Here is a 142,569-nt window from a genome sequence, read left to right as displayed (position 1 = left end):
CAGTTTCAAAAAAATAAAATCAGAGAGTTGTCGCTGTAAGTTCCTGCAAACTGTATCATCCCAGTGGAAGAGTGGGGTTTAGTAGCGGAAACAGGATGTGTCTCTGAAAGTACTTCCACTTGTAAAAGCAGGATTTCATAACTGAGTTTCAAAGCGAACTAACTTTTTCTAGCAGCGAGATTATTTTCCCATTTTCACTTTTTTGTGGTTAATGCTAGCTGTCCAATGCTGTGGGTGCTCGTTTCTCATGCATGTTTAAAGTTACCTTACTTAGAATGCTCTTAAATTATATTGGGCACTGTACATGTAAGCTATGAACAGTTGTTTGAAAACGTGTATTGGTAGTTGGGGCGTCTTGTGATACCAGAGGTTGTACATAGTCAAAGTACATGCAACTACAAGGACTTTGGGGGTTTTTTATGTGTAATGAGTGCACTATTTGTGGAATTAAGCTAACAGTTTTAATACCTGTAGAATACACAGGCTGGCGTCTGCTTATGCTGTCGGTTTGCCCATGAGAGGCGTCATTGCTCTCTGGTCAGAGCTGCACAATATGACCTGAACTTGTGTTCTGGGCTGTGACCTTGACTGAACGCCATGTCTGTAAAGCTAATTAATTCTTTAAAGGATAGCTTAAAACCGCTCTAAAATTTTTTGCACCATGTATGTTACGCTGTTTATTTATTTGGGTTTATACTTATATGAAGTTTATGTAAATTTGGAGCATCTTTTCGAACATCTCTTCGGAGGGCAGAGTACTCATGCAGTGTTACGTCTCAAAATGAAAGTTAGTTGCCAAAGTAACTGAAACACAAGTACATAAAGGGTCTTGATGTAATTTATATGTATGAAAAGTGGTACGTCCTGTTTTCGGGTAAGTTGTGAGAGATAAGTCTCTGATGGAAATGGGAGACAAATATAGATAAAACAGAGTTGAACTGCATATTTAAGAAGGTTCTGGCTCTTACTATAGTACTCTAGTGGTAATACCATTTCTATTACAGGCTGTAGTGTAGTTAAGAATAAGTAGTAAGCATACCTTGTTGTCTGAAAACCACGTAACAATATAGTAAAGCATATTTTCTTGTGTACTTGCAGGAACACAGTGTATTAAATTACCTAAGCAACCATGCTGGCTGCAAGGCTAGTATGCCTGAGGGCATTATCATGCCAGACTATCCGCCCCACCATTACTCAGGCTTCCCCAGCTTTGAGGAACTCCAATATAAAAGCATACAGGCTGTGGCAACCTAACCAGGTAAGGTAATTCTCTTTCTAATGGTTCTGACTACTGATATTTTAAAGGGTTGAGTGTTTTGCCAAAAGAACCACTTTGCATGGAGTACCTGTTTTGAATGATCACGAGCTTTCTGCTCGTTTGAGGTACCTGCTCTAAGGAAGAGTGTGTCTTACCTGATTGTAAGGCTCAATCAAAAAACAGGGGTTTTAAGAGCAATTGAAATAATACCTTCTATTCCAATGACTATTTCCCCATTGAAATTACTGGAAAAAAGAACTTAACAGAGGTAGATAATGATGGACAAGCCTTGCTGTGTAAGGTGGGAGAAGCAGAAATTCTTGTCTGACCTCCTCCTAGCTCCCTGTTTCCAAGTAAGAGTCTTAAATATAATATTAAAGTAAAACTTTCTTTTTGAAGACTTTAGTCCCAGTATGTGTTTAGAGCTGTAGCCCAGGCTAGAGCAATTTCTGAACTATGGGAGGACTATCATGGGTCTTACTAGCAATTTTAAAAATTGGACTACCGTTGTCCTAAGACATTGTCTGTTTATTCTTTGCTGAGAGAAGATGTTTCCTTTTTGCTTTCTGCCTGGGTAACTTAGGAGGCATTGCTCTTGTGTCATCAACTTGGTGAAGGTGCCAGTAGCAAATTCTTCACCTCCTTTGTGTTTTTTTCTTAAGCATAGAAAACTGTTTTAAACATCCTAAGTTTGTAGGTGTGTCGGGGGGGGGGCGGGGTGGTGTCCATATTTTCTTGTTGGGTTTGGGGTTTTTTTGTGGTGGTTTTATTTCTGTGATGAGTGCTATGTAGTTATAGTGTTGGGCTAGATTTCGTTAGATGTAAAACACAACAAAACTGAAGTGCTATGGTAAACTTCCTGAATTTTATTGCTCTAATGGCTGATGATAGCAATGCTTGTAGTTTTCAGGTTTTAGTGTTAAAACAAACTCGCAGCTTTGAGTGAGCCCTTGGTTGCTCAGGTGCTTGTATAATAATTAAGAAATTCCTGGAAAAAATGGTAAGGAAATGTCAAAAGTTGTTTCTGAACTTAAATACAAGTTTATTCTGTGTGGCTCTTTCAGCTTACTAAGACTTGAGCAGCATGCTATATTTATTTGGAGCTTGTCAGCCTTAAAAATCTTAAGTTTATAGGCCTTCATTCAAGGTTTGTTCTCTAAATCAAGGCTAGAGTTGAAAGCAAAGAATTCATGCTGCTTTTCCCAATTTAGTGTCTGTAAAGTATAAGTATTGTACAAGAATTTTTTTCATATAGAAGTGCTTACATAGAGTGTTTTTACGTAGAAAGCAAAATAATTTTTTTACTAAATAAAGAAGTAAAGAGTGTGTTGTTACATTTGAAAAAAAAAAAGCCTTGTTTAGTACAGTGGGACTAGAGTAGAAGAAATGCAAACTGAAAACTTCAGCTTCTGAAATTCACTGCATTGGTTCTCTACTGTTATGAACAGCATTCACACATTCTAAAACTTCCTAAACTTTAATATTCAGTTGTTTTCCTTGAGCACAGTTGCTTCATATCTTTGGGAGGTAAGCACAGATAAATAAGAGACTATATAGCAATTTTAAGTGTAGCAAGTAAATTGATAAGAAATGTCTTCTATTTTATTTCATTGAATCTTTCTTATGTTATTTCTGAATCTAACAGTGTTATGCCACCAGAGTAAGAACGGGTGTAAGGCGTGGAAAAATTGGCCAGGAAATTAAAGAAGCAGCATTTGAGCCATCTGCAGAAACAGCACTTAAAGGTAGTGTAGCTCTGCTTTAAATACTGAGAATCTTTGAAGCTTAACTTAAACGTTCCTCAAAGGAATCGGTTTCCTTCAAACCATTGAAGAGACTGAGAATATTGTTTCATATCTAAGTTTGCGTAGTGATCTCCCTCAAACAACTGGAGGCAGTTGCTTTAAACTTGTAAAGTTTAAAGCTGCAAATATGTCACTGTATAGAGAAATTTCTTGTTGTCTCTACTTTAAGCTGTTGAGAACTATTAAGTCAAAAATGGTTGTCTCTTAATGGAGACTTGGTTGCAGATATTAAAAAATACACTAACGCTTGCTTTGCTGCAATTACTTTGTATACTGTTTCAAGGAAGGATTTTTCTACAATGTGTACGGTTTGTGGGGAAAAAAAAAAACAACATTTCTTGTGCTACAATGTTATGTAAGGCATTGGCTTACTGTGCTTGCTACTACGTCTAGTGTGGATTGTAATTTCCATGGATTACAAAGGGATTTTTGAAATTGCAGTGTTCAGCAGAACAGACTTGTAAATGTCCTATAATAGCATTGAATTGACAAATGGTATATATGTAGATTGGCTAGATAGTGCCTTGGCTATAACACATTAGGAAAAAATGTAGTCTTAAAGAGAGTTATACAACTGAAGGTGTTTGGTCTCAGCTGCTCTTACTTCAGTTATAACAATATTTTATGATTGATATTTATATTTGTAGCAGTAATCTGATATGTGGCACACAGGCAGTATGTCTAAAAGTCAGACAGTAGAAACAGATAATAAATCGTGTTGTTGCCTATGAGCTTTAGAAATCCGTTTTTAACCTGATTTGTATTTAAGTGCTACCAAAGAGCTCTTGAAGGAGCAAGCATTAAGGGCAGATGAGTGAGAGGAAAGGACACAATGTCTAGTTTTTCCTGGTTTATAGCGAGTTGGATAGTGAAATGGTACACTCAGCTGAGATGTGAACTCTTATGTTGGAGAACCTCTTAACTGGTTTTGTGTTGGAATTCCTGTCACTGTAATGAAGGTCAGTAAACCTGGCATATTACTAACTGGTCTCTTATTTCTTACTCTGTTTTATGAAGCTGTATTGTATTGGTAGGCTGAATCTAGAGTTTTTCCCATGTAGCTCATTGAGAACTGGTAATGCAGTGACTTGAAGTTAAGTGGAGCTTTAAGGAAGAAGCCTAACATGGATCAGCTATTGCAGATACAGTAAAAATCATGTGAGGATGTTATTAACTATACAAGAAAAAGTATTCATGAGAGTGTGGACTTCTTTTTCCTTTATACAGCTGATCGCCTGGGGAAATTTATTGTTGCTGGAGGGGCTGCTGTTGGCCTGGGGGCCCTCTGTTACTATGGAATGGGCATGTCCAGTGAGATTGGAGCTATTGAAAGAGCTGTGTAAGTAAGATGGCTTACTGTTTTAAGTAAAGAGTATGTTAAGTGAATCTCCCTCCTCTTTATATCCGTCTGTTCTTTAGCTGGTATCACCCAGTGTACACACAGCTTACATTTTTTTTAAGCTCTGAACAGAAAACCCTTGCCTCTGTCTGTGTGGGATTTCAAAGCGTGTAACTGAAAGCAAAACTTAAATTACTCAAGATTAAATGGATATTGACTTAAGTGAGTTCCTTTGTTTTGCTAAATTTGAAATTTATTTGTGAAGAGTATATAAATATGAGGTGTGCCACAGATAATTTATGAAGGGTAGTCTTCTGTAAAACATGTTGTTAAGATCACTTTGCCTGGTGTTCCTGTAAGACTGTTCATTAAACTTTAATACAGCATGTTGGAAAGACAGTCTCCTTTGAACACACTACTTATCTTGGTATAAGCCCTGCTCTAGTAAGTGTTTTGCTTAAAACTTTGGTGTATTGCTTTTTTACCAACAAAAACCTGACTGTGATAGCAAAACCATATAGTTACTTAGACTTAAAAGGTGGTTAGTGATAAGCATGGGCTTGGGAGAAAAGAGTGCTGGAGACATTTTGCTTTACTCGCTCTGCATTTATATTTGGAAGTGACCATCTGCATTCCTATTGAATGCTTGCTAGTTGTATCTATAAAAAGCTTTTCATTGATGCAGCTATCTGTATTTTTTTCTCCACAAGCCTTGAAGTAATGGGTCAAAAAAGTAAAATGGGAGAAAATGTGTGCACTATGTTTAAGTTTGGTGTTAGCAGGGAAAGCTTCCTGTCCGTAGTATGACCAAATCATACTGCAGAAATTCTCATTCACATCTAGATCTGTTCCTATTGTTAGAACTCTCAAAATGACGTTCGTGTCTTGTGATGTCAGATAATCATGTGCACTGTGACTCAGCAATTTGTGAGCCGCTCAGCAGGCTACTTAGTGCCCATTTTTCTGTAGATGTTTTTCCTTAAACCAGTTTGTTATATATACACCAGTCTCTATTTTTCCGTAGTTAAAAAGCATTCGTTGTTCTGTTTCCCATGTATGCTTCCTCCTTAGAATTGAACTATAATTAGCATTATTTGTAATTTGCAGTGTTTCTAGAGAGTTATGTTATATTAGACCAGCAAGATTTAAAAGTTCAGCCCCCTGTTGTAAGGTGAACTCATCACAGAAGTTTCTAGACCACACCATTATTATGAAACCTCCCTTATATCCATAGCTATGAATATATTTAACAGCTTGATTGTGTTTTTAGTTGGTCTTTATTCTGATACTGGTAATTACACAGCTATGTATGACTGCTTATTTTTCAGTATTTGGCCACAGTATGTGAAAGACAGAATTCACTCTACTTACATGTACTTTGCGGGAAGCATTGGCTTGACGGCACTGTCTGCTGTAGCAGTAAGCAGATCTCCGGCACTTATGAGCCTTATGACAAGAGGCTCCTGGCTGGTAAGCTTATGTTATAAAAATAAAAGTATTTACCGAGAAAGACCCTAAATGTGATGGTTGATATAGAAAATGTGAAATGTAAACTACTTGGTGAAAAGTAAGGCAAAACTTGACTTAACCTAGTGTCCTTATCCGTAATGACTACTTAAGTATCCTAATAATATTTTGTGATTTAAGATTTGGTGATTCTAATTACATGCTGACATGCACATTCTATACTACTTTGATAGTTTGTCAGAGACAAACTACATGAGCAAAAAAAATGCTGTGCTATCCTTACCAGCTATGCAAGTAAGAACCTGTTATAAATAGCCATCTGAGGCTAATGACACTATTTCTATCGCTTTCTAAAGATGGAAACTGAGGTCCCTATGCATTCTCACTCCTCCCTGTGCTCTTCTGTGTAGCTCTTTGAAAGCTGTCTCCTGTTTGCCAAGGCTGAAACGATACTGGTAGGCAAATCATCCAGGCAAACTGCTAACAAAATGTGTCTGCTTAGTACATATTCAGTGTGTTAAGTGGAGTGGAACATTAATAGTTAAATGTCAACACCTACATACTTCTACGGAGATTAATTTAATAATGCATCCTTGGTGATAAATCAAGTTGTACATTTCTGACCAGTTTGCTATCTGCTGGATGATTCTGCTCAGAATCATCAGTGAGAGGAGGCAAGGAGGTTTAAAAATCATTGGTAGCAAAAGCACGTGAACTGTGTATTGGCTTTGGGTGGAGAAATGTACAAGAAAAAAGTAGGGCTAACATTTCGGGATTAGAGTAAGGGGCAGAACCATATCTTTTCCTTCTCTTACCTTACACAACTAAGAGATTGTTGCCATCTTACCGCTAAACTTGGATTCCTAGAAGACTAAGTAAAAGTAAAATGGGAATTATTGCAAACTAGGATCTGCAAAGATTTGACTGTAACCTTACAGGAGTAAAGTTGATAAATGCTCCACTTATGAATTAGGTTGCTTTTTTCAGAATTACGTTATTGACTTTTAGACTAGGAGGTTAGAACAGAGACTGTATGTCTTAATACTAACTTGAGCTCTGCAATGCTGTTTTTACAGGCAATAGGTGCAACTTTTGCAGCTATGATTGGTGCTGGAATGTTGGTCAGGTCCATATCCTATGAAAATAGTCCAGGAGCTAAACATTTGGCTTGGATGATGCATTCAGGTGTGTGACTTTAGTGTTCATTCTAGAGATGTCTGTGCTTCAGTGTGACCAGATTCTTACTTTAACAAAACTTTGACTTTAAGATGGATTTTTATGTACTGCTGCAGGAGAGTTAAGATTTTTTCAGACACCAATGAGAATTCCTGAATGTCAGGTAGATTTCTTAAGTGTCCTTAACACAGCTCTAATATTTTTCATAATCTTCTAAAAGTCATGCTCCAAGTTAAACTTGAGATATGTATATGCTACATATTGAATAGAATTAATTGGTTTCATAGCTGCTTTGGTTTTGTGACTGCTTTCTGGCACTACAGCTTCTGTAAGCGCTATTGCCTACGCTTACTGTTCTTCAGCTGTACAGGGTAGGAAAGTCTTTGAAAACTTGACTAGAAAAATGAGTTTTTAGTATGAAACTGCAGCTTCTTAAATACGTGTTCCTATCAGGTACGTAAGCTGTGAGTAGAGATCAGTTTCTCACTAATGATACCTACTTCAAATAACAATGGCTATCACTTTTCAAAACTGTTTTGCCAGAAATAATTTATGGTTCAGGGAAGATGTGTGGATGTTAGGCACTGGAATCGTATTTGCCTCTCAAGAGTTAACATTTCTACCAAGAAGAATGTTTCATACAAGACTCTAGCAAAAAGTCTGACTTATTTGTCTAACTAATTGTTGTAGCAGAAATCTGTCCTGCTTTTCAGCATTGAGTGTTCCTATGGCTATTATGTAGTTGATTAGTCTATGCTATGTATCTCTTCCCAGCTCTGTTTTGAACAGGTCAATATGTTGACTTTTGTTAGTCTTTCTTGCAAAGACCAGCTCCTTGAAGTACTCTCCAGAGCTAGATGAAAGTAGATTATGGAAATTAAGGTTGCTGATTTATTGTGCTCCATTCTAGATAGGCATACAATCGAGTGCGTTGGTATTTTGTCATGTAAGTAGATTAGTTTGAGCCATGTTAAATGACTGGGAAAAAAAAAATATTGGCAGGTGGTGTTTTTACCAGAACCGTTCCAAATCTTATGGGTGTTCTTTTGTTTTCCTTTGGCTAGGTGTCATGGGTGCAGTGGTGGCTCCTCTAACCTTCTTGGGTGGTCCTTTGCTGATCAGAGCTGCCTGGTATACCGCTGGAATCGTCGGAGGGCTCTCAACTGTGGCCATGTGTGCCCCGAGTGAAAAATTTCTGAACATGGGAGGACCACTTGGAATAGGCTTAGGCTTTGTTCTTGCCTCTTCAATTGGTAAAATACTGTTTTAATACTGTCAGATAAAGTAGGTTATAAACTTAAGCTGCTAAGATGTAGCTCATGTTTAATTGCACTGGTCTGTCCAGTTGAGATTTGCCTTAAATAACCCTTGCAACTCTAGCACAGCAGAAAATACTCAGTTAAATTTGTTCTTGAAAACAAACGTGAAGTTACAGTTCTGGCAAGTGTTAATCTGACAAATGACCGATAGTCGTGGCTTGTATTTTTAGTTACTGCTAGTGACGATGGAAGACAGTAAATGTGATCTTAGTTCTTGATCCACTTGTTCTTCTCCCTTATCTGTTTCTAGGCATTGCTGTAGTCCTAGGGACACAAGTATTTTCACATGAAGAAAAGTACACGATTCCATAGGGTGTTCAAAATTGCTGGATCAGATTGTATATGTGACATCTTCAGCTCATGTATCAAAGCTCTCGGTATCAAAAATACACCACAAATTGAGAATTGAATACTCATTGAAAAACGTGTGCTGCAGTAATTGAAGTTTGACCCAACTCAGAGTAGCAGATACACATAGTAGCTTTCTCTTAACACTATTGTACATTCCTCTCTAGGATCCATGTTCTTGCCTCCTACTTCTGCTTTTGGTGCTGGCTTGTATTCGGTAGCTGTTTATGGTGGATTGGTACTCTTTGGCATGTTCCTGCTCTACGATACACAGCACGTTATCAAGCGTGCAGAAACTACTCCATATTATGGAGTAACAAAATATGATCCAATCAACGCGTAAGTATTCTGTGTTAACATGGCTGATCTCAATGTCTGTCTGAATTTGCTTCAAGCTATATAGAAGTATGCTTTAAAAGCAGCCAGACCTTTTGTTTACTGTTCAAAAGTGTATTGCTGTTAAATGTGAAGAATCACAGGGTTTAAAAATACAATGTGAAAATAGCCAGTGGAGTTAAAATTGAAACCATCTGCCTGAAATGAGAGAATCAGGATTGAGTGTGTGGTGTCACATGCTTCCAGCAGTACTTTCTAAAAGGTATCTCTGTTTTCTAAAGCATTGCTGGGAGAATTTGTAGTTGCTTTCTGAAAATATCTGTCAATATCAGCTGAGACAAAAAATGTTAACTCTTTCATAGTCACTTATTATTCAGTAGTCTTAGTCACTAAACAAAAAAGCTTCAACAGTGCGATAGGGAAAGAAGGATTAATTGACTCTCAGTAAAGACCAAGTCTGACATTTGCTTGTAAATGTTGTCTGTCTGATCTTAGGCGAATTGTTTACCTCCTTGATTCTGCTTTCTTATACTTGAAATAGACTAATACTGACCACCTTCAAAATTCTTGGAGGTAAACAGATAAAAATACAGCATAAAAGCAGAGCGCTACTGTATGAAAACAGTATACTGTCTGCTAAGACTTCTGTAAATAGTTCCTGCTGGCAGAGATGGTAGAACAAAAATACAGGGGATTTTTGACATACCAAGCACTGAGGGCAATCATAGTTGAGTTTTGTTACAGATGCTTCATGAAGGCTTTTAAAAATTAAGTATAATGGTGTGAAACGCCAAATAATACTATTTCCATTCAACAATATTAACTTTGATTTTCTGTTTCCTAGGTGCATGGGTATCTACACAGATACACTGAACATCTTCATTCGGGTGGCCACCATGCTTGCGGGTGGTGGAGGTGGCAGGAGAAAGTAAACCGAGACTCCTCTTTGCAGCTCTCTGACAGCCTACCTAGTGCACATACTAAATAAAAATTCATGGTTACAAGCAGTTTTGCTGCAAGTCAGAAGTCTAAAGCATTTCAGGATATTGTTTCAGTGCAATGTGATTCAGACTTAATAGTTTTTCTTCAAACACTTTCCAGCTCTGTGTTTAAAATAGTGTGAACTGCTTCTAATTGTACATTATTTTGGGGAAGTAAATTATTTTTAATATATGAGTAAAATAGTCTATCTGCTTTTTAATGGGTTTGACAGCAGTTCAACTCTTACTTTCTTTTTTTTACTGTTACTGTACAGTAAAGGAAGTAATTTCTAAACTGGTATCCCATATGCAGGTAGGGACACAAGCTACTTCATTAAATGCTGTTGAGATGCATCAGTTTTCAGTTAAGATTGCATAAATGGTATTTTAGTGACACATTAAGAACAACTGAACAAATTGGATACGGCACTGAATGCAGTAAGGTTTAAGCAATTGTCAGAAATGCATTGGATTTGACAGGTGAGGTGACCAAAAAGTATAAAGGAGACAAGATGAGGAAACTGTGTGGCGTTTGTCCCATATGAACTTCAGTCTCTTTCTGGAGTACGCATGAGAACTCCTTGCTTTAATGTTGACTGGATATAACAGCTAGGTTCTTTTGATACTAGATTTATGAAACTGTTGAATAGCAATAGAGGTGTGTCTTTCTTCCAGTTACTAAATTTCAGTATTGCAGATGAAGCCCCATCCTTCGGAAGAGCTCCTAGTGCTTATCTCTTACAAGCTTGTACAATTGGCACAGAAAGAGGGAATTGAGGATGGCCTGCTATAAACCCAAGTATCATAAATTTACCATACTGGTGTATGCTTTAGTCTGTTTCTAACTCTTTTCCAAACTGGCATGTTTAGCTTGCTCTAAAAGAAATATTCCCTATCAGTGAAATTGATTTAACATGAAGAAATTTATACTTGCCAAACTCTATTGCTATATGTTGGAATAAAAGGTGAGTTCTTGGGCACAAGAAAGTTCTGAGCTAATGTCAACAACTCAGACTTTCCATTTCTGGTAAATATGCTATGTTTATGTATTGACTTACGGAACAATAAAATTCTAGCCTCGCAAGTTGACTACTCTCACTTTCCCTGTGTTAATAGAAATATTTTAGTGGCCCTGTACTAATAACTGGGTGAAAAGTACTAAAATTTTTTTTTTTACTACAATTTCCTTTGTAAGAGAGTGCATATTCGCCTGTAAAAACAAAAAAATCCGCAAAGATGATTTCCGGTTTCACTGGCTAGTATCTTTTTGGGGATGTTTCCCAGATGGAAGATGCTGTTCTACACTTGCTTCAAGTGGTTCTGTTAGTGTAACCTGTTGGCTACTGAGTACAACCAGTGCTGCTTTTATGTCTGTCATACGCTGTAGTATTTTTAGTCTCTTCAATCATGGGGAAGAAACAGTGGATTGTGAAGAACCTTGTTGCAACTCCTTTGTGCCCAAAGATTATACGGCACAATCTACTTCCTGGCACAGTTACAGCTGAAGGAGAATCTAGTCCTTAGATGGAAGAAATCTCTGGATCATGTCAAGTGTGAGTAGCCTGTTCAGAAGGTTTTACCTTTTTAAACAATTTCATGTGCTTAATTAATTTCTACATACTGTTGCTGTAGCTGAACACAGCAGTGTGCTTGTCCTCAAATTCTGAAATCTACAGGGAGCTGTCTTGCAACAAAATTCTAATATTTGTGCCTGTAATAGAAGAAAACTTGGGCAAAACTCCTTTTGTCTAGATTCTGAGGACAAAGTTTTAGAGGTTGACTGTGAACCAAGAGAGGGATCCTGGATTGTTTGAAACAGTAAGGTGTAGAATACAACACCCTACTTAAGGGAGGTGTTTGCATGGGAAGTGAGACTGACAGGAAGGTCTAATAACCTTTTAAGAAAAACCAGGCCAAATAGTGCCTGAGGAAGCATGAGCACTCATCGTGCTCAGTCTTCTGAGATGTGGCTTGACTCTTGTGGATGAGATGATATCGGTAGGAAAATACTATTAGTACTATCTAGTATGGGTCTCCAAAAAGGGAGAAACAAGATTAAGAGTTGTTCCTTTACATTTGAAGTCCTAAGTGAAGAATTAAGATTTATCTTAATTAAGACAGCTCTAATTTGGGGAGGGATGAAAATCTAAAATGTGGTAGTTTGGTAGGCAGAGGAACAGGTGCCCGTTTTTTTCAGGGGAGAGCATCTGTCTGAGAGCTTGTGCTGGCTTATTGTCAGGCTGCTCTTGCAATGCAAACAGACAACTTGAAAACTTTCTAGAACTAAAAAAGAATGTTTAGATTTATCAATAGAACTTACTAGGGTGATGTTACTATAAGCAATTTATTTTGGTTTTTTTTTTTCCTCAATTGAGAGTTCTAATTGTAAAACTGGGAGAGATTCTTTTAAGTAGGTATTAGGGTCCAGTAAGTATGTCTTGCTCAGCAGCTTTGAGAGCAAATAGAGCTGAGGAAGAACTTTTTTTGGTCCCCTCCTAAACACTGAATACTTTCAGAAGGAAATTAAATGCTTTATATCCTAAATTTCAGATCTGCAAAAGCTGATCAATATGGTGGTTAGACCCTCTAATTCTTAATGCCTTGTTTCATACGCTTCTGTAAACTAGGAAGGGAAAATGACTGTTCCTAGGAGGGTATAAACTCATAGAAATCCAAAACTAGCTGAGGAGTAAAGCTTAATCTTTTTTTTTAATAAGGAATGTTACTTAATTTATTTTGCTGACTTTATTTTGCCCACTCTTTAGGGGTCTCTTGTTCACCACGTTTTTGACAGTTATAAAAGTCATGAGAGGTTCCTTTTTTCTCTTTTGATGCGTTGTTGGGTCAGGTTGAAGAGGATTATACATAATTGTATTCCCTTACTGACTTCTAGTAAAGACACTTAGTACAGAATTTTGCTGGGTTTTTTTTAAATAACTACTCTTAAGTAAGGGAAGTGAGAGAAATGTCACAAAAGCAAACAAGATCAGGTATTTTCATGTTTCCTCTTTCAAGTAAACAAACTTGTATTTAAGGAAAACACAGTTTTCATGTTTTCGAGTGAGATTTAAGTTTAGTATTATTTAGCAAGAAGAAGCTTAAGCAGCCACAACTGACAACAAATACAGAAGAAACACACATTTGTGTGTAAGCATAGCAGGAAAAAAAGTTTCATTAGCCAGAAACGGGATCATCTTAGAATCATGATAAAATAGGGTAGAACCCAGGAACACAGTTTAAGGGGGAAAATTTCAAAACTTGCCACAGGTTAATGGGGGTTGTGGTTAGTTCTTGAAGTCTTCAAGTCAATTTTGGATCTCATGCTATAGTGCTGTGGTTACTGGGAGCAACATTTTGGTAGATATTATGCAGGAGGTTGGGCTGGATGGTCAAGTTACGGCCTTTTTTAGGCTTGAGATGTAAAAGTCTGTTTAGTAATTACACAATAGTGGTACTTGAGAGTCTATTTCATCAGTTAACTGAAGCAAGTCTGTCAAAAACACTTTATTTACTTGGACTATAGTTGCATCCATGAAATACAAGGGAAGAAAGTGGGGGTGAGGTGGAAAAGCTTTTTTGGGGGGAGGGGGCTTGTTTTACAGACAATAAAATTGAGAATCTACAGTTTGGTGGCTGCAGTGGATTCAATCACATTGGTAGCTCATACCGATAAAGGTGGACAAAAATGTGTGCTGTGTTTCCAGGTTGGTTAGTCGGGTCCAAAGCAGCAAGAATTGCTTCAAAAGCAACATGGTTGATCTTTTGCCCATGTGCCCTTTCACATTGGAGTGTATGTGTTGGTGGCACCTAACTGGGGCAGTGGGGCAGATGTGGGTGTTGGGTGGGAGTAGTACTTTCCTTGGCAGAGAGTGTGTAAGCATAACGAAGACAAAGAGCTCCACCAAAAAAAAGCCAGCTGAAAATGCAGTATTTCCAGGAGACATGGAGATTAGAAAGCTAAGAGCTCCCTCCTGCTCAGGTTCCACCTGTGGTTCAGGGAGTTGGCCAAGTTCATTGTAAATGCCACCTAAGATACAGTGGCAGAAGTGGGAAGGCAGAAAATGTTCTTAAGCAAACTGGAAATGGAAGACTAGAAGCAATGACCTAGGGTCATCTTCAGACTCGCCCAGAAGAAGGAAGAGTCTTTAACAAATAAGGTGGAAGAATATACAAAATTGTAAGACAGAAGTGTGTCAGGGGAGAGGTTGGAGATGGAATGAAAACACAGATTACTATATAGACTGCTAACCTGTGACTTTAGAGTCTGTCAGCTGGATGTTTGAGGCATTTGCACAATAGTCGTCTTTAATTTTATGAAAGGAGCAGCAAATGTTGTATTACGTCTTTGCAGTTGAAAAAAGGCTGTTGCTGTTTGCCAGGGTGAGTTGGGGGCTGGGAAGGAAATTGTGTGCAGAGGTAAGTATTTCTGAATCATCCAGGCGAATAAGGGATATATCCTTAGATTTGCATTACTAACACTTTGTTCAAAAGCCACAAAGGATATCTCTCAAAATCTTGAAAAAAAAGTAGTTTGAGTTCTTATTGTTAAATAAAGGCATGCTCCACAGTGTCTTTTTGCACTTGCCAGAAAGAAACTAGATAACATCTTAAAATTGCAATCTTCAGAGAGTCATTTCTAGAGGTGGTAAGCTAATATATTATAAGATTAATTAATATTTTGTTAAAAACTCATGCCATTCTGAGAAGAATCCGCATTTTGTATATGAGAATTTGTTCTAACCAGGTTGAAGCAACTACTTGTGGCATAAGGAGAATAAAACAGTTGGAGCGAATGGTCTTGTTAAATTTAGAGATAAATGAAACTAACTTTTGAGCTGTGAGAAGGCAGGGAGTATTAAGAACTTTCAGGATACAAAGTTAATTTAATTCAACCTATTGAATTAAAGTTATGGTGAACCAACATAGTTCTCAGGCCTCCCTTTTCAAAGGGAAAGGGTGTGTAGTGTAGAAACTGCAGGGTGTAGTTGTATTCACTATGTTAGAGGCAGTGATGACAGCGTCTGGGATAAAGTAACTAGCAAAGACCAGAATGAAGAGCAAGACTGAGATTATAATTTCTCCCAGCAGTTTATGGTGAGTTGATAATCACTTAGGAGACTGTCCCGGAGCAGGGTTTAAAACATCTTTCACGGAGCTTTTTCAGCAAGTGTCCTGCCACTCCTCCGTTTCTGGGAGTAAGGGCTCTGCAGAGCCGGCAGCTGAGGCGCCCGAGGGTCTCGTGTGTGGTGTTCGCGGCCTCTGAGTCCGTGTGCTCACTCTCCTGTCTCTTCACAGGTCACTCTTCTGGATAGCCTTGCTTTGTTAAGGTGGGGCTTGTAGCTGTATTTATTTTGCTTGTTTTTAACTTTCCTCCTGCAGGCAACGTGGTGAAGATGGAATAACAGATGTGTCCCCTTCCCCCCTGGTTTCTTATGTGATTTCTGTTCTTTCAAGGCCTTAGATGTGATGAGGGCCAGCTTATCTGGTAGCTGTAGGCTTCTAAGCAGAGGCAAGGCTTCAGTCCAAAAACAGTTACCTTGGATGCAGTGCTAAGTGTGCTACGTGTGAGGGAAACGTTTTCTTCTTGTGGTAGTCCAGTGCTCTAGTTCAAAGATGTGATTTAGGAAACGGTTTTTGACAGCTAATCTGCCAGAGCTCACACCTCTGTGATGGGGTGATGAGAGGAGTTGTGTAACCTTCTTGTTACGGAAGCAGATCTGTTCCTGCTGCATGTCACTTCTTCCCCCAGAGGGGGGAAAAATGCAGGCGCCTGGGCAGAGAGGGTTATCTCTCTCGCCATTTACCATGGCTCTAAAAGATTCATCCTTCTTTCACTCTCAGCTGCTGCTTCAGAAAGCACTTTTTCTTTGCTTTTTCTTTCTTTCAGAAAGATAATAGAAGAATACAAGACACTATCTGGCCTTATGTACGAAATAACTAGTCTGGTTGCCCAATGCTTAGTTCCAGAAAACTTGGTATGAGGAAATGAAGTGGTACAATGACAAATCTCTGGGTAGGCATCTCGCTTTTCTTTTTCCTGAATAGATAAGGCGTTTAATTCAGCTGGCAAGCCTCCAAAGCAGAAAATACTGTGCAGCTGTCAGCCTTTAGGGCTTCTGGAAAGATTTTGTGATTGATCTGCATATTGATTTCTTTCTTAAAAACATAGATTAAACCCTGTCTGTACTGGTCTGACAGGAGGTGGTTTCAGGGTAGCAGAAGGAGTTTGTCCTTCTGAGTGGGTATAAATGCTGTTACTCGGCCATGGTGGCCTCTTCCTGGTTCTTCCGTACGTTGTGGATATGCTGATCATTTAACAACCACAATAAGTTGGTAATATGAAGTCCAGAACTTGAACTAAGGCATTTAAAGGCTAAGGCTGTCTGCATTTCTATATTGGTATGAGTTTCAACTTCTCTTCTTCCTGCCAGCTCCTACAGAGAGACATTTGTCTGAGGGGAATGTTCCATCTTTTCATTTAGTGTCAGCTACTTGTGTCAGCTTGCATGAGCTAAAATCCCATGATTCAGTTCACTGGGCACAATTTCAATGCAATGAAACACAGTCTGTCCCCCAAAGCATTTATGGTCACCTCAGTTGATTTACATGACTAGGAAGGAGGGAAAGAAAAAACACGTACTTCATCAACAATGGTTTTCCTTTTAGCTAGAAATTTGATGGGATAGGAGAACTCTGCTGAAGCTTTTACTGAGAGCCCAAGTTTTCTCTGAATCCATCTCCGTAAGAGACATAAGTGATAGGAGAGTGAGCCTTCTACATTTCAGCTCAGCTTGTATTTCTTCTCTTTCCTTTGGGGCTCAAATATAATTTGCAAACATATCTGGAATTTTGTTTCCTTATGTTGTCTTGGGTGGGGGGAGGAATCTGATGAGTTAGTCTTGCTCTTACAAGTTCTTCAGAAATCCTGAAGGGATGTATTGCTTCAAGAATCATAGAATCATAGAATCATAGAATCATTAAGGTTGGAAAAGACCTCTAAGATCATCGAGTCCAACTGTCAACCCAACACCACCATGCCCACTACACCATGTCCCTAAGCACCTCATCTACACATCTTTTAAATACTTCCAGGGATGGTGACTCAACCACTTCCCTGGGCAGCCTGTTCCAAGGCCTGACCACTCTTTCAGTAAAGAAATTTCTCCTAATGTCCAATCTAAACCTCCCTTGGCACAACTTGAGGCTGTTTCCTCTCGTCCTATCGCTTGTTACTTGGGAGAAGAGACCAACACCCACCTCGCTACAACCTCCTTTCAGGCAGTTGTAGAGCGCGATGAGGTCTCCCCTCAGCCTCCTCTTCTCCAGACTAAACAACCCCAGTTCCCTCAGCCGCTCCTCATCAGACTTGTGCTCCAGGCCCTTCACCAGCTTCATTGCCCTCCTCTGGACATGCTCCAGCACGTCCATGTCCTTCTTGTAGTGAGGGGCCCAAAACTGAACACAGTGTTCGAGGTGCGGCCTCACCAGTGCCGAGTACAGGGGCACGATCATCTCCCTGCTCCTGCTGGCCACACTAGTTCTGATACAGGCCAGGATGCCGTTGGCCTGCTTGGCCACCTGAGCACACTGCCGGCTCATGTTCAGCCGGCTGTCAATCAGCACCCCCAGGTCCTTTTCCTCCGGGCAGCTTTCCAGCCACTCTTCCCCAAGCCTGTAGCGTTGCCTGGGGTTGTTGTGGCCGAAGTGCAGGACCTGGCACTTGGCCTTGTTGAACCTCATACAGTTGGCCTCGGCCCATCGATCCAGCCTGTCCAGGTCCCTCTGCAGAGCCTTCCTACTCTCCAGCAGATCAACACTCCTGCCCAGCTTGCTGTAGTCTGCAAACTTGCTGAGGGAGCACTCGATCCCCTCATCCAGATCGTTGATAAAGATATTGAACAGGACCAGCCCCAGAACTGAGCCCTGGGGAACACTGCTCTTGACCGGTCACCAACTGGATTTAACTCCATTGACCACAACTCTCTGGGCTCAGCCGTCCAGCCAGTTTTTTACCCAGTGAAGAGTGGACCTGTCTAAGCCGTGAGCCGCCAGCTTCTCTAGGAGAATGCTGTGGGAGACAGTGTCAAAGGCTTTACTGAAGTCCAGGCAGACCACATCCACTGCCTTTCCCTCATCCACTAGGCGGGTCACCTGGTCACAGAAGGAGATCAGGTTGGTCAAGCAGGACCTGCCTTCCATGAACCCGTGCTGGCTGGGCCTGATCCCCTGGTTGTCCCAGACATGGCTCGTGAGTGCCCTCAAGACGAACCGCTCCATAATCTTCCCCGGCACCGAGGTCAGGCTGACCAGCCTGTAGTTCCCCGGATCCTCCTTCTGGCCCTTCTTGTAGATGGGTGTCACATTGGCAAGCCTCCAGTCGTCTGGGACCTCCCCAGTTAACCAGGACTGCTGGTAAATGATGGAGAGTGGCTTGGCAAGCTCCTCCGCCAGCTCCCTCAGTACCCTTGGGTGGATCCCACCTGGCCCCATAGACTTGTGAGCGTCCAGGTGGCGTAGCCGGTCGTTAAGTGCGGTTTTTCTTGTTTGGTTTTGCAGTTTAGGGGTTTTTTTTTACTTTTTTTTTTGTGGTATCATTTTTCTTAGAAAAGATGGTGATGGATGAGGATGTATTGTAGTGCTTAGGAGGAAAAAGAGATCTTCATCTGTGGAAGGACCATCACTGCAGTCAGGAGTAAGGTGAATTGGTAGTGATGGTAGATGTGTACCATCCTGTGTCCAGTCTAGGTGAGATGGTGCAGTAATTTTAGGCTTGCACTCAGTAAATGAAGACCTATAATTCAAAAGCCATTACCTTGATACAAGTAAATAACCATGCCTCTGCTATCTCACCATTGCAGTGGTGGTGAGTTAGTGTCTAGGAAGAAGTCCAGTACTTCCGTAGATACCTAGACCACCGTACAGTTCATAAAAGTGTCTAACTAGTATTTTCCATGGAAGCTACATTTAATCTTGGAGTTTCCAGCTAAATATTTAATTCTACTTCTTTCCCTGATATTGGTCAGAAGCTCTTTTTTTTTTTTTTCCCTCCCCCTTCCCTACCCCAGGCAAATTCCTTCTTGGCCAACTCAGTTTCCAAGAAGATGATGTTGTCATGCTATTTCTCTAAATGAAACTGTGGTAATGAAAACAATGGATTTCCAGTAATTCTTTTTGGTGTTAGGACCACTAGCAAGAAGTGGGAATACATAATATATTACAAGATTGCTCATTCATACAAAAAAAAAAAACCCTCACAGACTATCTTTCAGTTAAAGTTAGTGTACAAGTTAGTAAAAAGAAATACCTTACAGTAGTGCTAAAGATTTACTCAGAAGCTTAGTGACAATGTCTGCAAGAGCAGACCAAATGGTGTCAAAACTGAGTGAAGGAATTAACAAAGATAGCATGTCTTTCTGAACCTGTTCCCTTCATCATTGGCAAAGGAGGGGTGGTTCGATCTCGCTCTGAGACGCGTGGGGTATGTGTGAATGAGACACTTGTGTTTCTAGACTGTCAGTTCTGTGCTATACTTGTGTTCAGCGGCTATTCCTGCTTGGTAAAACGGGGGTGGGTGGTGTTCAGCGGCTATTCCTGCTTGGTAAAACGGGGGTGGGTGGTGTTCAGCAGCTATTCCTGCTTGGTAAAACGGGGGTGGGTGAGTGCTGGGTTAGTGACGGAGCTCAGAGCTTGTGCCAGCAGGTTACTTGCCTTTGGAGCAGATGGCCTTCCAGTGCCAGGTTACAGGTCTGAACAGCCATCCTCACTGAGGGTTGCTACAGACTGAGGTACTCTTTCCTGTGTTGTAAGAGCCCGTCTCCACTTTATTACGATGACTAAAGGTCCCTGAGATGGTTGAATGTTGAAATAAAAATCCAGTTCTTACTTAAATACTACGTGGAAGGGTTATTTAAATGCATTTTTCTTCTTTTCAAAATGAGTCCATTTCAAAATTTGAAGTGAACGTATGGCAACCATTTCTAAATTCTAAGTTTGCTATAAACTGAAGATCATTTATCAAAGAAAAAATAAGCTGCCTTACCAAATTCTTTTCAAATATTGAAGAGTTAAGAAAAATTGTCCTGCTCTTTAACGTGAGCAGAAACAGGGAGGAATCATCTTTGTCTTTTGGAGAGCAATGCAAGTTGTATAAAGGCACCGGGCATGCCAAGTGTTATTGTTTTATATGTGTACTATTATATAGGTGTCATGAAGGCCAGTGCATATTACCTCACAGCTTCCAGCAGTGTTAGAGGTGAGGCAAGTTGGATGAAAATTGCAAAGCTAATTAAATTAAATATTTTCATAAGATGAGATCTAAATTTCATCTTGTATTCTGCTGTGCAAACCAAAAATATGTACATGAGTCAGGTCTGACCTTCTTGCTTATACCAGCCGACTGTGAAGAACACTTTCTTAGGAAAATAACTGATTTATATGTTTGTTAAAAAAGTTGAAGTAAACTGCTAAAAATTATGCAGCTGCTTATTTAGATCATGATTTAAAGTAGGATTACTTGAAACATCATGGAGATCCTTAGAAACATCAGTTGTAATCAATATTTAGGGTCGGATTTTAATTTGATTGCAGGATAAATATATGCCTTGTCTGTAATGTTCTTTGGTATGCATAACAAAATAAGGAATTCCTGTAAAAGGTGGGGAATGTTTATCTGTATTCTGTTTACATTATCATTGAGTCATGCCTGGACCTGCAAAAAATCCTACGGAGTTTTATGGTCATAATTAGGTGTGCCAGTTGTCCTTTTTATATATATGTAAGTAACAACACAAAGCACTGTGCTGAAAATGAAGGAAATGGAAAATTAGCAGGTGTGAGAAATGAGCTGAACGTGCTTTCAAGAACAGCAGTTGCAGGACTAGGTAGAGCGTGTTTGGTAGCCAACTGAACGTGTGCCCTTCGGGAAGGAAGGCGGCGTAGCCAAGGGCGTAAGGCAGAGGAAGAGCCCTGACAAAGAGGGAGTCAAGAACCCCGCTGCTACCGCTATTCTGTGACCTGCGAAGGAGCAGCAAGGATAAATATTGGAAGGAAGAAAAATCAGCCCTGTGGTAATGGCAGGCCAAGGTAATGGATAACCAACACCTGCACAGGACCTTAGCAATGGAGGAAGGAAGGAAGGGTAGAGCTGGTGACATCAAAGAATAACTCCTACCACCACAGCAAGGAATTCATGAATGCCAGGGAAATGGGGAGACTGACAGCTGTATAGGCAGGAGTTAAGCAGAGCCTTGCAAAAATCACAAATTAAAAATTTACCTAATTCTCTAGTAGGTGAATCTAGTGTATTAAAATTATGAATATTGAAAGCAGAATAAGCATGTAGTGAGCTCTGTGAATGTGAAAAGAAGTGTTTGTACCTCCTTCAGGTTTGCAAAAAGTAGTAGTGCCTTGTAGGCAAAGGCTGTATTTTGTAAAAATTGATGTGACAGTTATGGTTATATCAACCAACTTTGATGAACCTTTCCTTAGGGAAATAATGAATGTGTACAAATGTGAAACAGGATTGAGAGTGGATATTAAAATCTGCTTTTTTAAATCATATTTAAAATTGATTATTTGAAGTACTTCAAATAGATGTCTTCCATAGTGCAGGGGGTATACTACATTCCATTGTAGTCCCAGTCTATAGGAGGCTAATTTAATTACAGGCTCAACTTTTGCCATAGCTGTAGCGTTCCTTAGTATATTTGTCATACTAAAAGTCCCCTTGAAAAGCAGGGGATTTTAACAAACACTTGAGTAGATAGCAACAAAAAACCAACAAATAAAACGAAACCAAAACCCACATTAACTTGAGCCAGTTTTGGCCTTCCAGCCATAATTAGGCACGTCGCTCTCAAGTATGTGGATGTATTTGCTGGTATATGCAGAACACAAGGCTTGCTTATACAAACAAGGAAGGGAATGGAAAGTTGCAGTCATGAGGAGGGGTGGGGAAGTAGTCTTGAAATAAATGGGTTTCGGGAAGGCGGTTGATGGGAGTTGGCGTGGCTACAGCAAGGTGAAGGTTGTGGAGAAGAGGCCAGGTAGCAAGGGTGTGCTGTGAATCTGAAACAGGGCTGCCGCTGCGGCCGGGAGGGCGTGGGCTGCCTGGCAGCGGGCGAGAGAGGGGTGATGGTGAGAGAAGCCTTTCTGTCTCTCAAGGGAGAGCTCCGACTTCTCACAAGATTTCAAAAGCTAGCTTGTTTCGGCTTGGTGTATGCATCAGCAGGTTTCTAGTCACAACGTATTATGTGAGATGATCCTGAATGGACAATTTAGCCCATGTGATGAGTGGGAAATTTTATGCTTGAACGTTCTCTCCCATGAGGAATGATGCTAAAGTCTAAGCATGTATATGATTTGAGACCGGTTCAAAAAAAAAAAAGAACACTTAGGTTTTCATGTGCTTGTATTTTATTGAAAAGTCAAAATATTTCTGCCAAAAAACAGACTCATGCCTTGGAAAAAAATAGCTTAAGTGGGAAAAAAAATCAGTTAAACAGTTGCAACAAAAAAATATTGTTCACCTATTACCAGGTCATAATAAAGGAAAAAGGAGACTGGGGCAGAACTGGATGACAGAGAGAAAAAAAAGCAAGGGAAGAAAGCAGTATGAGAAGAGAACAGACTCAAGGGCAGAAACTGGAGGTGATTATGAACACCAGGTGAGGAGATATGTAAAAAGCTAACCTAAACGAGCATAATTACTGGCACAGACATGCCGAGTACCCAGGCAGCCAGAATGGCAAAGGTTATAAGCAGATTATGTGAAATAAAGATTCAGAATCAAAGAATGTAAGACTAAGGATGGTTTCTCTTATAGGAGGGGATGTGTCTTCAGCAGAATGGATGAGAGTATCTAGGCTGCAAATGCTGTACACGTTGGAGAAGAGAAAATACAGAGATTGACTGTTCTGCCACGCTCTGGAGTAGCGATTGCTGATCCTCTCTGGTCTGAGGGCCAGAACCACTTTGCAGGTAACATCTTCCTATTTGCTCAGCCAAAGCTGTGGAGATAGTGGCAGCCTCCCTTGGTAGCAAGCAGACTTGGAGGTTTGTGGGCAATACTTCAGACTCATCTGGCAAAGTCCTTTGTGCTCTTTTTGGCACAATAGCTTTTAAGCAAGTGGTTGATTTGGCTTCTCCAAACTCAGAATGAGAAATACAAGAGCAGGCTGAAAGGCAGAAGCATAAATAATTTAAAGCTGTTCCCCTGGGCAGGCAGCAGAGCTTCCCTCCACCTGCTCCATTTCCCCTCTGTGGGGCATTTGGGCAGGCAGTGATAAGCGTACAGGTTTGCCTCATTTCCCATCGCAGTAGCTGGAAGGCTTGGATTGTTGTAAGGGAGGAGACGGAGTAGCAGCCTGCCTCTTCCAAGCAGAAAACAAACGGGGCATCCAAGTAGCACGTGCTTTCTTGCTTAGGGGGGACAGTGAAGTTGCAATGCAGTTATCTACATTTAGAAAAATAAATCTTTGTAAACACTCCTGTTGCCAATATTGTGTTGTAAACATTTCAGAAGAAAAATGTTTCTTTTTTTGAGGTAGGTGTTGGCAGCAGCTGTAGTGCATTTAACATTCCACCACTTTTCCAGTTTCATTAAATGAACATAGCTGGAAATGACAGTAGCCATCATGTGATGAGGCTCTGTTGCAACTAATTTCCCACCTTACCTGGTTACCTTCCTCTTTTCTATTTATTTTTTATTTCTTATCGTGCACACAGAAAGAGAAGGTTTCTATTCTCTATTCAATTCTATTCAATGCTAAAAATACATGAAAAATTCTTTGGGTATAAAGTCTTAGTAGGTTTGAGTTAATGTGTGCCTTTTATGAGATTTTTTTTTCATCTCTAGTTCACCTTTATGTTTAAGGAAGAAAGCCAGTTGGGTGAGGCAGCTGCCATTTTAAGAGGCAGAGCTGAGATCCACTCAGTGATGTGATTTTCCTTTTTTATTTTTCAGTTATCAACAAAGATATCCTAATATCAACAGAGCTGGGGGGGGGACACGGGGGGACAGAGATGGTAGTCTTTGTTAAGAGAAGCATGAGAAGACCTTGAGTGTTAATTTGAGAAATAACCATCTCAAAATCAACGAAATTAAAATTGTTTTGGGGAGTAAAAAGCTTTAAAATGGTCAGAATAAGTAACAAGATTTTTTTGCATGAGAGCTTTAACCATTTATCGTTAGGAAGACTGTCTTTTGATTACAAACCAGGGTTTTTTTTTTCTGGGTTACCATTAAAATATTCTCTTCACATGGTTGCTACCTGTATATGGTTATGCTAAGTCACAAAATTGAGTTGTCAGTAAAGCAAGGCCTTTCCTTTCTTTTTCCTCCAGGAAAACCAAAGCAATACAGCTTTTGGAAAAAATCGTTCAATTGTGTTCAGTGTACAATTTTTGTCTGTAAAAAAGCCGAATTAATTCAACTAGAAGCATACAACTTAAAACACATTATGGGGAAAATAACGTGTATTTCCTTTCTTGCTTTCAGACTCCACACATGCATCCCTTGTTGTCCCATCTTTCCCAGACATTTCAGTAGGACCTGGGATTCTTTAAAAAAAAAAAAAAAAAAAAAACCCAAAAAAAAACAAAAAACAAAAAAACAACAACAACAAAAAAAACCCCAAACAAACAAACAAACAAAAAAAACCAAATAACAAAAAACCCACCAAAAACATAATGGAGAACTTGGCTTGGAGTCAACTTGGTAAAAAAAGCCTCACTGACTTTAACAAGACCAAAATTTAGGATATTGTAATTGCCTAGGTTTTTACAGGCTTAAATCTGTAGAACAATTAAAGGCTTCAAGATTTAAGTGATATTTGATTCAAGATTTAAAAGTGCGGTGGGTTGAGTTCTGTGGAATTAGGCATATATTGTTTTTTATTTTCTTAATTATCAGAGCCATACTGAGAATCTCTATTAACTGCTTATATCTGGACTCCCTTTGTGATGATGATTATTGTCCTATGTCGTGCAATGTCATCATGTACACATGAGCTTGCCTAGAACTTTCTCAGAAGGTGTAAAGGAGATAAAATACTGTAGTCACTAAGTGAGATACATACTTGCTTCACTATTCAGGCAGCCTGATTGAATGTTGCAGAAAAATGACTCTCCCACTTATCCTTTCATGTGCCATTTCAGATCTTCCGCAAACCTTGGCGAGTCGGCTGACTAGCCCATGAAATTTCCCAGCTCTGTTGCACGTGCTCAGTTTAGGTTGGTTTTTGTTTGTTTTTTTCCATGAAAAACATCATGTCTGCTTCTTCTCCACTATCTGTGCAGATATTTGGTATATGCAGTGAGATTGTCACTGCTCAAAATCTCTCACTGGATATTTTGACAGAAAAGATGTAACAAAGACTGTCTTGTTTCTCTACGTTTTAGTCACCAGTAAGGAGGTAATTGCAAGGGCTGCATGCTGTGCTAGTCCTTCAGCATGACTTGCCTGCCTATACTTTTCCTTCTTGTGTTTTGTAGTAGCTTTGCTGACAGTGAATTACCATCTAGCCTGCTTTTCTTCTATTTAATTGCTAAAATTTTACTTAATATGTGGAAGAATGAAAATAGTTTGTAAAGTCATATGTCCTATCTAAAATCTCATTTTCTTCCCCATGCCCCCTCTCATCTCAGCTTTGCTGTCGGGTAGTGCAGGAGTTAAGGGGTGACTACCGCACCTTTACAAGAGTATCGCCTCGCCTGGAAAACTGAGAATTTCCATCTTGAGATCTCGGTGTAGGTTAACACCCTATACAGGAAAGTCACTTGCCATGTTGTTAAAATGAAGTGAGTGCTTTCCTGAGCAAGGCTGGAGAGAAATACAGTCAAAGGTTTTCCTGAATTGGAGGCACATGGCTGTGCCATGTAACTGGCACGAATGCAAGTTTGAAATCCTTTGGTAACAAATCAGCCTTGGTCTGCTAAAATGGAAAGTTGCTGATGGAATGGAAAAGGTTATTTCAGGAAAGCCAGGCTGAAGAGATTCTGCTGTTACCAGCTTAGATTTCATTCTGTGCTCAAAGCTCTGGCCACACTTTCTTCTCCATTTAGAGTTCATCCAAAGCAATGTAATATTTCTGCTGGTACACTGAAGCTGTAAATTTGATTCAGTTAATAAAATGGACTGCAGAGATGTTTCCATGTCAAAAAGTCCTTCCTCCAATGCTTCTAGTTTACATGACTAGTTCTAGTTTATATATTTTATGTAACTAGTTTTTTATAAAATGCTTAACTGACAAAATCTACTTTGGTAATAGTAATGATTGTTCCCCTTTTAGAGGGGAGTGTAGAACTTCTCTAGAAAATAAAGGATTGATTCTGTGTTAACCAGCAAAAATCTTGATTTTAAAAGTGCAAGATGAGGGCTTACATCCATATATCTCAACTATTCAGAAGAAGCCTGAGATCATAAAAACCACATCGATGCTCTGTTGTCCCATTCATTTTTCTCTGCATCATTGACTGAACTGTAAAAGTACTTTCTGAGAAGTTTAGCAGTGATGTGAACTAAAAACCTTACCACAGTCCGAACGATTGAGGTATCTGTAGCAAGTGGTGTTAGTGATTCGATCCTAGAGCCTCGCTAATGTCAGCCTTGGCAAAAAAAAGACTGTCAGGCATTAGCGTTCTTCACAATATTTGCATATTGCTAAGTAGGAATGTAGAAATAAGCTTTTTGGGCTGAAATCGGTAGATAAAGGGGTGACCCAATTTGGAAGGCTGCTGATCCAGTGCAAGAAACAAGCCAAACCCAAAACCTGAAATACGAAACCTTTGAAATTTGGGGGCAGGGGAGAGGGCAGCGTGCGTGCACCGCCGTGAAGCCTCCTGTCCTGCTGCAATTCCAAGTCCGAGCGGCTTGCAGGTACCGCTCCTGGCTTTTAAGGCTACATAGCTCATAGCATATTCTGGTCTTTGAGACCCAAATCTTATCAGAATAAGCTGCGAGAATCAGATGCTGCCAAACCTAAACTTTTGCCTTATTTAAGAGACTCGGCTCTGCAGCTGATCCCTCCTTGAAGTGTGCTTTTTTTTTTATGCACACTCTCTGAACCTTGATACTGTGTTGAATTTGATGGACTTCTTAATCTTGATTGTTAACTGGAATCTCTGTAATAGACTTAATTGTCCAGATATAATAGATACCGAGAAGTTAATAATAAACCCAGAAATCTGCTGCTTAACCAGCTGTCTTGTTAATTACGTTAACAACACATTGGCAATTGCTTTGATTTAAATACTCTGGGTTTGGTTTGCCTTTTCAGTTCCAGTTCACTGTCCACCCAGCGTCATTTCAGCTGTGCTGTCTGCCTTTCCAAGCATGTAAAGGGGTACATCGGGTCATCTAAGGAGGCTGCGGTGAACCACAGGACAAACACTCTGCATCAGAGCATCTCTGTATACTCTAATACTCAAAGCCAGGTGCTCCTTTTTAACTGCTAGGACACTCTAATGCAGCTAACTGCTGCCTGGTTTTGAGTAAACTGCTCCTATAATGGGAAGGGCTGTTTCTTTTCATCCCTTGAAGTGCAATACAAAGGCCAAATCTCCACCCATTCTGAACACAGCATTCCTTTCGATCTACCTTGTAAAAAGGTAAGGTTGCACTGGAGGCAGACCAGAACGCTCCTTCAGCCTCCTTGAAGGCATCTGGTGACTAGTTGGAAGGATGAAGCTCCTGGCACTTTGTGGCTTTTTGTTTGTCTTTCTTTTGTGCCTCAATGCCTTTACTGCAGAAGGTACAGTATATTCTTCTAATGCAACTGTCTCCTTCCTTTTCTTATTTTTTCCTTTTGTGATATAAAATGCTTATTCTCTGTTAATTTTAATTAAAGAAAACAAACAGAGCTTGACAACTGAAAGGAGAGAATGACTTTAGGAAAGGACTTAGACTGCAGAATGTGGTTGCATATCAATGCTTTCATTTGTACAGTAATGTTTCCTCTCTGTTACAGCCTGTTGCATGTAGTACAGCATGATTAATTTTTACCTTAATCTGTGTTCTGAAACCCGCTCCTCTGAAAAAAATTCCTGTTGTATTTTTCCAGTAGATAACCATCTGTCAATATAAAAATAATATATTTTCTGAATAGTAAGCAACACATTAATAGAAGAAGTTTCTACCCTCATGGAACAAGGAAATATGAAAGAGTCAGGTCACCAGAACTGGAGTAAATGAGAAGTTCTTATAGAATAGTGAAACAGGGGAGAGTACCTCTCCTGACCTTCAATCAGTCTTGACTTTTTTTTTTTTTTACCACCACTGATATTCCACACTTTAACTGCTGTATTACCTTGTGGCACCCAGCTACCATTTTCCAGTATTCCAAAGCGTGTAAATTCATAGAGAAGTTTAAATCTTAAAAACAGAGGTTTTTCCGTTTGTCTATAGCCACATCTCTGGAGATACCATTCTAGGTTTGCAGGGAGACAATTCAGTAGGATTTTTAAATTTAAAGATGTAACTTTTAGAGTTACCTGTTGAGATTTGATGTTTAATATTGGAAATCTTGGAGACCCACCATGATTGTTCCATGGTGTTTATTTTACACAAGATGTAGAGAATGAATATGAGATAAGGAAAAACAAATAAGCTTAAACGTCCAAAGGTCAGGGTCAGCAGATTTGCCATGCTTCATATTTTCTAGAAACCTCATAAGAATCACTTTATGTGTAACTATGAGTGTGGAGAAACATGTGGAAGCTGTCTTTCAAACTGGTCAAGTCAGCTGCCCAGTTTTCTCATCTACCGGAGTCTGTTCTGAGTGGTAGAGCTGTTTGCCAGAGCTGTGGTACCTGAGGTCCTTCAGCTCCCTTTGCATTTTCTACTTCTATTTATTCAGGCTTCCTAGGCCCCTTGAGGGAAACTTAAGGAACAGTGCAAAGGGAGTTGGAGAATTTCTAGTTGTGTCTTCAGGACCATAGCAGAAGCCTGTCCAGGGAGGACAGGAGGCAGCCATACCCAATAAAACCCAAATGAATACACACAGGATCCTGTATTAATGTTCTCTTTTTGTTAATGTGCATCGTAGGGGTTTGGTGCTTCACTGGGTCAGAAGGCGGGGGAGGAAGCGTGCAAAGGACACTGATGGGGAAGTAGAAGTGCCTGGGTGTGCAAGATGAATGTACTTTTTATGTAAAACCTGTTACATCAGAATGAAATGATGGTGACAAGACGCATCAAACCTCTTAGATGCTAGAGCACCCACCATCACTAGCCTTGGCTGTAGAACTGTGCCACAGGGATTTCCAGAAACATTGAGCGTATGTGAGATTTTGTGGATGAGAAATCACCTACCTCTGTCCTTTCTGCTCCACCTTTGCTCCAGAGTCAACCTTTCTTCTCCCTTTAATGTGTCCAGCACATAATGTGTCAAGTGCAATCAGCAGCTCACTTATTTGGGTCTAGTAGGGAGGGAATAATTAAATGGCTTTGCCCATCCAGAGCAATTTATTCTATGCTTCTGTGCACATGGACACAGAGATCCTCTTTTTTCCTCTTGGTAATCTTTTATATTTTCATTAAGTGGTGTAACTATAAAAAGAGTGCAGAGTCTCTTTCTTACATTAGAACAGCTGGAATTTGCTGCTTGTATTGCCTGCCAACATGTGACATTTCAAAGGGTAAAAAAAAAAAAATCTTCACAATGTATCTGGCCTATCTACTAGTAATGATGGGAAAGAACTAATTAATTCCTGTTCCATGCTAGGGACAAAGCTATGCACAGATGTAAAAATCGGTCGTGGTGATCCTTTGTTTCACAGATCTCTCTATTCAAGGATTTCAATGGTTAATATGGTAATCAAAATGTCTGTGGGCTCTAACCCATTTATGTATATGTACATGTATATGTACAGCTGTTTGCATTATCTGTCTTCACTGGTCATGTATTATTTTTCACCCTTAGGTCGGAATGCTAAAAAAGTCTGCTGCTTAAAATTACCCAAACTCAACAAAAAAGCGCATAAAGGTAAAAGATTTATGGTTTCATTACATTAATTAAGTAATCATTATAGATAAATCACAGCACTTAAAGGTTTTTCCATCTGCAAACTTCACAGAATTTTCCATGCAGGTGAGTATTATCTTCATTGTACCACTAAGAAATTGTTCTCTCTTCTCAATCAACTTATTGAGTGTTTGGATTGGGAAGAAATAAGAGAACCTACTTAATGCTCTTCTCAGTCAAGAGAAATATGATCTAGTGTGATCAAAGCATAAAGTGTTCATATCAGTTCCTGCTTTGTAGAAGGTCTTACTCTTGTTTTGAGGGCAGAACAGTATCAGAGCATAGTTGCTCATTGATAAGAACAGAGGCTGCAAAAGTGAAGTTTTACGGTGGCTTTGCCTTGCAGTATTCCGTCACCATCTATTTGTGGCTGCAGCCATCTCCATATTTTGAGAGATGAACCAAAGCGTGACTCTGTAAATTCCTAAAAATTCAATTATTGAACCTGCAGCCCTACCAGGAACAAGAATTACCTGAGATGGTATTTGTCCTAAATACGGGTGTCTAAAGACTGCAGAAGTAAAAGTGTACTTGCATTGAAGTACTTGGAAGCCTTTTCTAGCCAAATGCATTCCCTACCTAGAGCGAGTGGAAGGGGAGGGCCACCCTGTAGTCTTTTGAGACCATTTATTCTAAGGGGAGATACAGAAAAGCCATAGCCTTCGAAGTGAGGGCAAAGCATTTTGTTGCTTTTTAACGTAGCCGCATTCTGGATGGCAGTTTCAAATGGTACAGTTGTCCTTTTGGAAAACAAATCTCAGGTGTTTTTTTCCTTTTCTTGTTTTCTGACTGGCTGGTGCCTCCCTGTGAACTGCTAGTCAGATGCCAATACTTCCAGCTACAAGCTCAGTATTCCCTGCCTGTGTACCTTTTTGTTTACTTAAAACACCCTGTGTACCTGCACAAGGCTGCAACCAGCTTCATTTGCTTGGCTCTGGAACAAGATAATGCAAGGAGGGAGTAAGTCAGCTGGGAGTTAACTTAGCTTCTTGTTCAGATGCGCAATGAAAGAATTAGATTTAATTTTCCAGTTCTAATTAGAGCTACTTTTGATAGCAAAAGAAAGATTTCCTGCAGAAAGAATCAGCGCTTTTTAAAGCAGTTATTGGAATTTCTGCCATCCTATCAGTGCTTTCAGTATATAAATATGGTAGTTTTAGCAATCTTGTCCACTTTCATATATCCTTACTGTGGTGATTTGGCACCATCGGTAGTCTGAAAACACTCGGTTTGCTTCTTGCTGTATGTCCATAGTATCCCTGGTTTCAGTGAGACCCCAGTTAAAAAAGCTAAACCATGAACAAGTCTAGGATAAAAGGATTAGGTATGCTCTTTAGAATAACAACACTTTAAATCTTAAAGTTTCTAAATTCATTAAAATGTCTAGCTGATAACTTTCATTAAACTTTAAAGGTACAGAATTTGATCTAAAATAGTCTATTTCCTATTTACTTATTTACCCTCTTCTAATCTTTTCATCGTAAAATTACTAATTTGAGGTTCCCAGCAAATTCATTCCAGCTGATAAAGTACCTTAAAAGCTTTATTCCTTTTTGCATTTAGGTAACCTAGGTGGAAATCCTTGTGCTTCTCTGCAGTTTTCCTTTAGCTGGTCCCTTTCCTTCCTTTCCAGTCTCCCAGTACTGAATCGTGGGCTTTGTTTTGTAGGCAGAGTCCCATTGCTGTCAGGGGCAGCAAACACGTTGCAGATTTATGCCTGTGGGTCAGGGGGTTATAGCTGTTTGGGGCTCCTTTCTTATTTAATTGGCAGGTGTAGTAGCAACTGGGGACTTCAGCTATAGACGATCTGCAGCAGCAATAGCGGGTTCCCAGCCCAGCCAGAAGGATTGGAGAATGCGATGCTGAACGCACAGAGGTGGCTCTTGTCTCTCTTGGCCTGAGACAGACCATGTGTCCTACCTGGCCGAACCTGTAACCTTTCCAAAGTACTGAGATGTCATGCGCTGAGCATAGCTATTACTTTCAATCTGAGGTACCTGCTGCTATCTGACAAAACAGCAGGCGTTTCAGGCTTTTTTCACGCAACAGGCATGACGTCTCTCTGATAAAAAGCGCTTCCAAAGAGAATGTTCTTGGAAAGCAGGCTGCTGTTTCCCGTGGGTGAAATACAGTGACACTGCTCTCGCAGAGCAATGGAAAGTACTATGCTGAGAGGGAGAAAGAAGTACAAAGGAAGCACTCCGTTAAAACCTGTAAATTCACCACGAAGATCTCCTGCAAAGGGAATCTGAATGCCTTCCTCCGTTGCAGACCCAGTAATTGTCGATGATCGTTGCTTGCCCCCTGCTAGTCTCTTCCCTGGCTCTCTGAGCACTCCAGCCTGCTTACGGTAACCATCTCCTGCCCCCAGCTGCAGCCGAACCTTTTTTAGGTCGGGCCTTGCTGTTTATTTGCCTCCGTACCGGGCATACCTTCTGCTGCACACGGCTGCTTGTCTCTGTTACAGATCCGCTTGTGTGGAAACGCTTGATCTGAATCCGTTTCGACTCTTACTGCAGATATAAAAGCTTAGGCCTAATGCAGCAACTGCCCAAAGCTGAACACAGCGTCTTGTTTCAGGTGCAGTTCTGGACTGGAATTATACAATGTTGGCTTGGTTTTGTATCGTCGTTATGAGATTTCTGTGTGATTTGTGCTTCCACGTTGCTGTCTTTTCTAGGGGAATGTTACTTGTTTTATACAGTCCGCAGGCAAAGCACACCGATGGACTTCTTCAGTGCTCCTTGCTGTTCTTGTGCTGGGCCGGTGCCTAGGGGCAGCTGCAGAGCCACTCGGAGGCTAACGAGTGTGCCTTAAGGAGGGGGATAATTTAACCGTACTGGCTTCTTATTTTGAAGCAAAACCACTGATTTCCTAGAACTTTGTTCTTCCATCAGAAACAATTGCTGCCCCAGAAAGCAAAGTTTCAAGCCAGTGTCAGCCTGTGCCTTCTTTCCAGGAAAGATGATGAATGTGATGATAGTAAGGGGAAGACACTGTGTAATGTGCTGATTGTGGGACTCGAGCTCTGGAGAGAGAGAGAACTGTCCCTGTGTCTGGGAGGACCTTCTTCTGGCTGTGGAAACTTCCAACAGCAGCAGTCATACTTTCAGTGATTGTGCACCCTCGGTACATGGGGGGAAAAAAAGCTGCTGGGAACGGGTGATCTCCAGCAATCTAATGAAGAGAAAAAAAAAATTGCCATCACATTTCTTTTTATTTTCAGATCACTGATAATCTAAGCCTGCCCATACGAACACGGCTCAGCTTCAGATATTAGTCTTATGCCATTCTTCACACTCCAATTAAACATCTCTCTCCATTTTCTCTCCTTTCCATCTTTGTTTTGCAGGTATGAATTTCAAAAGGAATCCGATGGAAATAAGGAAATACTGCAAGCCTTGTATTCGGCAAGACCCTCCGATGGTTCCTGGACCCCTTCCACAGTTAAAATGAGCAGACTGAGAGCAGGGTGGAAAGTATCTGCCTGCCAGCGCTTTACTTGGTTGAGGGCCCTCGTTTCACAGATAGGACATGGGTGTACATTGCTTTATTTTTTGTTTGGGAAAGGCTTCAGTCAGTACTGTTTATTCATTCACTCAGGCTCCTTCATCTTGTTAACATTAGCCTGGCAGCCAAAGCTGTCTGGCTGCCACCGGACTTCGTGTCACTTGCATGTTCCTCTGCACCGGACAGGGATTTAGCTCCTCAAGTAAAAGAACGAGGAGAACTGGCTGAGGAGCTGGCTGAATCACTTTGGTTTGCATTTTTGGATTGCCTAAAAGGTGGGGAAGGGCTGATGTTATTGTTTCTAGTTATCGGTATATATGCATATTTAACCTTTTCTATCAATGATTTCTTTTATATTACAAAAGGATTTTGTTTGTAGCTAGGGACATGATGATTTTTCCTGCAGCCTTTTCTCCACTTGGAAGTGAATTTCTAGGAGTGAGAAAGAGCTCATCATTTAGAAAGGGCTGAGAAACTAGATAAGCAGGTTGTTAAAATAGTGGTAAAGGACCAGATTCAAGTACAATGGTAAGCTTTTCAATCTCTCCTCTAGGCGTTTAAATCTGGCTTTAAGAGTGAAGAGGCCTGTTCTTTAACTTCCTAGAAGAATGTCATGAGGTGGTTATTAAACAGCATACTGAAGAGGTGTTAAGGCTAATCAGATTAAATCTCTTTCTCCTGAAGCCAGAAGGCAGCTGTTCTTTTAAGACACCTGAGTTGTGTGATCACCTTAATAAATAAAACTTACTGGAGCTTGAAATAAATGGTAAGAATAATACCAAAGGGCTGAATAACAGAGAAACTGAAGCACCCTCTGCTGACATCATTAGCAGCGATTGGGGTCTTCACTCATGTATCTTCTGTCCTTTCCTAGCTGTCCCCTGCATATGCTGCTATTTCTCTGCCTGGGGTGAGTCCTTAAACCAGAATTACTTGGATGTTCATAAACTTGGTTTTCCTTCTAGGCAATATGAGGAGTAGAAAGCTTTTCTGCTATTGAGCAAATTGCAGATTGCAAATAATAATTTTTCCCTCAGTACTCATAGTATTGCTGTTTCTCTTAACGTCATTTTCCGTACGATAGAAGTGGTCTCGGTGCCCTTCAGAATTTGGGGGAGTTGAATGGGGACAGTCAGAGGCCTGTTGTAACCCACAGGCAAATGCAGTTCCCAAGGGTTAAGTTTATGGGTATTTGGCTGTGGCCATGCTCTCTTATTGGCAATGTTTGTAATGTACTGAGCAATTGAACCTATTTCTGGGTCTTCTGTGTGCTTGTTATTACTTTATTTTCTTATTGGTTTTGAGATTAGATAGATTTGACTCTCAGCTTCATATTTTTGAAGAGCTGACCATGCATAGCATTTTTATATCAAGGATAAAGGAGCTGCCAGTCCTTCTTGCAAGATCTGAGTCGGGACATTGGTGAACGAGCTGTGTTTGATTGTTCTGCTGCTGATCACTGGGCAAACATTTTATTTCTATTTTGTCTTTTGTAGCTCGCAGAAGGAATCTGTAGAATACAAACGACAAGTAAATGTAAAAAGCATTTTTGGTATTAAATGTGTTTGCACAGGGTTTACTCTGTAAAATAGTCATGTGTGTTTACAGCTCTGTATAAAGCATTGCTAACAGGTATGAAGATTCTGTTCTCTAATGTGACCTTAAGTCCATTTCTTTTATATCTGAAAAATGCTGTATGATTTTTCTCTTTGCCCCACACCCTCCAACCAGTGTGCTCCACACTCTCTGATCCTCCTTCAGGCAAAATGTTCTCTCTGATAGCAAAACCATAAGCCCCAAAGACCATTAGCACAATTAGAGGAATGCTCTGGATCTCTGGAGGGATGCAGGGACATCATCCAATGCACCTGAGTATTTTTACTCAGTTTCCCAGACTGGCCTCAACCTAAGGTTGAGGGCTATTCAAGTTAAAAATGTTACTTGTGTGAGGTCCTGGTCTTGACTTGAACAAACTAAAGCAGGAATCCTCAAATTATTTCATAATGGATTGTGACTGCTGCCCAAACATGCTTTTTTGCCTCGTCTAGAGGTATTGGGATGTCTTGCATCAGCCTCTGATGGTGATTCCTCAGCAGACTTTGACTCCAGGCCATTTTCTCCATGTAGTAGAACAGAACTCCCATCTGATTATGGCTTCACTTACAGGCATCTGTTCTTCCTTTTGTTTTCCTTTCATTTCTATGTGTATTTGTTTGGCATTACCTGAGGAGAAACATATTTGGTCAGTGGTTTTTCAAAGTACACAAACTGTATGCTTATATAAAAGTAGTAAATTTAGCTTGTCCAAGCTGACAAATGCATTTGTTTGTGTCTTGTGTTTTTTGTGTGCATTTGGCTGTCAAGCATGAAAATTGCACAGCCTTCAAGTTCCAACAAAGATGTTTCTGAAGTATCTCTATGCCTTCCAGAACAGATGTTGGATCCTGGTCTGACCTTGTCAACTAAGTGAGCCAGGTGGCCCCTGACTTTAGAGCCTTAAGGTTTAGAGCTTAATACCACCAGCTGACACCAAATCAGTCTGTCTTATTTGGCAACTATGACTCTGAATTCTCAGGAGCATGGGAGAAACGATCCCTGCTGACAGGGAGTGTTAGGGCAGAGGCAGGCTTTGGGATCTCTTCTTTCAAAGTGGGTAGTAGAAGAAATAAAATTATGGATTCTTTACACAAAATACGATCCCAAAAGGTGTAATGGGGGCTTTTGCTGTTGGCTTTTCAGCCCTCTAGACGTGTGGCCCACAACTGATGCAAGGGCCCAGGTATAGTTGAAGAATTCAGGGTTTTAGCTCTGGAGAAGTTCTGTTTATCCAAAGTACGGACTACAATGGCAACTTTTTGTGATTGCATTTGCCAAGGAAAACTGAAATCTTGCATGGATAATAAACTCAGGTGAAACATAAAAGCAGAGGAATAAATATTTCCTGTTTGTAGATTTATATATTCTTATAAGATAACTCTTGCCAAAACTGAGTGGAAGACTCCTGGTGACTTCAGCGTTCATTGGACCAAGTCTGGAGATCTCTTGCCTCATCCTATTTTGTCTGACGTTGTTGCTAACTACCCCCTCATTATAGCTTTCGCAAAGTATTGTCAGATGGTGAACGCAGATGAGGTTCATATACGCTTTTTACTGAAGTTTATTCTGAGGAGAATATATCTAAAGCTTAGCAATTACTTTCTCCTCTTGTAGGCTAAAAGTGAGGGGAAAACCCTCTTACACATCAGTCTTTTGTCTCAGATCAACCAGTTCTTACTAGATGTGAGCAGTTGTCTTCATCACAGCTAATTTCTTCGCAGGACTCATCAAGTATCTTTTTTAATTGCTGGTGGGGAGCAAAGAGAGCTCCCTTGTCCTGCATTGAATGACATGAGCAAAGGTGTTGATTCCAACCCATGTATGTCTGTGGTTCCTAGAAGCCCTTCAGTATTGCAAGACTTATGGCAGCCATTGGATGACCTACATTGTTTTTGAACACACGACTGTGTCATCACGCTTTGTCTTTTGATCTTAGAGCAGGGCTATCAGCACAGAAGGAATTCCCAAAAAATACTTCTGCTTTCAATGTCTCAATGGTGGGAGTCTCTGCTAGAAAAGTTCAGTGTCTGGATATGGATTTGTCCAAGTCGTCATTCAACCTTTGTGCCAATATTTGTTTGCGTGTTTCAGATGCATTGACTGTGAATATCTTCAGGTGTGGGGGATTTAATTCCACATTTTCAGGCTGATGCTCCACAAAGGAGTGGCTAAACCAGAGATTTGCTGTAGGATAAGCACCTTATGTTCACAATGCCATCCGGTCAGCCTCTGAAAGCATTATCAGAGAAATCAGGTCACTATGTGCCAATGAGAGATCCTAAACTGGACGTGTCTTGTCTGTCTTCTGCAGCCTGACGCAATCACAAAAATCCCTGTGGTCGCAAGAAGCTGTCATACCGAGCCCCGTCAGAGACTCAGACTGCGTCCAGGGTGTTAGTTCAAGAGCTGGTTAGCCCCAGCAGGCAGTACAGCCCAGGTGCTCACGGGTGATGATTTAAACCTTGTGTAGGAGGCATTCAAGCCCAGGCATTTGAAAGTTCAGTGCACACAAAAATGCCTGTTCAATGGATGGTTGTGATTAACTGCCCACTAGGCACTTGTGCAATGTCTTTAACTATATTCACGTGCACGTGCATTTGTGGTAAGCGTAGTGCAGTCAAAGCAACTAAGGTATCCTGGCTAATAGGATCTCCAAGTCTAAAAGCTGGACAGCAGCAGGGTTTCCCTCACCTGACCGGCAAGAAGGCACTTAGAACTTAGGTCAACGAAGAAAAGTGGTTTTCTGCTGGGTTCGGTGGTGTTGTTTGGTCATCAGCACTGATCCCAACCTCAGGGGGGAAAAAAGACATGTTCCTGAGGCACCATCCGGTTAGTCTGTAGCCGATACAGCTTGCCTGGTCTCTGAAAATCAAATCTCTGTAGCGTGCTCTTAAAATCGGCTCCCAAAACTGAAGTGCACTGAAAAATGCTGTCTTTGCTAGGTGGGTTCTCAAGACAAAACTTCCCGTTTGCATTGTCGCAGAGCCCTGTGTGACAGCCAGTGCCAGCTGCGTGGTGTGTTCACTGAGCAATGCTAAAACCTATTTGCATCCCAGAATTATCCCCAAGAGATCAATATGCCTGGGAAGAAAGTTTTCATACAAAAAAAAGTGTGAAGAAGTCCATCTGTTTACAAATGCTATCAGAGAAACGGTGAGATAGTTGAAAACAAGATTCTGAATGAGATGAGATAATGCAGCAGTGTCTGCAAGTCCCTGTTTAAAGCGTTCTTTTCGACTCACTGGCTTTCCAGTTGTTAACTTTTCATGACTTGGGAAACAATAAATGATGGCAATTGTCACTGGGCGCTTATCTTGAAGTTGTTTGAATGTACCAAGGTTAAACAATTCAGCATTATCCTTTGCCTTAGTTAAATATATGCCAATACTGCTGCTTTCTTCTGCAAAAATATTCAGGTGAGTGGTTGATGAAAAGAGAGATTAAAAAAAATCTGAGCTGAAGTTATGTCTAGCAAAGCGCTATGAGCGTGGTTGACCTTAACCTCATAAGCTCCACCTTTGATGATCTTTGAACGGAACTTCCCTAGGTTTCCGCCAATTTAAGCCAAGACTCAACAGTTTTGAAAACAGATCCTGAAATCTGAGAAGTGAAGTCAACCTGCTTTTTATGATTTTCTTATAAAATGTGCTTTGCACCTTTTCTTGTCTATTGAACAAAACTTTCTCTCTACTTCCTTCCCCCACTTTCTTTCCATGCTTTCTTCTGTTCCTAGATGTGATTTTACAGTTGTTGATGCCAAGTCGTCCTCACTGGCTGTTCTCACTGACTACAAAAGTCATCTTTTGTCTCTTGGCGTGATGGTCCCCCACCCATTCTTTGTCTATGTGGGATCTTATCTCAGAGAAATTCTTCTGCTGTCTGAATTTCCTCAAGTTTTTCTCCTTGGGCTGAACTACTTTAATTTGACTCCATGAAATTCTGTCCATGAAGCTGACTGGGGTGCACATTGTCAAAAAAACATGATATAAAATGGTGCTGCATTGCATTTGTTGTTTCCAGACATTATTTTTGTACCAAGGACAGTTTCAGTTACAAGATTTGAGCATCTCTGTTTCAAGGCATCATATAATCATCTTAAAGTCACAGTATGAGTAGGGATTTTTCTGTCATTTAATTTGTATTTCAACCTTCACTGCAATTACTTTGGATCCTGTAATCTCAGTTACCAGATGTGGAGGTCTGTTCCCAGATATTTTATTCATTCCTCAAATTAACATCTATTGTTGAGATTCTTGCTATATAATTCTATTGATTTATTTTATTGACAGATTGTTGTAAAAAAAATTCAGATAAGCACAGTACTTTGAGATAAAGTACTTGAAGGTGTGGGAGGTGACAGTAAGAGCACAGTGCTTATAGGTAGCGCTAGTAGGCATGAAGAGCCAACCGCTGGGCTCTAGCCAGGTTAAGCTCCTTGTTTTGAGAACCAACATACGTACAGGACTATTGACCGTAGAAATGTCTCCAGGCAAAGGCTAGGTAGTTGCTGGAACGTGTATGTGGGAATAGAGCAAGAGTCCCACATGTTTTTGAGGTAAGGTAAACTACTCAAAGCTGAGTATTTAGGCCTCTTATAGATAAAAAAATTTGTTGAAATATACCTTGCTTTCTAGGTTAAGGACAAGCACTGCTTTGGTGTAAGGCTGCCTGGATACTCAGATTTCTTCTTGTTACAGCAGTCGAAGGCAAAGGCTGAGGTATGCCGCGGCCAGCTGGATCTCCCAGACCCTAACAAGGTAAGTACCCTGGCACTTAGTCCCGTTTGAGAGTTGCCGAGTTGTGGGATTCCCTTCTGGGCATGGTTAAGGCACACGCCTGCAAGCCCAACAAGAGAGGTCATAGGAAGACCCATCAGCAACCACGGTGCCACGCATTTACCTGAGTAAAATCCAGGGACTGTGCCAGCCCCTGGGGCTGAAGTGCTGCTGTGGTCTAGAGCTGAGCTCTAGCGAGGGCTTTAGTTCACCTGTAGTCTTTGCATTCATGCCATTCCTATACTGAACAGCTGAGTTTGGTTATATATGGCAGTGAAAGGAGCATGTTTAATTTTCATACATCGCCTGGTTCAAGAAGTCATATCACTGGCTTGTAAGCAGGGCATCTATACAGTGATGTCCATGGCATGCACGCCAGACAGAAGATTTATGGGGAGAACACAAGCATTTCCTTGCTCTGACAAGTCTTGTTATTTTTCTCAGCCACACCAAGTAAACTATAAAATCTCAATTCATTCGTTATTCATGCCCCAGCTCTGAGTTATATGTACAATTTTTACAGGCAAAAATACTAGTTCTTCCATAAATAACTGGGACTGTCTGTTTGCTGCTAAATGGCATCCTTCACACAGATGTGTGTCATGCTCCGTGGCACCACATCCATCAGAGATCGTGCTGCCGAAGTGAATGTAGGCTATCTAAATATACCTGGATATTCTAGGGACTACTTGTTCTTTTTCTATCCCTGTCAAAACAAAATGAGGGGAGTGATATGTAGCTTGCAAAGAAGCAAGGTTACTGAATTGTAAATGGATTTTGCAGTGGTCTTTAAAAGCCTCTAAGCTAGTAAAATGGCTTAGCAGGAACTTTAATTACTTAGCAGCTGTGGCAAATGTTCTCATTTCCCCAGTTACCTGCAGCACCTTTTTTGCAAACACTATAAAACTCTCTTTGGCAGACTATAACCAGGAGGAGCCGTATCTGAGATGAAGCACTGGGAGAGTCACTTCTGTTTCCCAGGAATTCCCCAAACCTTCTCTGCTGCCACCTACAGCGAATGCCAGTAACTCATGATAAATCATGCAGGCAAGTGCTCTGAGATTTTCGTTTTGCAGACTAACATTTTTTCAGAGGGGATGAAAGCGCTGTCTCTTTACCTACCTGGAAAAAAAACCCACCACAGTTTGTTGGGAAGTTTGACATCTGTTTGAAAGTCACTGTGGAAATGCTAAAATTGCTAGATGTTTCGTGTCTATTCTCCCTCTGTTTTCCTCCCATTGTCATTTCTTAATTCCTTTGGAGATAAGGACATCACGGCTGTGGTTCCCTCATGACAGCGTTGTATAAAACTGTAGCATGGCATTAAATGTACTGTGGTATGCAAAATAACAGGGCTGTCTGACCACGCAGAATGGTGAAATTCAGTTTTTAAGACCACTTTGTCCTAAAGAGCCCTGGGTGCTTCGTGTTCCTAGACCATTACCTTGGCGTGTTTGCTCTGCTACCTGGGTAACATTTATTGGTTCCTGACACAGTACAGTGAGTCATTTCTCACAGTTTGTGCCTAGCAGAAATGCTATCAGAAGCCCAGTAAACTGGGGCCCACAGAGAATGAAAATTGGTTTTATTTAGATATATGTGTGGAGTTTGGCATTTAAAATACTCCCCCAGCAAGAGAAGATTCTGCTCTGACTCAACTATGTCAGGCCATCTAAGGAGCTAGGGACAGGAAAATCTGACATTATTTTGTGCCTTATGAAATAGCGACCATACATACCTCCATAACTTGGTCTCTCTCTGTGCATGCTTAAACAATAAAGTGAGTATTTCCTCCTTCAAGGTCTGTCTTGTAACCTCTCGACAACACTTTGCTAGCAGTTACTGGAACAAGACTTCTGACTTCCTTCTAGCTTTTCATGGCAGTGGGAGTGAACCCAGGTAAATGTTTTTACTGCAGGTAGACTTCCAGTTTTGGTGCACTTTTTTAAAAAGCTCTTACCCTCAGATTTGGTCATGATTACAAAGTGCATTTTCACAGGTATGAGATCGTGTATGGATGTGATTGAGTACCTGCTCTCTTAGAAAGCCTTGCTATCCATTTGGAAAATATGAGAAGTTTCTTGCTATATTTATTGCTTTGTATGTCAAGTGTATATGGGATACAAGAAAATAATCTGAAAGAAATTTAAAACCTAGCATGAGGATGTTACATATATCTAGAGATGTGAGTACATATCCCATGTTCAGCAGTGGGCCTGCTGCAAAACAGTTGGGGGCAGAGGAATTATGATTATTCGGGGCGTATTTTCTTTCTGTTAATTTATTCAGTAATCCTTCATCAGTGTCAGACAGTATGAAGCTTTCTTGGCTTATGGAGAGCAGGGTACGGTGCTCGTAGGAGAGCCGTGGGTGCCTGGGCCGGGGACGGCGTGCCTGCGGAAGGGAAGCTGGTGACACCTCTGCAGCTCCTCCTGCGCCGCTGCCCTTGCTGCCGGAGGCTTCTGCATAGTCGTGCTTGACCAGGGGCATCCAGGCTGTGACAGTGCTTCATCAGAGGGCAACGGGGGAGGTGCTGGCCGAGAGACAAAAGGAGCATCGCGAAGGATGACAGAGACTGGCTTTGCTCTGGGTCAAACATGAGATCAGGCTGTGAGGTGGGAGGGTACGTGCAGAGTGAAACATGTGCGATACAAACAGGAGACGGCAGAGCTGGGAGAAGGTTTGTGATCTTGATTTCTCTGGCTTTCCTGCTTATTCTCGACGAAGTTACCTCCTTCTCTCTTTCCTCCTCTTCTTCCATTGCAACAAGGAGCATACCCAGTCCTCACAAATGGCTGGAGCAGGGGGTTCTGCCAGTAAAGAGCCAGTACAGCAGGAGGGAAAACAGAGTTTTTCTCCCTCGGAAGGGCTGGAGGGAATCCATGTTTGCATTCCCCCTGAAATTTTCAGTTTCTCTGTGGAATAATATTAAGCAAAATATTTATGTAAAGAATGGAAATATTTCAAATTGGAATATAGTTTTACTGCAATATGAACATTTTCCAAAGAAAGAACATGGAAATGTTTAAGGTCAAAAACTGATTTCCGTATTAGAAAAAGTGATGATGAATGGAAATTTTTTTACTGAGCCTAATAATTAAGATACTTTGTCAAAGCCCAAGACAAAAGTGGCTAATTTTAACATGTGAGTCTTAATTTATAAGCTCTCCAATTTATTTATAGGCACAAGGGAGCAAAAGTAGATCACATACAGTCTAAAAGTGTATGCAATTCTTAAAAATGATGAAGAAGCCAAACCAAAAAAATTGCCTTCTGACACTGAGAAATTCCAAGTACCAGAAAACCTAGCTCTTGAAAGAAAATTAAGCCTTCTGGTTACATGGCTTTTGCCAAGATTTTCTGCATGAAGGAGGAAGATAATGTGCTACATCTTGCCTGAAGAAACTGCAGTTCGCGTGCAAGCTTTAATTATTTGTTTGCCCAAACTTTGTCCCAGAATTTCAAAGTAGCCAGCCGTGTTGGGTGCTTCCATTCTTGTCATCCAATGTAGGACACTCTAAGGAGATTCGAGTTAACATAATGCTTGTGGTCAGATGCTTGTAGTCACCTCTCTAAGTCTTGGGTTTCCTTTCCATGAATGAGGAATGTTTTTCTTCTTCTGTTTTGTGGGGAGTATCTTCCTGAATCAACTGAGTTACCAGTTTTCTTCATGGTATATGTTTTATCAGACTAGATATAAGGAAGTCATTTTTTACGATGGGGCTGGTGAAACACTGGCACAGGTTGCCCAGAGAGGTGGTAGATGCCCCATCCCTGGAACATTCAAGGTCAGGTTGGACGGGGCTCTGAGCAACCTGAGCTAGTTGAAGATGTCCCTGATCATTGTAGGGGGGTTGGACTAGATGACCTTTAAAGGTCCCTTCCAACCCAAACTATTCTATGATTCTATCCAGGGTTTTACCATTCTCCTGTATACTGCTGAGGTTTAGCATAGCTGCTCGGTGGAGCTGCAATATAAAAAAGGGTGTGTAGGCAGCTGAGTTACAACTCATGTTCTTTAAATTCCTCAAACCAAACAGTACAGTGTTACTTTCAGCTTTCTATTACTGAGCTGAGAGAGGTTTATAAATTTAACCAAGATCATCAATGATCACATCACTATCTTTTGATTACTTTAATGTGAATTTAATGATCTTGGGCTGATTATTTATAGACTGTCTGTGGTAGAGATGAAAACTGAACTTAGACCCCCGTGAGTCAGAACTGTAACAACAAGATCATTTTCCTTTCAGATGTAAAAGTGTTAAACTCATTCAATTAATAACAAGAGAATAACACAGTGAGAGAGAGAAAGAGGTGTTTATTGGTTCGCATTTGAATCTTGCAGGACTATAAAAAATTCCAAGTCATTTTAACAAATTTGCATATCCCAAGCGATGGGAGTGGGCTGTGGAGAGATGCATAAACTCTATAATAGGAGGTGGCATATTTGTTCTGGCAACAGGGAGGGTCAGGGTTTGGTGATCATGGCCAAGGGCTCAAGCGTGCGTCTCCGACTAGATTTAACCACCAAAAACACAGGACTGTTTCTCTTTTGCTGTTCCTACTGTGCAATGGTATTGTGAGTCTGCTTCCCTCTTGGTAATTCAAAACATAGAGATAGTGACGGATGGTGAAGACATCTGAGGGAATTTAGGCTCTTCTCTCCTGCCATCAGACTGGCTCAGGTTCCTGCGGATTCCCCAGCACTTCCCATAGTTTCTCTCAGCAGCCAGACAGAAGCTACGGTGCTGTGCTAGGAAAATGCAAAGGATAGCTCGTGTGAAATTCTTCACCACCAAAACCAGTCATCTGAAATGGTCGTCAACAGTTGTGCCTGGATTTTCACCATCATTTGTACTCTGTAGTAATGGAAGTTGGTGGAGAGTGATGATGTGCCCCAGTATAAATCATCTCTCAGTCCTTTGGGGGGAGATTTTGAGGGGGAGGAATGATGTAGTTTGGACCGGCGAGAGTGTTTTGTTTTGTTTGTGATGGGAACTGCGCATTTATCTTTGTCTCAATACTCTGCTTATACTGACTCAGCTCTGCTGAAACAAAGAGCACTATGATCCCCCCCAGGTCCCAGCCAGAGGGCAAACATCCAAGCAGCTAGTGCGTTTGTTATATTTACTTTACCTTAGCACGTCCTGCTGCTGTTAAGGTGTTTGGAGAACAGCTTGGACAATTCTTGTTCGTGCCATGCTGTGGGACTTGCTAGTGAACTGACCCTTCGGCGTGCAAGGAACAGCCCAGCTGTGGTTACAGCTGTGGCAAACTCAGGGTTGCTAGGGTGTCTTGTCTTACCTATGGTGTATGTCGCAGGCCCACCCTGCTCCCCTTCCTTCGCTTTCAAAGCTAAATAAGAATTTCCCTGCCACATTCGAAGATGTGAGAATAGGGAGAGTTTTGAGAAGGGTCTTGAAAATGGCTGAGGCTCCACTTCTCTCCTTTGTGGCTATTGCATCTATGCAGAATGCCTCCGGGTATCGATGGTAACTCCCACAGCCCCTCTTAGTGTGCGATCTAGAGAGGGAAGGCCAGAGTGTAATCTGGATTCTTTCTGCACATGCTGAGGTTTATATAAAGTGTGCAGCACTTTTTATGTTTAATTTATTTACACACACAAATGCACACAAAAATGCTGAATATTCCTCTCCAAGGTAACGCTTAATATCATATGCACCCAGAATTGGAGGACGAGCATAGGAAAAAGAATAGCTTGAACTGTTATTATATGAATGTGAACTTCATTACTTATCAATACTGTCCAGAGTCTATAACAGAGGGGTTTTTAACTCGGATGGAAGCAGGCATAAAATCTGAAGACTGTACATAGTTAATATAAAGCAAAGCAGGACAGTGGAAGGTAATTTAATCTCTGCTATTTCTTTACTTTTATTTTTCTCTCTGTTTTTAAATTGAGAATGCATGTAAGCATCGGAAAACTGATTGAAATGCAACTCATGAAAACCTCACATTTATATGCCAAGCAGGCATTCCCCAGGTAGGCAGCTTTAATGTGATTGCCCTGAGGTGGAAGGGCCACCCACAATGTGGAAAGAGTAATTTATCTCTGTGGCAGCTCAGTCTTTGCCCTCTCTGCTCAGACTGCCAGCACGGGTGGCAGTGGGTGCCAGCTGGGACGCTGGTGACCGAAGAGGGGCCCTTGCTCGCTGCCGGCTGCAGCCTCCTCCCCCCCAACATATGAGCTCACATTGGTATTGCTGCGTAGCCTGAGGGGCTGCGGTCTTCTGGCATTTTATGTGCCGTTTTAGTGTTAGCATCTGTTGCCAGTTCTAGTCTGGGATACATTTTAGGTTGGGCTTTGGGACTGGGCTCAAGAACAGCTGTCTTGGTGGGGCCCGCCATCCCATATTCAGGGATGTGGAAACAGAAAAAGGGCAGCGCTCGGTACTGGTGGAAGCCTATTTCTTGTCAGCCATACTTGGTTAAGGAAGACTGCTAATCTTAGGCTTAAACTGGGGTTTAGGGCTAAGAAAAGTAAACACGTTGGGGCCCAGGTTTTTCCAAGATTCTCAAAGGCTCAGAGAGATAAGAGGGGAGGAGCTGGCAGGGGCCTGTGTGTGGTTAGTTTTGTGTCTGGCCCCCGCACCCCGGAAGGTTCTGGTTTCGGTTTGGGGTATGGGTTTGTGCTGGGGGAAGAGAAGCCTCCATGGCCCAGGGCATCCCAGGGGGCTTCACAATGCACAAAACAGCAGTTACAACCGTGCTGCACCAGTACCGGTATCCCCAAACCAGTACCGGTACCCCAACCTGCAGTCAGAAGGGGTGAAGTCTGCAAAAATATTATTGCGTTATTGTAGCATCCTTCAACATTAAAACTTTTACTTTATAAAAATTCAGGTTGTCTAACAAACTCTGGTAGATATTGCTAATTAGTCAACTTTTGTTCTGAAAATATTGGATCTTTCTAGATTTGTTTTCATACTGAACAGTAAACAAAGAACACCCTGGGAAACGAATTGGTTCAGATCAAATGGGTATATTTCATTCTTCTTTTATGTTCCTTGCTACTTGATATGCTGAAAAGATATGAAATAGAAAGTTTCTTCTACATAGAGAGAGGGATCTTTCCATTCCTAAAACTGTTGGGACAGAATATATTGCTCTCCTGAAACCCCTCCTGCCCCTTTTCTTCCCAAGGAGAAAATTCATCAAAATCAGCCTGGCTCCATGAGCTGTATTAGCATTGATCAAAGCGTATTTTCTGACAGAAAAAAATACTCTGTCAGAGTGTTGCTGTGTTAGGTATATATCTGAGTGTGCATAGACGCATATTAGCTAGGTTTTCAAACTCTAAGGGGATTAAGAGCTCAAACTCATTGAAATTCAGGAGGAGTGACACATTTTGCTTCCTTGGAGATGCTGGCCCTAGAGATTTAGATCCCCAGGGGATGCAACCAGGGGAACAGACAGCTATTAACTTTGACAAGAGCTCTCCATCACTTTTTCTAGGAAAATATTCTGCAGAAAAAAGTGTATTGTTAGTTCTGGACGGAGGAGGCAGGTGAGGACATTTAGGTGCTATTTATGTTTCCTTTCTGGCACCATGCAGGTGCATTTCTGTGATTTTATCAGTGGTTTAATATTACTGTTGACAGTGGCGGCATGGTTAAATCTGTAACAGGGATTACATCTATATACATCTTCTATATGAGTATCCCCTCTCACACAATATTCAGCTTCGGACCCCCATATCATTAATTTAAATGCACTAAAAATACATTTGTTTTTCTTAGTTGCCTGCTGCAGGTTTCCCTGAGCTCCACAGGCCACTGCTGAAGTCACACGTTGGTTCGACAAGGAGCCTTTGCAAACGCTGCTCTGCAAGAATAGTCATACGGAGTCACACCAAAGATCTGGCCTTGTAGGAAATGGTTAGAAAAAGATCAAGATGACAAAGGGCCTTCCCCTGGTTTAACTTTTGAGCTTCTGGCAGGTGGTAATTTAGTGCCTTCCTGAGCCAGGGTTTGCATCTGTGTCATCACATTTGCTAGTCACCGATGAACCTAATCTTCATTAACTTGTCTAATCCGTTTTGGAGCCTTTTTAGGCTTTTGCTCTCTGTACCATTCTCTGGCAAGTTCCACGATGGATGGTGCGTTTTGTTAATATTGTGCACGAGAGTTTTACTTCTGCCCTTCTGGGAGCCTTACAGTTGATTTGTCCTGCAGGCAGAGGTGCCCTCCCCGCAGCACCCTGGGTCCGGGGGCACCTGAGGGTGCAGAAATGCCCGGTCCGCAGCACGGCAGCATCGGCATCGCGCCTGCAGCAGAGACTTCTCTCCCACGGCCCCCTCCATCGTTCGTTCACCCTGCGGTCGCAGCAACGGGAGGGTAAGGCGCGCTGTAAATATGCGGCAGGATCTAACTGCCAGCTCCCGCTGCAGCAAAAATCCACAGGAACTGCCCGGCCTGTCCCTCCCCGAAGTGTGTGGTGAAGGCTAGCCCGGCAGCGCTGCCCACCCGGGCAGGCAGCTGCTGGGAAGGGAGGCTCTGTCCGTAGGGCTACGTCTAGGGAACGCTTGCCTCCTCTCTTCCGAGAACCTAGCAAATAATGATAAAACACATGGACGAGTTAAGGAGCCAAAAATCTCCACCGTTGCCCAGTCTGAGGCTGCTTCCTGGCTCTGCACTTGCTTTCTGCGTCCCGGGCCTGCTCTGGAGGCAGCGGCGGTTGCCCGCCCGCAGCCCAGCCGGACACGCAGCTGCGGGCACGCAGCATCCCGCGGAGTTCCACGGGACGCAGGCTGTCAGCACGGCCAGGAGGCACTGCTGTGGCAGCAATGGCCTCCAGCCGCGAGAAGGCCCGCGGGGTGGGCAGCACCACCGGGTCCTCCGGCCCCGCGTGCGGGACGGGCTACCGGCGCCCGTCGCACCAGTGCCAAGGGCCTCTGCCGGGCAGAAAGTGTGGGAGAACTCTTGATTGATTTCTTTGACGCAGGCTGTTAATTAAAAAACAGAAAACTCCGTTAACACATCCTTAAAGGGCAAAGCGCTTTGCCTCAGGTCAAGTTTAAACAGGTAAGCCACGATGTAAACATCTCCTTGACTGGAAGCTGAGTATTACCACTGGTGGAGTTCCTTTTAAGCAGCCAAAAGCTTTGTCTGTGAATGACTCCCTGGACTGGCTGGGTTTTTAACCCTATAGTTTATGGGATGATATGTATTTTAAATTAGCGCAAACACATTTATGTGCAGAAAACCAAAACAGGCAACAAAAAAAAGCTACTTTGTTAACTTTTTCCATGTTTTGCTGGTTAAACACGCTTTTTAGTACGTTGGTTAAAAATTACCTGCTGAATGTAAAAGATGCTTTCAGGCATTCATGCAGTTTAGGAATTAAATGATCAGGCCAGCTCATGAAAAGAACATTTTGACTTCTGCATTTTTAGTATGCAATTTTGTGTATTTTTAGCTATCATAAATGTGATTGCTTCCTTTAAAGCGGTAACAATCATGTTTACTGTTTGTTGCTAATGTTAGATTTTCTTCCTTTGCAGTTTCTCAAGATTACCAAAGCTAAAATAAAGAGAAACCTCTTTTAGCTCTCAAAAATAGAGGACTGGCTCAGAGAATTAAAGATAGAGTTCAGAAAGAAAACAACTTTCTGCTTTACCTTCTCTCTGACTTGTGTGTTTGGACAGCACAAATACAGTACTAACAACAGAACCTATGAGACTTACACTGATTTCTCCAAATCTTGTCTCAGAAATGAGTCCCACAGCTCCCTGCAAACTAATTGGTCTAATTAGGTGGTAGGAAGGAGCTTCTTTAAATTCCTCAGAAATTAAGACGTGTCATCCGCTTAACATCTTAGCATCTGTTCCTGCCTCTTGCACATTTCTCCACTACATCAGTCTGAAGGACACTTTCCTGGACCTTTCAGAGAGGGGAAAAAAAAAAGCAGCCCTTGGAACAGAGAAGAAATTGTCCCTTTCTTCAGTGGGATGAAGCATGTAAGGCATTTCACCCCCTCCTTATTTCTCAGTTTGGTGCACGTTTGCCTGGGTGAGTACAATAATCACTTTGTTAAGTAAAAATATAGGAGGATACAGGCATAACCTTAAATCCTGTAGTAATCCTTACTGATGTGGTAATGTTGTCCTGAAATATTTTCCTTGGCAGCTGATCCCTGTGCAAATGTTACCCTCTGTGTTTATATTTTTGGAGTTTTGTTTCAAATGGGCTATTTTGAATCTCTAACAGTCAGTCAGTAGAATGACAACTAATTTGTTGTTTCTTGTTTTTTTTTTGAACTTTGTTTGCTGTTGTCTGGCAGCAAGTAAGTAACTATTTAATTATGGCTCATTGCTCATGCAGTAGGCATAATTTTAAGACAGAATGTGCTTAGAATACTGGGTAAGGTACCGAGGCACTGGGAAAGTTTCAGACTTGCATGTGTAGAGTAGGGGAGAGGTGTACAGTCATTGCAAGCTGAAAAGGTTAATTTTGCAGTGAAACTGTCTGGAACTGATTGAGATTTTTTAGAGACATCCTGCTACTTGATTTGTTTCTGTTGGGTGTTTTTTTTCCATATACTCTCTCTCTCTATTTGCTGCTGTTTGAATACTGGCACAGTGGCATGTAGAAGTAATTTTATTAAAAACTTCTGTACAGATACAGTTCTAAAAGTCCATTGCAGCAACTGGGTATGTTACGCACTCAGAGTATTCCCAAAACAGCTCATGTTTACTGAGAGTCAGGTAACAAAGCCAAATAACTGCCACCTACAAAATGCTTTTCTTCGGCTTCTGTTTTGTTTTAATTGCAGTTCAGGCAAATTATGCCCCCTATTTCTTTGATAATGGAGCCAGAAGCACAAACGGGAACATGGCACTTCTCAGCCTTTCGGAGGACACACCTGTTGGTCAGTATTAAAATCAGTATGTTTAAATTGTGAAGCTGGAGCTGCTTGCTCTTTTGATCAGCACATATATTTTGTTGTAGGTTGTTGCTATATACTGTGGTCTTACATGTTTTTTCTTGCAAGCTTTTAATTGGCCTCAATTTAAAATGACATGTTTGAATTGTAGCTGTAATTTAAAACATGAATTTTAACTCCCTTTTTCTTGGTCCACCAATCCATTCACAGCATCAGAGCACAGACCTTTGGGGTCAGAAATAAATTCGTGGTGGTGAGGGACTTCTTACCAATTCTGTAAATGCTTATGAGAAGAAAGCCTAATTGCTAGTGATTTTATCAACCTTGGTAGAAGCAAGCTGTACATTGAAAAGTAACAGAGGCATGATTTTCCTTAAACGGTTCTCATATTTTTCATGTTTATGGTACAAATGGTAGAAAATGTTTCTCCTTGGAGTGAAAATTGATTTGTCTAAGTAACTGATGTTTTTTAAATAGGTTTAGTTTTGGTTTATTGAAAATTCAAAAACTGATACATTTTTCAGCTTTCAGCATTTTGAGGCAGGTCTACTTATGCTTCTTTTAACTGTAGTTGCATTAAGAAAAAATAAATAAGAACAAAAAGGTGATTTATAATCAATATTTTCCATGGGGGAAGAATAATTTCCTAACATTTAAAAAATTTTATGTCCAGTATATTACAGTGATGAACACCACCTTTAACACCACCTTTTCTTCAAACATTGCACTGAGGTTTTGTTTAGGATTTGCTCCTGTTTGTCTGTAGCTTTTACAGGCTAAATCAGAAAAGTATTTAGCTATTGCATATTAAGTACCAGACCACCACCCACTTATTAGCTGCCTCATGCATAGAGGAGAGAGATGGCTGTGCGGAGGGGTGCACCCAAAACCCTCCCCTCCCAGGGCTTAGGCAGCTGGGGGAGGCGAGGGTGAGGGAAGGATCCAGAGGGCACAGCCTCCTCTGGAAGACCCACGTGCCACCCTTGCCTTCCTAAACATGACCAGGGTCACTCACTGCTTTGGGAAGCAGGTGCCTGGAGTTTGGTCAAAGTCTCCATTTCTGGCCCAATGGTGTTAATGCCAGCCAAGATCCACACCGGGCATGCTAGGGGGTGCAGAGAGGGTGATTGGGAAGCAGTGACTTCCCCTTTGCCTGCTCAACCAGAGAAGAGGAGGGGGAGAAGGCGGCACATAGCGTAGAAGTGACGCATCTAGCCGATGAAATTAAAAAGAGCTTGCTTATGATGCAGCAGGGATTTGCTATAAGCTCGGTCAAGCTTAAGTGGAAACCTCTGCTGAAGGCCAGCAGTAATGTACTGGCATTTGCAAAAGCCAGAGGCAGACCAAGGAGCTGCGATTTTTGCTGTACGTCTGCCCGGATTCACATGGAAACCACACTTGCTCAGCCTTGGCAATCTGCAATCAGCTCTGCTGATTGCTGGAGTAAGATTGGCCAGTGGAATCACTTGTCTGATAGTGTAGATAAGGCTTGTCGCGCCAGATAGCCACAGAATGGGACCCCGAGTCAGTTTGTTTGGGGTGGTGTTTGCCAACTGCACCACTCAAACTGCAGGCAGTACAACTCGCTCATTTGCCATCAGACTCCCATCCCCTGGTGTGGTGCCAGCTCGCAGACGTTTACAGAGCATCAGCCTCTCCCTGCCTCCGCTGGGAGCCTCCAGCCACTGCGTGGGAATGGGGAGATAAAGATGGCACAGAGCCGCAGCACACTCAAAAATGTCCTTCCTATCAGGACCGCAGCACTACACGGTCTCTCAGATGACAGCCCTCCCTGCAGCAGCAAAGTACAGCAGTAATTTGTAATTTTCCAGCACTGGGACCCGATGCATCTGATCTGGGGCTGCAGGCAGGCAAAAAAGGAGAGTGTGCGTGCCTCGACAGCAAAACAGCAGTGTGAGGGATCAGAGCCTGTGTTAGCGTTCTTGTAACTAGCCTGAGTAAGAATAGTGACAAATACGTGATGGGCTTTTGCATGTGCTTTGGTAACATTAGCAACCAGACTAGTTACGTAGAGGTCCCTGGAGAGTTTATGCTTTGGTTGCAGCAGTGATAAAGCTCAAGCTGCTCCGTCTTCAGTGCTGCTGTGCCTCATGCCTGCTGGCTTCATCCAGAATGAGTTTACATATGTTTACATTGGCTGGCTTGTACTTCTAATTTGCTGTATAAATGTGCTTTAAAAGACAAGAGAGAAGCAGCTTCTAGCTTAAAGCACCAAAGGTGCCACCAAAAGCATTTCTCTGAGGTGAAAGGCATGGAGGTGTTTAGTTTAGGCGTTTGCACAGGGCCCAGAGAAACGCTTGGGAAAGGCTGATAAGAGCTTACTTTTGAGAAGTCCAAATGTGGTAGCTTTGCCACGCAGCTGCCAGTGCTTCTTTGGGCGAATTCCCAGAACACCTTGACTAAAAGCTGTAAGTACTGCAGGGTCCTCTCTTCTGAAAGCACTTTGGGAAGTTCCCGTGGGACGTGGCTGCTTGGGGTTTGCTCAGTGCAAACCGCTGCTGCTACCCGCTGCCCACGTCAGCACAGCCGCTCCTCAGGGATGATTTGGCAGGGAGGCTCCCAGAGGAGGTCACAAACGACACCAGCACTTCAGTGCCAGGTGTGCATTCAGCTTTGCACAGGGCGAGAGGACCAGTGTTCACATCAGACCGCAGTCAGAGCTTCATGCCAGGGCTCAGTGAGGGCTCACACATTGCCTGTGCTGAATGGCTGCCAGGCTGGCCCTTTTCTGTGGCCCCAGTGAGGGGTCTTGCACTGCAGAGGCGGCTATTACTCTTCATCCCTCTGCCCCGATCTCCTCCAGAAAAGGAGAAGGAATCTGGTCTCCCGTGTCCGAGTGCAGTCCTGAGCATCCACACTCCAGCAGTCATCTTTCAGTTTGAGCAGGATGATCAGTGTCAAAACAGGGGAATTAAAACTTCCATATGTTTGATTCTGGATGGCTTCACTCAGGCTTAGGTGCTGCAAAAATGGGCCATTAGGTCTTCCCTGTGCTTGCATAAAATTTGGAGTCATAGGCAGGATGCTTTTCTTGGCAGCAGCCAGTGTCTGATCTGAGCAACACCATGAACAGCAGCTTTAATAAACCTCCAGGAATTTTACAGTGTTTGGCCCCGCTGAGATTACAAGCGGTTGGCAAAGTGGTGTGTTAGTTATATTCCCAGGTATCTGCAGGCAAGGGACATGCAACATTGTGGAGCACCAAAAGGAGACCATGGATTCTCTATGTGACTGTAGAAAGAGAAATTGCAGTGCTGCAGCTGCATGAACACATCAAATTCAAGAAAATCACATTATCGTGCACATATCATCCTTACCTTGACCTTCTTTTCCCTTGTGCAATTGTGCTTACTTACAGATAGTTGTGATCTACCAAGTTGCATGCATTGTGGAAAACATTATCATAAAGCCAGCAAATACTATTTCTGTGTGAAAGCTTGAAAGTGTCTGCAGATTCCCAGATCCCATTTATTGCTGCAGAGCTTGAGACCCCTCGAGGTAAAAAGGACTAGAACAGCAGTCCCTTTCAGTGCCAGATTTAAGAAGAATGGGAAAAGTTATGGACTGAAATAGCAGTTGCAGTTTGTGTGGCTGTTTGGCAGGGCAGGTGGGTGATAAGCTCTTTGCAAACAGTTGCCTGTGTACATAGAAAATGTACGTGTGCTCCTAATCAAGGTCTTAAGGCATGTATGGGATGCTATTTCAGGTTGTTTGTTTCATCTTACTTCGTTAATCCTTGTAAGCCCTCATAGTGGGGACAGAGTAGGACTGAGAAGAGCTGCAGAGCAAGGGATTCAAGCATACTCAGCAGGCCTAAGTTTGTTACTCTCTCAAAGCCCAAGCATCATCAGTGCTCTGGAGATTTTTGCATGCGCCTCATCCTTGCATTTTTCCTTTCTGTTTTTCCCCATGCCCCCAAGTATGCACTCCTCCCCCCATTAAAAGCCAGTTTGCAGTGGCAGTTCGTCTTTGACCAAAGCTACAGCTGCCAGCTACCTACTGCTGGCTAACTGACCACGCCAGGCCCTCCATCCTTCAAGCTTCCCCTGTTGTTCCTGCATGCTCCTGGTCTCGTTTCTTCCCATCATTCACAGCTGGCTGCGGAAAGCCCTCTTGTCCTCCCTGGTACCCATTGTTCCTTCTCTGTTTCCGTCACCCAGCTGCTCCCCAAACTGGTGAGACCCCCTGCTAACGTGTTTCCTGGCCCGTCTTTCAGTGCTCAGCGATCCCCCCCCGGCATTCTGCCGCCTCTGTATGTGTTTCTGTATTTCATCCAGCACAGACATAGTACCTGAACCCACAAGGAATTTTTTCTGCCCACAATTTATTTCCAGACCTCCTTGTCACAAAAAATATCTGAGTGAATTAACGTGCTTCTCTTTTAAATTATAATTCCTTTCTGATTAGAAAGGATGCAGACATGGACAATTTAGCCCAAGCTATGTCTTGGAATCTAGAGACCCACCAAGACCTCACATTCAGACGACTCCAGAAAGGCTAAATTGTTTGAAGGTGCAAAGGTATTCAACTTTTTGCAGAAACTAAAATCTCCCCCCTAGGAAAGCTAGGAGCTACCGGACCAAAACTGTTAAACACAGCCCGCCTTCTGCATGGCTCAGCAGAGCTAACGCTGTGCAAAGTGGAGCCCCCTGCAAAGCAGAGCACTGCACAGAGGTGCCCTGAGGACTCGCAGGTGGTACAGCCTTCGCTTTTGTTTTTCTGCTTCTAACAGAAACTGCAGATACATCAGAAAATTGCCCTCAGATGGCTTCTCCTTGGAGTTGGTTGCTGTGGGTGCCGCGGGGACACACGGCTGCTGTCCGTGGGGTGGTGTTTCGGGCCCCGTGCTGAGCGCTTGCCGACGAGCTCCCCTCTCCCCGCCGCAGGGGCTTGCAGCTGCCAGGCCTGTTCCAGCTGCGGCTGTAGCAGCCATGGCTTTTGGGCTGCCGATCCTGGCCGTGTCTCCAGTTCACCGGCCAGCGCGGTGTGCCGGGGTGCAAGGAGGGAGCAGGAGTCGCCCAGGCGTGCTCAGGAAGGAGCAGTAGCCGGTAGTGAATGGGAAAGGAGCCATTTTGGAGGTAGTCCTGGTGTACGGTCCATGTCCTCCGGGAGCCTGAGCTCCCCTGTGCTTGCAGTGTAAAACAGCCGCCTGCAGGCTGTGTGTTAACTGTCCGGCACCTTTCCTGGTGGGGAAACGTGCCTTTGGCTGAGGCGGGTGGAGAGCAGGCGCGTAACCCCGGGCAAGATGGTATTTGCTGTGACATTGGGAACAGAGGTGTCCTGTCCTGGGAGCGTGGCCATGGACGTCCCTCTCAGCATCTTGTTAACAGATGTCAGCTGTGGTGGCAAAGGACAACGGGGGGACTGAGCACGAGTCCAAAATGCGCTTGGCTTGTTTAACTTGGCGGGGAGGGGATTTGATTGCTGAGTGTCGCACAGCAGAGAGGGAGAGCGTGTCTTCAGTGAAAGGGCAAAACCAGCCCCAGAACATATGGACAGAGGTTGGCCGTGAATAAATTTAAGTCAGGAATGAAGTAAAGCGGAGCAATGGCATCATGGGACAGCCATTCAGCCTGAGTGGCAGGCCCAAAGAGCAAATGACTTTTAAGATGGAACAGGAAAATGGAGTGAAAGCCTGGCGTGGCTCCTGGGAAGCAGCCGTAGCAGGGAGCGGCGTGCAGCTCCCCGGCACTTCCCCACCCCCGCCTGCTGCGCCATCCCCTAGGTACTCGGAGCACCAGCTCTTCGGGGCCCTTACACGGCGTTTGCCATATCCCCGGGTAAAGACTCTTCTATTCCCTTATCTTTCTGATAAGGAAGGAAGGAAGAGGCTGTTTACTTGGTACTCACTGATAAGATTTTAGCTGTTTTTTTCATTTATTTCCTTTTCAGCAAGTGGAGGCAGCACACTGAGAGGAGATATTTAATTGGCATTAACACTATGCTGAGAAGTGTTCCCAGGATGTTAATGATATGGAGAGTATTGTGCAGTGAAATTACAATTCAGACAAAATTAGGAATTACAATGAGCTAGAAAAGAAATTTTGATCCACAGTCCAATTTAAAAGGCACACAAGAGTCCTGTATTATGAAAAATGAAGAAGTATCAGCTTTAGCTAGGAAGCAAACAGTCCAGTGTAAAGATCAATAATGTCCTTCATTACTGGCTCAGAAACCTCAGTAATCTCAGTCTGTACCAATATCAATGTTTCTTCTCACATTTAGCAGCAAGAAAATTCCTGTTTTCCTTATAAGAAAATTCCTAGAAAATGTAGGAGAGAAAATTGTGAGATTGGAAGAACAAGCCCAGGTTCAAATGTAGTCACCTGAACTTTCACAGTCTATTCTTCTCTAGCAGGAGCCCTGCGATCCCTGAGGAGTGGTTTGCAGTTCGTGTATTACCAGGGTTGGTAGTTCAGGGCAGCCCCAGTCACAGCACTGGGCCATGTGCCTGGTTGTTTTCCGCAGGCTCCGAGAGGCCCCAGATGTGGGTTGTGGTGTCCACCCTGTTTCTTTGCTGCACAGGCAGCGCTGCTCTGCGGCTGCTGCAGACGCCCACATGTGCTAGAAACAGGCAGGACAGCCAGTGGTATATAAAGTGGAAGGGACAGCAAAAGTAAAGGAGGAGGACGGAAAAGCAACTGAGAAGTAAAAACTTCTAATGACCGAAAAAGGCTGAAGAAAAGCACTGTATTGATAATTATGTCAGTGAAATGCTGACAATTGACACCTGAGTTCTCTATTTGGCCCCAGCTGTGATACTGAGACAAAACTTTTGAAAAACAAGAATAAATGCAGTCAGTGCTGATGCTGCAGAACCTTCAACAGTCTTGAAATTTCTGACTCTTACTTAGACAGCTATATCAGGAGGCAGGTACCCTTTCAGGGCACTATTTTACATCAGCCCCAGTTTATTCCTCTCCTTGCATTTCTTTGTACTTACACAGTTCAGTTGTTACAATCAGAGAAGGGTCTCATCATACCACTCATTATCTTTCCCTAATAATTTTGGGGGGTCTCAGTAACAGATGTGTTGTTATTTTCTACTCTGTTTTGTGGGAAAAGTCCAAGAAAAATGTGGAAAGTGTTTTGTAATTTTGTGAACCTGTTTTACAAATCTTGACTATTTTTTGGCTGGCTGAGCCAGCCTGTAACAGGGTCTGTTGTTTGTGCTCCTGTAGGCCCATTGGTTTTTGCAATGTGAACATTTTTCTGTACAAAGTTGCCCTAATATTGCCCTGGTAATTATGATAAAAGAATTTATTCATAAGTGAGCACAGATCCCACATGGCTTGGCATAATCTTTTGCTATGCAAAGAAGCCAGACATGTTTTCTAAGTATCACTGCTGATGCCTGGACATTGCACGTCCATTAAGCCCACTGATCTGTTTGCTTCGTGTTTTGCATGCCAAGGAATAAGCAAATGAGGAGTGAAAGGTTGCATTGCAAACTGAGGAAACATTTGACAAGCTGACCTGTCGGTGCTGTGGGCAGGACCTCAACCAAAGCTCTAGAGTTAAACAGAAGCTTATGGATCTGGTCCATGAAAAACTCCACTACCACTGCAGAGAGGATAGAAGAAGATTATGACTTTTGAGTACAGAATTAAAAATCTCTCAAACTCGGGGCCAGAGTAGTTTAAAACTGGAGTCTTCTGGGTTCTCTTTAACAGTGTTGCTCCTTAACTTTATGCTAACTTTCTTAGTAGGGACCCTTCTGTCATATCTTTGTGTCCCATGCACAAGCAAAACTCACTACTAACCCGTGAGTCGCATGGCTACAGTATTTCCAGTGCAGAGAACTTTGTTAGATGTAAAGCAGAGTTTCTGTTCCAAACTTCTGCAACTTGGATATCTCGGGTGACTTACTCAGGGCACAGCGGATTTGAAGGAAACAACAGTGTTTTATATTTCAGGCTCAGTTAGCTGATATTTGTAAAGTGCTTGAAGTTATTTGGATGAAGATATTAATGCACAGTAGAATGACAGACATGTAAGTTAAAAGGAAAAAATACTAATAAACCCTCGCCACGTTTTGAAAACATGGGTGTTATAACTCCCCCAGGAAGTATCACTTCTGATAAACAAAGTCAGTTTACTGGAAAAACTGGCACCAACTTCTCAAATGTTTAAAAATAGAAATAACAATCTCTCTTTCCCCAGCTTGTGAAAGGAATACATTGATGAGTTTAGAGAATTCATTCATTGGTATGAGCATGAGTGGGTGTGTTAAGTAGAGAATTTAATGAGAGGGAGCTAATGAGGGGGAGCGAAGTAGGAAAGAAGACTTCTGCATCTATTAGTTCTGGAAGTGGAGAAGTCTGCAAATGTCCTTGCATCTCCTGAGCTTCAGAGCCCAAGTCCAGTCCTGTGGGAGCACTGCCTTCAGTCGCCGCATCCTCTGCCTGCTGATTTGCGATTTCATTGTTCCCATAAAGCAGAGGTGTGCGAGAGCCTTTTGGTACTGCTGAGATTGCCACCTAGTCGTGCAACAGCATCGCTTCTGACTCACCTGGGCTGGGAGTTAGTCAACAGCTTGTCATCTGTGTAAACACTATGATGTGAGCAGTATTGATCGAGGTGTGGTTCCGCAGGCAAGGGCCTGAAGTGAGAGAAACCAGCGCGGATAAACTCGGTTTAACCAGGAGGCTAAAAAGTGGCAATCAGGACTATTGAACTGTCTACTTAACCATATTTCCCAGTAAGTGGGTTTGATTCACAAAAGCTTTGCCTGCCGCAGGGGAGCTAAGTTTCTAAGGAGCAGACCAGTGAAACACTCACTGACTGAATTAACCACAGGAAAATGCTGCTGAATGCCAATTTTTCAGGTACCCATGTGTACACGCTGAATGGAACTGATCCGGAAGGAGATCCTGTGACGTATGGCCTGACTTATGAAGCTGGATCAAGACGCTACTTTTCTGTTGACCAGAACCTTGGAAATGTTACACTGATCGAGGAGCTTGACAGAGAGGTACACTGAAATGGCACCACTCCGTGTGTTTATGGAGTTTCCTTCAGTTTAATTTCATCTGTGGCTTTGAGGGACAATGCCAACTTATTTGCCCCTGAAACGTGTAATATACTTTGCTGTTCTGAGACATTATACTTCACCCGTCACGTTTTCCAGTTGACTTGCCGCTGACACTGCTATCAAATTTTTCGGCAGCTGCCTGTCCAGCTTTTGCCAAAAGAGAAGTTTACTCTTTATTCCTATCTTTCCCCACCTGCAACCCATCAAGAGCTTCAGGGCAGTTGCAGTCCTTTAATCCTCAGACAGGGGACTCTCCTGTCGTTAGGAGGAAGTAGAGATTTGTGTAAGCAGTGTTCCAGGACACTTCTGTAGTTACATCATAGCCCTTTAGCCCATGTGTAACCATATGGGTTAAAGATGTTCCCAGCAATAGTGGCCTAAAGGCAGCCTTATTCTGGGAACACAGGCATTGAACTCTTCATGTCTCCTTCGCAGGGAAGGGTACACAGTACTTAGTAAACCCTTCAACATACTGTATACTAAGACAGAAGAATTTTGAACCAATCGTGCCTTTTTAGGGAGTGTTTCTTGAAAAAGATGACTGATTTTCACTAGCACTTTACAGGACAACAGGGATTCCCAGACCAACCATCTCTTGACAGTAGCCACAGAAAGTCCAAGGAGCCCCACAGCTGGAGCCTCTGAGGGTCTTCCTAGCCTCCGCTATGTTTGCTTTGTGGTATTAATGGTTACTTTCATCTACCTGCTGAGACACATTTACATCTGCAGTACCTTTTCCAGTCGGGGCAAACACCATCTCTCTAACAAAGGAATTTTCTTGGTTTGCAGAAGGAAGATGAGATTGAAGTTGTTGTCAGTATTTCAGATGGCCTGAGTACAGTAAGTATTTAATTATGCTGTAGCTTGTCAAACTGTCTGTCCCCACATACCTCCTCCTATTAAATTACCTTATAGGAACTATCCCATTTTATCAGAAAATATAATCTCATTAGAGTCTTACCTCCTGTTTCAAGAGCCACTGAACTCCCAGTAACAAAAGTCTCACTCCAGCTCATTGCTCAGCTATTTGAGGATAATTACAATGTCGTGTGAGCTGAAAGACTGACTTAGTGGCCTGCAGAATTATAGCAGCTTCCTATGAGGTTTCACTGTCAGCTCAGTAGGATTCATACCTAAGAAAGATCTGGAGGCTTTTTGGAGAAATGCGTGACATTATAGGAACTAGTGTGGGACACCCAAGAGCTGACTGTCCCTCCACCCCCACAGTGTTTCTCTAGCATGACATTAAGAAGATTTGCTTAGGCTAAGGTGGTGGGGGTTTTCTTGTCTGCTGCTGAATAAAGCTTTGATCACATCTAATCATTAAGGACTTATCTGAGGCATTGCAGAAGCATCCAATCCTAGTTCTACAAATTTCCTTGGCATTTTCAGTTTACGGACAGATGCTGTCACAGCTCGGATATTAGTCTGCCAATAAGAGGACCTGGGCTTCATCAATAGAGGTGCCACAAAAGCGGGACCCTCTTACTGTCCATAAGACTGGATAACTCTAGAGCTCTTCCTCATCTCAAACAAATTAATTGAGATTACAACAAATGTTTGGGAGGTGCCAGCATCCTACAGGCAAAGCCTGATGTGATGGGATGATGGGGTCACATCCACATGTCCACTTGTAAACAACTGGGAATTTTTGTTGGTCAAATATGTTTGCTTCTGTATTTTTAGAAAGAGAACACACGTTTTGTTCAAGATGGATTGTTACATATTAGTAGTATGTATCTGTACATCCAAATTATGCATGCTATTAACCTAGTATCATGATATCAAATGAGGCATTACTGAATGCTCTTGGCTGTCAGGTACCAACTTTTACAGTCTTTTATGTATTCTCATAAAATACATCATGATATCTTGAATGCCATAAAGAAGAAGAAAGACTTTTGAAAATCAGCCCCAGTCTGTAATTTATAAAGTACTCTGAGACTCCTTATTTAGTTTGGAGATATCTGGGTGTTCTCCACAAAGCAAATTCTTCTGGATTATGGGATTTTCTGTATTTTCTTTTATGTGCTCAGTTTTGGTAGTGCAAAGATACTCTATGACAACATAATTTTTCATTGCCTTTGACTACACCTTAGTAGGCAAATGAACAGGTACCTGTTGAAAATCAGCTTGAGTCATAATACGTTCTTCATATTTTACTCCAGGTTTCTGAAAAAGTCAGGATCCTTGTAATGGATGCTAATGATGAGAGCCCAGAGTTCATCAATACACCTTACATAGTCCAAGTCCCAGAGGTTGGTGAAGTTCCTTTGCATACTGGAAGTATATTTCAATAGGATGTAAAGAGGAGCTGGTATGTTTTCAGTAAAATAACAAGATGTGCAGGACTAACTTGCATTCTTTTGGTTTGGGTAGATATTTAATATTCACTGCAAACTTAGGGAATAAGTCTGTAGGTACTTAAGGTGTGCTCCAAGATGTGAGTCATTGAGAGTTTTTAGAATTTACTTCAGAATTGACTCCTGGGAACAGGATGTGCTCTGTCTTAGCTGAGATTTCTTGTCATTGTTATTCCAAAAAGTTTTTCTTCCTTCTTATTCTTCTCCAGTTTCCTCCATTTTTAATCTCTTCCCTCTTTTCTTTCTGCTCTTTCGTTCCCTCCATGCATTTATATTCTTTCTACCATCACCCTCTTTTTCTGCCTCCTTGCATGCTCTTTTTTCATTTCTTCTAACTCACCTGGTTTTCCACTTCTGTGTGACTCTGGTAACTCTTTCTGGTCACAGAACGCTCCCTCCAGCAGCAGTATCTTTAAGATTGAGGCAGTGGACAAAGACACGGGTTCTGGAGGAAGCATCACGTACTTCTTGCAGGTAAGGTACCTTCAAAAATTATCTCTCGTTTACTGAGATCTCAGAAATCAGGTTAAAAAAAGATTTTGAGGGTTGAGCCCACTACTAATGTCTATAGGACCAATTTTGTACTGTGCATGAGAAAACAAGCATTGGCAAAATGGACATTGTCTGATTGCGAGCAGCCAAGCGCAGTCCGGCAGGCAGAAGTAGGAGCTGGAGTTGCCACTGTCACTCCTACGCTTGCCAGCAGGACTCCTCGCGGCAGGGCTCTTACTGGCCCTTTCTTTTGGACTGATGGGGAGAGCGAGTCTAACTTGTAATCTTGTATCCATATGGGATTTCTAAAGCATGAAATAACTTTCTTTAGAAAGCAAATTGCACTGGAAACCCAAATGTGGACTTCGGTGTAGCAGGCTGGTGCATACTTGAGACCTGGATCACAGTGTGAAATATGAGGTACTAAGTCTTCTCACTGACAAAACCGTGCCTGCTTGAAACCAGCCTTTCAGGTATTGCCCACTGGTGAAGAACAGAAAGGGCTCCGTATTTAAAGCTGAATTTCTGTATTACAGACCAGTTCTGTATTGCATGCCAAAAGGGCAATTTTTTGCATTATATCCTTCAAATTCCTTCTTCCTACAAGCAGCTTTGTCCAGATTAGCTGCAGTTCCCTTCATTCAAGAGTCAACAGAAAAAAAACCAAAACCAATTTGTTGCAATATTTACTTGGGATACAGATATGGAAACAAGTTGGAAGATATTTACATAGCACTAAAGCTAATCCTGTTAAGAGCATACTGTGAAAGAACACCTTGAGTGCCTTGTTGAAATTTAGTTTTGATTTCACTAATTATGATCCATTTAAAATACAGTATGTGCAGGATTCAATTTTGCACAGGGCTTTTTCCAGTAAGCTGATAGACTATGAAGCCAAAGAACAGCAATTTCAAACTTTTATGTCTAGGTGATATATTTGTGTTGCAAAAAAGTTACTAAATACATATATTTGTTGAAAAAACGTTGCCACGACTTTTGGCACAGTCTTTGGGAATCCTCAAGTTGCACAGAAAAAAACCTCTCGAAGTCTGATGTGGGCAGATGGTGACGTCTACTGAAAAGGCCAAGATTATCCGACAGTGACCATTGTGTATGGATACCCAAATGGAAGTGTGTTTATAGATATCTCCAGTCCAGAAGAATGGAGGGAGACATTTTTTAGGCCTGTTTGGAAATCAGATGACTTTAGGTATCATTTGTGTATCGCAAAAAAAAAAAAAATCACCAAAACACCACTCTATTGACAATAATCTATGCATACAAACTTCCTGCTTTTTTTTTAAGCCAGTAGAACTTTGAAACACTAAGAGATAACACCTTTTTTCTTCTTCCTTTTCCCCTCATCTTTTTTTCTGATAAGCCTCTCTACCCCTTTCCATGCAATGAACTGTGTTAACTAAAGTTTAAGATTTCACAATGAAATACTAAAAGATTGAAAAAATCTACATTGCAGGTAACTGATTTATTCTGAATAATGAGAGACTCGTGGTTGCTTCATGAATTGTTCATAAACACACAGAGGTGAAATTCATCAAATATATTATTCACCCAAACCGTATGATTATTCTAGTCTTTTCCCTTAGCAGATGAAATAGAAGATGAATCCCTATGGCAATCTTATTTCCATACCTGTAATCTCTTGCCGTTTCTTCTTTTCTTTTCTTCTAGAACATCCATGCTAATAAGTTTACAATAGACCGTCACAGTGGTGTCCTACGCATCAAAACAGGTGTCACCCTGGACTATGAGAAATCAAGAACACATTTTGTCGTCGTTGTAGCCAAGGTATAAAGCTTTTATCTGAAACTAGAGGAGATGGGGGGGTGTATTTGAGTAGGACCGATTAGTTCGAATACAAATGTGACTTCAAGGGTTGCTGAAACATGAAGCATAACATTGAGGCAGCAGAGTCACTCCCTCTGTAACAGCTGGAGGTCTGGGGGGTAACATGGAAAAGCGAGGGAGGAAAGGTGACCAGTGTCTGCTGCTGAGCAACATCTGGAGGCGTTTGGGAGTGGGTTTCCCACATTTCGCTCAGTGCCAGGATAGTGAGCCCCTCTGCAGAAAGTCACCTGTGCATTTTGAGAGTCACCTAGAAGTGAAGGGTCGGTGTATGCAGCCCCGGCTTCCAGAAGCATCAGCCTTTGGGCAAATGCAGGTGCCCAGGGCTCCCACGTGCTGCCTGGGGCACGGCCCTACCACAACAAGGGCAAAGCCCCGGCGGGCAGGCAGTGCGGGTCGCAGTCATTAGCCACAGTAAGACACAGGCACAGCTGGACCCAGTGTAGCACAAGTGACGGACTTCTTTTCTGGAAATATCTCGGGATGTTTCTTTCTTTCACTTCTCTGCTGCCTTGTGGCAGGAGCTTATTCAAATCCTGCAAATATTGCTGCACATCCCTTCTCGCCACTGCCATTCTCAGCAGTGCTGCGCCTGTGGCAGGCTGAGGATTCATAACAGGCATTAAAAGCTTATGGATTCTGAAGTAAAGACTCTCAGGATCCTGTGGGGACCTGTCACACGGACAGACTCGCATGGGTGCAGAGAGGATGATTTTGCTGCTACTGATGGTGACTTTCAGTTTCTCATGTTTTATGAAAAACGTACGGATCTTTCTATGTATTTATTTAGCCAGAGTTCATTTGAGGAGCAGTAACAAGATTTGGCTTAAATGCTGCCTTTGGGGCAGTAAGGAGGGAAAAAAAGAGCATATCTTTTCCAGAAAATGGAATTTTTAGAATTAGTACAGCAAACTCTCATACACCAGCATGATTACTGACCTCCAGCCGGTGCTCTGAGACTGAGGGTGTTAAAAGCTTCTGAAATTGTGAGTCATCTTTCTAATTGGCTCTGCTGTATCAGTAGCACAGAGTTGATTGTAGTCAAGTCCCCAGACACTGTTTATACACTGGCTATCTAACAGTTCTTGGCTGCATAGCTCCTCCACGCTTTCACTTTATCACATAAGAGTCCCTAGGAGACTTTGATCATGTGCACTGTTTAATTTCCCCCTGGAAAGGCACTACCTTGCTATTGTGCATTGTCTTGTGTTTATGACAAGACTATATGTGGGACGAAAAGCTGTAGACCTTAGTCATTAACTTTTCGCATCAGTTTCTAGCATTCTTTTTTCCTGCAAAAAACTTGAATTCCCTGTCCCCTGTGTTGTTGATAAAAGATCATGTATGACTGCATATATTGGCACAACCACTTTTAATATAAAAAATTACTTCTGAGACACTGCAAGCTGTCTTCCTAATCAGAGAGGGAGCAGGACAAATGGAAAAGAGAAGGGAATAGGGCAGCAGAGATTAATCTGTGTGTTGAGAGAGAAAACGGATTCCTGGGACTGTGCTTCTGAAGGCTCATGAGGTGCATGCAGACGTGTTTCAGCAGAGGGGTCTGATGATGATTTCTCTTCTAGGATGGTGGTGGGAAGCTCAGGGGAGACAACAAAGTGTTTTCAGCCACAACAACAGTTACTGTCAATGTGGAAGATGTTCAGGACACTCCTCCCATGTTCATCGGGACTCCCTACTATGGATATGTCTACGAGGATACACTCGCCGTAAGTGCTGGTTTTTGCCTGTAGGAGAACAAGCACAATCTTTCACATCTCGGTCAAGATGGCCCTATGGTTTCTAGCACAGGCTTTATTGGACCTAAACTCTGATTTGACTCTGTTGTGGTTTAATCCCAGCTGGCAACTAAGCCCCACACAGCCACTCACTCACTCCCCCCCGGGTGGGATGGGGGAGAGAATTGAAAGGGTAAAAGTGAGAAAACTCGTGGATTGAGATAAAGACAGCTTAATAGGTAAAGCAAAAGCCACACGCGCAAGCAAAGCAAAACAAGGAATTCATTCACTGCTTCCCATGGGCAGGCAGGTGTTCAGCCATGCCCAGGAAAGCAGGGCTCCATCATGCGGTAACAGTTACTTGGCAAGACAAATGCCATCACTCCAAACGTCCCCCCCTTCCTTTTTCTTCCCCCACCTTTATGTTCTGAGCATGATGTCGTTACGGTATGGAATATCCCTTTGGTCAGTTGGGGTCAGCTGTCCCGGCTGTGTCCCCTCCCAACTCCTTGTGCACCCCCAGCCTCCTCGCTGGTGGGTTGGGGTGAGGAGCAGAAAAGGCCTTGGCTCTGTGTAAGCACTGCTCAGTAGGAACTAAAACATCCCTGTGTTATCAACACTGTTTTCAGCACAAGTCCAAAACACAGCCCCATGCTAGCTACTAGAAAATTAACTCTATCCCAGCCAAAACCAGCACAGACTCCTAGGTGAAATGAGCTGACCAAATCTTAGACTTGTTCTTACTTACATCCATTGCAAATTTGCCATGCAAGGCTTCCTATTGCTGTCGTTAAAGTCAAAAAGGATTCTGCCCATTTATGTTGGTCTAAGCCCAGACAGTGACTAAGAGCTCTTCCGTAGCTGAGACCTGCAGAGGCACTTGGCTGAAGGCTTAAGCAGGTTGCCAGTTACCTCACCTGAACGCATTGTGCTAGAAGCCTTTGTGTGTTTGTGTGCTGTGTGGTCTCACGGTGCTTTTATTTTCTACCTGATCAGTCTGGTACCAGCAGCTGGTTGTGCAAGGTATGGGGTGAATTTATGCCCAAATGCTCTAGACTCTTTGTGCTGTCCCATGGACATCACCTGGGGAGAAGCAATCCTGACATCCCCAAAATGCAGGATACTTTCTGCTCAGTGATGGCTAGATAGGCAGAATGGGCCAGGGAGTCCTCCCAGGCCTAAAACCCACCAGATTATCAGCAAGCAGGGACATACTTAGGAGAACCACTTACAAGTGGGGACACTGCATTTGTCGGCATGTGTCTGCTGCTGAAGATACCTCTTCGTATCTACCACAGACACAGAATCCAAGGAGTACACTGAGCTCCTGGCTGTGCCATCACGTCAGAAATGCCCAATGGCAGATTTGCTTAAAAGGGAGTATACAGCTTAGCAAATTAGTTTCTTATATCCACCATGATGCTTTCAGCCACATATTATTCTTGAAGCTGCAAACTAATTGATTTTCTCTATATCTAAGCAGTGGCATGATATTGTGTGTGGATCAGCTTTCATCCTGATACATAAGATTAAATAGGACGAGAAATGGTATCTATTCATGAAGTTACCCAACATTAGACTATCGATCTCTTTGGCAGTGTGATTGCACACTCTCCACCTGATCTTCCCCTGAGTTTCAGGAAAGGTTGTGTCTTTACTTTCTGTTCAGAACTCCAATGTACGCCGCAGCCCTTGCATGACTGCATATTGCAGTTCAGTGCATAGGCTGTTACATTTCAGCAGGGCAGAGAAGTAATGCCTGTGTACTTTGCAGATGTTTGGAATGAATGATATTATGTATATTGATTTATTCTGCATAGTTAGATATAGATCTTGAAATAACTATCAGGTGCACACAGGAGTTAGTGTTTACCATGGAAATGGGAGTCAATAAATGTTAATTACATCCAGCCTGAGCTCATAACTCACGCCATTGTGATATTATAATGATGGAAGCACGAATCAGTCCTTCCCAGTGTGGGTTTTGCTATTAGAATGAACTCCACAGAGAGAGACGCACTAGCTGATTTTAGTGTTGTTTACACATTTGGTGTTAATTTTGTAAACTTGCTTCTTTTCTCCTTGGTGGAGTTGCCAGGAATTACAAGTACTCTGTCACCTTCAAAGGGACTGCACTGCATTTTGCCCAGTAGGCAGATTTTATTGCAGCTTCCAGCACCAATGATAATAAATACAGTTATGTATTTCCAGTGGCTCTAACAGTATCTTGCTCCTGTTTGAAAAATTCATTCGAGGGTTGTCATGAAAATGTTCCTTGTTGCCATTTATGATTAACTGACAGTTACTTCAGAGTTGCCTGTTTTTGCAGCCCCAAACAGTAACACTTTAGCTCAGAGGCCTAAATTGCCTCTTGGGTGAGCATTTTAATGCTGACAGTCATCGTCCCTCTGGGTTGATAGGAGCAGTCAGACGAGCAAATGGTCTCCAGTACACGAGTTCCGTACATATGGCCCACGGCCACGTTACTTGCGCAGAAAGACAGACAGTGAAGGTTTAAGGACAGTTAAATCACCATCATTTTCATCACAGATTTATGCCCTAAATGTTCTCTGGGCCAAGTTGCTTTGTGATCCCTTGTTTGCTTTTGCTGCCTGTCTGAACCTAATTAGGTAGGACCAAAATGACCTGATGACTCCTCAGCAGCTGCCTGTGTCTCACACACTGTGTGGCCATGGGGCACGCAATGGTGCCGGGAGCCTACACAGCAGCTACCAGAGGGCATCTTGGTAGTGACCCAAACTGAACCTCGGGTCTCAGCTTGGTTACTCCAAATTCTCTGTCCAAGTCTGTGGCCCGAGGTAGGTGTCCCTGGGCACAGCTTCCGATTGCTCCTGCGGCCGGCCAGCCCCTGGGCTGAGGCACCCGTGGCCACACGAGGTCTGCAGCCGTTTCACACCCGTGCTGTCGGCACTGCCACAGCAGTGGGCAGAGAGCAGCCCGTGGGGAGCAGCGCATGTTCCTGCTGGACCTCACCCAAAGCTGAGTTGGAAAAAAGGACAAGAGGGCAGGGTGCTGGGCAAACTGGCACCGGTTTCTTGGCAGGCTCATGGCATGCCCCGAGGCTGCAGCAAGCCCTGGCCCTCCTGGGGCAGCTGAGGCCCACACACCAAAGCGGGTTGCTCTGCCGTTGGTGCAGGCAGTGGCATGGCGCTGGCAGCCAGCTGGCGAGGGCAGTCGTGCAGCGGCTCCGTAGGGAATGAGCAGCAGCGGGGGTGTCCCCACTTTATATGGAAGTACAGTGCATGGGCTGCGAGGTACCTGGGAACAACTATAACTTTTGATCTAGGAACAACGCAGAGTTGGTCCAAGGAGTAGCATCCAGCTCCTGCTCTGCAAAGCCAAGCTCTGATTTTTTCTGGCTGGGAGTCAATGGCCCTTTCTGTGTTCCCTATACAGCATAAGCAAAAGTACCCACTCTTCCCCCCACACCTCACTGCAGAAAGACTTACAGAAGTTCCGTTTATTAATACACAGTTGCAATTTCACTGCTCTTTGATCTCAGCACACAGACTGTGATTTCACATTTCTCCCCAGGGCTCTGAGGTCCTTACTGTTGTTGCTCTTGATGGAGACAGAGGAAAGCCTAACAGTATTCATTACTGCATCGTGAACGGTGAGTAGACTTGTCTTGTATGAAATCTGAAGGGCAGTCGAAACTAGATCTGACATTAAATTAGAATGGGATATGCTAGAGTTTAACAAAACTGAGACAAACTCTCATGAAATAATGTCAGGTACCTCGAACAACTCCAGGGTCCTGTCTACCAGAGAACAGCCAAGATACGATTCACTGAGTTTTAGTATCTACTTCACAGAACTACTCTTGGAGTTGTTAATGTTGCTGATTTGTTAAGCATCGGTAGCCTGCTTGTCATTTCAGAAAGCGTAAAGGGAGATGCATTCTGCTACTGAGCATCTCTACCATTTAATCTGGGAGAGAGAATGAGAGAATGCAGCGGGAGACCCAGACATGGTATTTAGAGGGATATTTTTATTAATATTGTGATTAAAGTGGCTAAACGGTCAAACCTCTGGTTTCTTGGAAGAAATTATATTGACCAGTGAAGAGATACTGTCTGTACACTGCACTGGAGGAAAGTAGATGTTATCAGAAGATTAATGCTTTTCATCAGCTATTCTGAGGGTGTCTGTCGCACGTCTTTTATTAGCATAAATGTGAGACTTAGCTGAATTGATGATTCATTAGCTGGTGAAGTCAACAACTTAGCTCAACTAAACTCCAAGCTACAACTTTAGTTTTGTTTGGTTATCTCTTCCTCCAAAACAAGGCTTCCATGGCAACTGGGCACCCCAGCTGCCGGGTGTGAGAGATCCCAAAATTGCATACGACAAATCCAAGGTGTAGTTGCAGAGCTATGCAGTAAGTTCTTCATTGTGTTACGTGATCTAAACAGCAAGGTCTAGAGAGGACAGAGAGGTTTGCAATTGAGGTTTTGCCTTGATGTGGGGTGGGACCCATGCTGAGGTTCCTTCTCCTCAATGCAAGGAAATAGATAGAAAAGGGTAAATGAAAAGTAGACACATTGAGGAAAAAAAAGATTGCAGAAGAGAATAGATGGAAAATGAGAAAAGGTAAAAAGAAAGGTGGAGAATGAGGAGTAAAAACAAATAAGTGGGATGAAAATATGCTAGACAAGGGAGAAATTGATTAAGGAGAATAAGCAAAAGCGGATGAACCAGGGAAAATGTCAAAGGGAAATAGGATTAATGAGGAAAGATACTAGATTTCCAAAGAAAATAAAGGAGGACCAAAAAGGTGCTATGGAATAAAAAAGGTAAGTGATTAGGAAAGAGTGGAAAATGAAGATGGAAGGGGATGACAGATAAATAGCATAAAATATGACTTAATGGAGAGCAGGCTTTCCTCATGCACATTAACATGGGATTTTGTTAGCATGAAATGGAAAAGAGGGGAAGGGAATATGCTTCTAGTGCATAGAAGGTTTGAGAAATAGATAGAGAACGAAAGATTACAGCAGGTTTCTGCCCCTGCATCTCAGACCCTGGCATTACTCATAACAAGCCATTATTCCAATACCTGCAGGCTGAGTTGTCAAGGGGCAAGAAAATACTAACAGCAAATAGGAAAATATTTATTCTTTATAAGAATTTTTTATCCAGGGAGTGTGGGTTAAGTTTAGAAAATACTCCAATCCTCTGAAAGTGCTGTACGAAGGAATACACGTAATGCTACATACTCTGAGTTACCAATTCCTCTGTGATAACTAGACAATAACATGAAGTATGGTGTCGTGAAACCATTATTGACTTAAGCTTCTTCTCAGTCAGGATGTACTTTCCAGGCCAATGTATCTTAATAATTGACCATTGTATGCGTTGCTATCTGTTCAATGTTGTGCCTAGTGTACCTTAATGAAGTTGCAGTTATTGCAGGTATTAGCAAAACGGAGCACTATCAGATGGTTTAAAAATCAGCACTGGAATTGAGTTAGAGCGAAAGAAAAATGACTGGGCTTTCAGGTCATCAGCTTTTATTTCTGAAGGCTTGATCTCCTTCATTGTAAGGGTTTTCCTCTCTTTTCCTTTCAATGGTAGGCTCTGCCACAAAGCGTAGATCGTGGCCAATACCATGCATGAGGTAGCATGCAGGGGTGCCCATAGCCCCTTGGCAGAGCAGGGCAGGGCCCCCCGAGCCGCCATCTGGTCCCCTCCCCAGGCACCAGCCTGCTTTTGGCCCTGTCAGCGAGATGTGATGAGACACCGCTGCCTCTCTGCAAGCTGGCATTTGCTTCAGCACAAATTCACCAGGTCTCAAGGGATGGCAGCCCTGTAACTGATCTTCTGCTCAGATCAGTGGAAGTTAGGTCAGGGGTGGCAAAGTCAGCCTGCAGCCCTGTCCTGCCTGTGTCAGACTCTGCCTCAATGAAAAAAGCCTGGGTGCTACCCCAGATCCTGCAAAATCTCTTTTTGTTCAGGACAGCCTTGCAAGAGGCAACTAAATGTCTAAGGCAAGAAGACACTTCTCCAGAGATGCTGTCTGCAGAAAGAGTGACTGTGTTTCTTTCAGACAGATTGTCAGACTTCTCACCTTAGTTGATATTAGTGAGAGAAATGTTCTTGTTTCTCAGAGACTTAATTACGCGTTTGCTAATTAAAATAAGGAATGTCTATTTTTGTCTAAACCAGCATATAAAGAAGACAGCATAATAGAAATGAATACCAAATTTGCATGCCTGGTTGCTGAGGCTTGAAGGGAACCTGAGCAGGGTGGGAAGAGGAAAGTGAGGGCAGCTGCCTATAGGGGCAGAGCTCCACTGAGCCGTTCCTAGGGGAGGAAACCCTTTTTGGCCCTCATCTGTGTTTTCATCTCACTGTGATCAGGCATAGAAATGCTCCATTTTTGAAAAGCAGCTTCAGATCTACCCATAGATGTGGATACACATATGGACAAAGATATGCTTAATGAAGTGCATGGTTGATTGCTCATACTTGTTCAGAAAAAGGAAGTGTGGTATGTAACTAGAGCATCTTGGATTTATTGCAGGAAGTGAAGGTTCATTTGAAATCAGCAACACAACTGGAGCCATTTCTGTTATAAAAAGCCCAAATCAGCTCAAGAAAGAAGTGTATGAACTAAAAGTTCAGGTATGTTCTGTGGCCACTTGAAGACTTCTGGTCTTAAATGCCGTGAGTAGGCATGATTGTCTAAAATAGCTCAATTTATAGCTGACTTTACCTGTTTTAGAAACTACCTCCTATATCTGAGCAGAGTGCCAGATAGTGTAAAAGAGAACAAACTGCTTTTGTTCCTTGGGATATTTAGTGACTCAAATTACTTCTTTCAAATGAAGTCATCTTGTCCTAATTTTATCTCTGAGCCTAGAGAATCAACATCCTTTACAATATGTAAATAACTGTTCTCTGTGTTTTCAGATTTTATTGCTAAACTGGGAGTTAATGTCTTGCAACCTCTCTGTGATGAGATAGGTAACTGTCAAATCTATGATTAGTAACAGGACTGGGGTAGATCATGCAATGTCGTATCAGTGTCCACTCCTGAAGCATTAATCAGCCATATACAAATACATGCTAATACCTTGGTGAGCTAACACTTCGATGAGCTAGTATCAGTGTGACAGGCTGCATTATTTTAAGCAGTTTCTAAAGACCAAGAGTATAAAAATGTAGCATTAAATTGTGAAGACTGTATCAGTTTTCTTCAAGCAAATGCATATTACAACCACAAGAGTTTGTCATGGTAAGGTCAATATTGTCTAAAGGCAGCTTTGAGACCTTGCACACTGCAGAACCAGTGTGGCATCCCCAAGGGCACTTGCTTGCTAGTGGGCTCAAGCAGCTTGCTGAACCTGGGAGATCATAGAGTTCCAGCTGTCCGAGTTAAACTCAGGCACCATTTCTTCCCCTAATCTCTCTGGTTTACTGCAGTCTGCTAGCACTTCCCAGATACAGGATTAGTTAAGCCCTTGCAAGCTTTTCTGATCTCCTAGTTATATCTGTGCTGACCCAGAGCTCGTGCAGGCTACAAAATCTGCCTGAGGAACCAAAAGGGTGTTGTCCTACCCAGCATAGGTAGTGACAGGCACATGTCAGTTACCAGAGTAGCATCTTCAGAGAAATTTAGCAGTCTAGTGCCTTTGGTTTTGAGCCCTTTGAGCAAAAAAAGCATGTTAGAGATAGCTGTTTTGTTACAAAAACACCAGCTGGAGTTTCTAGCCTGACAGAAGAAACGTCTTAGGTTCAATCCAGTGAATCAGGCTGCATGTTGGAATTGTTGAAACCCAGACAGATTTGATCTTTCAGTTCAGAAAAATGCCAACTATGTTTGCTTGTCTGTCCAAACTATATCCAGCTTAAATTAAGCTCATCTAGACAGCAAAGCTGAATTGTAAACCAGAGATAAAATCTCAAAAAAACCAAAGTGTGTCATTTTTCTTTTTCACATATTTGCCTAAATACCATAAGTACAGTTTTTCTCGCAAAGTTTTCAAGCCTGCAGTCCTTGCATGCAATGCAAAAATCAACTACCTGTGGTACCACAGCAAATGTAAAGATTGTCTTCCTTTTCTATTCTGTCAACACTTTAGGCAAGCAATTATCCTGCCTCTATTAGATTATCTGTCTTTAAAGAACTGTTTTCACCTGGGGTGAGGTGCTAAGCTCACAAAATGAGGAGGAGAATTTTTTCACTGGGGCTTTATTGGGACTGGTTTATTACCATAATCTTCTAATCATCATAAACTTCAGTGTGAAATGGACTGAGGTTTCTAAAGAAATATAAGACTGAATCTTTGTACAAGTTAGTGTATTTGGGTGATTTGTACATGCAGAACAAGACCTGAACATAAAACTGAGGAAAGAGAGTATACCCTCATCATTCTTCTCTCTCTCCTGCCTGCTGCAGGCATCAGAAGTCAGTCAGGAAGGTGACGTCTCAGTGTATGCTTTTGCCATGGTGACTATACGGGTGGTCGACCTCAACAACCATCCACCAACGTTCTATGGAGAAAATGGTCCCCAGAACAGATTTGAACTGACCATGTACGAGCATCCCCCAGAGGGTGAAATCCTGAGGGGATTGAAGATTACAGTCAATGATTCAGATCAGGTAAGTGGAAACTGTGTGGACTTCCAGTTTTCCTGCTCTATTTTCCCAAAGACTAGAAAGAGCTCTCAGGTGGGGAAATGTCATCTTAGGAACTCAACTATTTCACCTGCATTCCCCAAAGGCCTAGGGCAGACAAAGTAGTTGTAGGGTCCATTACCATAGAGAGTTTGGACCCAGAACTTAGTCTGTCATATACTGTTATGTCGATGAGAAGGGTGGTTCTAAAGCTGCAGCCCAGTTCTTGTGGTGACTAAAGTTGAACAGTCCTTATGAACTTCCCCGAACTACTGGTTACATTCAGTCATTGTCAGTGTAATGTCCGGCAATGTACTCCCTTTGGAGATTTACTTAGTGCTTCCAATCACTTTAGTAACTTCAAGTGCAATTGTTGTCTGTATCTTCTCAGGCCCTGCTGGAAACAATACAGTCCGTACCCTTACATTGATTTTATTACAACATATTGTCCTTCTGGCCCTTATGTTACAGCCAGAGTCTGCAGTGCATGCTTTGATAAATCATTCCCACTGGAGTGATATTTTTAGGTAACCTTAAAAAATTATGCCAGAGCCAAACTAACTCTAACTAGATAAAGGAAAAGGAAGGAAGACTCCATCCCTCTCAGCCGGCTATCTAACTGACCTGTGATGCCCCTAAGATACTATGGTGGTGGTTGCTATAGGGATCCCTAAGCTATTTACTGTATGAATGGCATCCATCTGAGTTAGCCTGAGGTTAGGTAGCGACAAGAGAAAAGCTTAATGCATCTGACAACTGTATTACTATTGGAAAGAGTGCTCTTATATAACTGTGCTCAGTATTGTGCTGTTTTGACTGTATTGTACTCTATCAAACCCACTAGCTTCTTCCCCCTCCCTCCTGCTGCTCTGCAGCAAGCAGATAAATGACTGCTTTCAAAGCAGTGCTACATCTATCCTGCCATTGTCACAGGGGATGTTGCTGCAGAAGGAAGGAAACAAAACCCATCTCTTCCATTCACAGACAAAATATATAAATATCATATGTAGGCTGACAAAATATTCAGGCTGTAAGTTAGGCTATAAAATAAGCAGAAAACATTGCTAAATACACTGTATAGATTTCTCAAGAAGCTTCCTATACAGTGTAAGACATCATTCTAGGGGGGCTGGATTGCTTTTTTTTTGAGGCATAGAATGCAGTGATTTCCCTTCTGCACAAGAGGACTATATAGAGAAGAAAACTAAACATATATCTGTTTCTGTCACAGCCATTAGTGACTCTTTCTTTTGGGTGAGTGGATGGTACAGGTGAGGAGGAGGAAGCTGTGGGCAAGGTCTGTTTTAGGCCTACACTTTGATGGAAATGCCATCTTTACTTGCAAGAACATTATGCAGAAATTTCTGCCCCAGTCCTCTTCATCCAACAGACACAGCTTAGGGCTCAGTGCTGTTGTTCCTTCAGTCATTCCTGTGTCCCATGGCTGTCTGCTTGAAGACATGCAGCAGCATGGCTTGCTCCAAGCAGATCTGGGTTCAGTGGACATCACTGTCAGAAATCACTCAGCCATTGGAGAGAGGCAGTTCTCTCCCCGCCAATGCCACCATCCCTCCAGTCATGTACAGTCCCAAGTGCAGAGGACTTTGTATGGTCAGACAGTCCACTTTCCCCATCAGCACTATTTTCCATAGTCCAGCAGCTCTGTGTGGACTTTTGTGTGTTTGGCTTTACTATCCAGCAAAGGAGAGCCTGTTGCCATCTCCGTAGCTGTGGGGGTTTGTATGACCAATCAACACAGACCACTGAGTTTGGATCCGAGATCATTCTGGTTCCCTTGGGGAACTACTACTGAATAGTTTTCCTCTTGACATGAGCTAGGGTTGCAGCAAGAACTGCTCATAACAAGTCTTCCAGGGATACAGCTGAAAGTAGAGTTATCCTGTATGAAAGTTGTTATCAGAAATTCTTCACCTCAAGATTCATGCTAGGGGGAGAACATGGCACCAGCCAGGCAGTGAATCTGGCTGGTTGTCACAGTTACACTGTGACATTGTTTGAGAAATTGATGAACTCGGAGAGTTGGTTAAATGGGCTCAGCTCATTTTCACACCTCCCCAGTAAGGCAGAAATATGAGAATCCCCATTTCATTTTTCTTTTCCATGCTCCACTTTGGTTTAAAAAAATTGGTCTGTCCATCTGGCTCTGGCTCATTCTTCCCCACTGGCACACAGGTGGTGGTAACCTTCTAGATATTGCTGCTTCCCATGTCCTCTCTAGCTAGAAGGTTTATCTGTATTTTGGGATTTCGCTTCTCTCTTCACCTGGAGCTGTCAAATGTGTGTCATATGTCATCCTGCACAACTTCCAAAAGGTTTAGTGGTTGTAACTCTGGGCTAGCTTAACCCAGTCAGTGCGAACTGTGGAGTACCACCTCTGTTTGGAAATCGCATATCTTTGTAGCTCCGCATCATCGTCCCAGGCTGTGAGCTCTTAGGACACCGGCTGGGTTTTTGAGGGGTCCATTGTCCTGATTCAGGCGGTTCAGTTGTCTTTCCTTGGCAGGAACCAGGAGGAGGCAGGACTTGCCTGCCGATGTGCTCGTGGTGTCATCTCTGTCACCTGCACTAGCTCACAGTGTGTGGCACAAAGCCCAAGGCTGCTTGCCACGAGAGTCCCTCTCTTAGCCAATCCTGCTGCGGGGTTTTTCCATTACGACTGAAAGAATAACCAAGCTTGTCAATCTGTTTTAAGAAAAGCCATGTCTGTCTTGTGACCAGGGCTGGAGGGATTATATAACTAAGCTTCTTGGCAGTCTTTTGCCCAGGGGATGGAGAGCGAGGGCTCTAAGCAGTAAAACTCATTCTAATTTTATAGAAGAAACAGAGCCAATCTAGACTGTAAGAAATGCATCGTTCACTGAAAACAATGCCGTATCTGCTTTCATTCACAGGGAGCCAATGCTAAATTCAACCTCCGTCTTGTTGGACCTGGTGGCATCTTCCGAGTGGTTCCCCAAACTGTCCTGAATGAGGCTCAGGTTACAATAATAGTGGAAAATTCTGCTGCTATTGACTATGAAAAATTCACAGTGTTAACCTTCAAGGTACTTCTGTTTTCCGGGTCCTCTCTGCCTGTGTATATGATATGTTTATGATGGCTTATGTATCTGATGGGGTTTAGCTTCTTAATCCACCTGCAGCTGTCTGATGCATTGTCAGTGACATTATAGTCCATGTAAGGGAAACTCATTTCTGCCCATTTCATCAACTTTCAAAGGTTTAATGGATGCATCTGTGGACTAATTTAGTCCAGTTGGTGCAAAATGTTGAGTATTATCTCTCTGTGGAAACTGCACATGTTGGTGGCTCTGAGTCATTCCAGACTGAACCCTAAGGGTATTATTTCTGCTCTTACAATGATAAATTCACAGATTAAATCCTAATTTCTCTAGAGCCACAACTTTACCTGCTGAGTCCTAAGTAATTTGGTTCATGATCATGCTTTTGAATATTGGCAGGCTGAGGAACCCAGCTGACTGGAAGATAATTTCCCAAAATTGCTCACTGCCTTTGTCAGAGTGTATCCATCTATATGGCCTTTTGCAGACTGACCTGAGGCGCTCTCAGCCATGCTCCAAGCCAGCCATACAAGAACCAGCTTTCATCCAAAAGCTGGACCCTTGCATTATCACCTTGCCTGATGGATTCATTGGCTCATCAACAAGATAATTAAGTAGTCTGGTTTTGTGTCAGCTGCCTCTGAACATGAATATAGACGGTTCAGTTCTGACTGCAAAGAATGGCGTAGACAATCCCTGTAATCATTAAAAAAAAAATTGCCAAAACTGTCTAGCTGAATATTAACATATGCTAGTTTTGATTTTGTACAGAAAGTGGCATTTTTAGCACAGTCCAGAAGCCAACTTCCTGGATTTTGTTCTCACCCTTGCTACGTGGTTTGCTTTGTGTCCTTAGCAAGTCATTTCACTGCAGTATGCTTCATGTCTCCTCTTGTAATGTTCCTTAGTCATTTTGAGCTTCATAGGTTATAGATGCTACAAAAATATGAGGCATCATTACTGTATTAAAATGGCAGATTTTGAAAGGGCTATAAAGTGCTACCGAAACTAATTATAATAAGCGCACATTTATTCAGGTTAAACTACCAAAAGACCAGTAAAGAAGTTACACATGGCCTCCTCATGAATACTAATAGAAATCAAAGTAGTTAATGTGATTGCCATGAACACTGAAAGAATTAATTACCAGGAAAAAGGATATATATTTTTTTAGCTTAAGCAGCTATTCACTTTTTTTTTTGGATGAAATTATTTCTACTGGAGAAAGACCATAAGGTTTTGCTAAAAATGCAGAACCTTTGTCTAGATTCCAAATGAAGAAGGTGCAGCTGGATGATATGGTAGTAATATATGGCAGCAAATACTTTATAAAGACCTCATTGCTGTCTCTGTTTCCCTGAAAAGTTCAAATCGCTTCCTACCCAGTTTTAGTTGCCAATGTAGTCATTCTGGTTAGAATTTTGGATGAGGTATATTCTTATTTATATTTAACATGTATCCTACAGCAGCTTTGAGAAGCTATTTTCAGAGGTGTTTTTCTGTAAACAATGATCCCTCTCCTCTGGTTTGTTACTGAACAGTAAAATGCCAGAGGGGAATTAAAGGTAATTTGACTGAGAAGTGCGCTGAAAAACTACCTGAAGCGAAGACTGCTAGAGAAAAATCTATCTTCCATGTAGGGCTGGCTCTTAAATGCAGTTGGTAGTCAGGAGCTCCTTCATTTTCAGCTGTCCAAGAGCTAGAGTGGGTTTCCCAAGGTATGGCAGCTGTGGTAATTCGTATCCCTCCAGCCTGGCCTCTTAGATCTCAAGTTCCTCTGCCACTGGGGCCAGATGTTGCTGTCCCACCTTGTCATGGGCTGACATGCTCCGGGGACCAAACCTCCTGCCTCCACCTCCTTCAGTTTACAGCACATCCCGCCTTGACAGGAGCCTGGACCTACCCCTCGCGCTCTGCAGACACTCACATCTCCTGCAGAACGGGACTGCATGAGGACGCAATTCTCTTCAGCTGCCAAAATCAAACTCTATTTTAAAAATTTACCTGCCACTTTTAAGATTGTATCTCAGTTTGCTCTTCTGGCACTTGTATTAATTGTTGATACGTAGTCCTGTGAAGTAATAGTTTTATGCTATTTTTTTCTCTCTCTGGATAAAACAAACAATACAGCTCTGCTTAAGACATTGCAGGCAAGTAAGCTGACAAAAATCCCTCCCTGAAGGAAGATCTTGTCAGCATGTTGACATAGCTGGACTACGGCTTCTAAAAGGAGAGGGAATAAAAAATGAATGTAGAAAACAAAGTAAAAATGCTAAGCCCTCATAAGGTATTCTAAGATGGGCTGATTCCAGCAGCAAAGATTATTTCACTGCAGATGTTATAATTTAGTTATAGCTCCATGTGCACGATAAGCAATAAGATTTTCTCTGTGCTGCTTTAGGAGCTGAGATTGCTCATAAGCAGTTTTTTGCTGATGTTTGTATGACTGTCCCTTCAAAAATTTCTTTTGCTATAACACCATGCGAGACTCCCAAACACAAAAGTTAGTACAGAGATCCAGTGACCAAACTGCCTTTTTAGAGCAAGTGTGTCCTATAATTACAAGCAATCCTTCGAGATTAATTTCTTCAAGAACCTTTCACTGTTTATTTCCAACCATTATAAATGTTCACACAGTAGGAACAGCTCCAGGAGGCGATACTGAGATAGCCTTTTCCCTGCCTACTTAAACTGCTCCCCACCCTCCCCAAACCTCTAGGTGATACAGACTTCTCCGAACCTAGCAGAGCAGGGACTTGAACACAGCGTGTGCCCCACAGCCAGTCAGCGGTGCCACCGCTGCTGTGCACCATGTGCCGCCTGCCCCACGGGCAGCCGTGACACAGCGGGAGAGAGGCCGAGCGCCCGGCGGGCGGCACGGGAAGGATGAGGTCCCACAGCCCTCGTCTCAGCGGGGCGCTGCACCAACGGAGCAGGAGACACTGTGGCACCTTCCAGAGCTCAGAGCTCGCTTAGGCATTCGCCTTCTTTGAGGGAGTTCCTAGGACATGCGTCTACTGGGAATTAAAACCCATGCAGCTAGATTTTTTTCAGTTGAGCCTCTCATACCTCAAATGTCTGCTCACTAGCCTATTAGTGGTGTGGTGTCTTCAGTAGGTTTCTAGGGCCCTCCTGCTTTCTGTTAAGTAGGTCTCTGCCCAAGCATGAAAACCAAATGCTTGACCATTGGTCATTGTGTCAGTCATTTGGGTTCAGCCCCTGCAGAGCCCAAGACTGATGTCCTAGTGCTGATTCTGTGTGATGCAGCCACCCGTCAGGGACCAGGCGCCTGGGCCGGAGGCTGTGAAGGGCTCGGTGTCTCTCAGTACCTGTTGCTGAAACTGCTCGTTCTTGCTCAGTCGCACACCACCTGAGCAATAGGCTTGCTGCTCTACCCGCTCAGGCTTCCTACTGACATTCCACTAATCTACTGAGAAGCAAACAGAGACACAGTAGAAACACTGCTGCTGTTTTGTGTTAGACTGTTAGAATAAGAGAGAAAACATTCAGTGCTAAGTAGCTGAAGTCCTGTGGACAGTGCTTGTCTGAGGCTTTGGAGGTGACTCACCAAGTACTTGCTCAGTTCTGTTCCCAAGGGGGGGATCTGAGAGCTCCCTGCTGCCTACTGAGAACGGCCACATGCCAGATGCCTGAGTTATCCTCTTCCTTCTCTGTGGTGGCTGCTCTTCCCTACATCAAGTAGCTGTGCATTAAGGGGCAATGTGAGAAACCTACTTGCTAACCCAGCAGTGCCATCCCTCAGCTGAGGGATGAGATAGGCATGTACTAGGGTTAAGCTCTGCTGACAGCCAGCCAGAACATCCATGCTGCTGGCTTCTCCCCACCCCTGGTCTTGCTGTATGTGGCTGCCTACCCTTTCAGCTGAGCAGGGTTATGAGAATGCGTTATGCCAGAGCTCTCTGTTCCTCCTCAGAGACAGTGAGGTAATTCAAAAGTGCCATTGGGTATATGATAAAGTCCTAATCAGCATGAGGCAGCGAGGGTGGAGTCCCAAGAAGCCCGGTGGTAGAAGTTCTCACAAACTTTGTGACATGAGATTCTGCTGTACATGCCTGATCCCTGACCCCCACCCCATTTGGGGTGCTTCCAAACATCCCAGGCCACCGGTTCTTTCATCTCTTTACCCCGTTTGGTGCAGTCCACTGCCCTGACTGCATTCCTGATGAAGAATTTATGCTTTCTCTGCAAAGGATAGTGATTCAATTTATGTGATTATTCAAAATTATTCAGTGCTTATGTTTCCCTAAGTTCTAGGAGCTGCCCAGGGATGAGTGTTTCCTTGCTTCTGTTATGGCTTTTTGAGTTGTGTTGGTTAGTTATGACCAATCACAGCTGTCACGTGAAGTCTAATATGTATACACAGGTTTGAAGTCCTCTTTCCACAGCTTGATTGCCCATTGCAAGCATGCACAAACAAGCATAGGCTGCACACTGACCTAGCTCATCATCTCCCCGGTTTTGAGCTGTCTGGTCCAAACAGGCTAAAATGCACCAATGTGCCATGCGTAGCGGAAGGAAGCTCCTTTAAGAAGTAATAACAGCTGCTTTGTAGTAATTTCCTGGTTTTCTCTTCTTAGCTTCTTGCAATAGAGGTGAACACACCGGAGAAATTCAGCTCGACAGCTGACGTAGTGATACGCTTGCTGGATACCAATGACAATGTCCCGAAGTTCTCCTCCGACTACTACATTGCCAGGATCCCCGAGAACTCCCCGGGGGGCTCAAACGTAGTTGCTGTTACAGTAAGTTTCATTCATCTCTTAAGAAATGCTCTCTTTTTAGGTGTCTGTGGAGACAGTTCAAGTACCTTAAAAATAGTGGACAGAGGCCAAGTAGCAAATCTTACTCGCCATTCAGCTTCCAGACTGAACTCCAGTTCCTTTCCAGAATCAACAAAAAAAAAACCTGCTTCCGAAAAAATAAAGTTTTAGGCAAACATTTTTCAGAACAACAAATTTACTTTGGTTTTTAATTAAAGGCCATCTGCTTTTAAGACAAATCACATCATCTGTGAGCACTAAGAAAGCCCCAGTCAAATCAGTGTCCAGCAGGAAGATTCAGTTATGACTAAGTGGAATTGGATTTACTGGATTTGCTTGCTTAAGTACGAGTAAAAAGAAAACAAGATGGCTGCTTAGTAGGTATTAGTCTCCTCCTCCTGGGAGGAATCTGGCTGTTAAATGCATAATTAGACAGTTAATGAAGGCAAGAATATAACATTAAAATGCTTGGAGCTGGGAAAGAAAGATCCCTATGTAAGTGTCTTCTCACAGTGGGGAAAAATATGCCTATAGATTTTCCAGTATCTCACATTTTCATAGAAAGTAAGTCAGGGTATTACATGGGCCCTATGTGCTGGAGAAGCATTTCCAGCCGTCGGTGTGAGCTGTATCTCTTCAATGCAGCTGCTAGGACTGGAAACAGATTTCATGTCGCAACGCCGAGAAAGCTCCTGGCCGTGTGGGGCTCGGTGGGTGATGCAAGTCACCTTGCAGGGGCCTCACGGGTAAGGATGATGGTGGCAGGTTGCCAGAGGTCTCCAGCACAGGCTGCCTGCAAGTAAGAAAGAAAATTAAATAATCAGAATAATAAAGTGCTGAAGGCAAATTTTGGGGATAGAAGAATGAAAGAAGTGGAACATAAACAATACAGAAAAGGTTATTAGAGGAAACTAATAGGAAAGCTGTAGAAAACAGAGACTCCCAAACATCACTATCTTTGCAGGAAGAGGAATAAAAAATTATAGGAGGTGGACAGCAAAAAAAGAGATTTAAAAGAAGTTTGCAAAAGCAACAAAACTAGCCATTCTGGGCCAAGGTGCACAGGACAGCATAGCTGAGGAGTCCACAGAAAATTTACTGTCACTCAGTACTTGACCCAGATTCACCAATACAAACTGAGATACTCCAAGTAATCAGGATGGCAATTCTGGTAGAAATCCCAGGTGTGCAAATGTTTCAGGAAAAGTTAGGCAGTCCTAAAGTAGACTGCGGTCAAAATTATGGGGTGAGAGAATCTGACAAGCTTATGTCAAAGAACTGAAAAACACCTGTCAGTGGGGGTGCAGGTGTGTTATGTTAACCATGCAGGAATCAAAGACATTGTTCCAGTTTTTAGATATTTAAACAGGAAGATGAATGAACCAACCACTGCCGCCATGAATTTTGACGGCCAGATACAACAGTATAATATAAAACCTCCTCAGAGCTATCGGAGAAGCAGGAGCTACCAAATCAATAGCTTTCCTAATCCTGAGCTAAGAAAGGAAGCCAACAAGAGTCCAGAACAAAGATATCGTCTGGTGTAGTATCTGCATTACTGAAAGTCACACAGGCACAAGAATGATTAAAATATAAGCAAAGCTGAAATATTGTGTATAGATTGAAACATTCGTTATGCGTTACTTTAAATTGAATCAATTAAACAAGCAGAGGCTTAAAAATACCCTATATAAAGTAAATAGTTTTGTCTAGGGAATATACATTAATATTTAACTGATAATTAGGAAGGCTTGAAAGTGGGCTGTTTGTTTGCATCATTGAGATTAGCTTCATTTCTGTTAAAGGAAGGATGTGTTAAATGTCAATAGATGGAGCCATCTAGTGGCTTTCTCCCTGCTAGAACCTCTGGGCACCAGCCTGGCCAGGAGACAGGCGGCATCTTAGCAGCTTCCCTGGGAAAGCCAGTGACATTTCCTTGTGTTAGATTTTGCAGTTTTCTAGATGCACATTTGTTTATGTGATTTCCCCCTAAAAATGTGATGGCAAAAAAAGGGGAAAGCATTTGGGTTTTTACATGGCCTGTTGTTAAAAGAAAAATGAAACATTTATTTTTGCAGTTTAATAAAGGATGACTCTCTTATTTTCTTTTCTTAAGGCTACAGATCCAGATTCAGGGCTTTGGGGAGAAGTCAAGTACTCTATCTATGGAACAGGAGCAGATCTGTAAGTAAAAAAAAAAAGAAAACTACATAACCTCTAAGCAGAGTTTTAAAAGAATTTAAAAAAAAAAAAACAGGCTCATTCTTGACCTCCTCATTTCCAAGGACATTTATGCCATGTTCTCTGTGAGTTCTGTGAAAACAACAGAAAAACTCATGTGATCAGTAAACATCTGCTTCATGAACCCATGGAATTTTACCCACAAGCCCCCAAAAAAACATAAGGCAGCTGAAGTACTAATACACAGGATCTGTTCAGTCACCATTTGAAAAACGCTTGTAAGAGAAAGAGAAGGTTTTGGTCTAGTTACTGTGAAAAGTCAATTCTGGAGGACAAAACAATTGCTTGCTCTTTCCCTTTCCATATAGCTGTAACAATAGTTCAGTTTCAACTCTTGTCAAAATAAATCAAAGACGACAAGACTTTCAAGAATATAAACTTTAGCTTTGGAGGCCAGCTGCATTGGGTGTTCAAAGCATTTTATATATTTAAACCTCATAGTCCTGCATTAGGGAAGAAGGGAATCTGATGCTTACTTGATTTTGTAATGATGCCTAGCTCCCTCTCCCTGTCTTTGGGGACAGTGCTGGGGTAAAAACATCCTGAAACACTGTTTCTCCTACATTGCTTCCATCCCAGCAGTTGCCCTGGCCCATTGGTTGGGGCTCCCAGCCATGGCTATCATCACTAGCCATCACAGACATTGCTGCTGAAACCTCCAGCTCCTGCTGGACATGGTGGGGCTGCAGGGCAGAATACTGGAAATGAACGAGCTTTTCAGGCACTCATCCTCAGAATCCATTTTTCCATTGTTTTAAAGCTGAACACTTCTTGTTAAGGTCAAAGGCATTTAGGAGGCACAATCAAAGTCCAAAATCCAAGATGTTAAGGGTGAACCTCCTCTGTAGCCAGAAGGATACACATATAGGAGCATTTCCAGGATGGATTATTTTGAGCTCTTCACTAAGTCCTTAAGCTAGCTGCTAACTGCATAGAGGCAAGCAGGCAAAGGTCATGTCGTGCAGGCAGACCTCTTCGGTTTAAAATGTAGCAGCTGGTGCAAAGAAGCTTGTGAAGGTTGTTGACAAAGGATTTAGAAAAAACTGTGAGTGGAACTTTATTCTGATTGGAGTTATGGGGATGTTCAGACTCACTGAGGAATGAGGAAATTAAGATGTGAAGACTCTTCTTTTTCCTTCTTAAGTATGATTCTTTTTTTTTTTCTTTTCCTTGTGCCAGAATGGCATGGCTCTGCAAGGCTGGATTGATTTCCTAGCTCTGGGACCTCCAGATCTGCTGAACACACAGTTTGATGCAGATTTGAGAGTTTCAATTAGAGGCATGATTTTTTCTGTCTCAGGGGTTACATCAGTGGATATGCAGTGGCGTTGGCAGAAAAATTAGTTGTACCGGAGTAAGAGGAATAGTGTTAGCTGTTGAAGATAAAACCATTGTGCTGGTAATCCTACATCCAAGCTGCCAATGGGAGTGGGGTACACTGCTGTAATCTCTTCACATCTCAGTGCTTCTATTCTTCCACTAAAATGGGTGCAATGAGAGTCCTCTTTGCACGGTTAGGCTGGGTTGGGTGCTAAGGAGGCACTCAGCACAGGCCCTGTCTCCTGCCAGGAGTTTGCACAGCTCTTTCCACCTCCAGTTCTTGGCTTTCATCAAGACTTGTATTTGTATTGAACAGGGTAATGAAAACAATTTAAGATTCTGGATTATTAAGTGCCCCTTTTATAATCAGTTTCAATTGAGCTCACAGTTTGAATACAGAAAATATTTTGTTATCCTGTACATTAATTAAAGGGTATATAAAACCTTTCATCTGTTAAAAACCCTACTGCTTGGAGCCTACACTGGCAGTCCATTTTAAAAAGACACTGGGTTGGTATCTTCTCTATAAATCCAGGCTTTTGGCTGACACTTTTGACAGTGTCTCAGTAATTACAAATGTGTAGAATTGAACTTGCTACAGATAAATCTGAACACCCACTCCACCCCAGTGCCAGTCTGTGGAAAAGTGATTATTTTTGGAGGAGATAATTTGCCCTGCTCTTTGGGGGATATGAGAGCAGCCATTTTTCTTACCCATTCTGAGAAGAGCAGAGCTTAAATATGATATGCAGCATACTTCCCTTAACTATTGAGGTGATATCAATCAATCTTAATTTATGCAGGACATGATCTAATACATTGTACTTATAAACTGAAAAAAAAAATAGTCAGTTCCTTAATGTTTTAACGCAAAGAAATCACTCTGGAGAAGGCCATCACATTGAGCATTTACTGAGGACAAAGGCTTTAACAGAAAATGCAGCTAAAATGGCTAATGCACAATAGATAGAAAAACACCAAACACTGATAGTTCTCTGGTTTTCAAGCCTAAAGGAACTAGCCAAAAATAGGTGGAGTGAATGATTTGGAAACATCAGCCAGACAGGAGTTAGGTGAAGAGTACCAATCTTTGGGCACAGCATTTCGATGTTTACAGCCCACCTTTGCCCCAGGCTGTAAACACACACTAAGTGACCAAAAAACCCAAAAGTCTCTCCATGCTTCTTTTCCAGGTTCCTAATCCACCCATCAACAGGTATAATTTACACCCAGCCCTGGGCTGTATTAGATGCTGAAGTGAACTCAAAGTATAATTTCTATGTGAAGGCAGAGGACACAGATGGGAAATACAGCTTGGCTGAAGTGTTTATCACTGTGCTAGATGTCAATGACCACTCTCCAGAGTTCAATGAAAACATCCAGGAAAAGACGATGATCATCGGGTCACCGGTGAAGATAGAGGTGAGAGACGACACGGTGTGTCACAAAGCAGAGTGCTTTGGAAAAGCCCCGGCTCTGCTGTTTATTGCTCAGGGATCATGATGAATGCCTGGAAGTTGGCTTTTCCTGGGGCTTTATTTTGCACATCCATTTGTATGCAACAAATGGATTAAAGCATGGAATGACAGTATTTACAGACTGCTGAGAAGGAGAAATAAGTTCTACAGGGAAAAGATAAAGTTCTGTTACAGTATTTGAACCATCAGCTGGTGGAGGATCCTGGATTATACGGTGATCATATGAAGCCTAAAAAAGATGAGTGAATGAAAGTACAGGGGTTTGAATACTTAAGCTTCCTGCCACGCCTTTGTGTTCAACCACACAACTTCTTTCCCTTCACTTTGCAGAATTTTTCATTGATCCAGTGTGGAGCAGGAGGTAAAAAAAATGCAATAACAATTCACAAGCAAAGGAGCAGAACATCCTATGTTACGCATATTTGAATGTATATAGTGAAGCCTAATTACACAACACCTAATCTTAGCAGAATAAATACCACAACACAAAAATTAAGGCAGCTATAGTTTATAGTGTGGAGCTAATCCCATTGTTCTCTATTCACCTCACATTTGTCCCCCACGCTGTGTGAGAAATTCCCCAGCAGTGGACCATTTGCATTCTACAGATAGGTTACGGTTCAGTTTTCCCTCTGATTTTATTTAATCTCAAATAGAAATCGCTTATACAAAAAGAACTCTAGTCCTGCTGATTTTCACTAGTAAATGTAGCATAGCTGATACCAAAAAATGGGAAATTGTTTCGAAGATAAAACAAAAACAGCCCAGTCATCTCACAGCATGGATATTATTGGAAGTGAATGCTCAGAAACTTTGAGAGTTTTATCTTCAGGCAAAATACAAACAATAACATCTTTGTTCTTTACAATTCCTCTACCAGGCTATAGATCAAGATGCAGAAGAACCCAACAACATTGTAGATTATTCCATCATGCAAGCAGATCCAGCCAATGTGTTTGATATCGACCAAAGCACAGGGGAAATCAAGCTGAAATCCTATATCCGTTCCCTGGACATCATCCACAACATCACAAAGAACAAAGACTGCATATGGTCAGTGGTGGTGCAGGCCAAAGACCGAGGCTCCCCGTCCTTCAGTACCACGGCAGTTCTGAAGATTGATATCACAGAGGAGGTAAGCAAACGTTTTAGAAAAATCGTTATGTGAGATGATCCTTGAGAGGCACCAAAGAGTAGTCACTGCTTGCTCCATTTCTGAGACTACTTTAAAGATGCTTCAGGAGTTGAAATCAACAGCCAAAAAGTTGCCAGCTATTGCTTCTCCTTTCTTGCTAGTTCTGTTTTGTAGAGTGTTTCTAGAGCCTTGTGGTGAAGCCGAGTTCTACAAACGTAAAAGACATTGTGATCAGAGAAATTGCAAAGGTGCAAAGGTAGGAGCATAATGTGGTTGGGAGACGAGTTTCTTGCGTCTGATTGTTAGAGATAGATGCAAATTAAGGGCTATAGACTCCTGAGAGTAAAGGTAAATCCTGACTGCTAAATTTCTGGTTTTTTGTTTTCATTCAGGAGAAAAACAATCTTTTTCCCCTACAAAAAGTGAGTGGAAAGTAGCTGGGGCCAGAGTGAAATATATCAGACCAGTTTTGCAAGTCAACATAAGTGACATAGGAAAAGTGAGAAAACTATAGAATTTTGGATGTGAGTTTAATAATTGCAGTACTATTAGCAGACGAAACAAGAAAACTCTACAAGGTAGCACACGTAGGTTGAGAGTTTCCTGTTAGTCCAATTTTTACATCAACCAAAGAACAAGCAGCGATTTATGGTGAGCAGCGCATGCTTGCATGATTCTTATTTATTGTAACTGCCTTGCCATGCCTTTAAGTAGGTAGCAGCAGGGAGGAAATGGAGTTTAAAGTAGATGAGAAACACATCATTAGCCTGACAGTCTCTGGACCACACACATACTGGGCAAAGATGCAAATCTCTTCCTGCAGACAGCAGCTGGCCTTCTCTTTCTTTGGTCAAAATGTACCCGCTGCTCTTTTATCTATTACAATCTTTCTCTGTTTTCTCCGTCTCCTCTTATTCCATTGACACTCCTTATCAGGTGCATTTATATGATACTTCTTGTATACAGTTCAGAGCCTGCTGGAAGTTAAAAGGCGTCTGCAGAGAACACTTGTGCTCGTCGGCAAGGTAAACTTAGCCGCCAGCAGCACCGGAGTAACTCCCGGTCTCTGTCATCAGCGCCTGCCCCACCAGGACTGCCGGAGGACTCGGGTCTGCCCTAGCAGAGGGGGTGCCTGGCGTGGGGCTGCCTCTTGGGGCTGGCCAGCCCCGCTGCAAGTTCTGTGAAAGCTGCCATGCAGCGCTGGGGCTCGGCGTGGGCAGGGCATGCCGCTTCAAGGCTCTGCCATGTGGAGCTGGGGGACTGGGCATGCTGCGTCTCTGTGATAAGTCTAGAGATTTAGCCATTCTTACTGATATAAAGGAAATAAACTGCTTAACACTTCGATTTCCCACGGAAACCATAAGTTTTGGTGGTTTTTATACCACAAATAAGAATTGCTAGCTGCAGCCAACACTGGGAGCGCCCGCCCTCCCTGCCTTGCTTCCAGGCTTCTCACAGGGCGCACATTTCAGGAGCGCGTGGCACCGGGTGGCCTCAGGCGCTGTCCCCACTGTTGGCCCCCAGCATCTAGCCTCCAGCTTTCCCTCCCCTCCCCGATGAGCTGATAACCTCTCTGTTAGCGTGCGGGGCTAAGGCACAGGGCTGAGGGGTCTCGAGGGGAGGGAGGGTGCCCACACCTCCTCTGCGGGGGGAGATGATGTGTCCCTGAACCAGCTGATGAAGGACATCTGGAAGGAAAACAAGAGCAGCGGATGCTTTGGGATAAAGAGTTTCCTGGATTTCCTTCTAGTGCTTGAAGCAACATCAGCACCTGATGAAAGAAGGTGTCTCGTACAAAGTCCCCTCTCTGCTTCCTTTTCTCCCCCTCCAGGGGTGCAGTTTTGGCACAAAGCAAGGGAGCACCCCTCCTGATAGAGTCTAAAGGGGAAGCAGAGAGGGCTGTGAAGGCATGGATTCCTCTCAGACACAGTTTTTCCCTTCTTCCCATGTTCTTCTCGATGCCAAGGCCCAACACAGAGCCCAAGATAGCAACAGCATCTTCTTTCTTCACTTGAGTAGGTCTCTTCAGCAGGATCTGCACTACTAATCTGATGTCGCATCCTCCATAAGCTTTTGTACATTTCTTCATTACTTCTTCCATTGCTTGCAATGATTTGGGTTGGGTTTTTTTTTATCCAAGAGCATCACATCTCCTTGCAAAAACCACTCTTAAATTTCAGCTCGCACGTGAGTGAGATGCAGTGCCAGCGTATAAAACCCTTGGTCACACCCTATGTCCCAGAGACAGCACAGTCGCTGCTAACACTTTGTGAAGGAAACAGTCTCTTGGTATAGGGACATCGCGTACACGCACGCTCTCGCACACGTGCACACACTCTCAGAGGCTGTTACAAATGTACATTTCATCCCTCTGTGCTCCAGCTGTACAGAGTCTCTTTTAGCTGTTTGGTGGGCATTTATGTATTACTGATTTTGGATAAGGAGGATATTTTTGTAATGCATCCTCTAGAGGTTTCCTGCAGTGTTAATCACACCAAGTAATTAAACAGGCGTATTTTCTGATTAACATTTACCATTGCAATTAGCGCAAGGCTGTGCCCTTCAAGATAGATGCCTTGTGGCTAAGTTCAGCAGTATTGCGCATCAAAAGGACCTTTAGCTCTTGAAATAATACAGTGATGAAAAATTCCAGAGGCCTTTTAATTTAACTGAGTCTGGTTTTATGGAAATTGGTATTGAGTGGCATCTGTTAATCTCCTATCCTTTCTCAACAGAATACGAAACATATGCTGAAAAAGCCACTCTTTTTTCACCCTTACGTCTCATTCAAAAAATCTATTCCTGCTGCCTGAGATTTTCACGGAAAGCTGATTCCCACTCCCGATCCTGTAGGTTGGCCTGATGGGGGGATCCCTCTGCCTCTGAATGACTCCACTGAGGTTCTGCAAGTATATGGGGGCATTTATTTACACCTCTTCATGGACTGAGGCTTAAGTCCACATTTAGGTAGCATAATCTGTGGTTCTTAATCGCCTTGGCCACTCATTTAGACTTCTAAATATAGCTGGTGAGTCTCAGTTTTAGATTCCCCTAATTGAAAGATTCAACAAATACCTTCTGTGAATTAATGTGGATATGTCCTTCTCTGTCATACTAACTCTGCAACCATGGGAGGTGTGGTTGCTGATGGCACTAAACATCCTTTGCCACATTTGCAGAGCAGTTAGCTTTTTATTTCCACTGTTACATGGACCTTGAAATAAATTGTTCAGAAAAGGTTGGTTTGATTTGAGAAGTCTTGCCCCATGCTCATGTTTGTATTACAAAGTGACGTAAATGCAGCCTTTATATACGGTGATAGCACTGCTCTTTGGGATAAGCACTGGAGGGCGCAGCTTGTGTTCTACCTCGGAGCAGGAGTTACTTCTGAAGCAGATCTCCTGATCATCCCCACATACGGTGGGATGGCTTATGTCTCGGATAGCTCCAAGCACACAAAGTGGACTTCTTTCAGAGGAAAATGTGTTTGGGGAGCACACCTAGTGTGCTTTGGCGCCAGCGGGCAGCCCGTCCCTGCAACCAGGCTAGAGCAATCTGAAGCAAGACCCCAGAAATGCTGAATATGTGGAAGTGGGCTCTTCGGAACCAGCTGGTTCCTTGTACAGATCCACTTGCTCAAGTCGACAGAGCCCAAGTTGTCTATAATCTGCGATAGCTTGGGCTCTTAACAGCTTTGCCTGCTTACTTAGACTTCTAAATATAGCTGGTGAGCCTTAGCTGGTCGCGTGGTTGAACAGCTCAACTGCATGCTCCCGTTGGGGCCAACTTCTGGATACGCTGCCCACTTGTTCTGCTCGCTGCTCACTATGGAAGGCTCTTGAGAAGCTGCCAGGAGGTGTGGATGTCTGCACACTGCAAACTGTTGTGGCAGGAGAGAGAAAAACAAAGGAAATAAGTCACCATTTCAGTAGCAAAGAGAGACACGGGAATCCTTTTTGGAAAACTCAGGTTTTTGGGGAGGAAGCCACTGTGGAGGAAGGATGGCAAGAATAAGCCCCACGTGCTGCAGAGGGGTGTTTTCTGCAGCCTGCCCTTCAGGTACGCAGCCTGAAAGCATGCATCTATGCTGAAGCTGCACAGTGCTGGGTCTTGCGAAACCGGCTTCAAAGGCATGTGTCAATGTTGGAGCCTCTCGAAAGCTGGCGAGTCCCAGTGACCGCTGGGCACTTTAGCACCCTGCGGGACGCGGGCTGAGGAGCTTCTCTGCACGGGACAGACAGTCACAAGGGTTCTGCAAGGGACCATACTTGCCTATTAAACAAAAAATAGGTGACGACATCTTTTAATCCAAACAGTTGTTTTAATCTTTTTAATTGTATTCTTGTCCCAGGATTGGACTTCTCCTTTCTCAAAGCTGATAGGAACAGCTTAGCTACATCCAAACTTCTGCCACGGTTCTGTAACCCTCTAATTGTCCCCAACCCTTCTCTGGGCCAGTGCTCATTATAACTGTGAAGTCACAGCAAAAAAACAGCGGAGCATTATCTTTTGTGAGCAGTGGTATTTTAACTTTTTTGATGGCTATTAAGAGAGAGAGTGTTTCTTCCAGGTTTTGGCCCACAGAGATGTGACAGTGCTTCTCATACCAGCTTTCGTTTCATTGTGTATCTGCTTTTTTTTTGTGTGTGTACAAGAGAAATGGGTACTCTTCAAAATGCAGCATGCCTCTTAGGAAAAAACAACAGCTAAATTAATTACAAAGTGGCACTATTTGTTGACCCGGTTCTGAGGCACTGTTGGTAATTGATACGATGACTTGAAGGTGTTTTGAACATGCAGGGTAGTGCTCAGAGCCAAAGCGCTTAAACTTAGGTGTCCCCACGCTCCCAGATTTTCACTGTCAGAAGGTGCTCAGCCCTCCCTCAGACCTGGTCTGTGTGTTAACTGGCTGGGCCACAGTGATGACACAGACAAGATTGCAAAGATTTTTGGTGACAAATGCACTTACATAAGCCTCTCTGCAGGCTGGCTAAGATGATGCTGTTCCAGGCTTGTTTTGCAAGTTATTCTTCCTATTTATCCTGAGTGTCATGGCCATGACAAACAGAAATTCTCCCACTGTATGCTTACAAAATGCCTTCTGTTTTTATGCAGATGTTACTGAAGAAGTTATCCAAGGCTGATTCCAGGCAAAGCTTTGTATAGTACAGGCCCAGTAACTAGAATATAGGCTGAACCGGCTAACTATTAATGGTTTTAGTTTTGGTATTAATCACCTCGTCATAACTGGAAGCTCTGAACAGGTGCCAAACTTGGTGAGACAAGGGGGAGATGAACGAAGCTGAATTCTGAAACTCCCCATACGATTTCCATCAGTTCTTACCCCTGCAACTGTTGTACACCGGCAACATAGACATGTACTTCTGTCTAATCCTGTTTATTCAAGGTTTTCAAATAGCTAATCAAATAATTATTACTGAGATACAGAATCTTCTTAATTGTATGTCATCTTTCTCCTTTTGTTGGTCCTATACTATTTAGCCATCTGTGCCTCGCTACAAAATAGGTCTTGACAACACTCAGAAGTGGACTGATTTCAGGTCATGTACTACTTAACAGGGTTTATCTGACACTTAATTCATCAGACTTTCACATGAAGTTAAGTAAGACAGGGTAGAATTTCTGTCATCTGATGGGATTTAAGTACACAAAATCCATGTAATGCAGAAGAGCAAAGCTGATGTGAATCCAAGCTCCACCAAAGCTGTGGGCTGCTCTGCTTTTGGTTTCTAGCTTAGGTCCATTCCTAATTAAATAATGGAAAAACTCTTTGCAGCAAACTCTTTGTCAGCAAAATGATGACAATTGGTCGCTACCTGTAAGGTAATGTGGTCCATGAGTTTCAATAGCATTTCTTCGCCCATTTTTCTTTGGCAATAGGAAACATGCAGGGTAGGGGAAGGGTGGTCTTGGATAATGTGTTTGAGGTAGGCTGTGAAAATACAGAAGTGAAGTGAAGACAATGGGGTGTGTATTAATGAATTTATATTCCCTAAGTTTAGGGATGTGGTTTAAAAATAAATAGTGTTCCTGTGTAATACGTGACAAGAGGTACTCTGAAGCGTCCTTTGGGGATACTCTTAGGCATCTCCTTCCACAGACTGGGGAGGGTAAAGAGATGAGCGTCCTAGTTTAGAGCCATACAGGGAAATCCATCTGATCTCACTTTAAACGTCTAAAAGTCAGAGGTTCAAGTCCAAGCTAGTGACAAGGCCCTCCTTAAACTCACTTTGATACCTATTTTAGCATGTGGTGACTACTCCTCCTTTTCTTCCCATTGACTAAAAGCTGGGAGCTTAGACTGCTAAAATGCAGATAACCTGTCGCTAGACATGCAGAGTTTGGGTGATGATTCCCTCCTGGGGTCGAGGCCAGAGGAGTGGGGCACGGTGGGTTGCCCTGTCTCTCCGCAGCCTCTCGTAGCTTTATGACCTGCTCGTGAATGTGCCATTTCTGAAGGATCTCCTGGCCTTGCACAACACTACTGTCTGTCCAGATACCCTTGCAGGAGCTTGTATTCATTATGAACTTCTCTTGGAAATGTAGTCCAAGGGTGGACTACCGTGCCATGAACAAGGGTGATCTATGTGCCGCGCTGCTATCCTTTATTCGCTGATCAACCAGGTGTTTATACGTGCTCCCTAACTTTTAGTGTTTGTGGATTCAGTTCAATGTCATTGCAATCTCCTCTCCTGTGCCTAGTTCAACACTTAGCTCCCTTTATTTCATATGCTTTCTATCCTGTACACATTTTACCCTAGTTCCCTAGTTGTATTTATAATAGATGCTGGCCTCTTTCAAATATAAATATGTGAGGGCTGACCATTTCTCTTATTTTTGATATTTCCAGATCAAGTCCAGGGTAAAATCCTATATTTTAGGTCTCAAGAAGCGTCCGTGGACAATATTTGGAATTTGCATGAGTGGCGTCCTTTCCACCATTTCTGTAACAATGGTGATCTCCACCATCATGTACTGGAAAAGTGTGAAAAGATCCAGGCTCCACCCGCAGGGCAAAATCCGCAAAATTATACGGGGACCTCCGAGACGCACAGTGTGCTAAGCTGCAAAGTGAACTGGCCATTCATTTGTCCTTAATATGCCATATGTAGCTTATGTTATTGCTGATTTCTTTTATTTCTAAAAACAAAGCTCTTTAGCTCTACTCATGTCCCCTACCTCAAAGAGTTTTGTTATGTCTGTAAAAGAGTACTTGAAAACAGAATGCAGTACATACCTGCTAACTACTCATTTGTACACTGTAATTTTATCAAGTGAAGTTTTCTCATAATCTTTTTAATGCTGTGCTCAGTAATAGTCCTATAAACTGCATCACCGTATCCCCTGCAACTCTTTTTGAAAGATCATTTTCTACTCATAAACTTCTGTTTGGGTTCAGCACTATTATTCCTAGGAAATTAACTCTGAAATGTAGTACAGCAATACAGCTGCAGATCCTGGAGCCAATTATTTTCTTGCTCGGTTCTGGCAAGTTAAACAAGCACTATGGTGACACGCAGGAATCCGTCCTACGTCGGCGGCAGTACTCCTGTAAGCTTTTGTGTTCGACAGGCGTCCATCTCGCAATACTGTAATGCTTGCCCAGTCTCCTGCTCCGTCTAAATTCTCCAAACCTGGACTGGCTCTTTGACTCTCATTTTTTTTAGAGACGATTTCCATTAGTCAGCCCTGCTTGTTACATATTTTGGACAAATGAAATTTCTGGGTCACTGTCTGTCCCATAGAGTAAGTCATGTGTTTTCTTTGTACTCTTTTACAGACTCTTCACAAAGGGCCTATGGCCGCCTTTTTGATGCAAACTAAAGATAACCCCATGAAAGCCTTAGGAGTGCTAGCTGGCGTCATGGGCATAATGGTGCTGATAACTATCATGATCTCTACTGCCATGTTCTGGCGCAATAAGCGGTCCAACAAAATCATGCCGGTGAGAAGGATCATAAAAAAGAGACAGACCCCGCAGTCCCGGGCAGTCAGGATGGAGTGGCTGAAGTTCAAGAGGCCCAGCAATGCTGCGGAGAAGTTTGTCGTTGAGGATGATGCCAAGAGCCTGCACAACGAGAACAGCAACAACAACATCCAGGTTGCCCCTGTGCTGCCGGCCGCCCCCTCGCCCCCGCCGCCCCCAGCCCTGGCTCCCAGGGGGGACGCCCTGGGGTGGCGGGTGCCAACCGTGTCCGGCTCCCTCACTCCCAAGTTTATAAACAAGCAGCTGAAGAAGAGAGGTCATGGCAGTGCCCACAACGCCCTCGTGTCAGAGCTCAAAATGAAGTTTGAGAAGAGGAACGCAGCTATCGGTGAGCCCCACATCTAGGTGCTCTTGGCAGCCCCCAGAGACTGCGGATTGTGGCCGTGCATGGATATATTTATGTGCTGTGGTCTTCCCTGTGTCTGTCAGCACCCTGTGAACTGAGAGCAGCTTCTTGCTGTGATAGCCACCCCTCACCTTCTGCAAGTGTTACGTGCTACCAAGTCACCCCACCAGCAAACGCTGCGGTCCGTGTCCAGTTGCGACTGCAGTTCCTTCAGCTCGTGTCCCAGTGCTGGTCCCTTCCTGCAGCTCTCTGACCAGGGTGCTGAGTACTCTCACGCCAGCCACAGTGTCCCCACGTGAATGGGGATTCAGGTTGCCCCTGTTTTGGAGGTCCCTACCCAGAGTCCTGGTTTTCAAACAAGGCGCTCTGCAGCCGAGGCGCTGGGGGGTGCCGCTTCTGACCTGGTCTGGCAGGTGGGTTTGAGGTGTCCAAAAACCCATCACTTCAAATCCCAGACCCACTTTTGAAGACGTTGGCCTGGCTGTGGCACCAGCACAGAGTTGATGGGCAGGTCTCCTACAGCGGTGACACTGCACGCTGCAAGAGGGTAGCGCGTAGCTGGTACCTGCTGTCCTCAGGGCGCGATGTGCTTTGCAACAGCTGGCGGAGCGATGTGCTCACGGCCTGAGTACCTTCATTCCCAAAAGGTAAGCGGGCAGGCTTGGAGAAGTTCTTCGTTTTCCTGCAGCTTATGCTGGGTTTTGCCAGAGTACATTGACATGATGCTGCGCTTCGCTTCTGCCCTGGGCTTGCCTGCTACTCAGGGGACAGGAGGGCCACCTCAGCCTTCCCTAGACCAGCTGGGGCAAGATTCGAGCGCAGAAGTTGAACAGCAGCGCTCGCTCGATACTGCCTCCGTCTGGCACCGCGTCCCCTAACGAGGGGGAGGCCAGCAGGAGAAGGTCATGATTAAAGCAGCAGGGAAGACAAGGTAAAACCGAGAGAAAAATGATAAGTGAAAAATGCAGACGTGCTGGGAAGTCGCATATGTCGGTCAGGGAAGTGTCTGGAAAGATTATTTGGTTTTGTACACTGCTAGCAGGAGGTGTTGGGGAATGTATTTCAGCACCTCTCCTGGCTTGCTCCAGGGACTGGTGAGTGCAAAAGGAGGTTTCCATAAAATATTCTGGTTTGTCCTATCAGTATTTTTGAGTGTATTATGCAACAGTTAATGGGCCGGGGGGGGGGGGAGGGGGGGGGGAGGGTTTGGGGGCAGCTGACACTTTTTTTTCCTGTTACGTGACAGTAAAAAGGCACTGAAGGCAGAGCACTTTTTTCACTGGATCTACCCCACAGTTTCTCCCTCATGTTCGTTCCTGAGGAGATGTTTTTCAGCTGGGCCTGGCTGTTTCCCACCCCTTGGGCAGAAGGCAGCGTGCGCCCGGCTGGCTGGGGAGCAGCACCCTGCACCCTCTGCCTGAGCCCTGGCCCCGCAGGGCAGCTGTGCTGTCATGGGTCGGCACCATGAACATCAAGATGGGGAGCAAACCCTACAGGACAGGATGCTGTGTTAATTCAAGGGAGTGATGAGACTCTTCTCCAGCTGTCATTTCAGCCGGACCAGCAGACCTGGCCCTCAGGGGCTCTTCTTCCCTCACCCCATTAGCTGGTGTAATTCCCTTTGCAGCAGGACTCCATCAGCTTAGGGGATAGCTGGTTGAATGGGAAGTTACCCACTTAGGGGAGAAATCTTGGGGGTTTTGTAACTTCAGTTCAATCCACCTAGAAGCCAGAGGGTGACTGTGGCTCATGTCACCCGCAGGCTGAGCCAGGAGCTGTAGCCGAGAGGTGCAGCAGGGTCCCGGCTGGAGGGCCGTGGCAGCAGCGCTGCTCCCAGAGCCTCTCCTGCCCTATCTTGTTTCCTCCACTGTTTCCTTGCTCATCCCTCCTCCGAGGGCTGTGAGGCCCAGGCTCTCACGTTGTCCTCGTTCTTGGCCTCCGGCCGCGAGCCGGTGGGAGGGAGGGGAAGCGCAGCCCCCGGCTCCACTCCTGGTTCCCTGCGCGAGCACGCGCCTTCTGCTGCTTGTGTCTCTGCCAGCTTCTGCGAGGTTTCCCGAGGTACCAGAAGTTCCTGATTTATTCCCCGTACTACTGTTTTCCCGATGTTGTCTTGAAGCCAGTATTCAATGTTCATTCTCCAATGAGGAAAGCCTATAAAGACCATTCAATTAAGTGAGATTTAACAGGAATTATAGGCTTATAGTCTTAGAGGTTATATTTAAGAGGGAATAAAGATGTTTTATTACTATGTTGTGAGACTTTTTTCCAGTTACTCTGTATTTCAACTTCAGGGTTTTTTTTTTATAAATAAAACTGCAAAAGGTGCTTCTGTGCATGGTGTGCTTCTGCTGGCAATGATGCCTTGTCATTGCTTGTTATGTGACCGCGCGGGCGCAGGCAGCCAGGTGGCTTTCCAGGATGACCACGAGTCAGGAGAGAGGGGCTGTGTGGTTTTTGGGCAACGCCAGCCTGGAAGGAGAGGAGGTGAGACGTGGGATGCCATGGGGGACGGGCAGGGCCACAGACAAGCCCCTGGCCGAGCGCCCGTTGCGCTCTGCAGCCCGCTGCGGCACGCCCCGGGGGCAGGAAGGCTCTTCGTGAGGCGGCAGGTTTAGTTTGGTGCTGACGCTCGCTGGGTACGTGATTTGTTATGAACTTTCTACATGTGGTGATGGAATGTTTTGCCTTTGCCTGGCTCTTTCCTCGCTGTGATTCAGCAGCTCTCTTTACAGTCTCTACCGTTTGACGTTGTTCCTCCGTGTTGACTGGGGTGGGAGAAGGCCAGGCGTTACAGGTACTGGTTTGTTTTTCACTCCCCCTCGTGCACGGCCCCATGCTGGTCCTCAGCCAGCATCAGCTCATGCCTGAGCCCGTACACACCGTCTCCCCAGGGGTTTTTCCAGGCCACGGTTGTCTCCCCAGTTGGCCGGCTGCTTCTGCCCCTTCCCCACCGCCCCAGACCCCCGTCACACGTGCTGCAGCTGCCCGGCCGCCCCTGTCCCTGCAGCCGAACCCTGGAGCTCCTCGGCGTTTCTTTGCAATCTGTAACTGTAAAAGACTAGAAATCAAGCAGAGGACATCTGCGTATTCTGAAAATCCGTCACGTTTATTACTTTGACACTAAAAGACTGACAAGACGAGGAAGTCCCTTGAGGTATAACACCGAGAGTCAGCGCTGACCAAACAGGTCTCTGTTCAAAAGCTGTGCAGTAAGTTACAGCAGAAGGAGGCGCTGGGGAGGAAACGAGGAGAGACAGCGCGGAAACACACAGCAAAACCCAAAATACAACTAGAAAGCCAAACTGCCACATGATGAAGCTCACATTAGGCTTTATCTCTGCTTACAACTGAGGTTTCTACTCTAGTTTTTTCTTTTTGAGGCAGTCTGTAACAATACGTACGACAAGGGCTGCGAGTCTGTCGGCCACGTGCTTTGGTTGTGCTGGAAAGCACGAGGCCAAAAAAGAAAAAAATAAGTCACATGTCCTCAGACCCCCGAGAAACGCAGCGTGAGCTGCTCCACAAGCAGGGGGTGGCTGCTTTTACGTGCATATTTGGGGGGTTTTGCCTCCAGAAAGGAGGCGAGCTTTGGTTTCAAAGCAGCAGGATGGGCAGGAGGCCTGTCTGCATTTGGGGAGGGTGCCTGGCTTGCCCCTTCAGCTTCAACCCTGGCCCCACCACCCTCTCTGCTCCGGCCACCTGTTCCGCCAGCCCGGTTCAGGCCGAGCCTCCCCGTCACCCCCTGCGTCACCCCGCAGCCAGGCGCATTGCGGGAAAAGGGAGACAAGCGGTGGGGAGGGTGGAAGGGGGAACAGCAGTTGAGTGTTTGCCTGCAAAAGGCAAACTGTTCATTTTTCACCAGCTCTTGTTCTTAACTTTAAAAAGAATGTGTTAACACAACGCTTGTGTAGCAATAGGTGTTGGGGGGGGTGTTAGTGTCTTCATGTTAGAGAGAGCGTGTGTGTGTGCATGCGCACGTGTGTGCGTGTCTTAGTGTTAGTGTGACACTAAAATGGTCCTCTGAGATATGTTTGGACACAAGTAAAAGGCCCTCCCTCTCTCCCTAGTACAAAAAAAAAAACCCAACAAAACCCAAAACAACTCAAAAACCCCGAAACCCTGTGCTGCGGCTACATTACGCTAGTGTTAAGTAAGCGCTCACACTCTTCCTGCTTGTGGTACCGCCGAGGCTGTGAACCTCTTAGGGCTGTGTAAACCTTAAGGAGGAGGAAGGAAAAAACCAAAACAAAGCAAAACAAACAAAGAAAAAACCCACCCCCAAAACCAACACCCAACACCTCCAATCAAAAAAAAAAAGTTTTTCTCCAAGTGAAACAAAACAGCTCCATCACATTGACCCAATCCTCCCCCCCGTGTTTGTTGCCGGTTATGACCACAGCCCTGCCCTGCCTCCCCTGTTCTGCTTCCACGAGGCAGCGCACAGGCGAAGCCAGCAGCCAGTGCAGAGCTGCAAACCTCCCCATCCACCCCCAGCTGGGTGAAAGAAAGAGAAGAGAGAGAGAGAGAGAAAGAGAAAAAGAAAGAAAGAAAGAACGGAAGACGCCTGTGCGAGTGAGCAAGAGGAGACCTTTGGCCTTTGGCCACGTGCATTGCTGTTGTGTTTGGGGGTTTTTTTGGTTAATGCTTGTTTTCGTGTGTGTTTGTGTGCGTTGCTCTGTGACAGTGCTGTGGAGGCAGCCCGGGGGTGGGGGGGGCACAGCCACACACCCGCGGCCGCAAATCCTGGGCATCCCCAGGGCTCCCCCAGCCTGCTGCGAATCCCGGTCGTGCACCCCACCACGCGTCCTTGCAGCACGGAGCCTTCCTTGCATGGTCCTTCAAGAAAACCAGCACGTGCTATGGCTCGAGGTCATCTGTAAAAGATGCCACTGCAGCCACGTTTGCGGGGCGGGCAGGGGCTGGGCTAGTAGAGGTCGGCGCTGTTCCTGTGGGGCGGCCGGGTCTTGCCAGGCTCCTCACGAGCCGGGGACCGCCGGGAACCACGGCCGCCCTCGGGGCGGCAGAGCCCGTCCTCACTGCCGGCGGGCAGGCTGTCCAGCGTGCTCTCCTTGCTGCCGGCGGCCTGCGCCTGGCCCCCGCGGCGGCGGCGGGGGCAGGCGCCGGGGCAGCGGGCCAGGCAGCCGGGGCGAGCCTCGGCTGTGCAGGCGTACATGCCGGCGGGCACGGCCAGCACCATGGCGCAGACGATGACGACAATGTGGATGAGCTTCTCGCGCTGCTCCAGCTGGCTGATGTCGCTGCCCGTGACGAAGACGACGCACTGGCCCTTGCGGGGCGCCTGGTTGCGCACGGCCACGCAGACCTCGTACTTGGTGGCCGGCAGCAGGTCAGTCACCGAGTAGGTGTTGACGCCGGGGCCGATGTAGATGGTGTCCTTCTGGGCAGCGTCATAGCGGCCCACCAGGAGGGTGTACCAGGTCTCCCCTGGCTCCGCTGCTGCTGCTGCCGCCGCAAACCATTCCAGGGTGATGCCGTAGACCGTCTGCTTGGCGATGCGCACTTCTACGTGGGCACCCGGCTCAGCAGGGGCGACGGGGCCCCAGCCCAGGGGGGTGGTGGACGCCCATGGGGCCGCCACACGGAGGGTGATGGCCACCGAGGTGTTGCCCAAGAAGTTGGCAGCCGTGCAGGTGTAGTTGCCGGCGTCCGCTGGCCGTGCCGCTGGGATCAGCAGCTCTGAGCGGACGGTCTCCTCGCTGATGGGCTCGGTGGACACTGCGGGCAGAGGGGAGCTGTGTCAGCAGGCAGGGGCCCCTCCTGCCCGTGTAGGCAGGGAGCCACCATGCCCCGGGGCAGCCCCAAGACCGCTCCGGTGTGGGATGGGGGCCAGGAGGCCAGGCAGGACCTGCCCTGCACAGGGAAAGAGGAAGAGGGGCGCAGGAGTGCGCCAAACCCCACAGCGCTCATGAGCAAAACGTTATCCAGGCCAAAAGGCAATAAAGGCACTGAGGCACCCGAGCACGGGAGACAGGGAGTGCATCCAACCCCCATGCCGGCGCGAGCGGCTGGGGAGGCTGTTGCGAGCAGAGGCCAAGCCGCCCGTGTGCCATCTGCCATCAGCGTGCTCAGGTCAGGGCAAGCCGGGGAGAGCCACTGAGGTGCAGGAGGCACAGCTCCATTTTGGACACACGCTCCGTCCTCCGCTAGGATTGAGTGTGGAAGAATGTCGGTCTCAAGAGGCTCGGGCCAAAAAGAGGCGTGTGGAGCCAGGGAGTGTTGGGCTGGAAGTGAGATGCAGTTTTAAGAACAGTAGGAAACACCCTGTCGTCTACCCAAACAGGGGCGTGTGGCTGTGGTCGGGAAAAGCCTGTATGTAATTAATTCAGCATGTGCTTGTGGAAAGATGCACAAGTGCTGCTACGAAACTGCAATTAACGCAAATACCAGTCCGGGATTAAGGGCTAATGCTATCTTATTTAGCTAGCTGGCTTATTAGGAAGACACGTAACCTGTGCGGTACCTGTATGCATTATTAGCTTACCTGATGAAAACAGAAACTTGTCCAATTGAAGACTCAGTAAAAATAAATGTGAGGGAGGGCACGTAAAAGCCACGCTGGACGGGGAGGAAAAGGCCTCGTATTACAAGGCCCTCAATAAAGAAGCTAAATTAGCGAGGCTTTCGGAGAACGACAGCCTCTGTTTTGGTTGTAGAACGTGAATGGACACAGGCAACAGGGCTTTGGGGTTTTGTGCTTTGTGTGGGTATTTCTTGAGAAAACTTAGGGAATAGTATATAAACATATGTGTGAGTGTGTGTGTGCGTGCGTGCACTCCTACAAACACATATGTACATACAATTATATAGAGTGTGTGCATGTATCTATGTAGTATATAATATATAGTGTAAATATATATGCATGTCTAGATAACTATATATTTATTATGTTTGTATGATTGATGTATTATTAATAGTTCTTACATCATATGTCATGATGAAAGAGCTACTACTAAAAATCCACACATAAAATAATTGTGTAAAAATGAGGCTGTGCTCCCTTCATCTTTGACACATATCCTGCGTGAAGCAGCTCTTCTCATGCCAGTCAGATATGCTTAGACAAGCAGGATGATTAAGATTATTTGGATTATTGCCACCACAGTAACTGTGATGCTCTATAGGGGCTGAGAGCTGGTGTGGTGACTAGATGGCCTGAAGACCTACATAAGCAGAATAGCAGAATGTAAATTTTTAATTTAAAAAAAAAAAAAAAAAAGGGAAGAAAAAGCTTTGCTTACCATTAAATGCCCTTAAAAGTTTCAGTGCATAGGTCCACCAGACAGCTGGGGAAGGGCTGGCTTGCACAAAGCAGGTCAGGGTGACGTTCAGCCCCACCGGGACTGTCAGGTTGGTGTCAAGGGCTGAGGTCAGCGGCTTCATGCAGCTGTTGAGCTCCACTTCATGAAAAAACTTCCCTGCCCTGAATTTTGGGCTTGAGCAAGTTAAATAGGAATTCATCAGAATAATAGGTGGGCCGACCGACTTGATAAACTGGACAAATCCCCGCAAGCGGCAGTCACAAATCCAGGGGTTGTCATGGAGGGCCAGGACGGCGTTGGAAATAGCTTCTGTCTGCCCCTCCACCTTCTGGCTTCTCTGGTAGACGGGCCAGCTATAGAAGACATCCCTGGATATGACGGTAAGCTGATTTGAGGATAGGTCTAAATAGGTCAGGTTGGGCAGATAGCGGAGCGCATGTTCTGGAAGGACATCCAGCCGGTTGTGCTTCAGATCCAGGATTTTCAGAGCCGGGGTGTCTTGGAATGCTGTCCATGGCACCGAACTTAGTTTGTTCCCTTGCAAACGAAGCTCCTTCAGAGCCTGCAGATATTCCAGGCTCTTGATGTGCATCACTGTGATGTTGTTAAAATTGAGCCAGAGATACTCCAAGGCACTAATGTTCTCAAAAGACCCGCGAGGCAATTCTGTTAGGTGAGAATTTTCTATTCTAATTTTCCGGATGTCCTGAGGGATGTTTGCAGGGATCTGCCTCAGCAGCGCAGACATGCAGAGCAAACTCCTAAGGAGGAAACCAGAAAATTCTCCAGGTCACACACCACATTCCTGGCTAACAAACCAGTTCCCTATACAGGTCTACAAGCACTTGAATAATTATAAGGTATTGTATACAGGGCATGCATAAGCCATACATCCATCCTTCCCTGGGTTTTACACCCATTTTCCCACAAAGAATACAATTAAGTCATAAAAAGTGCTACGTATGCAACTACATATCTCAGGGAAATAAGAGAAATCTCATTCTATGCTCAAGCTAGCACTATTCAAGTATTAGAGGAGGCATACCATGCAGCCGTCTGTTTGGTTTTGGTGCTCACATCGTCGGCAAATATATATTGGGACTCTCCGAGCTCCTTCACTGTGCTATGGCTAGGGTAACTAGCGTTCTTACCTTCCAAAGGTGGTTTGAGAACAAGAGCATCCTGTGACACAAGACGCAACAGATGGGTTTATCTTGTGGAAGGCCAGAAGAAGAAGAAAAATATGACAAATAGGGTCCATATTCTCCTTTAAGAAAGCACTGTGCAGGGTTTGCACCAAACATGCCAACAGCCTCCAAGAAGCAAATCCTATTAGCTGTAATCTTCCTTGACGCAGAAATAAATCCTGCTGGGGACCCAACCCTAAAGAAGACATGTAGGATGGTTCACAGCCTGTGTCGAAGTGCTAAAAATCACCCCTGGTACCACTCTTGGCATTTATTCTTTAGCTGTGGGGATTCTGACAGACGTTTATTTGGTTGGTAATATGAAGATGGAGCCAAAACCACTTCTGTTCCCAAGCCCTTAAAGTAGATAACCAGGCTTTTTTTTTTTTTTTTTTTAAATTTCAAGGGGTGTGTCTCAATCTCCTGTATTTTAATAGCATTTAGCGAGGCAGAAAACCACAGTAAGGGCCAGACTTCACAGCTGTAATTTGTCAGTGCCTAGTGCCGTATTGCACAATCCATCAGGCCCCAAAACCTGCCCACAGCTCTGTGCAGGGTGTACTATCGCACATGGTGACAACTCCCCAAACTTGGTTTTTCTGTCACGGAAACAGCAGTTGTATGGTGCTATTTTTCCTCTGAAACAACTTCCCCCCCCCACTATCTCCATTCTTACACGTTGGTAATGAAAACAGTAACATAGCTGTAGCAAGTCTGTGGGCTTCTCTGAGAAAAGAATATCTTTTGTTTATCTCTATTGTATAAATATAAAATTTCAGTGCTATTCTATGGATTCCCCGTCAGACATGTGCCAATGGCCTTTTGGTCACCTTGAAAAGCTCAGTCTAAATAATTCTATGAGAAGTGGAATTCTATGGAGTAACCAAATTTATTTATCTTTTTTTAATCCGAAATAGCAGGTTTTAGTTATAATTTCCAAGCAGCGCTGCATTCTCCTGGGGCCATCTAGTGTGTGTGGACTTCATTACAGCCCACAGAACGCAGTGTGCCACCGGAAAGGGGCTTAACCTCACTGCCGGTACTGGTGAAGCTGGGTCACAAATCAAGATTAGCCTGAACCTACTTAACCTCTAACCTACAGGAGCAGGATAGAAAAATATTTATAGTGTGATGGCTTAGATCTATACATGGCTGTCGGGGTGTGTGCAATAGCGTAGCCGCAGTAAGCCTGCAGAAGATTGATTCTGCAGCTTTTAAATCGACAGGTGCTTTGATTTCAAGGCAAAACAGCAAAATGAATTGGTGGGGAAACCTCTGGGGACTGTTGCAGCACTTCATGATTGCCTCCTGTGTACAAGCAAGTAGTGGGCCTGTCGAGCTGCCGTTGCTCCCTATGCCCAGCATCTAACCACGAGCACATTGGATATATTTTTTTTAAACTGAAATGTTCCTTATTTGTCCACAGTGATATTTCAACAGCTGCCCTACATTTTAACATGTCGGTAAGCCATGAGTGAAGGAGAAAGACTGCTGGTCTGTAGCACAGCAGATGCAGCAGCTATAAATCCCCCACCTGACTGTGGTGGCTGCTGGGAACATTTCCTGGTGAAGCTCTTGCTGTTGCAGTGAGTGGCACCAGCACAGACACCATGAGCTGAAGCAGATGCTTCTTACACACTTTCAGTATAGCTTAAACAGCAAAGGGGACATCCACCAGTGGGGCTGGCTAAACTGGGAGTGCTGCAGGAGCCACACCGGCAGCTGCGATGGGAGGATGTATCCTTTCTGGTCATCCCTCAGCCGCTGAAGCAGAGGGACTCAGGGACCCCATGCCCGCCCTGCATCGGCATGGGCCTCTGGGGAGACACTCACCCGTGCCTTTGGTCCTCTTCTGTAGTCTGCCATGGAAAGATTCCCTAATAAAACAATATTATTATTATTATTGTTGTTGTTGCTGTTGCTGTTGTTTGTTATAATATTATAATAAATTTATAATTTTACACTTTATTATAACGCCTGATATTATTACTTGGTAATAACAGTAGTAAACAACATACAATGCAGTTAGTTAGAAAATAGCTGGGAGTCAGGAGCAAACCTGGCGTTTGCCCATGTGTGAGCTGCAGGTTCTGGGAGAGAAAAGCTTTCAGCAGAGGCAGAAGAAAACCAATGTTTTCAGCGTTAGAGGTGATGGGGCATCTTCCCATGATGGAAGAAATGGGTGAAGTCCACCCAGGTCATTGGTTTGTCCAGTCACGTTGTCCAGGCATGCACGTCTTTTTGCAAAAACCTCCTTTGCTCACAGGGAAGGAGCCTCCTTTGCCACTTTCACATCCCTTCTCCACGGCCTGCAGGGAGGGTCTTAAAGTACATGGCAGCTAAGTCATGTCTTCAAAAAAATCTTTCATGAAAAGCATTATTTATTAACAGGTTTATATACGGGATAAAAACAATTGGTGGTGTCCCCCCCTAGGTACATCTCTGGGCACAGTACAGGTGTATAATGATGCCCAATGTCCTGGGATGCAGCAAGTAAAATTTCACCCAGGCTTCTCCATTAGAAAGAAATAAATTAATCTAAATAAATGAGTTGATTAACAGAAAAAAAAGTAATTGCAGTTGTTTTCTTTCTCCCACATGAGCTCTCTCCCCAGTCCCACCTATCTTCTGCAAGGCTGGAAAATGGCCTTTCCAGGAGTGGTGTCAGTCAGTACCGCAGGCCAATGCTCCGGCTGTTTTAGAGCTGGTATTTATTTGCTGCTTGAGAGGCCATTTCTCTAAATATTCCCAAACCCCAAGTGTACTCAGAAGGTTCAGTATTAACCTGAGAAACTAGTGGTGAATTACTTGTCAAAATCAGATGAATTAGTGTCTAGAGAGTCTACCCACTCTCTAGAGTAGAGAGACGGGAAAAGAAAAGACGGGAAAAAGAAGTAAAGGAAAAAAATCCCCTGAACAGTGTTAGCCACAGCCGTTATGTTTATGTTCCCTACTGGAGTGGAATTTTGTTGCCTTTTTAATTCAGCCCAGTTTATGCCTGCCTGTAAATTTAATGGCCACTTTTGTGACAGCAGATGTCCACTCAGTTCAGCTGCTCTTTAAAGCCATGTGGCATCCTGGCCGAAGCCAAAATGCAGAACAAGCTGTCTAAAACGCAAGCTGTCAAAATAAATCTCCATAGAGACATTGTCTGCTAATCTATGGGAAGTGGAGTTTAAGAGACTGCATTGATTGCCAAAGCAAATGCCAAAAGGACGCCCATTGCTCCCCGCAATGGCAAGGGAGTCAAACTCCGTCTTGAAATGACGGGCACACACAGGTCTGTAAGAAATCAAGTCCAGGCTGATGCTTTACAATTACAGTCCCTCTGCCAGGGCTATCAGCATTAGAAATCCCTGCTGGGGAGGACATTTCGGATATGGTGCATGTAACACCAAATGGTACAGGCTTGAAAAAGCAGCTTTGAAAAAGAGGAGGGTGACGTGAAAAGAGCTAAATAAGACTTTTCCTTCACAAGCCTTCAACAACAACAGCAGCTGTACAAACTTGCCAGTCTTTTCCCAATTTTTTTGAGTAATCCAACGCCCCTGGCAGGGTCCCCTGGGGCACCGCAGCTCCAGCTCCACCGCAGCAAGTCCCACTTTCACCCTCCGGAGGAAAGGAAAGGCTTCGTCTCTCACTCAGGGCACCTCAGGGCAGGAGCAGAGTCCGTCTCCAACACCAAAGCCAGGAGCCAAGGGCCAACACACTCCCGTGGGGTGCGACTACGGTTGCAGCAGCTCCATGTCACCGCCAGCAGCCCCCGGCCCTTGGGAAACATGGGCACTGCTCCAAGGCTTGCTGCCGCCTCTGAGAAGCCCCTGGTCCTGCTCTTTAGGGTGTACACACTTACTTCTCATCAGTTTGAACCTTTGCTGGCAATTGCTAAATTCTTTCTTTTTAATTTTGATTGATAGGAAAGTAAAATGGGGGGCAATTCTTTTGCTCTGTTTTGGGCAACAATTTGCATCTTCTGTTCATGGACTTTAAAGCTGGTGAAGCTCCCACTAAGCCACAGTACTGTAGCACTAACTATTGATTAAATACATCCTGAAACTTTTCAGACATTCCCAGAACACTCTGACATTGAGGGACTTCGATGTCAGCTTCTTCAGGAGCTTTTTAACCTTTAGATTTTATTTTACCATTGGAATACTTTCAAAGTCATTCTTCAATATCCATTCATTTTTCAAAATATCTTGAAAAATGGTTTACTGTCCTTCTTGACATTTTGGGGTTCTTTTTTTTTTTTCACAGATTTATATATATGCACATGCACATTTTTGTGTCCTACATTTTTTAATCATTTAAAGACTTCTTAATCTATTCTTTCTGGACACACAGAAATAAATGTGAAAGTGACCACACTTAATGCAATTATAGCCTTCCAACATGTTTTAATCACATTGTGGAAATAAGGTATTTGTCAACCTGAACATTATTTTGCATTTGTGGAATTTTTATACATATGTGGCATTAAAAATATTTGCAGAGACTTTATAATTCAGAGCCAATATTAGCCTTTGTCTGGATCTACTCACCAGATAATCTGGACATTTTTTAAGATGTTTAGAAAAACATATTTCAAAGCCTCAACATGTTTTTTTACATTTCTTCTTGCACTTCAACTACTTGCAGTACTCCTTTTTAATCACTTTGGGCACATTATTTCATTTATATTCTGCTCGGTTCCCTCATTTTGATAGCTGCTTTTCTCCAGATCCTTTTAAGAAAAAGAAATAATAATTTTTCAGTACAGTTCAGAGCTATTTGGATTCATTTTTAAAACACAATTACCTTCTTTTTTAAATTTTATCCTTAATTTTTCTATTTTACACTAATCTGATTTCCAAAATAAGTTTACAAAGATACTGTGGAAGGAGGAGCTTGTCTTTGTTACGTATCACACGAAGTGCCCATTGAGGAGTGGCTCATACTGCTCTCCAAAGCGCTCAGCCCAGGCAGCCGGTGCAAACCTCCTGCCTAACGCAGGTGGACAGTTACTTTATTCCTAAGTATTACTGAAGAGGTCCAACACCCATCTGAGAAAACATTTTGAAATGGTTTAATAGTAAAAGTACGGAACATTTTACTCCAAGAGATTCCAAAATATATTGCTTTACAGTGCCAAAATATTTGAAATAGACACCAAAAAGCAACAAATTGGTCAAAACCCAACACAAAGATATTAATAACAGAGAAAGCATTTTCCAAGGAAAAAGAAAACCCCACAGAAGAAAGTGTCAAAAAAAAATATTTTAAAAGCTACTAATGCAGTAATTTCAGAAGATATTCAGGTGTTTGTCTGGGTTCTTACAGCACATGTCTGTCCAAGGATTGACTTTCTTACTTTGAGTAAGAAATTGTTTCCAGGGATGAATATTCTCCTTGCCTGAACTCTGAGCCAGCTCCATTCACATGTCTTATGAACAGAGAGGGAAGCTTGCCTGAGCTAACCCTGCTAAAACTAGGTGCCTAATACCCCTTCAGTTAAAACAACAAAAAAATCCAGTGAGGTATTTATCTGCCTCTTTACATGCCTCATACCACTAAAAATCTGACCCAGAGCCTTGAAAGTCACATTCAGCAGAAAATCAGTTTATTTAGTGGTTTGAAATTTCACCCGCAGTTTAGCCAGTACAGGGTTTCTCTCCTGCCCGGCACCAGATGACACAGAGCTTATGCAAGTTTCTATCTATTGCCTATATCTTCTGTGAATCACCAGCGCAGTAGAGCGAGAGGCTTGTTTTGGAGCAGCAGCAGCGATGCTAAACCATGATGCCTCACCTATGAGAGAGTGAGAATAGCCATAGGAAATAGAAAAGAAAAATCAGGTTTGTTCTACTTGGGATCGCTATTTATTCAAAGTGCAAAAAATACCCAACAGAGTCTGTAAAACTTAACACACCCACAGTGAACGTCGCAGGATGACCTCTCCATCCTCCCCTCCCCGCAAGCAAAGAGCGACAGCGCTGGCCCAGCCAGTGCCTTTTCCATTCCCAACTCACAGACCGTGTGTCGGAGCATGCACCGATGGAGCGGGTGAGAGCTGCTCCTCGCCAGGGCTGGATGCGGCAAATTACCCAGCTCGTGCCTCCAGGCAGCTGAAAGTTAAATACCTCCCGTTCCCAGTCAGCTCCTGCAAAACTGATTTACAGGAAAGTCCTTGGGCAGTAGGTCCACTCCGTTCACTGCAGGAGAGCCTTGATCCTTCAGGGCTAGCTTATCCATCCAGGGCCATGTCAGGCTGATTTCTGCACAGCCCAGTGATACTGCTGCAGAAGCAGGCAGGAATCAGGCTAAATAACACAGCAATCCTTGCAACTCATCCCAAAAACTGCTACTGGAAGAATATTTTTGTTCTACCTTGGAGAGAGACTCTAAAAATAATCCTGGGAAATGCAACTGTATAAATAAGTAATAGATCTATTAGATACTACATATTTCATCAATTAATTTGTGGTATTAAAATACATAATTTTGCAAAATGTTTTTTGTAAACCTAAAAATCCATACAGTCCAGTGATAGAAGTAGCATGCATTATTTTATATAGGGATTGACAAATTCTCCCAATACAAGAGAATTTCTTTACCTTTAATGTAAGGAATACAGGGAGTCCTATCAGAAACTATTGTAACGTATCCCCTGTTGCTAGTATTTATGTTGAGATCAAATTACTTCCTTTCTCCATCAGGCCAAGTAATAATCTGACATAACTGAAATCCTCCTGCACAACAAGGACTTGCAAAATCCATACAGAGCTCCATTCCAGCCAGTGAATTTTGTTAACCCACACTGTACATACACATCCAGAACGTGAGTGGAGATCCTTCTAATAAATTTACAAATACAGATTTCAAAACAATTCAGCAAGCTTCATCGGTGTTCATTTCAACTTGGCTGGATCCCTCCCATTCAACATTTGGCAGAACATATATAATTTTCTTCATGAAGAATATCTATTACAAAGAGAAAAACATTATATACAGTATTACTACATGAGGGACTGAAGTGGAAAATTATACAGCTGGGAAGTGCTTTGTGATAAGCACTCAGATCCAAATTCCAGTGGAGCTGCAGGACTTAAAAACTGATTAGCTCACCATGGCTATGAAAGCACATTTAGATGAATATTAGACAGTTTTTTTCAGGGTTCTTGAACTTGTAAAATGTTTGAAACCCAGAAGTCCGCACTGAGCCTCTGCCACCACTGATGCCATTGTGGAAGTATGGCTAACGTGAGCCTGGCCAGCGGTCTACCACCGCATCACACAGCCCTGCTCTGCATGGAGCAAGGCATTTTCATGACCAAATCACAAGTGCCTGGCTGAGCCCTCTGGTCTTCGCCACCAGTTTTGCCAGGAAAGCCAGCAGCAATGACAGGGCTGGTCTGGGAGATTTTTGCAGAACTGCCAAATGTAGGTTTTTCAGTATGATTACAGAGCATTACAACGCCACACACAATTTGCAGAGTAGGATATTGTATGATTTTAACTAGCACAGCTGATATAAAACATACTCTACTAATTACAATACAGCTAGAAAATGCCAGCTAGGCCTGATACTGAAAGATCTGTGTGGTACTGTTGTTCAAGAAAATCTTGACAATAGTGTTTAGGGCCAAAATGCAGTCACAAAACACTCTCTATTATGTATTCTTAGGAGTGGATTGGGTTTTGTCCCTTGATTTCTATCTCCTTTGCACATTTCTCTGAATTCAGAGCATAGAGCTGTTATTATGTTGGCCATACTAGAAAGGGTTGCTGTACATCTGCATTTAGTGATCTATTAAGCATCAAGCTGCATGTTTCATGCAAACATGGGGGATGTAAAAGGTGAGACTCTCAATCTTCACCTTCACAGATATTTATATTAAACTTACTAAACACTCCCCTGTTTGTCAACCAAAAGAACATCAAAAGAGCTGAGAATAAAATACTTAGCATATTGCAGAGCAGGTACTAAACAACACCAAGCAGAGCACGCTCAGAAATGTTGCTTAATGTCCTCACACTCAGTGTGCACGCTTCATTTTACAAAAATAAAAGTGGTCCAGGAGAACGAGGCCATTATCACAAAAGCTTTTGACTGGGTACAAAACAGCAAGCCCCAAGCAGGGTGAGCAACGTGTTTCTGTAAAGCTTGGGCACCACCTAGCCTCTTGCATCCTCCTTCAGAACATGTCAGAGACAGAAGCATTGACAGGGTGGCCTGCAGTGCTGGAGCAGAGTGTCGTATGTACAGCCATGTGCTTTCCACCTAGCAAGCCAACAATCAGCCTAATTACTATCAGCAAAAGTATTCGTTAGGTTGCCCCTCTATCTTTGGTATTGCTTCTGAGTCCACGCTGGATCGGGCAGACAGCAGCCTGTTCGACTCATCGGGGGTATGTCTAGTCAAGTATTCTCCTTCCACACCTTTCGCCTTGGCCCCAGGAGACAGGCTTTCAAAGGTCACATAGGACTCCTGAACTTCCTTGGGTTTCCGCACAAAGCATTTTTTGCAGCGTCTTTTCAGTGCTCCGCAGCAGACCACCAGCGTCAGAGGAACAGCAATGACACAGGCCACGCTGATGACAACCACATTGATGAGCTTCTGGGTCCCTCCCGCACTGGCAACTTCGTCTGTAGAAAATATGATGCATTGCTCCTTCCTGGGGATCAGTCCTTTCACGCAGACACACACGATGTATTTGGTCTTTGGCAGCAGCCCATAAATGGTGACCTTGGTCTTCCCTGGCTCCACATTGATCCGCCGCATGTCTCTCTCTCCAAAGACGGCATAGAGGACACTGAACACTGTCGTGTTCTTTGCCAAAGGCGCCTTCCAGGCCAGAGTGATACTCTGGTCGCTGTCTCCTATCACCCTGACGGACCTCACGAGTCGCTCCGGCTCCTGCTGACTGGTAGGCGGGCTCACCAGCAGGTTTCTGGCGTTGCTATCTTGTGCCACATCTGGGAGGAGGAGGCCCTCTCCGGTGCCCACTCCAGCCCCCAGGGTAGGCACAGTGGAGGTGGTGATAACGTACCTTGCCACTAGCTTGTCATTGTAGGCAGCTGCTTCCATCCCGCTCGTCTTCCCGCTCCATGCGCCTTTGGCATTAGAGTTGGGGTCATCCGTGCTTTCTGAGTCCGTGATGATGAGAGATATGAACGCCTCTGTTGCCCCCAGAAAATTCTTTGCTTTACAGATGTACTCTCCAGAGTCGAGATAAGAGACTACGGGCAGGCCCAGAATAGACCAGCTCATCCCATCACTGGAAATCTCTTGGTGAACTGTAAAATAAATAGGGAATAATCAATAGAGTTAATAACATATTTTGTAAAATATTAAGATTCAATCAGCCAAATGTCTGCTCGACACAGGAGAATCATCATTTCTTTTTGCCACCAAGAACATTACAAAATCAAAGTAAATCCAAGAAAGGGACATTAACATCAAAATTAGGTTATGTTGGGATTTACACCGCTTCAGTCCAAATATATGTGAAGCATTTGATGCTATTTCCTCCCAATTGACGTACAGTTTGAAAACAAAACAGGAAAGGTTCTTCCATTTTAAAGAAAAAAAAAAGCTTAAAAGCTTTTTGTAGGTACAATACTTAAAAGAGTGGAAGGAGTAGGCAGTAACACAACCTAGTTGAACATTAGATGCAGTTCTCTGAGTCCCAGAAAATAAAAACAGTGGAGATTTTCTTCTAAAAAACATATATTGACTAGCCTAGAGTATACGGAGAAAAATAGCTGAAAAATAATATCCCTTTTACTGCTAAATTAGTGCAGGTTTTTATATTGAGCCAAACACAGGGAAGTCTGATCACTTACCCCTGAACGATACATATACAGCTGAGTGTTGATTTTCTCACTTGGTTTACCAGGAGGCTAAAACTAGCTTTTTTTGCTTTTTCTTTTTGTGCAGAAAAAAAAGAGATGGGATCATGCAGAAGGGTAAAGCACCTTCTTCATTATTTAACCAGCCTCCTTAGGATGAGCACGTATTATCTCTGCCCTTTCTCATTGAAAGGTAAACCAGGGAGATGTCTCAAAGGCAAAAGTAAGACAGGATGCAAACTTCTCCCAAGCCCTTGCGGCGTCAGGATCCAGCCTTGGCAACCAGGGCATGTTCCAATGGCAGTGAAATACAATGGCAGCAGGAGTTACTTTTTCAGTTTAATTTTTTACTGAATGGGTATATCAAAAAACATAAAGCTACTGGTCTTCCTACGGCATCTCCCTGTACATACAGTCTGTGGGCTGTTTCTCACTCCTTTCTATTCAGAACACCAACATTTCAAACAGTCTTATTATAGCACTGGCACAGAAGCTGCCATTGCTGAGAAATAATGTATATTTTCAGCCAACTTTTTATTGAAAGGTGGTAAAGTCAGATTTAATGGGGCACAAAATACATCATTCTCAGTTGTACCTCAAAGTAACCTCAATATATGCTTTCAGGAAAGCATTTTTTTGTTGTTGTTGTTGTGGTTCTCTTTCAAGTGTAGAAGGGATGTTCGCAGCACCATAGGTAGATATTATCATTATGAGAAGCAGCTCTGCTACATCCTGCACATCATGCACAACAGAGCAATGACCTGTGCAGATCCCAAAAAAGGATATTTATTACAAGTGGTTCTACTGCTGTGAAAGAAAAATGCTCTCTCCCTTGTTTCTGCGCACTGAGGAGCCCAGTAACCTTTTGGAGATCGCACCCTGTACTTAGCGATCTGTCTGATGAGTTTAGACCCTCTGTGAAAGTCAGGGCCAGGCCTGGGAGACAGTAGCATTCAGGGGACGTTGGAGGGATGAAGGTTCAGGTCCTGATGTAAAACCTCTAGGGCAAAAAGCTAAGAACAACTGCCTTGAGTGCAGCAAAGCTTTCTTCCCTAAATTCCCCACACATTGAAGGACCAACATTGCAATTTGTGGTCCATTCTTGTGAATGGAAATGAAAACATGATTGGTCACAAAAACAGTAGTTGTTTGAAGGCTTCCCCCACACAAGAGGAGTGAGCACAGAAGAGGGACCTGGTCAGCATTTCTCCCACAGAGCATTTTCCCAAGAGACCTTGTCAATCCATCAGAAATGAACTATTTCTTGGAAGTATTGTCATTGAAGTATTGTATCCTTCAGCACTTTAGTGGTTCTTTTCTCTCTTAATATATCAGTAATGTTGCATCTTTGCAATCTTTTCTTTCTTTGCCACAGAAGATTTGAATTCCAGTTGAATTCACGTCAAACATCTCTTCGCCAGAGATGTTTACTAAGTGATTAATAGTAGCTCATCATTACTCTCAAAGACCCACAAAATAATTCAGTGGGAAGCCTTTTCAGCGACTGAATAACTGAATAACTAACCTAAAAAAGCCTCTTGCTACAGCTGAACATATTTCATTTCTTTAGCTCTAACAGGTTTGCAGAAAGCCCCTTGATGTGTCTCACCACCACCACAATTGTTATGAAACAAAGCAAAACCAATTTTTTACACATGATAATATACATTTATCTGATGATATTTACATCAACATGTAAGTAATTTTATAGTCTATAGAAAATCACAATGTTATAGTGAATTACACACGATACTATTGTGAATTATAGTGAATTTTAATTTTGCACCACTTTCTTTTTTTGGGTCTTTTATCAGTAGGAAGGATCTATTGTCATAGAAGCTTCCATTTGCTGCACAGTCCGTAGAAAATAAAGGTGCACGTCTCCCTCACTTAGTCCATGTGTGTGAGAAAAGCTTAAACCAAACCCACCTGTGCCGTTTAGTTGAGCACCGTCAGCCCTTCTCCAGCTGAGCTCCGGAATGGGCACCCCCGTTGTCCCACATCGGAGCAGCACGGTGCTGCCCAGGATGGTCTTTACTTTGGCTACGGACGTATGTACAACGGGGCTTTGACACTTCCTTAGCTCGACTTGGCTGAAGAAGACTCCTGCAAGGCTCCGGGGGGTGAAGCACTTCAGCCTGGGCTCAATGAATGCTATGTTAGGAGACTGGAAATTCAGGAAATGGACCATTTCATACAGACTGCAGTCACATACCCAAGGATTGTCTTGCAAGCCTGTCAAAATAAACCAGACCACTAAGTCACTCCAACAGCACCTTTTTTTTCTGCCACTTTTGTTTCTATTTTTCAGCAGGACAAACTGTGATAGGCTCCTAATCTGCCCTGGTAAGGACTGCCCGTGCATATGCAGGGTATGCGGGGTGGCTGGTGGTGTCCCGACAGCCCCCTGCTGTTGTTGGCTGAGGTTAATTGATCCCACAGTTTCCAGTTAGGAAAAGGGAAAAAATATGGCTTGCTGAGGTATCTCAAAATCTGGAGTTGAAATCATATTCTTTAAGTTCAAGGCAAGATTATTCATATCATGAAAACATCAGTATTTATGCACGTAAAGAAGCAAAGCAAGAAGTTATTATAACCACATTTAGTTCCAGGATGGAAAAAACAAGTAGCCATGGGGGAGGGTTGATTTGTTTTGGGGTGTGGATTTTTTTGGTATGAGTCTCCTCCTTAGACAGGCTAGGAAATTCTTCTCACTGGTCGTTATTAAAGTATTAGCCAGATTATCAGGCCAACTGTCAGGCCTGCAATAGGTGTAGGTGATCCTACTTGACTGTAAGAGTTCTCTTCCAGCCCTGTTATTCTAAGTTTTTTTCCTTATTTTAGTAATCAATCAGTTGTTTTTCCTGAAATGCTAATTTACACTTGATAAGATGAAAGAATTGTTTTAAGGAGTAAATTTAAGAATATACATGTTATGGTATATAAAAGAACATAAATAGACAATAACTATATTAAGAATATACACATAGAAAGGGGTATATTGAAGAATACCCTCCTGTTTCAGAGTCCTAGAATGTTTCCTTTTTCTTTTTTCTGCTATCTCAGTGTGCGCTTATTGAACTCAAATTCTGAAAAAATGAGACATTACTCTACTAAAAATAGACCTGTGAAGACGGTACTAAAAAAGCAAAATTGGAACTAGAGCAATCCAGGAACAGTAGTTGCTGCATTCTGATTAAATCTGTGTCATCCTTCTTACAAATATTCACATTCACCTGTCCTATGGACAGTTTATGGTCTCTAACGACTTTAGCTAGCAGAATTGGCACTGGGGTATTTATACCATCGAACTCCAGGCACGTATTTGAAGCCTAAGCCAGGAAGACGGCGTCCCAGGCCTCCTGCCTGCCATGGCAATGAGCTCTGCTCCCTCCAAGGGGGCTTCACCTCCTCTTTTACGCAGGCAGCCCAAGGACGTGGCTTGGGGCTGGCAACTGCCTGAACGTGAAGAGTACTAATACTCCCTCGATTCCCAGCAGGAGGAACTCGCAGCTGCCCACCCTACGGTGCCCACTCTTGCTGGCCCCGGTGCACTGCAGTGGTAGTCATGCAAGTAGTGGCTTTCCGGCAAGAACCAAGTTCTGACACAAGCACAGAGGGTGCACCACAAGGCTCCATGAGCATAATTTATGCTTGAATTTGCTAGAGTCAACAGAAACACAGGGTCGATCAAAAGCCCCTGAGGCTTCAAATAAACTGTTTTTTTAAAGATTCTGCTGAAAAATCTCTTGCTGAGACCATTGCATACCATCCTCCCTGGGCTTGGAAGTGTCTGAAAAGTCTGAAAGTGGTGGGCCTTGGCAGGAGGGCACTTCTTATAAATTTATACACTGATGTTAAGGGGACTAAATAAAGAATGAAAGTTCAGCTTGGCTTTGTTGTTTTATGGCATTTTTGCTAGAAGCTTACTTCTGACTTCATGCACTAGATAACAATTTATTCCAGATTCCCCGGCAGGTGCTCCAGCCCCAGCTGATGCCGCAGCAGCCCAAAGCCCCAGTGAGCCCTCTGCTGCCCTGCACGGCACAGTCCTGTGGGCTCACGCGGGCAATCATCATGGGCAAAATCTTGCAGCGTTGGCACAGACTATCAGCCAGCAAGCTACTGGAAGTACTTCTTCTTGAAGTAGTCTACAAGCAAGGGCTCTGACGAGGAGTCACAATGATGCACTGTAGACAAAGGAAGGGACTGGCTGACTATTATTCATGGATTGTTTTATGCCTCTATGAGAAACACTCATGGGCAGAGTGAAATGGAAACGTGCAGCTGTGTTCTCCCATTCTGCTCCTGCAAGGGACATGCGTTTCAAACACCTGGTCCCTATGGGTGTCAGCAGGATAGGACATAAGAGTCGGACTGTCTATACATTACCATATTAATATTAGCATTATACTCATTTGCCTACATGAATTTTTTAGGATCCTGGCACAAGCAGCCTGTGCGCACCTGGCTACATAAACGCTCAGGTTGGCCACGAGCATCAAGGCATGATCTGTTCTTCTCGACAAAATGATGTTCTAATCTATATTGAATGGGATAACATTTTTACAAGTAACTTGACTCTAAAAAATAAATAAAGAGAAGAGTATGATCTCGGCAGTATCTTATCATGCCACAAATGAAATGGGCAATCCCAAACAGCTAGCTTTGGCTTAAAGAACTTGATACCGCATCTAGCAAAACGAGAGGATGAAATACCTGCTCCTGACCTGATGCTAATGAAACCTTAAACAACATCTGCTAAGGATACTAAAAGCTTTGTAGGTGGCAGTTTGAATCTTTTTAAAATCTTGTGTCTCTTTCCACTGCAATCTGGTTTTCAAAACTTTAACACCTCCCCCCAAATTTATCCAGAGAACAAAGAGCAGCGGGTACTTTCCAGAGTGAGAGAAAACTTGCAATGTCTTTGACGAGATTATCAGCAAGTGCCTGAACTCACATCCGTGGCTGTAGAGGCAGTACTCACAGAGGCACACACCCCAAGATCAAACACAGCCAGTGGAGCTGGGTCAGCTCATAGCAAGTGAAGACAGCAGATGGCAACAACTCTGAACCATCATCAACCTGCCGTGGATTTGAACCAGTGCACGATGGTTAAAAGGCTGAATAGTAATCCCCTGAACTAGTAAATGTGCTCGAAACCTCATTTGGGGATACTGCAACTGAGAGGATTCAAGACAGTCATCTTTAATACGCTCTCTGACACAAAAATGGACAATTGTCCCAAAGCCATACTTCTGAGGAGCTCAGACTTGTCACCAAAAAGTGGATTCTTGTAACTTTATAGCTGCCCTTGAAGGCAACACTATCTTGGTGGCTTTGGGGAGACTAGGGTTTAATTCTGTGTGAACAGATAAACAAGGCTCTGGAAAGAGGCAAACTGGCAGTCCTGACCCAGATTTTATGCTCAGTGATGGTTTTATTCCTCTTTAATTTGAACATAATAAATATCCATCTTTTTATTTAATGCTGCCTAAAATGGATCGATTCCATAGTAACTGTTATTAGAAAAGAGCACATGAATGATGTGGAGCTCTAATCATATTTGTATTCCTGTCAAAAATGGCAGTGTCAATAAATAAAAAGGGCTTGAGCAAGAGCCACCAATTTTGTGTTACAAAGATTCAAGCAAGTGATGAAGTTTATGGTGTAATAAGCCAGGCGTGGGGAGCCTGAGGTGAGTTTTTTAACATGTAAATGAATTTGCACACTTTATATGGGGTATTAAATTAGCAGTATACTTGCTGGGGTAACCACAGTGGGTGAAAATGCTGCAATAAGATGCACAGCTCTTGACATTTGTGCCCCCTGCAAAATGACAGGCGCTTCTCTTACCTAGGATGATCTTGGAGTTATCATTGGGGAAGTAAGGAACAGCTTGGAGGCTGGCCCAGGTGGCAATAAGAGCCTGAGGAAGAGTCATCAGCTTATTGCTAGACAGGTCCAGGTATGTGATATTCCTGACATAACGAGCAGCATCTGGAGGGATTGAGGTAAGTTCGTTGTTGTGTAAATCCAGAAGCCTTAGCTGTGGCATGTCAGCTAGGGTTTCCCAGGGGAATGATATTAAGTCGTTCCCATCCAGCCTCAGCTCCTGCAAGCGACGGAGGCCCTTGAAGGTGATCCCGCTGAGGCTGGCCAGGGAGTTATATGGCATCCAGAGGTACTCCAGGTTGTGGAGTGCGTGGAAAGCCTCTCCCGGCACTCTGCGGATGGCTGTCTTTTCTATCCGAAGCTTGGATGTATCTACGGGGATGTTGACGGGGGTGAGGGTCATCTCCGGGTCATTACACAGCACTGTCCTGGTGGGGAAACAAAACCACAGATGTGACTTTCTTGTATTTTGAAAATGTTTTGAAATTCTATTTTAATGCAAGATTTTGATCTGCCTTTCTTTTTTCTTCTTGTCATTTCTTACTTGCTGCTGATGTCTACATCATCACCATAAGTACATCAACTTGCAGTAATTAATTCATATATACTTTTTGACTGCAAAGATTGCAGTGTTGTGCCTCTCCTGGAGTGGTGTGAGTCTGAGTCTGGCCTGTATAGTGTTCCTGCTTTTTTTCTTTCTTTCACTTTTTTTTAGAGTCCTTATGATAAACAGTAGTGACAGCATGCATGCACAACAGAGGATTCTAGTGCATGTTAAAACAAAAGAATCCATAAATTGAACAATAAAAGACATAGGAAAAGAAGCCTTACTGACCTGTGGGATGGCAGGAAGTAATACAGCTTAAATACAGCACAGGATCTTTGGTTTGTGAAACGAGGATAAGAAAGTCAGCTAACAACTCACTGGAAATACACTACAGCAAGCTCTGCTTTACTATGAAATAGTCTGGAAGGTGTGTACAGATGGTAGCAGTCACTGCACTGCAGGCATGTACAGTTATGAGAGTGAAAGTGCAGAAAATTAACTCTTTGGAAAATACTATACTAAAAGCAAGGCAGATTTATGTGTCTTAATCATTCCTTCCCATTTCTAATCTCTAGAGGTCAAATCATGAAAACCCTATGCTGAATTTCGCAGCCTTCGTACAAAAAATTGTGACTTTGACTTTGCCAAGATGTAGGATTGTAGATAGCTATGAGGAATGAAGGGAGGCAAAACAGGTCTCTCAGACTGCACTTTAATTTGCCTATCAGTAAGGAGAGAACGGCAAGTTCTTAACAAAATACAAAGCCACCTTGCAAAAGGTAACAGGTTAGATAGGCATGTCCCACTCCACATGCTAAACAAGATGCCGCAAGAAATGTAATGTGATCAGTCAAGTAACATTTTCTTACCATACTGCCTGGCTGATAAACAGAATACTACAAAGCTGCCAAAACCAGATTGGTTTTGGCTGAAAGCAATTATTCCTCTACTATCAACAAAAACAAATAACATCGCTGAACTGCTCATGCAGTTTCCCGGAGTTAAATATTATTTGAGCCTACAGTTAAATTGTTAATTTATAATCAAAGCATAGTACGTTACTCTCATCCAGCACTTTTATTGTGGCATTAAATCCTGCCCACCCTCAGCGGAAAGTTGAGATTTTGAGGAAGAGAAAAATCTATCAAATAAGAAAAATCCAGAAATCCTCTTTCAATAAAACATTTTTTTTTGTGCAGGCATGACACAAAATGTTTGATAACAGAGACTCACGGCAGTAAAACAGTGTGCTTCTCATAGTGCCCCTAAACTATGTCAGTGAGCACTAAACATTTAATCTATGGGATAATCTCCTTCTACTAGTGAGAAATATGAATCATAATGCAGAAAAAAAAGGTGACATGATGCTCCTTAAGGGACTAATGGATATTTGCTTTATTATGTATCTTACCAAAACACACTACAGCTTTTTCCAGTCACTGAGAGGAAATTCCCCTGGGAACTGACATTTATAGAGCAATAATTGGGTCTCCTGCTATTGCACTCCCTTTTAACAATTGCAGACTACTTGTGTCTCTACCACGCTTCTTACTGGGAAGGTTTCTGGTATTAAATCTATAGCACCATAAAAGAGATAAGCAAGTACATCTATTTCATGGGGATCCAAAATATAGGGGACAGCCTTTCATTTCAGTACCGTGGTCTTGTCTCGAAAAAATTTCTTCCAAAGGATTTTGCAAATACTGTATCTCTATCACAAAACCTCCTCTACTGTGAGCCACACCTCATAAAAATGTAGCATGTATTTCATTAAGTCAGATCATTACTTTGAGATTATCCTTCAGAAAGACTTTTTTATTACAGTCCTCCAGAGAAATGTCTGTACAATGGCATTGCATTCAAAAATGGATGCCCTTCTGGTCTTGTCTTTTTTTTTAACTGAAAGTTTCCAGTCTGAGAATTATCTTTTTCCATTTTTATTATTATTATTATTATTATCTATTTTTTTGGTTCATTCTCATCTAGAGTCTATCGCTTTGCCCAGAATCTCCAACTGAAGGATTTTTTAAGTAAATGGAATTGCAGTTTTTGGTACCACAACATAAACCAAATCTAGTTACACTTCAGAAAAAAACCAGCAGAGCAGAATAAAGCCTTTTAAAACTAACATTTTAAGCATAAAGGTAAAAAAAAGAAAATGTTGCTTAAATTTTATTCCCTTTTTGCCATTGCACCAGCGGTATTTATGTCACTTCTGTTCTCACAGAGGAGATGCCCAAATGCTTTCTCTGAAATCAGCTTACTGTGTTTTCAGAAGCTAATCCTCTGCAAATAAAGCTAGAGCGCAAAACGACTGGAAAAATAATGGACACGAAGTCTGGACGCAATATTTTCTCCTCCGAGCATCCTTACAGAGGAGAAGAAATAAAGTCCCCGACACCCAGAGGAAGAGCGGCAACCCCCCTGGGGAGAGCATCGGCATACCTGGCTTTCATCCCTTCGCTGAGGCTGTGGAAGGCGCAGCTGCACTGCGATGGGCAGGAGCCGCCCGCCCGTGGCAGCCCTCCGAGCGTTAAGCAGCAGAGAAAACTCACCATGATCCACATGGCTACCTGTGCATGGGAAGGACACCTGGGCACTAGACAACGTGGAGGGTTTCGCCTATTGTTTTATCCATTGACTGGTCACATCTTGTTAACTCCCTTTCGTTTTCAGCCGCACTGTGATCCTCCAGCCCTCGCTGAGTCCATCAGATAAAAAAGGATAGGCAGGGATTAAGGATGGGGACTTGAGTTATTTTCATGAAGGTGCTTATTGCTTCCTGGAACCATACTGACAGCGTTTCTTCTCTCAGGGAGCCCCACCAAAAACACCCTCCTCGGGCAATCTGTGGCTCTTGTGCAAGAAAAAAGCAAACATACTTTTTGGGGACCTGCATCACAGGCAAGATAACTGTTATCCGATCAGGAATTAGCAATAATTTACTTCCTCACAGGGAATTGGGAATATTTAAAAACAGTTTCTTGTGCTAATGGAACGTAAAACTCCTACAGAAGAATATTAAAAATATATAGTGATACTATTAAAAGTATCACTATATATAGTGATGCTATTTCTTTTAAAAACTCCTAATTTGATCAAGTGATTATTAAGCTGTTGGCAACATGCCTTGATATTAATAAACAATGAATAACCCAGCAAATATGCACATATTTCAGTTTATATCAGGGCTCAGCACACACCTGCAGGACTGAGCACTATGCTCAGACTTGCTGATACAGCACAGCCCAGATGAGGAACCATTTCTGGGAGTGCCACCTGATACAGGGCCGCAGGACAGCTTCAGAAATGCTAAGAAAAGCTCAGTTCTGTCTTAAGGACAGCCCAGGACCGAATATCAAATTATATTTGTCCACTCCCCTTGAAGACCGTTGTTTCCCATCTATTAGCAAAGGCAGACATAATTGCAAAGCTAATGGAGACCACACATGTTTTTAGCAGTCTTCATCTGACTCCAAAGAACACAATACATGTGAGAAAAGTAGAGCCCAAATATGCACAAACTTAAAGCTTAAGAAGTTGCTACTTGAGACGGGAGCAGAATTCTATTCATACTAGCAAGGACATCTCATGTATATAAAGACTATTATTTTCTGTTGAGTGTGAAAGTACATAAATCACTCACACCACAAATGTGCAACACACCCTTAAAGGTAAAAAGCTTTGGAGAAACTAATAGATGACTACTTTCAACCTGATCAGATTGCAACTTCCCCGGTTCCCAGCCATACTGCACTATAGCTTTCGCAGAAAAATTGACCCCTGTGTCAGACACAAAACAGAAAACAAGTTAGAAGTTAACAGAAATGAGGAGTAACTGAATGGAGCCGACCAGCCAGCAATAAAGCACTAACCAGACACTACTCTTCAGAGATGCTTTAGAAAAATATTTCTCTTCCAGTTCTGGAGCTCAGAAAAGCCTCAGTGCCCAGCAGTGTTACAGGGGAGAGTCCCAGATGCCTCATTCCAGTGTAAAACATGAGCAATTCCACTAAAATCCTGGACCTTGTTGACTCAATAGGAACTCTGCCATCTGCTTCACTCAAAGAAATGGGAGTGTGGGATCAAATGTGGCTGACTGAGGCAGAAACCACCGGGCATCCTGTTGGCCTTTCAGCACTGGTCACTTCCCAGCTTCCCTTTTCATTACCTAAGGTCAGAGAAGAAAGGGAAAGGAATTACAACCACAAAGATTTCTCTAAAAATTAGGTTTTCTTGGCTCTTAATTATAGTCATGTTGATCAGAAAAAGTGCCCATCGCAGTCTCTTTTGTCAGTGTTTGAAGATGCCACGGCTCTTCTGTCCACCTCTTGTAGATAACCATTTAAATTCAGGTTTCCCTAGGAGAGAACTACAGCTCTGCACCTTTTCAAAAGCCTGATTGTATCTACAGCTGCCCTTCTGCAGAGATGCATAGAAGAATTAAATCATATGAACTGCCATAAAGCCAAGGAAGAAATACGAACATTCTAGCCCAACAGACATTTTGGAGGTTAGAAGAAAAGATTTTAAAAAGCAAACAAACAAAAAAAACCCACCACAGACTATTCAACATGCAAAGCTTCCACCTGAGAGTGCTATGAGAGATAGACTTGTTTTGAAGAGCTGCTGTGGATGTTACTCCTCAAAACTCAAAATCTCTTCCATGCTTGTGCAGCCATCTCAAAGCCCTAGCAAAAGACTAGTCCAAGGTAGCTGTCAAGATGGACAGGATGTTCCAAAATAAGCGTAACATGGGCAGCTTGAGTTGCCTGTTGCTGAAGCTGGTCTCTTTTCCTGTTGGCAACAGAGGGAATTAAGGGAGCCCAGTTCCCCAGCTAAGCCGGATGCAGAAGGCTACATGGTGTAACTACCCTCACGTCTCCACTGCTTCCCCACTGCCCCTGCTCTCCTGCCCGGGCTGAGGATCCACCTGTGCAAGGAGGATCCCTATGGGATAAACTGGCTGAAGTAGCTCCAGCTCCAGAGCTCACATCCCATCTCTCCTTTCCCAATACTCCTGCCTGTTGCAGACCTGTTGATTTTTCTTTTCCTTTCAAATATTTAATCAGACGTTACCAGTCAGAAGTGCAGCAATAACATACCTATTCCTACGTACGAACTACCTGAAGGTTAATGAGTATGTTACAGCAACAGTATAAGGCATTGTTCCTAACAAAGATTGCTTACCAGGATTTCTGACGTAGAGCTGTTTTCATGCAGAATTCATCCTGTGTTCTTCAGCAGAATGAAATTACACTGACAATTTTTCAATAATTCTGGGTAATGAACTCTCAGAGTTTCAAGGTAATCTAGATGTGGTTTGAGGCTAACAATTAAACAGACATTTTATGGTGCCATAGTTTCACATAAGCTTGTTTCACAAGTAACTCCGATAATTAATTAAGGCTTGTAGAAATCACTTACTGAGAGGATGGCCCAAAGGATTCTTTTTCCCCATGCTATTTTCACATTCTACATTTATTGTTGTTCAAAGAGAAGTTCAAGTATCTCATTATTTATTTCTGAAAAGATGAGAACATGATGCAGTGCTGCTCATTAAATATCCATAGTTGTTCTCTCATCGACTTCCATTAGGTCCCATTTCGAGATTTAATGATTTCTCAGTTCCCTTAATGATCTCCAAGCTAAGACCAAGCTCATCGTTTTTTTTAGTGCACTCATTGGTCAACTTGCCTTGCTGCCCACACTCTGCCTCAGCTCAATACTCGCAACATTGACTGAAACATCTCTCTCCCCACTGAAGTTGAATTCTACTTGAAAAAGCAATTCAACATAATTAACCTCTTGCCTCTATTTTTTTCAATGCATCTGACAAAGTGGTTTCCCTCCATTGGAGCTCTGGAATAATAAACTTGTAGAAAGTCGCCAGGAACTGTATGGTAAGATTTGCTTTCATGAACCTCAACTTTGCCTCACAAATGAAACATCTAAGTTACAACTAAATGCCAGGAGCAGTAGAAGTAAATTTAATTTATAAAAAACAACAGCAATCAATAAAGCATGCCTTAGCAGCTGCTAATGCTATGCACTTTGTCAAGAAAGCTGCTATTCAGTTAACATGACAGACTCACTTCTGAAGGAAGAGAAAGACCAGGTGGTAGGCTGAGAAATTAATAAACCAAAATGAATAAAAGTGGTAACATTAACATGTTTCTCACCTTGGAGTGTACCCACAAGTGTGTCAGAGACATGTGGAAAAGGGAGGAAAAAGAACCAGTCAACTAATAACCCAGTTCTGCTTTATCAGCACTTACATGTTTGAGGTTTTCCTTCCCATTTGCTATATTCTCTTATAATCCTCCATTGGTACATCACCACCAAGTGATACAAATGATGGGTTAAGAGTCAAGCCACAGATACAGCCACGTTAGGCTTGATCTGAATGGCCAAGAGAGTGGGACTGGCCTCGCCATGAGGAAACTCGACAAGAGGTTCATCAGGAGGTGAGGAAACCAGCTTGGTAGGCTTTGGACAAAAGGAGCTGGAGGTGGAGGAAAAGGAGGAGGAGGAAGGCCTTGGTGCACAGGGAGCAGATATGTTCCCCTGGTGCGCTGGCTTCATAGATGTAACAGAAAGGAGCAGGCAGAAAAGAAGAGAGAGAATTGATAGAACAAAGGCAATGAAACGAGGTGCCTGAAAACAAAAGGGAAGATGCCAGTACTTGCACTTCAGGGGCTGCATGACAGGAACTGCAAGCACGTGTGAGGCAGCATCGACGAGTGGGCTGCAATAAGATGCTGCTTCTGGTTACATCCATGCTCCCTCCCTAATTCAGTGAGATGGAAGAGAGAAAACTGGAAACAAAATCTGGCTCCTGTGTTCAACAGACAATGCAGTGCATTGCAGCTTTCTAGATGCAGTGCTTGCAGTGCAACAGCTTTCCATGGTATTTTTAAGGCTTAAGTGTATCATCTCCTCCCGACTACTGAACAGCTATTCACGCATTATGCTACTTAATTTAAAATGAACACTCATTAGCTGATTTCCTTGTAGGTACAGGTGATATTTAGATGAGATTTTAAAAATCAATATCACCTTTTGCAAGTGCCAAAGGTACCAGTGCAGAGTAAAAACTTCTTTTTCATGACAGCCAATTCCACTCCATAATGAAGCTAGTGGGAGTTAGGCCCTTCACTTCCATGGGCACAATTCTGCACTCTAAATCACAAAAATAGTGCTCCTTGCCGCCTACTTAGGAGGTAAAGAGTTTCTTCTCTGCATCAAGCTAAAAATATCAACTGGAGAAAAAAACATACAAAGAAGCAGCCACCAAGTGTCATTCAGCAGACGTGTAAGAATTTGTTTTGCATTCTCTGAGAATAGCCAGATCCCCTGTTTATGTTTTTGGTGTAAGTAAATGCAAAGCAAATGGGGTCAAAGTCTGCTGTCAGCAAAGTTCAGCACCTGGCAATCTTTCCTATCTTTCCTAAGTGGGGTATAATTTATAGAAAATTTTTTGGTTTGTTCTTAATAAGATTAAGTTAATTACTTGACATTATAGTTTCCATTTTTTTCCCATATAGACTTCTTGAACCCAGAAATGTTTTATCAGCAGATTCTACTCATGAGCTCCAAAGCAAAACTTGAGTGACAACCTCAGCATGCTCCACTAAATCACTCATTTTTAATATGGCCATAGGACAGAATTTATTTTTACTTCTTTTCCCCATATACTTAGAGAAATATGGCATAAAGCAAATAAAACAGCATATTCTATCATAAATGAAAGCCATAAAATACCTTATTATCATGATTTTGTCTGAAAGGTTTTATTAGCAGGCAATACAGGCCAGACACTAAATCAATTTCATTAGGTAAATGCATCTCCAAGAAGCTTCTGGCAAGGCACATCTTGTAAAGCGGAAAATCCTTCCCACTGATGCAAGTTGAGAGCACGTTAATGCATTACGTCATTCTAAATTGGATCTTGCACTTAATGCTGATGAAGGCAGCTCCTCCAGACCTATAGGACTGAAGTCATTAATAGTCTAGGCGTGCTGAAGCAATAAAAGACACACAAACCATTTTTGGCGTGGAGCATTAAAAGTCTGTCAGTGGTATTTCTTCTGTGCATACATTTACCGTGGTTGTTATAGCCAGTACGGAACAGCAGAAATGAGTACAGACCTCTAAGCCAAGGGGGAGATAAATGCATACATCTCCCTTATAAATGCAGCATTTGACCCATTTCTGTCTGCGCGGCAGAAGCCACTTCACAAGGCCACGTTGCAACCAGCAATGCTCAGTGAGGCAAAGTCTAGCAGAAGATGGAGGCGTACACCAATCCACCTCATCTCTCCCTCCCTTCTCCCTTTGGGGCTCGTGCACCTAGGCAGGTCTCATCATCACTGATGCAAATTTAAAGTGCTGGGTGTCTATGACACTATTGTACCCAGGACCTGCAGGTCCAATGGGAGAATGATCCCCTCAGTAACCAGTAAGGCAAGTTTGGCCCCGAGGTGGAGGAGGTGACACTAACTCCTGCCTCACCTTAAGGGAGGAGTGGGCCAGCCACCGTGGCCATGGCTCTTCTACTCTTCTTCTCCAAAGGCCCCACAGGGACATACAAATGCCACTGGGGTCAGACATAAAGGACCCCAGAGCAAAATTCTCTGGGACAAACTCTCTGTAAACTCCTCTGCAGAGGGAAAACAGCAGATGAACTAACGATCTCCTTCTTAAAAGCCCTGTGCAAATCTGTCTTTGAGGCTATTAGTCTTGAGCAGTAATGAGAGAGTGAACTTATGTTGCCCACTAGAAGGAAGCTGGAAGATGCTTCCACCCACAAACAATACATGCACGAAAATATGTATAATTCCATGTCAGTAAAGGCATTAACTACCATAAAACCACCCACCAAGATAATGTCAAAAAAATAACAGAAATGTGAAAAACACTACCGAGTTGCACAGAGTGAATGTTTCTGAGGATTCTGATGTTTCTGACTAGTTTTGTTACACACACAAAAAGACCTTTAAAGCTCAAAACAAGTATCACTCATACATTCTACAGTCATCTATCAGCTTTCTGCTATGCCAGCTGTCTTGACATTACAGCTGGGGATGGGGGGGGGAGAAAAGGAGGAAAAGAGAAGCATTGCAGCAAATTCTCATGTATGGTTTACAAAGTGCTTACTATTTCACATTTATACTAAACAATGCCCAGGAGCTCTAGTAAGGTGTAGGCACTCTAAAAGTTTTTAACAAAGACCGACAGCTGTATCTCTAATGGAGCACAGCCAATGAAGACATGACACAAAGATTAGGGAAAGAAACATATAAACGAATCAAGTGTATCATTGACTTGTACATATATATATATTTTAAAAAATTATACATATATATACATATATACATATTAAACATTAAACGTATACATATATATATTAAACATTCAAGGTCAGGTTGGATGGGGCTCTGAGCAACCTGATCTAGTTGAAGATGTCCCTGCCCATGGCAGGGGGGTTGGACTAGATGACCTTTAAAGGACCCTTCCAACCCAAACTATTCTATGATTCTATGAGACATATATATATACACACACATATATATATAAAAACATCTAGATTTAAATCTTAAGTTTTCATGAATAGAAAAATTAATACATATGCTCTGCTAGCCATAAGTTCTTGACCGATTTCTGATCAGAATAGTAGCTAAAGGGGAATTTTTACAAGTTGTCTAAAGAAGGACGACAAATACAGAGTAAGTAAGACTGGAGAAGTATTTATGTGTCTGTACACACATGCACACACCCATAGAGTTACCAAAACATACATCTAGAACAGCATAAATGTAATGTCCAGCAGCGTCATTCCCACAGAAAAAAATACTATTCTTCTCTGACTTGCCACAGCCACATACCAGTCCACTGTAGTCCATTTTGATGACTGGACGTACCATAATGATATCTGACATATGTATTTTAAATGGGTAAAACATTTTTAGGTTTATATTCCTGGCCCCTCTTCTCTATGGTACCTTCATTCTCTAAAATCCAGTAAGGTTCCTACAGTTTAACAAAATCAGTTAACTTTGGGCTTAGCATCCTTAGCTGCATGACAGAGGGGGTCATGCAGTAATATTGCTGACTGCAACAACCTTTTCTGATTTGGACCTTAATAGTATTAGTCTAAGCCCTGCAGAGTCACCTCTGCTTTGGAAACAGTGCCTCTTTTATTTTGCTTCCTCAGGCATGCAAGAATAATTAAACTTCCAGCACTGTTTATCTGGCTCCTGAATGCAGATGGAGCATAATGTTTAACACAGCAACCCTCTACCCTCTTTCCAGTCTGATAATCACCAGCTTTCCTATTCTGATTTACCTGCTTACAGCCTCAAGATTTTGCAGGCTGAATACATGCCCTTGTGGCAGTTCTAGTAAACCTCTTGGAAGCTGCAAGTCAAGTCTTACACACAGGGACCAAGAAAAATAGAAAAAAAAGAAGAAAAGAGAAGAAGGGAGAAAAGGTAGGAAGAAAGGCAAAAGGAAAGCTTTTGCCCTAGTGTATTCTATTTTCTTAACGTTATTTTTCTCAGAGCAATAAGCTCCTCTCAATCTATTATCTTCAGTGATGCAATGAATGTATATATATGCACGTGGTGGGATCATAATAGGAGAATTACATTGCCTGTGTAATTATTCTTAATTTTTTTCTGATTATTCTTGGACTAAATGCTTTATTATATACATTTTTTTTCAAATATTATTATTTGTGAAATAAGAGAGGGGGAGTTTGGGGAGGTAATAGTGGAAAATCAGGAAAATTAGGTAGCCTCTCACCCCCACAACTGTCCTACTGAACCACAGACAGGCAAAAAGGAAAAGTGCCACACTTTGGTCCTTCTGATTTGCTTTATGGCCCATCCTTCATTTGTTCAACCCTTGAAGATATATAACTGGCCTAATTTTGATGACCTATCCTTACCAAGATAAGAGTAAGTAAGAAACCTAGGAAGATGAGGGAAGCCTATGATGATCAGGAGCTTCCTCTAAGCGCTGACTTCCCTGTCCCGTCTGCCTGCAGACACAGTAATATTAAGCCCATGCAGACCCATCTTCAGAGAAACTCAATTTACTTCAGAGGATCTTTGCTAGGGCAAAAGCAGTCCTATAGTCCCACTCAGACCAGAAAAAACATGGGGAAGGCTGATGCTGCACGGGCAACAGCAGGAGGTAGCACTTACGCTGGAGCCTGCAAGAAATATATAAGGAGATGAAGTTTCAGCGACAGCTTTCCCTAAGGAATTCCCACAGAAGCGAAGGGGTGTGCAAGGTCCTCGGAAGGTCCTGCCATTTGGGGAGAGTTTAACCATCTATCATAACGGACATTCAGCTTTTTTACCAATATATTGGAAAAAAAAAACAGGCTTCTCTTGTTTTCTTGACAGTTTACTCCACAGTGCCTGTATTTTAACCTCAACAATTCTAGGCATTTCTACCTTATTAAGTAAATGCATCCATTAAAGTTTTAAAATTACCATTTATATTTGCTTCAATGTCTCATGTAAAGTGTTTGGCAGGTTACTTCATTTTGCTGGAGGAACATAAGCAAAACTATTTTTTTCCTGGGCATTCTCTCTTATTGCAACTTGCTGGATTACCTGTGAGATACCTATGTAACATACGGTTCATATATTTTGTCTGTCTGAAAAGCAATTTCCTAATCAAGACTTCCACTTTATGGTGAGATTCTGCCTACCAAAGGTTCTATTCAGGAACTGATGGGGTTTTTTTTTCCGTAAAAAGAAAAAAATTACCAGGACTAAAGTAACTGAAAGCTGAATAAGAGAGCCTGGAACTATCATTTTGAAATGGCACATTATGAAAACTACTCTCCTCCTTCATTAGCTAGCTACAAAACAAACAATAATTCAGCAACATTCTCACATTAGAGATGACAACAAAAGCACAACTGAAGGCTTTGCCTTCATCATGATTAATTTAGTTTTGTGAGATAACATAATGTAGTTTTTACAAGTCTCATTCCACTTCATTATAAAAGGCAACTCAGCTTGAAGAAATTGCTTATTACACTGAGCTCAAAGGATTGGATAACAGAAGCTAAATCAATTAGGCAATCTTTAAAAAAAAACAGTAACATTTATTTTATGGAAATGTGGGGGAAAGCCCTGGTTAATTCACAGGTGTGGTTTATAAATAGTTCTGTTGATTGTCCCTAATGTGCACTAAAAAGTGCACTTGGATAACACAAGAAGCCTTGATACATCTATTGTAAACAACGTATATTTGGTGAGGTTTCCATAGGAACCTTGAAGAGAAGAAAGAAGCCTAAAGAAGAGAGAAGCAGGCAATGACTGTAGTTAACCTCAAGCTTCAAAAGAAGTGGAAAGCCCCAAATCTTTTACATTCTGATACAAATGATTGGACTGCTCCTTAATATAGCCACCTGAAAGGCAGGCATCAATCTGGGCTCTCTCAACAGCCTGTGAGGAGGAAGAGGTGTCTCCAGAGCACAATTTGTCCTGCCCTAAGACAGGTGATGCTTGGGAGCTGCCTACTCCCTCCAGTAGAGAAAGCCTAGCTTAGACTAGATAATTAGCACATGTGGTTTTTATATGGAAAAATTTACATGTGATGAATCCCTCTGAACGTAAACACAGATCTTCTACTGAAGTCAAGGAAAGCTATGCAGAATTCAGGCTTAAGCAATGTTTGTGAGGGAAGTATCAGCAGAAAGTTTGGGGAAATCCCTACAGAGAGACACTGGTAGAAGACTAGTAAGATAAGCAAGATACACAATATCACAGTGACAGGAAAAATGAGGTGCTTTTGTCATACATGGCCTAGAAGCTCATTTACATACATGGTCAGTAGCAGAGACTCATTGAGGAATGGTTCAGAGAGAGTCCCACTACTCCTTTACAACAGCAATAGTAAACAAAAGGAGAGCTGGTGTGCAAATCCTCTTTTAATACAACTAAAGCCCCTCTTGAAAGTAGAGGTTCCTTTGAGAACTGGGTACCGGTCTTTGAACTGTAATTCCTGAAAGAGTTATTATTCTGCACGCTGTGGGAAGGCCTGAACCCCGCAGGGCAAACTAAACAAACAGTGTCAGGTATATCTTATATTCTGTAGGACTGCCTTCTCCTCCGAAGTCCTGAAATATGCCGCTATTCAGCAGAGAGAGACAGCATATTTCATTATATTGTGAATATGTATATGACCCCAAAATTAATAGGCTAACTGAAAGCAAAACATACTATTTATAGGTGTCTCAAATCCATTTTGAGAGACAGGTAACAGGTCAAGTCAAGAACTATACATATTTGGTAATGATCATGATTGGTGTATCCAGCAAAGACTAAGAAGTCTAGGATGCAATTAATGTTCTAGTAATTTTATTCATTTTCTAGCCTGAGTGGATATACATATATTTATCAAATTCAATTTACTATGAATTAAGCTACCTGTCTCTAGAGGGGCAACTCAAACAGTAGGAAGGAAAGGCGATGCTTCTCAGCTCTACAGCAAGTTTCATCCCTCTGATGCCTAAGGTGCAGCGGTGTGCAGGAAAGCCAGCCCCAGCGCAGCCTGGTCCCAGGCGGCCGCGCAGTGCAGACACCAGGCCACGGCACGGGTGTGAATGACTGCCTGGACGCAGGCAGCATTGCATCCTTGTGTAGACAAACACACGGTTAACGCATGACATTTGGGGAGGAGATGAGGGAGCTGCGTCCTTTTTTGAAGGGATTTTCGCACAGCACTGCTCTGGCTCTGACTCTGAAGATGCCCTCCTGCTTTCTTACTTCCTACGGAATTTACAGCTCCTTCACTTTGGCTCAGCACAGCTGATATTGTCCCTGATCTTGTCTCTCTGCACTTGCAAGCAAGCCCCTTCCTCTACCTTCCTCTGCACAGGCTGCACCTCCCACCCCAGCCCCCATCCTGTCTGCAGAGATCACACACCCCACTCTGGAGACCCTCGCGTCCTCCCCACTGGTGCCGGGGCTGCCATGCTTACCCCCCAAAAGCACAGCCACTTGCTCCTGCCTCCCCAAGCCTCCTTGGCCATCCCCAGGCCTTCACCACTACTTCTTTTATAAGTATGCTTTTATAAGTATGTTAATGACAAAAGGAGAGCCAAGGAGAATCTCCATCCTCTATTGGATGCGGGGGGGAACGTTGCCACCAAGGATGAGGAAAAGGCTGAGGTACTCAACGCCTTCTTTGCCTCAGTCTTTAGTAGTCAGAATGGTTATCCTCAGGGTACTCAGCCCCCTGAGCTGGAAGACAGGGACGACGAGCAGGATAAACCCCCCATAATTCAAGAGGATGAAGTTCATGACCTGCTATGCCACCTGGATGTTCACAAGTCTATGGGGCCGGATGGGATCCACCCGAGGGTTCTGAGGGAGCTGGCAGAGGAGCTTGCCGAGCCGCTCTCCATCATTTACCAGCAGTCCTGGTTAACTGGGGAAGTCCCGGACGACTGGAGGCTCGCCAATGTGACTCCCATCTACAAGAAGGGCCGGAAGGAGGATCCGGGGAACTACAGGCCGGTCAGCCTGACCTCGGTGCCGGGGAAGATCATGGAGCGGTTGGTTTTGAGGGTGCTCACGAGCCATGTCCGGGACAACCAGGGGATCAGGCCCAGCCAGCACGGGTTCATGGAAGGCAGGTCCTGCTTGACCAACCTGATCTCCTTCTATGACCAGGTGACCCGCCTAGTGGATGAGGGAAAGGCAGTGGATGTGGTCTACTTGGACTTCAGTAAGGCCTTTGACACTGTCTCCCACAGCATTCTCCTAGAGAAGCTGGCGGCTCACGGCCTAGACAGGTGCACTCTTCGCTGGGTAAAAAACTGGCTGGACGGCCGAGCCCAGAGAGTTGTGGTGAACGGAGTTAAATCCAGTTGGCGGCCGGTCACGAGCGGTGTTCCCCAGGGCTCAGTTTTGGGGCCGGTCCTGTTCAATATCTTCATCAATGATCTGGACGAGGGGATCGAGTGCCCCCTCAGTAAGTTTGCAGACGACACCAAGTTGGGCGGGAGCGTTGATCTGCTGGAGGGTAGGAAGGCTCTGCAGAGGGACCTGGACAGGCTGGATCGATGGGCCGAGGCCAACTGTATGAGATTCAACAAAGCCAAGTGCCGGGTCCTGCACTTCGGCCACAACAACCCCAGGCAACGCTACAGGCTTGGGGAAGAGTGGCTGGAAAGCTGCCCAGAGGAAAAGGACCTGGGGGTGCTGGTTGACAGCCGGCTGAACATGAGCCGGCAGTGTGCTCAGGTGGCCAAGAAGGCCAACGGCATCCTGGCCTGTATCAGAAATAGTGTGGCCAGCAGGAGTAGGGAGGTGATCGTGCCCCTGTACTCGGCACTGGTGAGGCCGCACCTCGAATACTGTGTTCAGTTTTGGGCCCCTCACTACAAGAAGGACATGGAGGTGCTGGAGCGCGTCCAGAGGAGGGCAACGAAGCTGGTGAAGGGCCTGGAGCACAAGTCTTATGAGGAGCGGCTGAGGGAACTGGGGTTGTTTAGCCTGGAGAAGAGGAGGCTGAGGGGAGACCTCATCGCGCTCTACAACTACCTGAAAGGAGGTTGTAGCGAGGTGGGTGTTGGTCTCTTCTCCCAAGTAACTAGCGATAGGACAAGAGGAAATGGCCTCAAGTTGTGCCAAGGGAGGTTTAGATTGAACATTAGGAAAAATTTCTTTACTGAAAGAGTGGTCAGGCCTTGGAACAGGCTGCCCAGGGAAGTGGTGGAGTCACCATCCCTGGAGGTATTTAAAAGACGTGTAGATGAGGCCCTTAGGGACATGGTGTAGTGGGCATGGTGGTGTTGGGTTGACGGTTGGACACGATGATCTTAGAGGTCTTTTCCAACCTGTATGATTCTATGATTCTATGATTCTATGATTCTTTCTCCAAACAGCTCTGGAGGGGCAGCTGCAGAGAACATCAGATTGAGGAGCATGTTAGACTGCCAGACTGTTGAGGAGAACAGTTACTACGTGACTGCAGGCTTGTCCAAAGGGCTGACGCCTGTCCACATGCTGCTCTGCGGGCTTGTCCCCTGCATCGTCCCCCCCGTGGCCAACGCCAGGTGCCTGTTTATGCTCTGGGGCATATTCCCAATCACTGCTTCCAAATCAAAACAAATTTATACAACTGCAACTAAAAGATCTCCAGACAATATGCTTTCTGGTTTCCTTTCCTTGATGAGGAGCATTTCCCGTGGGGACCAAGATTACCACTCATCTCTGTGATATCAAACTGAAGTCCTGTGTGGCTGTATTCCCAGCCCGCTTCTGCTGAAATGCTGCAGTTTGTCATTTAAAGGTGTTTTTGAATATAAAAAGTCAAAGATGATTTGGCTAAACCTGAATCAGAAGAAAGGATTAGGAAGGCAGAGGAATAATAATACATCAATTTAGCAAAGTTCTTTCTGTGAATATAAAAAAGTATGTCAGTAATCTGCATTGATTGCTTGGAGAAAATTCAGAGTGCATGAGTGCTGCGTTATCTTTGCACTGCACCTTTTTTTATTGTGCTTGTACCAATGCATATTTTACAAAGATTAATATGCTCCCACCAAATCCATACGGTCTTATGAAATCCATGGGGACATCTGGCAAGAACCTATCAGATCTTTTTTCTGCGTGTTCCTTGCAAACACGTTAGTAACCAGTGAAGTATTCTTAAGTGAGAGGGTAAAATGAAATGGATGTTTTATTGATGCAGAGAGGAGATCAGTGGGAATTGAAAGTATGAAGTTGCAAGATAACATCAGGTTGAGTGAAAGACCTTTTCCCCTGAATTTGGAAACAGCAAGTAGCTATCAAAAGAGTGCATAAAGTAGAAAGGGATCACGATAAACTTCATAATTTAAGGAGTTAATAAATATCTTTGGCAAACTTGTTATCTTTTGCATGTTTTCACTGACTTCACAGGAATACACGATGCGAGGTTATGTCTTACATAAAAAGGAGAGGAAGGAAATGAATGCAGCTTTGTTTTACCAACCGGAAAAAGAACTATCATTAGTTGATTCTATCAAACTCAGTAATTTATTCTCCATTTACACCTCTTCTTGGCTTGAAGAAAACCCTTTATAACTAAGTGAATTTAGCAGCCATATTGGACCATACATCATCCCATAGTATCCCAATGAACTATTAGAAAGTCAGCTTAACACAGCATCAAAAATAGATATTGAGAGCCTGATGCATAAAGTTTCTATTGATACCAATTGCACTTGAGTCAGACACTGAAACACCACTGAAAAGCTTGGCTGTGACTGACTTGTGTTATTAGATCCAGCATTGATAAAGTAAATAAGGTTTAGACATGGAAATTTTTTAAGACACTTGAAGAAAAACAGCCAAGAAGTTCACAATATCCATTGTAATAAAGATCTGCTAAATCCAAAGGGGTTGGGGGTAGTAGCCTACTTTCATGGACAAAATAGTTTTGATATGATCAAAGTCTGCACCACAGACTTTAATACACACCACAAGAAATACCAGCAGTGTAACACATTTGGGAGGTTTGTTTGGGACTGAGGGCGAAGTACAGTGGCAGGCAACCAAAAGCACCTGACAGCCCTCATGAGGGCAGTTCACACAATATCCGTGTCCTTTATCCCTAGTCTAGAAGAGCTGTGCAGCTTTATGGTGACAAGCATTACAATGAACCATCTATTTTCAAAACAATCACACTAAAAAGATTTACAGCACATTTACAAGATCTAGCACTAATTTTTTGCAAGAACACACAATGGATCACTATTAAAACACAGGCTTAGATCAGTCATTTGCCCTGCTAGGAGGCAGGGCTGTCACCTTCCTTGTCATCAAGACATGTAGGTGTGTGAAAGACAAACCTAACGATGGATTTATGTGGTGCAATGTAATTTTGCTCTGCTTAAACCAAACATCTGTATAGCCTAACAAATATCATGCCCTCCTGAATCCTACTTCAAAATCCAAGAGCATATCCATCAAGGCAATTACCTACATCAAAACCAGATGTAAACTGAATGCCAGAAATCACAAAACGCAGCAAGATGGTTTCATAACAGCCTTGAAGCTCCGGTCAGTTCTCCTGGGCGCCACAGCTTGTAAGCATGGATTTCACGAAAACTGCAAAAAATCCACCACTGTGTTCAAGCAAGACCCCTGACTGTGAATGCACCTCCACTGTGTAGTCAGGAGAACCATGAACAAGCTCTGGCCGCATCTGGAGCAAATTCACTCTGCCTGACATATCAACCAAGAGCCCGGTCAGCACAGCGTGGGGCCTGAGCTGGGGGATGCCAATATCTCTTGTGCTTCAGCTCCCTTTTTGCTCCCACTTCACAGTAGGATTATGAGGATGAAGAAAGTTATGAATCAAAGTAGCAACCATTGCGCTAGTTGTTAGGGCAATGAGTAGGTCTGGGGAAAACTAGTAAGGAATGACAAGTGAAGAAAAAGGAAACAAATGCACTAAAAAGGGTGGAATAAAATACCGTTAAAAGAAAACACCACTATCTAGTAGTAGTTATTATAGCTATTGCTACTCTAAATGTAAGTTAAAAATTGAGAAGTATGGCCAAGTTGCTCACTTTTAATGGGCAGGCATTGAAAATGACATAAATAATAGTTGTACAGCTAAAAAAGTACCATTTGTTTCACTTAGACTCTGAAAGCTGCTGTCTGCCATTCTGCAGGATCCAGGCATTCAAATTCCCAAAGAGTTAGTTAATCAATCAGTAGTACAAGAAATGAAAGGAAAATCGTTGACCCTGCTGGGAAATGAGAAGGGCTTATGCACATCTTGGATCCATCATGTGGTTCCAACCTGGGCAGTTGGCCGGCAGGTAAGGATCTGGAGGCTGGACAAGCTGCACGTTGCACATACTCCAGTGACACACCACACCAGGACCCCAGTCCTCAAACACCTCCAAAAGGACAGTAAGATAATTCCTGCGAGCACTCACATACGTCCTTGTATGTCTGAGGCCCAAAATCAGTAATTTGTAAGTGTTTGCTTTTAATCAGGCTGTGCCAGTGTGCACCTTAATTTAAGCCTCAGTTATGAAGAGAAGATATGTTAATATACAGAATAGTCGTTGCCAGAAAAAGACACCGGCCAGTGTCTAAAAAAAAGGGTGAGGGGAAGACCTACATGCTGCAGAAATTCTTGGTTCATACTTCTCCCCTAATTACCAACTCAATGAGTGCCCCTTTGTTTTTCAGGTCACCCCCCAATTATATATTACATGTTTCCTTCATTCCACAACATTTAATTCTTTTCCAGTGTTGCAGAATTAACTGGACAGGGTTCTTAATCTTGTCTCTACAAAGAACTTGTTGTAATTGCAAAGAATGCTTTCATTTTGCTGGTGTCTGAAATACGATTTGCAGGAGAAGGGGGAGTGCGGGTTGATACTAGTCCCATCATTAATGACATTCTTGTGGGGATTGTAGTGGTAGGAGTAAAAACCCCAAAGCTTTTATATAATAACAAGCATGTGTCTGCACGTGAGCTGCTCCTTTAAGAAGCCTTGGGCTAGTGGGAGAAGGGGGATCTGGAGGAAAGGCAGCCCTACAGCTATAACAGAGGGCAGAGGTTAAATCTGTTGGCATTTTTATCGCAAGTATGGTCACAGCATACCCTCTCCCTGAAGGCTTCACTGAATTAGAGGTGTTTGCCATCGGCACTGCCCTGCTGGTAGAAGGTAAGCTCAGTGCGGGACCTCGCAGCAATAAGATTTTTGCCCCCATTATTCCTGGTGGGAGGGGGAAGGAAAATTGAAGCAAACAGCAGCATTTGTGGTACGCTGATCCAGACCTGTCGTGGTTACTGTGGCTACATCACTAGCACTTCTGGTGAGTAAATCAGGGTGAGCTGCAAGCTGTTTGCAGTGAAGATCTGCTCTGTGTACATAGCTGCCCTATGGCAGGAAAGTACTTGCTACTTAGCTTTCTTATGAAGAATTTGGGAGTAAGATTTTGTTGTTGACTTTTAAAGGCAATTTTATCTTCCTTGGGGGAAGGATGTTGAAATGACTGATGATCTCTCAACAAAATTGGGCTGCTTGTTTTGTGGGCTATGACAGCCGTCTTATAATCGAAGATGATAGGTCCAAAATAGCCTGTTAACTGTTAGCATACACCCAGATTGCATTGGTAGCGCTGCAATTAATGGCTGCTGGGTAAAAGTAACAAACAGAAATATACGTGCATGAGATTCAAAAGCTCTCACAGTGTTAAGAAGCAAAATTTGAGGTAGGAGACCGTATTAATTTCATTTAGCTAACGTGGGCTTTTCTTCATGCACCTGCCACTTTGTTGAGAGACTGCAACAAAACTGTGAATTTGTTCCTACCCCGCAGCTAGTGAAGGACAGGCTTGTGGCTAGGATTATTTCAGTGTCAGTCACTGGCATCTCTCCTGAGCAACATCCCAGTCAGGGCCAG

At 43.3% G+C, this 142,569-nt stretch overlaps 5 protein-coding genes and 1 long non-coding RNA gene across 6 annotated transcripts in view; 4 read left to right on the top strand and 2 right to left on the bottom strand.

Moving 5' to 3' along the window:
* The window catches only part of GHITM (growth hormone inducible transmembrane protein), an 11,747-nt gene extending 630 nt beyond the window's left edge, over positions 1-11,117 (top strand). Inside the window, exons 2-9 of the mRNA XM_075154337.1 lie at positions 1,099-1,258; positions 2,904-3,003; positions 4,291-4,402; positions 5,731-5,872; positions 6,946-7,054; positions 8,110-8,298; positions 8,880-9,051; positions 9,893-11,117. Coding sequence (XP_075010438.1) covers positions 1,130-1,258; positions 2,904-3,003; positions 4,291-4,402; positions 5,731-5,872; positions 6,946-7,054; positions 8,110-8,298; positions 8,880-9,051; positions 9,893-9,980 — 1,041 coding nt within the window. The 5' untranslated portion in view covers positions 1,099-1,129 and the 3' untranslated portion in view covers positions 9,981-11,117. The remainder of the gene's footprint in view (positions 1-1,098; positions 1,259-2,903; positions 3,004-4,290; positions 4,403-5,730; positions 5,873-6,945; positions 7,055-8,109; positions 8,299-8,879; positions 9,052-9,892) is intronic.
* A 3,310-nt stretch (positions 11,118-14,427) lies between these two features.
* LOC142084150 (uncharacterized) lies at positions 14,428-35,524 on the top strand. Its single transcript, XR_012674263.1, has 5 exons — positions 14,428-14,444; positions 22,566-22,693; positions 22,852-25,259; positions 29,948-30,010; positions 33,402-35,524. It is a non-coding gene; the product is annotated as an uncharacterized LOC142084150 (long non-coding RNA).
* Positions 35,525-49,778: 14,254 nt separating this feature from the next.
* Positions 49,779-99,713, top strand: CDHR1 (cadherin related family member 1). The gene is made up of 17 exons (XM_075154336.1): positions 49,779-49,964; positions 50,728-50,823; positions 59,688-59,833; positions 60,683-60,733; positions 62,062-62,151; positions 62,644-62,730; positions 64,438-64,554; positions 66,195-66,338; positions 69,903-69,981; positions 72,895-72,995; positions 74,773-74,976; positions 77,904-78,056; positions 82,670-82,834; positions 84,969-85,036; positions 87,607-87,835; positions 88,772-89,026; positions 96,828-99,713. Exons 1-17 carry the CDS (start codon positions 49,904-49,906, stop codon positions 97,377-97,379), a joined length of 2,598 nt encoding a protein of 865 aa, XP_075010437.1. The 5' UTR covers positions 49,779-49,903; the 3' UTR covers positions 97,380-99,713.
* A 2,591-nt stretch (positions 99,714-102,304) lies between these two features.
* On the bottom strand, positions 102,305-106,084 carry LRIT2 (leucine rich repeat, Ig-like and transmembrane domains 2). The gene is made up of 3 exons (XM_075155430.1): positions 105,812-106,084; positions 104,640-105,421; positions 102,305-103,116 (listed from the first exon to the last, which is right to left on the bottom strand). The coding sequence occupies exons 1-3, from the start codon at positions 106,054-106,056 to the stop codon at positions 102,305-102,307; spliced, it is 1,839 nt and encodes a 612-aa protein (XP_075011531.1). The 5' UTR covers positions 106,057-106,084.
* An 8,053-nt stretch (positions 106,085-114,137) lies between these two features.
* LRIT1 (leucine rich repeat, Ig-like and transmembrane domains 1) lies at positions 114,138-124,687 on the bottom strand. Its single transcript, XM_075155429.1, has 4 exons — positions 124,566-124,687; positions 121,535-122,001; positions 117,608-117,913; positions 114,138-115,123 (listed from the first exon to the last, which is right to left on the bottom strand). The coding sequence occupies exons 1-4, from the start codon at positions 124,685-124,687 to the stop codon at positions 114,138-114,140; spliced, it is 1,881 nt and encodes a 626-aa protein (XP_075011530.1).
* A 17,062-nt stretch (positions 124,688-141,749) lies between these two features.
* The window catches only part of RGR (retinal G protein coupled receptor), a 17,482-nt gene continuing 16,662 nt past the window's right edge, over positions 141,750-142,569 (top strand). Inside the window, exon 1 of the mRNA XM_075155427.1 lies at positions 141,750-141,828. Within this exon, the coding sequence (XP_075011528.1) occupies positions 141,750-141,828 (79 nt within the window). The remainder of the gene's footprint in view (positions 141,829-142,569) is intronic.

The sequence above is a fragment of the Calonectris borealis genome, chromosome 7, assembly GCF_964195595.1.
Source record: "Calonectris borealis chromosome 7, bCalBor7.hap1.2, whole genome shotgun sequence".
Lineage (NCBI taxonomy): Eukaryota > Metazoa > Chordata > Aves > Procellariiformes > Procellariidae > Calonectris > Calonectris borealis.
This window is presented reverse-complemented; position numbering and strand designations above follow the sequence as displayed.

Excerpts from the sequence above, each read along its gene's own strand:
- CDHR1 (XM_075154336.1), top strand. The coding sequence starts at position 49,904 with ATGAAGCATGTAAGGCATTTCACCCCCTCCTTATTTCTCAGTTTGGTG. Across the intron at positions 62,731-64,437 it reads GCATCACGTACTTCTTGCAG|AACATCCATGCTAATAAGTT; the intron begins GTAAGGTACCTT and ends CTTTTCTTCTAG. Across the intron at positions 89,027-96,827 it reads AGATTGATATCACAGAGGAG|ACTCTTCACAAAGGGCCTAT; the intron begins GTAAGCAAACGT and ends ACTCTTTTACAG.
- LRIT2 (XM_075155430.1), bottom strand. The coding sequence starts at position 106,056 with ATGTCTTCTTTAGGGTTGGGTCCCCAGCAGGATTTATTTCTGCGTCAA. Across the intron at positions 105,422-105,811 it reads TCTCAAACCACCTTTGGAAG|GAGTTTGCTCTGCATGTCTG; the intron begins GTAAGAACGCTA and ends TTTCCTCCTTAG. Across the intron at positions 103,117-104,639 it reads ACTTTTAAGGGCATTTAATG|TGTCCACCGAGCCCATCAGC; the intron begins GTAAGCAAAGCT and ends CTCTGCCCGCAG.
- LRIT1 (XM_075155429.1), bottom strand. The coding sequence starts at position 124,687 with ATGTGGATCATGGTGAGTTTTCTCTGCTGCTTAACGCTCGGAGGGCTG. Across the intron at positions 122,002-124,565 it reads AGCGAAGGGATGAAAGCCAG|GACAGTGCTGTGTAATGACC; the intron begins GTATGCCGATGC and ends TTTCCCCACCAG. Across the intron at positions 115,124-117,607 it reads TGCTCAACTAAACGGCACAG|TTCACCAAGAGATTTCCAGT; the intron begins GTGGGTTTGGTT and ends TTTATTTTACAG.